Raw genomic sequence first — 144,179 nt, 5'->3', positions numbered from 1 at the left:
AGCTTTAGGGGACCATGCCTCCAAGAAATTAAGGGTATAGAATCAATTTCTCCAAAATATAGAATGTGTGGAGTGTGAAAGCCAATAGGCTGAGGGTGCTTTCAAATTAATGAAAGAGGATGCTTCATTTTATCTAATGCTAACAAGAATGAGATGCCATAATTCCATAATGTCAGCCCATACCTTGTAATGAAGCCTCATCTTCTGATACCTGCTGGGTAGAAGACATGGATTAGCTGTAAATCAGCCCTAAACTCAAATGTTTGGCAGATCAGCTTTCAGTTTGTATAAGCCTTTTGGGCATTGAGGGCATAATGTTAAGCAGAGAAAGACTATCTAAACCTCCTTACAAAGAAGGCTCTTAATCTTGTTAAAGGAGATTATTTTGTGATAAATCCAGGATTTCCAGGGGTGCAGTTTCTATCTATTCAGATCACTGGTCTGGAAGAAAAAGATTTCACAGTTCTAATGTTTTTCCACAGAGATGTCATCCTTTTTTTTACTCTTCTCAATGGGTAAATAAAAGTTAACTAGAAAATTATTACAAATATTATATAGATATATCTTTTAGATTTAGATATAGATATAGATTCTTATGAAATCTCATGTTTCCTTTATAAAGAATTTTCAGATAAAGAAACTCACTGACCCAATAGCTCTGCAATTTATGGTTTTACAGAGTTATTTAGAACACTGAGAAGTTCAATGATATGCTTTGGATTACTGACTCAGTATTTATCAGGCCATAGGCTGGATCTGGACACCATTCTGTCTTGCTTTGAATCCAGTTTATTATCAATGTTTCCATGTTACCTCTTGCTATATGTGGAACTATAAATACATATACATCTGTATATATGAAAATTAATGTATAAAAGTATGCACAAATGAACTTATCTGTGTAAGCATACATGTATATGTGGTTCTCTTATTTCTCCATGTATATTATATTTGTTTTGAAGAAATATATAGTATTGTTTCTATATCCTAAATTTTTTGAGGAGATGAACTCTTCAAGTTCCATAATAAATAGATTAACCTGAAGTCTAGTTGTTTCCTGATTATTAAAACTTAGGGGAAATTTTTTTTTAATTATCCCAAGTGCTAGAACATAATTTCTGCAAACCAAGTTTCCTTGTAAATTACTTTTTTTTAAAAATGGTTTAATTAATTTTTGTTAAATTTGGAATTCTAGTTTGTTTCCTTTCCCCTTCTTCTCCACCTTATACTAGAAATTATCATTCCTTACACACACACACACACACACACACACACACACACACAAACACACAAGTCATACTATGGCTGCTGGAACATCCAGGGGTGGAGCCAAGATGATAGAATAAAGCCAGGGAACTTCTCCAGCTTTCGCAGTTTCCCTCGAAAACCACATAAAACCAAGAGTCTGCATTTAGTTGCATTAAGAATGCATCATCAACAAGAGATGTATCCTTCTCTTATTGGCTGTGGGTGTGATCTCACAGACCCAATATAAGTAGTGGGGACCAGGAAGGAGAGTACAAGATGTGATCTCGTACAATAAAGACTTGAGTTTGTAAGCTCCTGTGCCCCGGTGCTCTATTGAACAATGAACTACTGCTCAATGAGGCAGTGGCCAGAACCTTCTGAAGACTTGGGATTAGGTAAGAGTGACCATTAGTAACCTGGGTGGGAAGTTACATATGCCCAATTCATTGATTTTCCCTTTCTCTATTTTACGCATGTAACCATCTACAAATATAAAACTTCCTCTAAGAATTGCTTTGGCTGCATCCCATAAATTTTGGTATGTTGTCTCATTATTATCATTCAATTGAATGAAATTTGTCAATGGTGTCTATGATTTGTTGTTTTACCTACTCATTTTTTAGGATTAGATTATTTATTTTCTAATTAATATTTGATCTAGTTTTCTCTGGCCCTTTATTACAAGTAATTTTTATAATGATTTGAAAAATAAGCATTTACTATTTCTGCCTTTCAGCCTTTGATTTTGAGGTTTTTATGCCCCAATTTTTGTGTAGGCTCCACGTACCACTGAGAAAAGTGATTTCCATCCAATTTTCTCCAAAGGTGTTTCCTGGCTAACTATTCTAAAATTCTATGTATATCTTTAAGTTCTTTCATATTTATTTTATGGCTTTTTTATCAAGTTCTGAGAGAGCACAGTTGAGATCCCCCATTAGTATAATTTTGCTGTATATTTCTTCTTACATCTCTCTTAACTTCTCCTCTAAGAACTTGGATGAAATGTGTTTAGTATTGATATTAATTCATTATCTATGGTACCCTTTAGCAAGATGTATTTTTCTTCCTTATTTCTTTTAAGTATATCTATTTTTGCTTTTGCTTGATCTGATATCAGGATCACTACCCCTGTTTTGTTTTGTTTTTTTAACTTCAGCTGAAACATAATAAATTCTGCACTAGCCTTTTATTTTACTCTGTATGTATCACATTGCTTTAAATATATTTCTTTTTTGTGATTCATTAATTTAATGGAACCTTACTTTATTCTAAAAAACAATGGATATGATGAATATAAAGAAATGTGGAAAGACCTATGTGATATCATGCAAAGTAAACTAGAGAAATAGACATATACATAAAACTACTACAATGCAAATCAAAGCACAATAAACACAGAGAAAAAAAATTTAAAAAATTAATTTTGCAAAATTGCCAAAACAGTCTGTATTCCAGAGATATAAGAAGGCTCTATAGTCTTGCAGAGATGGGAGTTTCATATTCCCACAGATGTGAAATTCCAATTAATATCTTGTTTTGGTACTCATTTAAAAATTTTTTAATTAATTATTTTTTCTAGTAAATTTATTTATTATCTAATACACATTAATTTATGAATTTTGTTGGGAGAGAAAAATCAAAGTAAAAGAAAAAAGTCATGGGAGAGGTAAAAATCCAGAAAAAAAAATACAAAAAAACAAGTGAACATAGCATATGTTAATTTACATTCAGTATCCTTAGTTCTGGATGCAGATCACATTTTCTGTACAAAGTCTTTTGGAATTGCTTTGGATCACTGAACTTTAAATGTGTTTCTTTTAAACAACATATTGCAGGACTGGCTTTTAATTCAGTCTTGCCTGCTTCTGTTCTATGGAAGTTAATCCCATTCACATTCACAAAAAAAATTACTAATTCTATATTTCTTGCCATCTTATTTTCCCCAATTTATATGTCTGCTTTTCCTCCATTCCCTCCTCACCATATTTTGCTTCTGGCCACCAAGTCCCTCAATCTGCCCTTCCTTTTTACAGCCCTTCCCTCTTTTTTATACCTTTCTCCTTGTACTTCTGCTCTCCCTTACCTCCTCCTTTACTTTTTCCTTTCTCCTCCTACTTCCCTGTAGAATGGGACAAGTTTCTATATTAAACTAAATATGTCTGATATTCTCTCTGAGTCAAATCTAATGAGATTAAAGTTCAGCCCAAAACTCATCCTCCTTTCTTCTTTCCCTCAATTGTAATAGGATTTTTTTTTTTTTGCCATTTCATGTGATGTAATTTACCTCATTTTACTTCCCTTCCCTCTTCTTCTAGTACAATTGCTTTTCCATCATTAGGTTTTTTTTTTTTTTTTATATCATCACAGCAAAATTAAACATATATATATATATATATATATATATATATATATATATATATATATATTCTAAGTATACCACTAACAAATATACAGTTCTCAAAAGTTAAACATGTCATCTTCCCATTTAGGGATGCCATATTTTAATTTTGAAAAAAGATAGTTTTTTTTTTCCTTCTCTTTTTATCTTTTTATGCTTCTCCTGAATTCTACATTCGAAGATCAAATTTTCTCTTCAGCTCAGGTGTTTTCATCAAAAATAAATGAAAATTCCCTATTTCATTGAATGTCCATCATTTTCCCCTGAAAGATATTGCTTAATTTTACTGAATAATTGATTCTTGACTGCAATCCAAGCTCCTTTGCCTTTAGGAATATGATCATCCAGGCCCTTTGGTATATCAAAGTGCAAGCTGCTAGGCCATGGGTAATCCGGTTTGTGGTTCCTTGTTATTTGAATTGTTCATTTCTGGCTGCTTGCAGTATTTTCTCCTTGATCAGATAATTCTGGGATTTAGCTACAATATTCCTTGGAGTTTTCATTTTGGAGTCACTTTCAGGAGGTGGATTCTTTCAATCGCTATTTTATCCTCTGGTTCTAGGACACCGGGGCAGTTTTCCTTGATGATTTCTTAAAAGATGTTGTCTAGACTCTTTTTTTCATTGTAGTTTTCAGGTAGTCCATAATTCTTAGATTGTCTCTTCTGGATCTGTTTTGCAGGTCAGTTATTTTTTTGGATGAGATAATTTACATTTTTTTCTATTTCTAAATTTTATTGGTTTTGTTTGACTGATTTTTGATGTCTTATTGAGTCATTCACTTTTATTTGTTCAATTCTATTTTTTAGCAAATTATTTTCTTCACTTAGCTTTTTTACCTTCCTTTGCATTTGCATACTTCCTTTAACTTTTAAATGAGTTGTTTTGCTCATTGAAAATTTTTTTCCATTTTAGAAATTCTGTTTTTCAAGGAATTTTTTCTTTTTCCATTTTTTAAGGACTGATTTGCTTCAGAAAATTTCTGTTTCCTTTTCTAGTGTTCTTATTTTCTCCAAGAGAGCTTTGTGAGATGGAGCTCAATTTACATTACTCTTTGAGGCTTTCTTTGGAGATGTTTTATTTTTAGTGTCCTCAGGATTTGAGGCCTATTCTTTTCTGTCTCCATAAAAACTATTTATGGTCAGAGCTTTTTTGCTCATTTTTAAAAATTGAGATCTGCCTTTAGAACAAAGAAAATATTATTCCAAGATTCCCCTATAAGAAACAGTGGCTTCACACTGCCCTGGGGCTGGTACTGCTGATTTCCTTCAAATGCTGGGTAGGTGTGGCCAAGTCCTGCATCATGCTGAGGTTGAGGGGCTCACTATTTGCCTTCTGTAATTGAATTGGATGTCTCACAGCTAGTCTGTTGACCCACTGACTTCTGAATCAGGGCAGAATAGCCAACACTGCTATATTTTGGCTAAGAGCCTGCCCCTAGCATGAAGAAGTCTCTCCACCCTGGGTCTCCCTACACTGCACAGTACTGCACTGTGTTGTGCTGTGCCTCCACTGGTCTGTATACACTGCTCTCCCTCTCTACCTCATTCCTCATTGAGACAGATTTTCTTGAAATTCTTCCAAAATATCTTCTGTTAGAAATTTGTTACGCTCCAAATATTTGTGGTTTCTATCACTCCAAAATCCAGTCACATGCTTGATCTAGTCTTGATCTGAGAGAAGACAGGAAGAGCTCAAAGAACTGTCTACTGTCAATCTTCTTGGTTACACCCCCTTGGTGGGTTCTTAATAAATGCTTATTGACTTATTGATTGGAAATGAATGGAAGTAACGCATCTTTTTGTCTTTGAGACTTTCTGCTGCTGGAAATTGATGCTAACTAAAACTGGATAAATCCGGCTTTCAGGAAAGTAAAGCTTTTGGTTTGGGGTTCCAAGTCTGAGTGGTGAGCTGAAGTGAAGCTAGGGACACCATCCCTCCAAATCTAGAATAAGAGGTGCTTACAATAACAGTTATAAATCCTACCATAGAATCTTACTATGGGAATAGGGAATTCTGGAATTCATCTTCAGAGGACAATGAAGTGAAAAGAAAACCTCATCTACTCCAAAGAATAGCATTAAATGGTCATCTACCCAAAAAACTTTTAAAAATCAAGTGAGAAACTTAGGAAAAAAAACAAAAAAAAATCTAAGAAAAACAAGAAGATTATCGGGAGGTTGGGGAGTGGGGTGGGGGGGGGGAGGAGTAACCAATTAAAAAAGGGAATCCTGACTCTTAAAGAAGAAATTAATATTTTGAAAGTTAGAATTGATTAAGGAGAAGCCAGTGAAGCTATAAGAGATGAAGGAATAACAATACAAAATGGAAAGAATGAAAAAAACAAATAGAACAGAATGTGAAACATTTTATAAGAGAAATAATAGATTTGGAAAATAGATCAAGAAGAGAAAATTTAAGAATAATTGGTTTACTTGAAAGCTGTGACCAAAAAAAGAAACTTGACACAATAATGCAAGAAATAATCCAAAAAAAACTTGTCCTAGAGTGAGAACATGAGGGAAAAGTAGAAAAAGAAAAAAAAAAATCCACCCATTGCCACCTCAAAGAAATCCTTTGTGGGAAACACATAAGAATATTATTGCCAAATTTTGAAATCCTCAGATCAAAGAGAAAATTTTGCAAGAAACAAGAAAAAAATTTGCATATATGCTGTAGCTATAATTAGAATTGTACAGAATTTATCAGCAGCTACAATAAAAGACTGCATATACTGGAACTGTATATACTGGCAATCAAAAAACTAGGCCTACAGCCAAAAACATCATATCCACCAAAATTATTCATGCTTTTGAATGAAAAAAAAATAGTTCAATGAACATTCAGGATTTTGTCTCAAATTGAATAGAAAACAACATAAAAGAGCTAATATTAAAATATTAAAAATTAATTTCAAAGAATTTAACATGGACAAATTGGTTTTTTGTTTGTTTTTTAATATGAAAATATATGCCATATGTTTAAAATTGACATCAGTAATTGGGTAACTCACAAGAAAGATTGGATCAGAGTTGAATATGATCTAATTCTAAAAATGAAAACTGTCTAGGAAAAGGTAAAAATGGTGATTATGCTATACAAATGAGTTTCAGAGGAAGAACTGACACACAGCCATTAGAGGGGGAGTAAGATTCATAGTTCTGAAAACTTACTAACATTAGGACAGGGTTAAATAGGGAACACTATATATATTTGTGTATGTGTGTGTGTGTGTATGTATGCATGCTTACACGCACACACACACACACACACACACACACACACACATACACAATAAAGGGTATAGTTTCCTCCAAAATCTATAGAGAAATAAAATGGGAGGGAATAGGATAAAGTGGGGTAAATAAGATTTATGGCAGTGGGACAAAGTAGATTAATGGGCAAGGGTAAAAGGATAAAGTGGGATATGGAGGGGTATTTAGGATTATAGTAGTGAGATGAGATGTGTGAATCAGTGAGAAAGGTTTAAAGTGGGGGAGGATGGTATAAAATAAGGTAGGTATAAAAGGGTGTTTAGATTAACAGGAGTGGGAAAACATGTAGATTAAGGGGAATGGGATAAAGTAGGAAGGAAAGAGGGCAGGGAGAAGATAAGGGAGAGATCAGTGATGAGGGAAAGTTAAATAATAGCAAGGGAAGAATTAAAAAAAACATTTATTGATCACTTAATATGTGCAAAAATCACTACATCTTGCTATCCTTTGTAATTCAAGCTCTTTACTCTAAATCTCATCACTATTTTGCATTGTTAATCTTGACTGATATCATCTCCCTAAGCCTTTTTTTCCCCCTCTGATTAGAGATCTAGAGGATGAAATATTAAACTCCTCCCAGTACCTTCCTTTATAGACAAAAGAGACAGGTTTTGGGTGGGGAGCAGTGTTTACTCTACTCTGTATTTGCTACTCTTCCTAGTTTCAACACCAAGGTAAAAGAGTTCTCCATGCTATGTACAACCTGGTCTCCCTCACAACTCCTCTATTTTCCTGTCTCTCTTTCTTTGTTGCCTCCTCCCTCATTAAATTGTAAATCCCTTGAGACCAAGGAATGTGTTTTTATTAATTATATTTTCACTGTGCCTGGTACCCCATAGATACTTAATAATGTTTACATTAGATTGGAAAACATTGGGATACCAATAAAAAAGCAAAAGAGTCTTCACTTTCAAGGAACTCATGTTCAAATAGAGGACAAAACATAACAAGAAAGTTTTAGCTGCAAGTCAGCAGTGGCAAGGCATTGAGAAAGAAAAGGAGATTATTCTGAAAGGATTTGAATTTGATCTAATCTTTATCCTGAAAAAGTGATATCCTGATGTCAAAATGCAGTAATGATTACAAAGAATAAAAAGATGATTTGCTGTCTAAAAGAAGGCTTAAGCCTACAGTCAGTTTTTCAGTATCTATTACTGTATCTTAGTATATAGAAATCTGGCACCAGAAGTCTGATGACTAATTAACAAAGCTTAGCTGATGTGGTTTTTTCAATGCAGATAAAGAAAAAAGAAAAATATCAAATTATCTCCTGTCCTGCACAGACACTTTCTACTTTCTTATGGATGGAAGAATAGAAAAAAGGTGGGCAGATCTGGAACATGAAGAATAAAAATGTGTCAATACACACAATTCTTAGATCACATACAAATGTCAATTTAATTTATTCTTAGTATTTTGTGCCTTTTTTCCTTTTACTGAACTATTAATTCTCTTTTCATAATTTTCTTACACCATTCTTATTTTCCCCCAATTTTACCTCTACCACTCTTATGTCTTTCTTTGACTCTTCATTTTGGGCTTGCATTTAATTAGCATTTTTTCTTTAAGGCTTTGGTTGTATATGTTTTCACATTGCTGTCTCCTGAGTTTATGTCTTGGTTTTCCCTTCCATCATAGTAGCTTTAAAATAATTTTGTTTTATTCTCCCATTTTCACAGCCTATTTCTTGACTTTTAACTTTATATTAAAATTGGATTCTGTTCATCTGAATATGGGGAAACACTATAAGTTTTTGGAGCTTCAAAGGAATTATTATCCTGGGAAAGGTTGGTTCTTTGTTCTGGTTTGTGCTCTGGTTTTCTCTCAAGAAGTCCTCCTGCTCCCCTGCAACCACAAGTATTAGCATTTCTCTTGACCCTAGAACTGTTACCAAAGTCCTTTCCCCCTTGTGACTGACTACAAGTGCTCCTTTCCACCCTAGAACTGTGATCCAGAACTGTGAAAAGAGTAATTGAGTTGCCAGTGAGTTTCAGATTCACTCACTGCTGCCAAAATGTCCCCTAATAGCTCTTTCTGATCAGTTATCTTTACTAGCTCTAGGCAGTTGTTACTGCTATTGTAGCTGCGTTTGTGGTCATCTTCAATACTCACTGAAGCTGCTGCCACATCTTTTGGGGGTGGCTCCCACTCTTGTGTCACAAACATCTCTGTGGAATACCTAAATTGTCTTTAGATGAAAAAAATGTGTCACCCTGACTTTTTGTTGGCTCTGCAGTTCCAAAATTTGATTTGAGGTGTCATTTTAAAGTTATTTGAGGGGAAAATTGAGAGAATTTATCTGGGCTATTGCCTCAAATCTTTCTTCTTGGCTCTCAGTTCCCTCTTACATATTTTTACTTTGAGGATATATGTTGGATGGAAAATATGAGTTGACCAGTTCTGCATATTTTCACCTGGTCACCTTACGACATCTTCTTTAAATTAATTATATTGATTCTTATTTTTTTTTTATTTCTTTAAACATATCGATTAAATAATTTTTAAAAAGCTGTATAAGACTTTACTTTTTCTTAGTCAGTCTCTTCAGATCCTTCTCTCATTATTCATTTCTTTTTCCTTATTTGTATCTTTATCATCTTTTGTACATGTCCCTTTAAAATCTTAACTCACCATGAATTCCATTCTGCTCTTCATTTTTCCCCCTTTGGATTTTGTTTTTGGAACATGAAATGAAGAGTTTCAAAGAGTTTGAAAAGCTTAAAAAATTAATGTTCTTTCAAAGATTACCTCTTATAACTAAAAATATATGGAACTCTTCAAACTATTTCCCCTTTTAGTGAAAGAGCAGATTGAAGAACTGAAAGTGTTTGATTTTTACTAAAATACTTAAAGAAATCACTGACATGAGAAACATCTAGGTCTTTACCTTAAGGGCAACATGTATGAGAGCTAAAAGCTCTGCACTCAAACAACTAGCACTTTAAGGTTTTGCCTTATATTTTCACTACTTTCAAGCCTTGCAACTTAGACCATAACTGAGAACTTTGTTCCATATTCCTCATAATTTTCCCTTCCAGTCTATCTTAAATGTCGAGCATAGTTGAGCTGGAGAAATATATAGTTGGAGCAAACACTGAATCACTTTAATGTCACATCAAAGAAGAAAGACAGTTACATGTCTCTTTAATGCTTGAGATCACTCAATCTTTAAAACAGGTATGTCCTCATGTACTTAAAATTTTATAACACTCAAATTTGCTTGCAATCCTCATCCTTCTTAAATTGCCTTGTCAAAAAAAAGTTTAAAATATTCTTCAGGGATTAATGCCATCTTAGCTACTTCAAGTAGTGAGTAGGGATTGGACTACAGAAATTACTTCTCAATGAATCATTTTGACTTGTTTATACTAGAATACAGCTATATGTGTATATAGCTCCATTTAAGCAGATGAAAATAGTTGTAGTTCATCACTGAAGGTTGTAAAGAGAATAAACAATATATTTTGAATAACAACATAATCTTCTACAATTGGGTAAATAAAAATCCATTAGCATTTGTTAAATTAAAAATATAGAAAAAGGAAGACCTAGGTAAATAAGATAAATGGTTAAGTATTGAGACTGATAATTATGGGCAAAAGAAATGGAAAATCATCAGAAAATACTTGCTACATTTCAGAGAGTACATGCCTGAAAAGGATAGTAGCTTTGGCAAAACATTCTCAAGGAACTTCGAATCTACACCAGACCTTTCTATATTCATATATATAATTATACCTATAGACTATCAAATCTAGAAAGGAGTTTAGAGCTCCTTGAGTACAAATTCTTTGCATTACAGGTGAAGAGAAAATGTCTTAGAGAGGATGACTTGCCCAAAATTACATATGCATAATATAAAAAAGAACAAGTCAGATACCTGTGTACCTTATAGAACACATACATAAATTAAATTCAGAATAAGATAATTGAAAAGAAACCTTTTGTGTCTGACAGTTTTCTAGAGAATCCAAACAAATTCTTTTCTGATGGAAGGAATGATTATATGGCATAGTTTGGAGTTATTGGATTTTGAAAAGGAAATAAGTTTATTTGCATTATTTTATGCATTTTCTAGGGAGTTGGAGGAAATTTATTTGATTAAAGAGAGTAGTTGTTAAAAGGGATACTCCTCCTATACTTTTCAATACCACAGAAGGAAAAAAAATTGCACTACTGGAAAAATGAGAAGTAAGAATAGAAAGGAAATATAAATAAAAGTTAGAGGAATAAAAATTAACATACAAACTCCGGTGAAAACTAAATAACTGCATGTTATAAAACTAATTCAAGTCTGTCTGTCATTCATCAACCACTTATTAAATGCTTATGTAAGTGTTTTATTGTGTTTCAGTCATGTCCCACTCTGCAACTCTATTTGGGGTTTTCTTGGCTAAGATGCTGGAATAGTTTGTTATTTCTTTATCCAGCTCATTTTGCAAATGAAGAATTAAGGAACCAAAGTAAAATAACTAGTCTAGGATCATGCAGATTGTAAATGCATGAGATAGTATTTGAACTCAAGTCCTCCAACTGGTCATTCTGACTTTTGCCTTGCATGAACTATATTGAATGTGGAAGAGAATGAGGTTGATGATTTTGTGTGATATTTAGTCTGCCTCACTTAAATCCAATTCACGCATAAATCAAGACATCATCCTATGATGTCATTATATGAAAACAAAGAATGAACAATTAAATGTTTATTAGGCACTTTATAAAGCACAGAGGCTATGAAGACAAAAATACGTTTTTTGTCCTCAAGAAGCTCATATTCTAGTGAGGGGGTGAATGTAAATGTAACCATGTGCACACAAAATATATTCAATATAAATAACACATGAATTAAAAAAGAAGAAACCTGGAAAGTGGAGTGGAAGCAGGAAACTACTCTTATAGAAGGTGTTATTTGAGTTGAAGCTTCAGAAATGCTAGGAGTTTGGGGTAAAGAAAGAACATTTCAGGCATAGGGGATATCTAAGACCAAGATTCAACCAACTTATAGAATGTCATATTGAAGAATATTAAATAGACCATTAAATATACCATTAAATTTAATGTGTAGAGGGAAGCAGTCAGTCAGTGGGCACCTATGCTAAGTATTAGAGATAAAAAGATTTAAAAAAAAGATAAAAAGAAAAGTAAAAGGAAATCCTAGGTCTCAGAAGTTCTTAAGGAAGGCAAGATGCAAACAAGTATCCTCAAAACAAGTATCTACAAACAAGAAAAATACAGGACAAACTGAAAATAAAAGGAAAGATTATTGTTCTTTTTGAAGAGAACTAATGACAAGGGATCTTTCTTGATTTGTATATGAATTGGAGTTAACTGAGGCAGAATTGGCTCATCCTTCTTTCCAGTTTTCAAAGCCATGACAGAGCAAAAGTCATAATGACCAGTAATGCCTGGGATGTAGTGGATAACCTTAATATCTTCAATGCCTGATCAAGCTGTAAGTTCTCTAGAGAACCTTCTTCAGCCATATTCTTGGTTGTTTGAACAAATCATTCTTATCTGCCCATTCCACTGGGAAAGGTCTTCACATGCTTGGGGTCCTTAACTCACCAGTAGGTTTGAGACCTATTAGTTACTCTCAACTAGGTTTATCCCATCTGCCAAGAGTGTATTACTAGGCTGGGGCCACTATTCATGTTATAGCCACAGATGAGAATTGCGTGAAAGATGGGCATTATAAGTGAACAGGCAACCCTCGCAAAAGACTCAACAAATTCTCACACCAGAAAATTGGATTGTCAATAAACATCTTAAACTCACCATTATGATTTCTTTCTCAACTTCCTATTCTAAACTTTATTTTTGTTGAAAGCATCAACACCCTTCTCGCCTCTGGTTTACAACTTAGATCATCCTGAACTTTTCTCTCACCCTCTAAATCCAATCAGTTACTACCAAAGATTCTACCTTTGCACTAAATCTTCACTCACAGCCATCTCCCTAGTTCAAGCTTCTATCACAACTTTCCTAGACTATTACAAATACTTTCTGATAAGCTCCCCAGTTTCCCATTTCTGTCCCAACCCAATCCATCATCCACACAGCTGCCAAAATAATGTTCTTGCTGTTACTGCTCTATTTAAAAGCCTCCAGTGCATTTTATCAAAAAGTTGCTTACTCTCTGCCCTTCTCCTTAAATCTTGCTCATCCTACTCAGATACAATTTCATCAAAGCAAAAAGAAAGGGTCTGTAATATAAAAGACTGACAAAGAACTCTATAGACTCATTATTACTTTTAATCTCCATAGCAACCAAGTGAGCTAAGTAGTATAAGTATTAATGTAGCTATTTTAAAGATGAATAAATTGAGGCTTAAAGGGGTTAATGATTTGCTCAAGCTCTCAAACTTCAAAATTGTTTGAATCTGCATCTCTTCCCAGTATATCTCTATAACAGGAAGAATCAACAGAAAGTTCTCTTCATTGTCCACAAAAGAATCACTGTGGTGAGGCTTGGCAGAAACCACTCAGGATCAAACTGCATATGTATAGATTGAAAATTAAGGAATTTTCTTCACTTTTTTCCTCACTGAGTTCAGGAAACTCTACAATGATGATATGTACCAGGCATGGTGTTTTCAATGATTATTTTACTTGATCCTTACAATAATCCTAGGAGACAGATTCTTTTATTATCCCCATTTTACAGCTGAGGAAAGACAAACAGATGGTAAGTAACTTTAAAAGGTCTCAAAACTAATGTATTCTTAAGCCAAGGCCTAGTTCTCTATCAAGTAGGCATCTCAACTACTGTGAGCTTCATCTGTAAAATGAAATCAAAATGCATCTTTTATTTTCTCTCAGGCTTCTTATATAGAAATATTTTTTTTATTAAAGATTTTTATTTACAAGGCATACACATGGGTAATTTTTCCAACATTGACCCTTGCAAACCTTTTATTCCAAATGTTCCCTTCCTTCCCCCCACCCCCTCCCGTAGTTGAGAGGTAGTCCAATACATATTAAATATGTTGAAATACACGTTAAATCCAATATATGTATACATATTTGTACAAGTTATCTTGCTGCACAAGAAAAATCAGATCAAGAAGGAAGAAAAAGAAAAACTGAGAAACAAAACAAAATGCAAGCAAATAACAGAGAGAGTGAGAATGCTATGTTGTATTATACACACTGTTCCCATGGTTCTCTCTCTGGGTGTAGATGGATCTCTTCACACTGCATAAGTGGAACTGGTTTGAATCATCTCAATGTTGAAAAGAGCCATGTCCATCAAAATTGATTGTCTTATAGTCTTCTTGTTGCCCTGTATAATGATCTCCTGATTCTGCTAATTTCACTTAGCATCAGTTCATGTAAGTCACTCCAGACCTCCTTGAAATCAATCCTGCTGGTCATTTCTTACAGAACAATAATATTCCATATCATTCATATATAATTTATTCAACCATTCTCCAATTGATGGGCATCCACTCAGCTTCCAGTTTCTGCCATTACAAACAGGGTTGCCACAAACATTCTTAGACATACAGGTCCCTTTCCCTTCTTTAAGATCTCTTTCGGGTATAAGCCCAGTAGAAACACTGCTGAATCAAAGGGTATGCACAGTTTAATAACTTTCTGGGAATACTTCCAAACTGCTCTCCAGAATGGTTGGATCTGTTCACAATTCCACCAGCAAATCAGTGTCCCACTTTTTCCAAGTCCCCTCTAACATTTGTCATTATTTTTTCCTGTCATCTTAGACAAACTGACAGGTGTGTGGTGGTATCTCAGAGTTGTCTTAATTTGCATTTCTCTGATTAATAGTGATTTGGAGCTCCTATTCATGTGGCTATAAATAGTTTCAATTTCTTCATTTGAAAATCGTCTGTTGACATCCTTTGACCATTTATCAATTAGAGAATGGCTTGAACTATTATAAATTTGAGTCAATTCTCTATATGTTATAGTAATGAGGTCTTTATCAGATTCTTTGGATGTAAAAATGTTTTCCCAGTTTATTGTTTCTCTTCTTATCTTGTCTTCATTAGTTTACAAACATTTTTAACTTAATATAATCAAAATATCTATTTTGTGATCAATAATGATCTCTAGTTCTTCTTTGGTCACAAATTCCTTCCTCCTCCACAAATCTGAGAGGTGAACTATCCTATGTTCTTTTTAATTTATTTATAATATCATTCTTTATGTCTAGATCATAAGCCCATTTTGACCTTATCTTGGTATACTATGTAGAGTGTGGGTCTATGCCTACTTTCTGTCATACTTGTTTCCAATTTTCCCAGCAGTTTTTGTCAAATAGTGGTTTCTTATCCCCAAATCTGGAGCCTTTGGGTTTATAGTATTACTAGGTTGCTATAGTTATTGACTATTTTATTCTGTGAACCTTAGCTATTCCACTGATCAACTTCTCTATTTCTGAACCAGTACCAAATGGTTTTGGTTGTCCCTGCTTTATAATACAGTTCTAGATCTGGCACAGCTAAGCCACCTTCATTTGCTTTTCTCTTCATTAATTCCATTGAAATTCTTGACCTTTTGTTTTTCTAGATGAATATTTTTCCTAAATCAGTAAAATAGTTTCCTGGGTGTCTGATTGGTATAGCACTAAATAAATAGGTTAGTTTAGGAAGTTTTGTCATCTTTATTATATTTGCTTGACCTGTCTATGAGTACTAGGTATTTTTCCAATTGTTTAGATATGACTTTATTTCTGTGGAAAGTATTTTGTAGTTTTGCTTATATAGTTCCTGACTTTCCATTGGCAGATATATTCCCAAATATTTTATAGTTTCAACAGTTATTTTAAATGGAATTTCTCTTTGTATCTCTTGTTATTGGATTTTGTTAGTGAGGTATAAGAATAGTGATGATTTATATGGATTTATTTTGTATCCTGCAACTATACTAAAGTTCTGTATTATTTCTAATAGCCTTTTAGTTAATTCTCTAGGGTTCTCTAAGTATACCATTATATCATCAGCAAAGAGTGATAATTTGGTTTCCTCATTACCTACTCATTCCTTGAATATCTTTTTCTTCTCTTATTGCCAAAGCTAGCATTTCTAATACAATACTGAATAGTAATAGTGATAGTGGGCAACTTTGTTTCACCCCTGGTCTTACTGGGAATGGTTCTAATTTATCCCCATTATGTAAGATGTTTGCTCATGGTTTTAAATAGATGCTACTGATTGTTTTAAGGAAAAGTACATTGATTCCTATATTCTCTAGTGTTTTTATTAGAAATGGGTGTTGGGTTTTATCAAATGCTTTTTCTACATCTATGGAGATAATCATATGGTTTTGGTTAATTTGGTTATTGATATAATCAATTATGCTAATAGTTTTCCTAATATTGAGCCAGCCCTGAATTCCTGGTATAAATACTACTTGGTCATCATGTAGTATCCTGGGGCTGATTTTCTGCAATCTCTTTGCTAATATTTTATTTAAGATTTTTGCATCAATATTCATTAGGGAGATTGGTCTATAATTTTCTTTCTCTGTTTTTGTCCTACCTGGTTTAAGTATTAGTAATATGTCTGTGTCATAAAATAAATTTGGTAGGACTCCTTCATTCCCCATTTTTTCAAATAATTTATATAGTATTGGAGTTAATTATTCTTTAAATGTTTGGTAGAATCACATGTAAATTCATCTGGTCTTGGGGATTTTTTTCTTAGGGAGCTGATTAATAGCTTGTTCTTTTTTTTTTTTTTTCTAAAATGGAATTATTTAAGTAGTTTTATTTCCTCTTCTGTTAATCTGGGCAACCTATATTTTTGTATGTATTCCTCCATTTCCCTTATGTTGTCAAATTTATTTTCATAAAATTGGGCAAAGTAACTCCTAATAATTGCTCTGATTTTTTCTTCATTGGTGGATAGTTCTCCCTTTTCATTTTTGAGACTAATAATTTAATTTTCCTCTTTCCTTTTTCTAATCAAATTAACTAAAGGTTTATCTATATTTTTGTTTTTTTCATAAAACCAACTCTTAGTTTTTTTAGATTAAAACTTAATTTATGATGAAATAATCTATAATAAAAATGAATGTGTCAAAGGACAAATCATATTTATAACAATAAATTACTGTACCTATTTATAATATTAAATGATTTCTTTTAAATAAACAATGATAATAAAGAGAGAACATTCCAAATTGAAGCCTTCCCAAAAAGATCAGAAGTGAAACAAGGATGTTCATTATCACCAGTGTTATTCAATATTGTACTAGAATCATTATTTTACAGTAATATAACAAGAAAAATTAATTGAAGTAATTAAAATAGGTAATGAGAATACAGAACTATCACTTTTTGCAGATGATGTGATATAATAATTAGAAGCCTGAGATAATCAACTAAAATAATTGCAAGATTTAACAACTTTAGCAAAGTTGCAAGATAAATAAATATAAAGAAAAATAAACCCACGTAAATCATTGGCATTTCTACATACTACCAAAAACTCCAACAGCCAAAAAAAAAGTAGAAAAAGAAATTGCACTTAAAACAACTACAGACAAAACAAAATACATCCTTCAGAATGTATTTGCCAGAACACAATTGCCTGTACCTCAACATTCTTGCCCCATTAAAGTATTTTATTTGTCTTAGAGAAATATCTTAGGGGTATGTAGATGACAGAGAGGATAAAACTCTCGCCCTGAAGTCAGGAGAACCTGAGTTCAAATCCAGCCTCAGACACTTAACATCTCCTAGTTGTATGACCTGGGCAAGTCATCACCCCAATTGCCTCACCAGAAAAAAAAAAAGACAGAAAGGGAGAGGAAAAGAGTGGGGTAGAGAGGGAGGCAGAGGGAGAGAGAGAGAGAGAGAGAGAGAGAGAAAAAGAGAGAGAGAGAGAGATACACACACAGAGACAGAGAGACAGAGACTGAGACAGAGAGAGAGGAAAAGAAAGAGGGAGACAGGGAGAGAGTCCTAATTTAACATCTTTTGGTGGAAAATAAACATGCTTCACAGGAATTTCTACATGATTAAAGATATGGCATCATTTCTCTAATGTGGGTCTCGGATCAGACGGAAGGGAATTAGGTGGACAAGTAAGAAAATGTTGCCAACTCTTAGTTTTATTTGTTTATTCAATAGGTTTTTTAGCTGCAATTTTATTGATCTCTCCTTTTATTTTTAGAATTTCAATTTGGTATTTGATTGGGGGTTTTAAATTTGTTCTTTTTCTAGCTTTTTTAATTGCAAGCCCAATTTATTGAACTTTTTTCTCTATTTTATGCAAGTAAGCATCTAAAGATATAAAATTTCCCCTTATTACCACTTTGGCTGCATCCCACAAATTTTGGTATGTTGTCTCATTAATGCCATTTTCTTGGCTGACATATTGATTGTGTCTATGATTTAGTGTTTCACCCATTCATTCTTTAGGGTGAGATTATTTAGTTTCCAATTTCTTTTTGGTCTATTTTCCCCGGCCTTTTATTGATTTTTATTACACTGTGATCTGAAAAAAAAATGCATTTACTATTTCTGCCTTTTTGCATTTGATTTTGTGGTCTTTATGTCCTAATTTATGGTCAATTTTTGTACAGGTTCCATGAACTGCTGAGATGAAAGTGTACTCCTTTCTGTTTCCATTCAATTTTCTCCAAACATCTATCCTATTTAGTTTTTCTAGTATTCTATTTACTGATTTGATTTATCTAGTTCTGAGAGAGCAAGGTTAAGATCTCCCACTATTATAGTTTTGCTGTCTGTTTCTTCTTGCAACTCTCTTAACTTCTCCTTTAGAAACTTAAATGCTACACCACTTGGTGCATATATGTTTAATATTGCTATCGCTTGCTTATTTATGGTACCCTTTAACAAGATATAGTTTCCTTCCTTATCTCTTTTAATTAGATAGATTTTTGCTTTTGCTTGATCTGAGATCAGGATGGCTGTTCTTTTTACTTCACCTGAAGCATAATAGATTCTTCTCCAGCCTTTTACCTTTACTCTGTATGTATTGCTCTGCTGTAAATATGTTTCTTGTAAACAACATATTGTAGAATTCTTCCTTTCAATCCTGTCTGCTATCTGTTTATGTTTTGTGGTAGAGTTCACCCCATTCACATTTACAGTTAAAATTACTAATTCTATATTTCCTGCCTCCTTATTAACCCCAAATTATACTTTTCTCTTTCCTTTTCCTCTTTCCCTCCTCCCCAGTATTTTAGTTTTGGGCACTGCTTGCCTCAAGCAATCTTTCCTCTTTAGAGACCCTTCCCCTTTCTTACACCTTTCCCCTACTATTTCTGTTTTCCTTCCTATTTAACCTACCCTTTTCCTCTTCCCCTCCCACTTTTCTATGAGGTGAGAGATGTTTCTCAGTGAAACCAAATATATCTAATATTATTTCTTTGAGCCAAATCTGATGAGAGTAAGATTCACACAATATTCATTACCCTCCCTTGTTTCCCTCAATTATAATAAGTTTTCTTTGCCTCTTCCTGAGATGTAATTTCCCTCATTTTACCTCCACATTCCCCTTTTTTATTGTTACAATCCCTTTCCCACCTCCTTTCTTTTTTAATATTATAACAGTAAAATCAGCTTATACATGTACTCTCTATGTATACCCATAACACAAATACAGTTCTCAAGAATTTTTTTGTTATTCTTTTTGTTTTTGCCTTTTTATGCTTCTTTTGACTTCTGTATTTGGAGGTCAAATTTTTTTATTTAACTCTGGTCTTTTTGTCAAAAATAAATGAAATTCACCAGTTTATTGAATATCCATCTTCTTTCCTGAAAGAAAATGTTCAGTTTACCAGGGTATTTTATTCTTGGCCCAAGTTCCATTGCCTTTTGCAATATCAGATTCTAGTCCCTTCAATCCTCTAAAGTGGAAAGCTCCTAGGTCCTGAGTAATCCTTGTTGTGGCTCCTCAATATTTGAATTATTTCTTCCTGGCTGCTTGCAGTTTTTTTCATTAGTCTGATAGTTCTGAAATGTAGCCATAATATTCCTTGGGGTTTTAATTTTGGGATCTCTTTCAGGAGGTGTTTGGTGAATTCTTTCAATGGTCATTTTACCTTCTAATTCTATGATATCCAAGCAGTTCTCTAATAATTTCCTGAAAGATAGTATCTAGGCTCTTTTTTTTTTTAATCATTTATTTCAGGGAGTCCAATAATCCCTAGATTGTCTCTCCTAGATATATTTTCCAGTTTGGTTGTTTTCCCATTTATGAATTTTAATTTTTTTTCTATTTTTTCCTTTCTTTGGTTTTGCTCTACTGATTTTTGTTGTCTCATAGAGTCATTCATTTCCATTTGTTCAGTTCAGAATGTTAGTGAATTAATTTCTTCTTTTACTATTTTTACTTCTTTTTGTATTTGTCCAATTGACTTTTTAAATGAGTGTTTTGTTCTATGACATTTTTTTTCCATTTTTTAAGGAATTATTTTCTTTTTTTTTGTTTCACAAATTCTGTTTTTCTGGGACTTTCTTTTTCCATTTTATCAAATTTATCTTTTAATGAGTTATATGCCTTTTCCAAACTCTCTTGCAAAGTTTTCATTTCCTTTCCCAATTTTTCTTCTAGCTCTCTTTTAAGATCCTTTTAAATTTCTTCTAGGAGAGCCTTGTGCGATGGGGACCAGATTATATCACCTTTTGGGGCTTCATCTGGAGACAATCTGCCTTTAGTCTCCCCATTGTTTGAAATCTGTTCTTCTCTTTCACTGTAAAAGCTCTCTATCCCACGGTCCTATTTATTTTTTTACTCATTTTTTTTTTTTTTAATTAAGGTCTGCTTTTAGGGTGGGGGAGATTTTCCAAGCTTCCTCTTTAAGCCCTTGCAGCTGGGCTGGGTCAGTTCTGACTCACTCCCAGTGCTGGATAGGAGTGGCCAGATCCCATGAGACTGTTGTGTTTCAGGGTTCACTATTGACCTTTGGTGTTTGTTTTGGATATTTTATAACTTCTCTGCTGATCTATTGGCTTGTAACCAGGGCAGAGTGGACAACACTGCTGTAGATTCCTGTAGATTCCTCCCATAGATTCTCTGCCACACAAAGTCCCCTTCACCCTGCAGAATCTGCACAGCCTGGGACTTTGTGCTGTTTGTGCTGGTGTTTGTACTCAGCTGCTTGTGCTGGCTTCCTCCCTTCTGATTCCAATTGAAACAGACCTTTTCTGGAAATCTTTTAAATTATCTTCTGCTATTACTTTGTTGCACTCCCAATATTTTTGGGTTTTGCCTGTCTGGAACTGGATTTGTTAACTAGTCTAAGGGTTGTAGGAGAAGGTCAGAAAGAAACTTGTGTCCTCTTCTCCGTCTTCAGAAATCTTTATAAATCTTGACATGTTATGTAAATAAAACAGTTTAGTTACAATATATTAAGCAATGTTATGTTTACATTCTTTTTAAAGGTTATATATCCCCCAAATCTAAAATATTATTCTGTGTTAGTAACTAATTTTAAGCATGTATTTTTCTTGTCACAGTTTCTTTGGATTTTTTAAAAACGAAATAGCTTTAAAAAGTCAGAATATTTAGAAAATGATATTCTAATATTTACTTTGATTTTTTTTTTTTTTACTCACCAGGATACCATTTAGCTTAAAATTTTTATTAGAAGAAAAATTTACATTTTAGTCTATGATTCAATATTTTAATTATAGGAATTAATTTTTCAAGAATAAAAGTTTGTGTTGAAAGAAAAAAAATGTTAGAAAGTATTTGTGCTACTGTGAAGTTTTCAATTTTTTAAAAGATTGTATGATATTGAAAACTCAAACCTAGGGACTTCCGGTTAAGATGGCAGAGAGGAGGCTCACAGCTGCATAAGCTCCATGCTTTCTCTCACTATCCATTTCATTACAAGCCTCTGAATTAATGCTTGACTGAAAAAAAAAACCCACAAAAGTTACCAAGAGAAGCCATCCTTGAGATTTGCCAAGAAAGGTCTGTCTTTACTGGAGGGCTGGGACGGTTTTAGATCGGGCACAGGCAGTGGGCAGCGGCAGTGACAGCACAGGAGCAGACTGGAGAGGGGGTGGGGAGTGATCGCAGCCATCTCTGCGGGGAGAGCTTCGCTACAGGATTAGATACTTTGCTCTGGCAGCAAGTCAGCAGCCCAGCAGAGAAGCTAAAAACACGGGGGGTGAAGAATACAACCCCAAACAGCTGGAGTCTGTCGGGATCTGGCCGCCCCCTCTCCCCCCCTCCCCCCCCAGTGACTCAGCACGCTCTGGGATCTCACAGCGCAGGCGCAGCACAGTCGGGCTAGTGCCTCACTGCTGCCCCTCACAGTCTGGAGAGGAAGCTCAGTAACAGCACCCAATCCCTCCCCCAAAAACTCCAGTTTTTTCTTTTTTTCTTTGCCAGTTTGTCTTTGATTATTAGACAGAATGAGCAAGAAGCTGAAGAGGACTTTAACCCTTGACAGCTTCTACACAGATAGAGAGCAGACACTAAATCCTGAGGAGACTAAAAACAGACAGTCTCCAGGTGAATCCCCAAAGGAGGAGATCATCTGTTCCTCAGCACAGATGAATCTCATGGAGGAAATTAAAAAGGCTCTCACAAGGGAGCTATAAGAAAAATGGGAGGCTTGGCAAAAGAGCCTGGAGAAGTCATTTAAAGAGAGAGTGGATAAAGAAATAAAATCCTTGAAAAATAGGATTAGTGAACTGGAAACAGAAAACAGCTCTCTAAAAAACAAAATTGGCGAAATGGAAAAAAATTCCACAGAACAAAAGAACTCAATGGGACAAGTAGAACAAGATTTTAAAAAAGTGAGTGAAGAAAATACTTCACTGAAAATCAGAATTGAACAATTGGAATTGAATGACTCGAGGAGACAAGAAGAATCAGTCAAGCAAATCCAAAAAAAATCAAACAATGGAAAAGAATGTAAAATACCTTCTGGGGAAGACTACAGACCTGGAAAACAGATCCAGGAGAGACAATCTGAGAATCATTGGACTCCCAGAAAAACATGATGAAAAAAAAGAGCCTGGACACTATTTTCCAGGAAATTATCAAAGAGAACTGCCCAGAAATCATAGGAACAGAGGAAAAAATAAACATTGAAAGGATTCATCGATCACCCACTGAAAGGGATCCTAAAATCAAAACACCAAGGAATATAGTGGCCAAATGCCAGAACCCTCAGATGAAGGAAAAAAATATTGCAAGCGGCTAGAAAAACCCAATTCAAGTATCAAGGAGCCACAATAAGGATCACCCAGGATCTGGCAGCATCCACATTAAAGGATCGAAGGGCCTGGAATATGATATTCCGAAAGGCTAAGGAACTTGGTATGCAACCAAAAATAACTTACCCAGCGAGAATGAGCATCTTTTTCCAGGGAAGAAGATGGACATTCAACGAAGTAAGCGAATTTCACCTATTTTTGATGAAAAAGCCAGAACTTAACAAAAAATTTGATCTACAAGTACAGAACTCAAGAGAAATCTAAAAAGGTAAAGATTAATCTTGGGAACTATATTTCGGCAATAAAGATGTATAAAGAACACATGCATACCTTGTTCTAGAAACTGATGTGGAAAGGACATTGTACCAGAAAAAGGGTAAAGTGGGGGTAGTACTTCTCATGAAGAGGCATAGGAAACCTATTATATCTGAGAGAAAGAATGGAGGGGGATGAATATAGTGGGTATCTTACTGCCTTCAGAATTGGCTTTAAGGGAAAAATCTTAAGACATATTCAATCTATGGTGAAACTTCTCCCACCTCATTGAAAAGTGAGAAGGGAAAAGTGAAAAGGGAAGGAATAAGCTAAGAGGAAGGGAATACAGAAACTGGGGGGAAAGGGCTAAGATAGGAGGAGGAACTCTAAGGCGGGGGGAGGGATACTAAAAAGGGAAGGCTGTGAGAAGCAAGTGGTGCTCACAAGCTTAATACTGGGAAGGGGGGGAAAGGGGAAAGAAGGGAGAACAGCATAAACCGGGGTTAACAAGATGGCAAGTAATACAGAATTGGTCATTCTAACCATAAATGTGAACGGGGTAAACTCCCCCATAAAGAGGAAGCGGTTAGCAGAATGGATTAAAAGCCAGAATCCTACAATATGTTGTTTACAGGAAACACACCTGAAGCGGGGAGATACATGCAGGTTAAAGGTAAAAGGTTGGAGCAAAATCTACTATGCTTCAGGTGAAGTCAAAAAGGCAGGGGTAGCCATCCTGATCTCAGATCAAGCTAAAGCAAAAATTGATCTAATTAAAAGAGATAAGGAAGGGCACTATATCTTGCTAAAGGGTAGCATGGATAATGAAGCACTATCTATATTAAACATATATGCACCAAGTGGGGTAGCATCTAAATTCTTAAAAGAGAAATTGAGAGCTGCAAGAAGAAATAAACAGTAAAACTATAATAGTGGGAGATCTTAACCTTGCACTCTCAGAATTAGATAAATCAAACCACAAAATAAATAAGAAAGAAGTCAAAGAGGTAAATAGAATACTAGAAAAGTTAGATATGATAGATCTCTGGAGAAAATGTAATGGAGACAGAAAGGAATACACTTTCTTTTCAGCAGTTCATGGAACCTATACAAAAATTGACCATATATTAGGACATAAAAACCTCAAACTCAAATGCAGTAAGGCAGAAATAGTAAATGCATCCTTTTCAGACCACGATGCAATGAAAATTACATTCAACAAAAAGCCAGGGGGAAGTAGACCAAAAAATAATTGGAAACTAAATAATCTCATACTAAAGAATGATTGGGTGAAACAGCAAATCATAGACATAATTAATAACTTCACTCAAGAAAATGATAATAATGAGACATCATACCAAAATGTATGGGATGCAGCCAAAGCGGTAATAAGGGGAAATTTCATATCTCTAGAGGCCTATTTGTATAAAGTAGAGAAAGAGAAGGTCAATGAATTGGGCTTGCAACTAAAAATGCTAGAAAAGGAACAAATTAAAAATCCCCAGTCAAACACTAAACTTGAAATTCTAAAAATAAAAGGAGAGATCAATAAAATTGAAAGTAAAAAAAAAACTATTGAATTAATTAATAAAACTAAGAGTTGGTTCTATGAAAAAACCAACAAAATAGACAAACCCTTAGTAAATCTGATTAAAAAAAGGAAAGAGGAAAATCAAATTGTTAGTCTTAAAAATGAAAAGGGAGAACTCACCACTAACGAAGAGGAAATTAGAGCAATAATTAGGAGTTTCTTTGCCGAACTTTATGCCAATAAATTCGACAACTTAAATGAAATAGAAAAATACCTCCAAAAATATAGCCTGCCCAAACTAACAGAGGAAGAAGTAAATATCCTCAACAGTCCCACCTCAGAAAAAGAAATAGAACAAACTATCAATCAACTTCCTAAGAAAAAATCCCCAGGACCAGATGGATTTACATGTGAATTCTACCAAACATTTAAAGAACAATTAACTCCAATGCTAAATAAACTATTTGAAAAAATTGGGAATGAAGGAGTCCTACCAAACTCCTTTTATGACACAGACATGGTACTGATACCTAAACCAGGTAGGCTGAAAACAGAGAAAGAAAATTATAGACCAATCTCCCTAATGAATATTGATGCTAAAATCTTAAATAAAATATTAGCAAAAAGATTACAGAAAATCATCCCCAGGATAATACATTTTGACCAAGTAGGATTTATACCAGGAATGCAGGGCTGGTTCAATATTAGGAAAACTATTAGCATAATTGACTATATCAATAACCAAACAAACAAAAACCATATGATCATCTCAATAGATGCAGAAAAAGCATTTGATAAAATCCAACATCCATTCCTAATAAAAACACTTGAGAGCATAGGAATAAATGGACTTTTCCTTAAAATAGTCAGGAGCATATATTTAAAACCATCAGTAAGCATCATATGCAATGGGGAAAAACTGGAACCTTTCCCAGTAAGATCTGGAGTGAAGCAAGGTTGCCCTCTATCACCATTATTATTTAATATCGTATTAGAAACACTAGCCTCGGCAATAAGAGTCGAGAAAGATATTAAAGGAATTAGAGTAGGCAATGAGGAAACCAAACTATCACTCTTTGCAGATGATATGATGGTATACCTAGAGAACCCCTGAGATTCTACTAAAAAGCTATTAGAAATAATTCATAATTTTAGCAAAGTAGCTGGCTACAAAATAAATCCCCATAAATCCTCAGCATTTTTATACATCACCAACATAACCCAACAGCAAGAGATACATAGAGAAATTCCATTCAGAATAACTGTCGATACCATAAAATATTTGGGAATCTATCTACCAAAGGAAAGTCAGGAATTATATGAGCAAAATTATAAAAAAGTCTCCACACAAATAAAGTCAGACTTAAATAATTGGAAAAATATTAAGTGCTCTTGGATCGGCCGAGCGAACATAATAAAGATGACAATACTCCCTAAACTAATCTATTTATTTAGTGTTATACCAATCAGACTTCCAAGAAAATATTTTATTGATCTAGAAAAAATAACAACAAAATTCATATGGAACAATAAAAAGTCGAGAATCTCAAGGGAATTAATGAAAAAAAAAATCAAATGAAGGTGGCCTAGCTGTATCTCATCTAAAATTATATTATAAAGCAGCAGTCACCAAAACCATTTGGTATTGGCTAAGAAATAGATTAGTTGATCAGTCGAAAAGGTTAGGTTCACAAGACAGAATAATCAACTATAGCAATCTAGTGTTTGACAAACCCAAAGACCCTAACTTCTGGGAAAAGAATTCATTATTTGATAAAAACTGCTGGGATAATTGGAAATTCGTATGGCAGAAATTAGGCATGGACCCACACTTAACACCATATACCAAGATAAGATCAAAATGGGTCCATGACCTAGGCATAAAGAACAAGATTATAAATAAATTAGAGGAACACAGGATAGTTTATCTCTCAGACTTGTGGAGGAGAAAGAAATTTGTGACCAAAGATGAACTAGAGACCATTACTGATCACAAAATAGAAAATTTTGATTACTTCAAATTTAAAAGCCTTTGTACAAACAAAACTAATGCAAACAAGATTAGAAGGGAAGCAACAAACTGGGAAAATATCTTCACAGTTAAAGGTTCTGATAAAGGCCTCATTTCCAAAATATATAGAGAACTGACTCAAATTTATAAGAAATCAAGCCATTCTCCAATTGATAAATGGTCAAAGGATATGAACAGACAATTTTCAGAGGATGAAATTGAAACTATTACCACTCATATGAAAGAGTGTTCCAAATCATTATTGATCAGAGAAATGCAAATTAAGACAACTCTGAGATACCACTACATACCTGTCAGATTGGCTAAGATGACAGGAAAAAATAATGATGAATGTTGGAGGGGATGCGGGAAAACTGGGACACTAATGCATGTTCGTGGAGTTGTGAACGAATCCAACCATTCTGGAGAGCAATCTGGAATTATGCCCAAAAAATTATCAAATTGTGCATACCCTTTGATCCAGCAGTGTTTCTATTGGGCTTATATCCCAAAGAAATACTAAAGAAGGGAAAGGGACCTGTATGTGCCAAAATGTTTGTAGCAGCCCTGTTTGTAGTGGCCAGAAACTGGAAAATGAATGGATGCCCATCAATTGGAGAATGGCTGGGTAAATTGTGGTATATGAATGTTATGGAATATTATTGTTCTGTAAGAAATGACCAGCAGGATGAATACAGAGAGAACTGGCGAGACTTACATGAACTGATGCTAAGTGAAATGAGCAGAACTAGGAGATCATTATACACTTCAACAACGATATTGTATGAGGACATATTTTGATGGAAGTGGATTTCTTTGACAAAGAGACCTGAGTTTCAATTGATAAATGATGGACAGAAGCAGCTACACCCAAAGAAAGAACACTGGGAAACGAATGTGAACTATCTACATTTTTGTTTTTCTTCCCGGGTTATTTCTACCTTCTGAATCCAATTCTCCCTGTGCAACAAGAGAACTGTTCGGTTCTGCAAACATATATTGTATCTAGGATATACTGCAACATATCCAACATATATAGGACTGCTTGCCATCTAGGGGAGGGGGTGGAGGGAGGGAGGGGAAAAATCGGAACAGAAATGAGTGCAAGGGATAATGTTGTAAAAAAATTACCCTGGCATGGATTCTGTCAATATAAAGTAATTATTAAATAAAAATTTAAAATTAAAAAAAAAAAAAAAAGAAAACTGAAACCTAAAGAGCTCAAATTATTTCTTTAAGGTCATTATTATAATTAGTAAGGAGCAAATCCAAGATTCAAACTCAGATCTTCTAACCTGAAATCCAGGGTACCTATTGTAACATTACAATTGCTGGGAATAATTGTTTTCCTAATTTATTAGATGTGGAAACAGTGAATCAGAGAGAGTATATGACAAAGTCACAGAATAAATGGAAACACTAAGACTAAAAATTAAGTCTCCAACCCCCTGCTTACAGGAGTTTTTTTAACATGTCATCTTTCCTGATTCTCTTAATAACACTACTGAGAAAAAGCAGTACTCTTCACCTTTGGAAATTACTTTGTATTGCTAAATACATATTTTGAATTGATTATTTGTGTACATGTTATATCTAGTTATTCAATTTTTTTTCTTTGATGAACTATTGTACTATGCTTTGCACATAATAAATGCTCAATAAACATTTATTGAATTAAATTTAATTGAAAATGAGTCAGTGATGAATGTTACTTGCCCTAAGAAATAACATTTTAAACAGGAACCATTTGTTTTCTAGTCATACTAAAGTCAATTATTTGGCAGCTGGGTCTATTTTCAAACACACAGTGTTTACACTTTATTCACAGCAGGAAAAGCAATACACTAATCAGAAAAGAGTGAAAATCCAGTCACATATATAGTTTCAAATAAACTCTCCATTTGAATTGAAATATACTTTCTGCAAACTAATTTGAGAACTTGGAAAGTTACCACGTAATATGGAGAATAGCCATTAGGTAATATTACAGTACAAGCTATATATTAAACCAGCATTTAATTGAGACAAATCCATGTAAAAATGTAAAATGATGTATTTACTGATTGTAGTTTATTTATTAAACATATATTCTCATGTGCAGATGACATTATAGTTTATATTATAATCTAGAAAATGCTGCTAACTAAAAATGATTGAAGTATAATAACTTTTCATTATTCTTGGATTCTGTATTTGCCTACTTCAAAAAATTTATTTTTAATCCCCAAAATCAAAACTCATAATGCTTTCTTGGTTATTTATGGACAAATACAGAGTGGTAAAAGATTTCAGGCATTCACTGAATGTATTTGCAACTGAGTTTGAACACATACAACTCTGTCTTTTGTTTTAATACTGCAAACAACTATCCTTTTTACATTGTGTTGACTTTTTTATTGCACTTTTGTGTTTTTTGTTTGTAATTTTCTTTCAAAAATAGTCCCCATGCCTGTGTGGTGATCTTAAGTACAAGAAAAGTATGATGTCTTTATGAAGAAAATAAATGTGTTAAACATGCTTTATTCAGGTTTGTTATAGTGCTATTCACCATGTGAGTTCATTTTTAACAAATTGATAATATGGTATATCCAGAAAAATAAAGAGGAAATTCATTGATCTGTATTTGAAATAACTCCAGAAAGTGTTAAGTAAGTATTGTAATCAGAGGCTCACAAGAACCTAAACCTGAATTCTCTCGAGGTGCAATGGTTTAGTCATCACAAATTCTTTGTTCACAGAGATTTACTAGAACATAAGAATTATAAAGTTTAAAATATTTATTGTATCAAGGAATAAGAATGTATAAATATACATACATAAATATACATATCCTACCTAGGGTAGAAGTGCTTTGCTCTCTTGTGAGCCCAGTCCTGTTGCTAATTAAGTGTACAAGTTTTGACTTGCTTCATTTTGTACTTGGACTTGTTTGCCCCTCTTTAGGCAGCCTGTTTATTTTCCTTCCTCACAATCTTCCACCTGTATTAGTAAGGATGACATCTCACTTTATCTCATTCTATCTCAGAACTCCTATGTTAAAGCAATCCACCAGCTTCAACTTCACATGTAGCAGAAGTCAGAGACATGTCACCATTCCCAGAAGGGCAAAAATTTTTAGAATTTTAGAACTTCAAGGAGGTTTTGAACTAGATTGCCTGTAGAAATCTCTTCCAGCTCTAAGTTTTAGTCTATGATTTCTAATCAGGATTTTGTTGTTGTTATTTGTTTGTTTGTTTTTGTTTCTTTCTGGCCAAAGCACACCCCATCTTGATTGAAAAATAGCTAAATTTTAATTGTTCAAATTGCCCAAAGCAATACAATGCATAGTACCATGTAAGTCTACTAAATATAAATTAACTTTTGCTCTAGTTCAGCTCTGGTTACATAATCCAATCAATGCTTGTATAACTACTGAAGAGTATGTTAATATACTCCCCTCTGGTATCACTCATCATTTCTATGACTTTCCAGATCAAAACACTTTCATACATACCATTTCCTGATTTGAAAGTAATCTCTATGAGAGGAGAAAATGTTTCACTTTATTATCCCTGTGCTTTGCAAATGCATGCAATGCATGAAGAGTCAATGATGACTAAACAACTGAACAATAACAATAGCTCCTAATAAGTGATTTTTCATTCTTTGTTTCAATGATGTCCACTGGATTATGCCGTATTTTCTTATTTTATGAGAAAAGAAGAGTTAATCCTGAATTCTATGGCAAGCATTTAAAACAAAAAACGGCATCCTGATACTCTAGTGTCTAATAACCATAAAGAGGCAGCACTTTTGGATGCTATTGGATTAGATTTTGTTGAATCTGAAAGGATGGTAATAAACAGTATGAATAGCACTAATATTTGATTTACAATATAATGGAAGAGCCCAAAACTGGTGATTATAGCAATAGGAAAGCAAATAGTATAAACTAATGGGAGTAGATATGAAGAATTGGAAACTCTGTCCATGAAAAAATATAGGATAGTGCCCATAAATATATTTTTAAAGATCACAACAACAATCATTTATCTCTTTTCAAAGGAATGTAGTATTGGTGTGAGAAGCAGAGCAGCCTTTACAGCTTTAGCAAAAAAGTAAGCAATTTCAGTTTGGGGCTAAATTGATTACTGCAGAGAGTAGGAGCAGAGAAAGAGTAGAAACACCAAGTTATGAAAAAAATCTGGGTCATCTGGCAGATGTTCCTGGAATAGGAATTTCAGATAGAAAGAAGAAAAAAGATATTATATTTCTCTTCGATTTTCTTAATGTATAGATATTTAGTATTTTCAATATTAGGTTGGAGAAAATATTTTATTTCAAAAAAAGAAAAATAGCTATATTTTAGTTTTCCATGGGATCTCTATATTCAGTGATTTAAATAAGTTAATTTTGAAAGGGGAGGGAAAAAGAGATAAATTTTTATATAATACCTAGGATGTGCCAGACACTGGGCACTTTACAAATCTTATCTCATTTACTATTTCCAAAAACTACCAGGTAGGGATTATTATTATCCCCATTTTATAGATGAGGAAATGAGGTAAATAGCAGTAAAGTGACTTGTTCAAGATGTCCCAGCTAGTAAATTTTGATAGTAACAATTGAATGCAAATATTCCTAAATCCAGACCAGTGATCTACATACTGTTACAATCCCAGGTCTATATCAGCTATCTCATAGGTTCCATATCCACTCTTCACAAAACAAACAAACAAAATTATATTATTCTCCCATTTGTATCTTAGTTTAGATTTATGTGCTGCAACTTCCTAAGGGTTGTACTACATAAAGATTCACATGTAAAAGAAAAGAAAAACAATGAAATGACTGGTCAGCATTGCTAGTTGATTATACCAAACTGGAACATATTCATATGTAATCATAGGCAAATAAATTCTAAGTGAAAGATATATTAAAGATTTAAATTTCAAGCAGAAATGGAATTTGGATTCTAGACTACTGACCTATGCTAATTAACAAGATAAAAAAAGTGTCTAGTGACTATTCAACCTCAGATCCAGAGTTCCTAGGACCTAATAATAATGTGTCTTGCATACTTGGTCACACTGAATAATATCTTGCTGTAGCTAAATAGGATTAATGATAATGACATTCTGACATAATGTAGAAGGAAGAGTACTCACTGGATTTGGTACAGAGAGCCCAAATTGAAATCTGTGCTCTCCCATCTACTACATATAAGTCACTGAAGTTTTGTGTGTATGTGTGTGTGTGTGTGTGTGTGTGTGTGTGTGTTACAATTTATTCATCTATAAAAAAGGCAGGATGGGGGGGCGAAGAAAGGGATTTAGAAAATATTTAACCTTTTTAGTTCTAATTTTATGATTTTAGTTTTAGCCTATAATTTTTTATTTATTTTGTAGCAAAAGTGAAATCATGAATTCATGTGTTCAAGAATGTTTTTTAGTAAAGCATCTTTAAAAAATGGCTAGTATTATCAAGGCAATATTTAGTTAATAATTAAAACAAAAAGTCCTTTGTGGGATGTGTTAAAAATCAATGATAAAAATGTGTACAACTATGCGATTAAATTAGTGTGATTTACAATGTTATCCCGATCTTCCCTATCCTATATACTCCAGCAGCTTCTCGGCCCTGCCCAGAATGAAGCATAGATATTAGGGAGTAAAGTGAAAGAAGACTAGAAAGGAAAAAAGTGACCAGGTTATAAAGTGCTTTAAAAACCATCAGGGTTTTATATTTGAACTGTCTTATAAGACTTCTAATTTGAAGTGTTCAATTGACAATTAGAGATGTGATCAAAACTCAGCAGAAAGGTTAAAATTGAATAAATAGCATTTGAAAACAAAGAAAATTAAAACAAGATTTTTTTATTACAGAATGTGAGTAGGAAAAAAAAAAACAGAAAAATAAGATTTTTGTTGCTGTTGTTGCAGAATATGGGATATTAGCTGAGTTTGAACAAAGCCATAGGTGGAGATAGAGAACCCTAAACACAAGAGATTGCCTGCCCACAACAATGTTCAGTCAGAAGAAGGTATGAGAAACATCTTAAAATTCAGCATATTCAAATGTAAACTAAATAGTTTCCCATGAATATTTTTCCTTCTTATATTTCCTATTACTATTGAGGGCACTAGCATTCTTCCAGTCATTCAGGCTCAAAAGCTAATATCATCCTCAATCCATCATTCTTTTTCCTTGAATCACACACCTATCCCACTCCACCCCAGACTAATCGGTTGCCAAGACCTGATTATTCTACTTTTGCCACATCTCTTAATAAGTGCCATCTTCTGTCCTATGTTATAGCTACCCTTTTAATGCAACTCTTTAGCACCTCACTTCTGGATGATTTCAATTAAATGCTTGTAGTTTCTCAAGCCACAAGTCCCTTCTCACTCTAGTCCATGCTCTGCTTAGTTTCCTAAATGATCTTCCTAAAGTGCAAATTATAATAATCTGAATAAAAATTACTCAACATTAATATTGTATTTACAAAATAATGCCAGAGGAGAAAGCTGCTGATTACAATAATGGATAATCAAATTATATACAATTATATATACAAATATAAAAAATATGAAATTCCTAAGTAGAATCAAAAGTTGGAGGTTCAGCCAATGGTGGTGGTAGTGGGAAAGCTAGATTTCCCTGAATGTGAGATCTTTGTTCCATTTTTCTTGTGTATTAGCAATTTTCCTTTCCCACCTCTCAGCTAATCTAAGAGGAAAACAAAGGAAATTAAAGAAAGATTTTTTTCTTCATTATAGAATATGAGTAAGAAAAAAATCATACAAAGATTGATGGGAAAGGAAGAGTTTTGAGATTTTGTTCATCTATCTTGCTAAGTTTCAAAAAATGTAAGAAGTAAAATAATTGAAAAGAAAAAAATGAAATAATTCGTAAGCATTGTTAGTTGATTATATCAAACTAGACCACAAAGCAATCTATTACAGTCATTTCTGTTTATTAAAAGCAAAGGCAGCTCTTGACTGATTCTACTCATAATTTGTAAATGCAACTCTCAGGCAATTATACTCACTTATGCAGTCAGGCAGGATACAAATTAATTTAGTCAGTTTCCTCATATAATTTATATAATGCTTTATCTCACTCATAGCCATCCTCTGAGATTATAGAATCACAAATTTGAAAATAACCTCAGAAGATCTCTAAACCATTGGAGAGATGGAAAAGAATCTTTTCTTTAACATTCCAGTTATTGAGTCTCTCATTTCCTGTTTTAGGACATTCAATGATGGGAAATTCTCAGAATCTTGAAGCAACCTATTCCACTCCTGCCTAGCTCTAATTGTTATAGAAGTTTTCCTTAAATAAAATCAATATATGTCTCTTTTCAACCACCACTTTTTGCTTCTAGGTCTATCTTAAGATATTAGATTTGTCAATTAAAAAGGTATTTGGAAACATCAAAGAGAATAGTTTGGAAGCCAGATTATAAAACTTTGGTTATAGGTTAAAGGAAAATGCAGTAAAAGCCTCAGGAGAGAATTGAAGGGTTTGGAACAGTTACTTTGTTAAGTGAGATAGAAAATCATTAGAATAAAGTACGATTGCCAAGTGATATTAAAGATCTAGTTGATGATACACAAAATACATTTGTAGTCCCAATCATCTCAGTTGTGTTACTCCCTCCAAATTCAAACAAAAGCATGTGATTAGGAGTTAATGAGATATATAGCAACTGTAGCCCCTGTCAAGAACTAGCAAAAAATGAGTAGAGATAATACAACAGAGCAAGAGGTGAGGGAGTAGAAGATAATATAAAGTAGTGGAAGTTGGAAAAGAGTGATGTAACTATAGTAAATGTGATCAATATAATAATCTATTAATAAAATAATATAATTAAACACAATGATAGGAAGTAAATATTTTAAGTGGCACTTAATTTAATTGATCTGAATGTAGAACTCTATATATGTTCTCATCGAGGCTAGAGTAGACCAATAATAATAGGATCCTTCTAATTCCAGACACAATTTTTCTCTTGATAATCAAAAATCTTATTATTTTTTTTGACTGATATGTGATTAGAATAGAATTTAGAGCTAGAAAAATACCTAAGAGTTTGCCTTGATAATAGCTTGATACTATGGGTAAAGATGGATTTGGAGTCAGAAAACCAAATTCTGCCTCAAAAACATGAAAGAAGATGTTTCAATTATCTCTCTCAATTTCCTTTTCAATAAAATAAGGATAATGTACATATCTCTCAGGCTAGTTGTGAAGATAAAATGAGATAACTTTTGTAAAGAACTTTATAAATTTTGAAGCATAAGATAATTCCTAGCTATTATCTAATGCACCCTACTTCTTTTTAAAAAGATGTAATGATAGTGAAGAAAAGCATTGGAGTGAGTGGCTTAAGATGATATGTAAGAAGTGGCAGTACTAGGATTCAAACTTAAATCTATGAATTTAATATATTTTCCACTGGAATACATTGTTTCTTATGATATTGAGTCACATTAAGCTACAATACATTAAACCTTTTATTCCTTCCTAGAGTTATCACAATACTGTTGTCTAATCACATATCTCTATGTATTTAGTTTTTTTGAACCTATATATGGCTTACTATTTATTCCTATAATATCTCATTTGATTACATTTGGTTTGTATCTTATTGAAATATTTTTGGATAATAACTTCATTATTTATTGCTTACCATAAAACTTTTCTCCCTTAAAATTTTTAATATCACTAAATTTTATAAAAATGCATTACTTTCATTCATTTCAGTGACTGCACATTGGTGGTGGTGCTGAGGGGGAGAGGAAAGGCCCTAATGGAGAGGATTATGAAACTAAATGGAGTAAAGAGAAATGAAGCATGAGACCAAGAGATAGAAAAGAGTTCACAAAGAAAAAGTATCATTTGACTATAAAGTAATGGGGATTTTTGTGAGACTTAATCTGGCGCTGGCAGTGACTTTGAAAGAAAAAAAAAAATTGAGCAAGTAACTACTTCAAGGTTCCAATATGTAATTTGCTGTAAGATATTTGTGGAGAAAACAACAATAACAACAACAAAGAAATAATTCATTATTTTATTGTCCCATTTCATTTGCAATTTTTTAGTGTTATAATGATCAGTGCCATTCACTAATATGATATATATTTAAGGTATATCTTTAAAATCATAATTTAATTATCATAAAATTGAAATGGGGGAAAATATGATTCTTTGATTTCCGGATCAAAATCAATCTTTTGTGTCATTGACTTTTTTCAACCAAAACTTTAAGGCTGTTTTGTGGTGGTGGTTATTATTGTTATTTACATCATGACACAATAACATGCTTGAAAATCAAAGGCTGAAAAATTCAGTGAGAGTAAGGATTAAGTTATATAATTTTAAGGACTATACTTGTTATAATGATGAGCTGTAAGATGTAACTACTACTATTCCCATCAACTTAAGAAAGTAGAAAAACTTTCTTTTTCAAAATGCCAAAAGACCAATAACTTAAATTCTTATACCTATTTTTACTGTTTTAAAAAAGTTAGTACCAAAATACATATCTGAACAGCATGCTCAAAAATACAATAAGTAATACCAGATCTTTCTCAAAAGTCTCCTTAAATATGTCTTTCAAAACACATGCAAATAAACTTTGGTGAATTTTATGATTCTAGAGAAGGTATTATCTAACATTCTTAATTTTTGCAATAAAGATAGGGCAGACAATATGACTAAGGCAAGAACTTCAGAATACCCTGATATGTTTTCTCATATTAAATATAATTATATCTATCTATCCGTTTATCTATGTAACTACTCTATCCTGATTATTTGATTTGCGTACACTTTGGAAAGCTTTTTTCTGTAAAGTGTACAAATATTTCACTTTAAGTTGATTAAAAGTTGTATTTGTGGATCTCTACCAAAAAAACAAGCTTCAAAATTAGTGAACTCCTATTGTAAAACTGTATTTATGAGATAATCCATTTTGAATTACAGCATTGTTGCTTAAAGAAACTATTACAAGAATATAACCTGAAGTGCGTCTGAGAATTGCTTATATATTTTTCACTCTTTTGCTTGGAGCAGTTGATGACAGAGAAAATAAGAAAGACAAAAATCCTCACATTCCAAAAAAATTAACAATTAGATTAAAAAGAATATATAATTGTTATAGAATATATATTTTACAGATCTATTCACACACACATACACACACACACACACACACACACACACACACACATATATAATATTGTCCTAGTTATATTTGGTATAATATAAATATTATATCAAATAATTCAGTGGCTAGGTTATAGAGGTTATGGAATAGAGTAATATATCCTAGTAGCTAACACTGTGATATATATATATATATATGTGTGTGTGTGTGTGTGTGTGTGTGTGATTTTTTCATTTATTCATTTTTTAAAATAGAGAAAATTGAAGCAAACATTTTATATAAAAGTATCATAAGAAAACTACAGAAAGTTTTCTCATGACCATTTATAATAATGAATGCTGAGATGGATTATCACAAGGAAAAAAACCATAATAACCTAAACAGCAAAGATAATAAATAAAGAATTATTTTGAAAGATTCAGAAAATATGGTAAAATCCTTAAAAAAAAAAAAAAAAACTAAAATTCATTGACATGGGAAGTTCTTTTTAACATGAATGACACGAATTAAAAAGCAAAACTTGGATTGTTTGTAAGTTTTCTAGGAGAAGAAAGAATAGAGAAATGATACTCCTATAAGCCCCATAATTTTAAATATTTCTAGAACTGTTAACTCTAAAAGACAAGAGAACAAAATAAAAGATAAATGCTCAACAAAAGGAGGCAAATTTATCTCTATTTAAATAAATGAATCAGTGAATGAATGAATGAATGAATGAAAGGATGTATGAAAAGGCAATCATTAATTCTTTCAAGCTTTCATTTATTCACAGTTTCATTCATTCAAATAGAGAAGGGAATAAAAGGAAATAATAGGAGAGATAACTGCTTATGATTGAGACATCTCAGTATAAACAAATGATTATGCTAGTTTGATGAATTCATAAATATATTTCTATATTTACAGAAGATTAAATGATCTTGATATTTTTATATATATTTGAATATTATTTCTTTTATCATCATTTCTGGATTTATATTATGATGGTAAAAGAAATAATATTCAAAATGATTAAAATATATAAAATATCAATTGATTAACTGTGTCATAGATGAGATTTGTGAAATAAAATGATACAATGATTTTTAAGGGAATAAAAGGAAATAATTAGTAGGAGAGATAACTCTGCTTGTGATTGAGACATCTCAGTGTAAACAAATGATAATGGTAGTTTAATGAATTCATAAATATATTTCTATGACAATTAAATCAGAGGTGATCTTTTTAGAACTTCAGAAACTAACATAATTCATTTGAGAGAACAAAATGTTGGAATCACAAGGGAAACCAAAAGGAATCAATGAAGAAAAATGAGAATAAATAAGGGATAGCAGTAAAAGATATCCAATTATAGTATAAAGCAGTAGCTATGAAAAAAAACTATTTTGTAAGTTAATGTATACAACTGATACATAAATAAAGCTAGCTGAAACAGAACTGTTTGGAGAAAAAATAGATAGCAAGTGACAACATTAATTTAGTATATCTTACACTATATGTCACAATAACTTTCAAATGGTTATATGACCTAAATGAAAAAATCATGCCAAAAGACCAATTTAAAAAGATTAAGAATCCTTTATATCTATGTAAGGAAAGAATTGTTAACCACACAAAGGAGAGAAAAAATCATGACAGATAAAACATACAATTTTATTAGAAATATTAAAATTATTTAACATAAACAAAATCAATGAACATCTAGTACAAATAGAAGAAATTCTGTAGTACAGAAAAAATATTTGCATTGAATATTCCTCATAAAACTCTGATATTCAAAATATATACAGTATTAAAACAAATGTTTTTAAAATGATGGATAAAACTAGAGGAAAAATATGTAATTGTTCAAAAAATGTAAAAAATTCTCAAAAAATTTAGAAACTATATAAGACCCCATGAAAACATGCTCAAGAACACCAAAAGTAAGAAGGGGGAGGAATGGAAATCATGGTTTTACTAGCAAAGAATTAATACATTTTAGTCCTTTTCCTTCAGTTGAAAGTTGTGGACAGTTGCCTAGAATACTGAGAGGTTAAGTTACTTGCCTATCTTCAAACAATTAGCATATGTGTTAGAAGCAGAACTTGAAGCCCTATCTTCCTTTTTAGAGATCAGCTTTCAATCTACAAATTCATTCTACTTCAAAGTAGCTAGAGAAAAGTCAAATTAAAAACAAAGAATCAAATACTGAAGTTTTATTTCACTCATTGTAAATTTGTATGGAAAACAAAAGATGGGAAAAGTCAATTTTGGAGAGTTTGCAGAAGATGGGAATAGAGATTATATACATTATCAAATATTCCATGTTTAAATAGTTTGGCTTAGTTAATTTTTTTGTCACAAGGGCAGGTTCAACCTGGAGGGAAGGGGTAGACAATGATTATAGTGCAAAAACTAAAGGCATCAACAAAATCACTACTGAAAAAAAAAATCATTGCAGTCAAGGCTGCAAATATGCACAGAGGACCAGGAAAGCAACTTTTAGACCACATGAAAAAAAAATCAGTGCCTCTTTTAATTGTTTCAGTTAGAATAGTTTATAAGCTTTTCTACTCTGTTGAGAAGTGGCAAGAAAATAACCTAGGCAAAGATTCATCTCAGTAACTATCCAGGATTGAATATTTGTAAGATTACTTGTCCTCTTGAGTTTAACAAAAGTAAGTATTAACGATACTGTACTAAGCATCTATACTAGTTCCTTCCAATTCTCTTGAATTCACTTGTTTTTTGTCCTTTACAAAATGATATGGAATCATGGAACAATGGAAAGAGATAAATGATCTGTAACTTAATATAAGTTTTAAAATTCCCCATTACTCTGGACCTGAGAAGAACCAATTTTGTAATGAACATTTATATTTTCCAGTAAAATTTTGTGTAATAAACATTGTTAAATTTAACTTATTTATAAATCTACAAATTAACAGTTGCTAACTATCCAAGTGACTTATGTTTTAGACAAATCATCCACTTACCATTTCACCAAACCCTAAAGAAAGTTTATCCCACTCATTCCAAATTGGTGTCTTTACTTCTACTTTGTGACAAGCATTTTTGATGGAGAAGAGAAAAGAACTTGAAGATGGTGGACATCTAGAAAGTCTTAGTAAGTAAGAAAAGAAAAAAAGAAGTAGATATTTCTGAAGAAGAAACATTTATTTCACAGTGGTACTTTGGGTTACTGTTAGTGGTCAATGTTGTGGCTAAAACTATAGGAGAAAAGACAATAATAATTATAATACTATCCTTATGGCACCTTACATTTTCCTAAAAGTATATATTCATAGATTATCTTCCATATCATATTTCCTTTAATCTTTAGAATAGCTTCATGAAATAAAATAGAGTTATTATTCCCCTTTGATGGATAAAAAAAAGAGGTTCTCAAATGTTAAATGATCTAGCTAAGGTTATACAAATAAAAGATTTCAGGACTTGAAATGAAGTTTTGTGATTCTAAGATCAGAGCTCTTCTTCCATAGCTGACAACTATTTGACAAATCCCTGCCTGTTTTTTCCTACTTGTAAAAGTTAGATTTATTCAGCTTTTCTTTCAATAAAACATTATGTAATCAACTGGGAAATGGATAAATAAGTTGTGATGTAGGAAGGTAATGGATTATTATTGTTCTATAAAAAATGATGAACAAGTTGATTTTAGAAAGGCTTGGAAAAATGTACATGAAATGATGCTGAGCAAAACAAACAAAACCAGGAATAATTTTAAATAGTTAACACTAAGAATGCGCAATGATCAACTGTGAAAGATTTGGTTCTTCTCAGTGGTTCAGTGATCCAAGGAAATTCCAATAAACTTTGCATAGAAAATGCCATCTGCATCTAGAAAAAGAACTATGGATATTGCATGTAAATCAACACATGCTATATTCACTTCTTTTTTGTTTTTGTTTTTTCTCTCCTATAGTTTTCCCCTTTTGTTCTGATTGTTCTCTCCCAACATGATTCATAAAGCAATTGTGTTATAAAAAAATGAAAGAAAAAAATTTTAAAAAGATAATGACTGGAAAAAAAAAACAAAGATTGTGTGAATTTAAATTTCCAGAAAGTTCTACCTTAATGCAGGTGAATAAATGTACACCATTATAGTCTTTAAAATGAGATTTGCAGTAACCTTCACTGAAAAACTCATAGAGAAGGTTTTTAATAAGGTCCCAAGAATTCTTGAGTATCAGGCTAGTTGAAAAATATTTTCATAGACTTGTAATTCACATTAGTTAAAATACGTATCTTAGGTGCAGAATTTAGATGTTTAGCAAATACCTATATCGAATTAATGTCTTTTTGTCCCATACAAACTTGTGTTATAATGGTGATCATTGTTTTATCTTTAATGGATCTCTGTTTTATGGAAATTTTGTTTTTAGCAAAACTAATAAAAATAATGGTGAAATAATGAAATAATAGGTCCATGTTTTGCTCTGCACAAGAACTCTCTTTCAAGAGTAACAGAACTTCAATTAATTTAATGGATAAGATCTCAGGATTTTCAAAAGAGCTCAAAATATTTAAATGGAATTTCAGAAGTAATAATTTTGCCTATAAACCCAGCACTTTATGAATGAACTAATAAATATTAAATGCCTAGTATGATGCCACATACCATGAGAGCTTACAAATTAAGAAAGTCTCTGCTCTCGAGGACTGTACATTATAAAAAGCACATAACACATACAAGATGAGTGACCAGGAAAATTAAATTTTGACCAGAGAGTGATAGATCTATTCAGCGAATCCACAGGGAAATATAATTTAATTCTAGAAATGATGGTAGTTTATATTAATGAAAACCAGATGTCCATAGGTGGTGTTGGTAAGCAGAAAATGGATGCTCTGGGAACAAGTAGATATAGTTCAGGTAAATTTATATTTATTCTTTCACCAATTAAATTTAGTCCAAGATCATAGTTGCAAAGATTAGTAGATTAATTCATCAAGGAGAAATGTATGGGCTTTGGTGTTGAGAAGAATGATATTCCAGCTGGAGAAATACTCACAAAAACCAAAAATTGTCTGCTTAATAGATGGTTGCCATTTATTTTACAAAGGCCTTTTATAAATATAAAATATCATGAACTATAAGAAATGGCTAATCTGCCTGTGTCAAAGTCCTTCTATTATATATATCTTTTTTGTATAATTTATTAACATCTTCATAGAGATTTCATCTTCTAAGCATATCTTTTTTTGGGGGAAAGGATTGCACTCAAAATTTCTATGTTATACATGTGTGATTGAATATTTACGTGCTTCTATGCTGGGTCAATATATTCACTTATACTGACATTAGGAATCCTTGAGGCCAACTACTATAGCTACTGAATTCTTTTAAGTTTCCACAGTTTTTAATATAACAGTTTGTTGTCCATAACATGTGTTGCTAACTGTGAAAAAAATTGATGGGGATCAACTGAATGGCAAGGCCAAAACACAATTGACAACTCCAATATGTATCTTAGAAACACTTTTTCAGGTGGTTAGTTGGTAGATAGATACTATTTCTTGTCATGGGATTAAAAAGGTTTGTATTTAGACAAATGGTATGGTCAAAATATTCTGAAGAGAAGAGGGAAATAATAAAGGTTACTAACTTATTTAAAAGTTTAAAAAATATTCTGTCACTTAGAGGTTTTACTGATATTTTCAGTGAATTGATTGAGCTTTTAAATAATTGAATTGGATTGCCTGTAAAATTTCTTTTCTGTGGTACCTTCTAATTTCCTGGGTTTGGTATAAGCCCTTGATTAGATCCACAACCCTTTTCCAAATTTTCCCTCTGTATTCTGTTGATCTATTGAGTGGATATTAATGCAGAAAAATTAGAAGGCCTTGAAAATCATTGATGATTCATTCAATAGCATTCCTGTACTATTCTAGCATTCTAATTCCTGCTAAAAAGTTACAGTCACAAGAATGCCACATTTTTAATCAGAGATCCTGTGTTCAAACCATAGCTTGGCTACTTAATCTGCAACAAGTCATTTAAGTTTTTTGAGTCTCAGTTTCATCCATAAAAAAAACAAAAACAAAAACAAAACAAAAAAACAAAAACAAAAACAAAAACAAAAAACAAAACTTGTATTCAATGATATTTAAATCCTATATAACTATAAAACAGGGATTCTTTGATTTTTTTTTTTTATAGTTTGTGTTTCTGCCACTTAAACACTATCTCCCAACTTCCTCCTTTCATGAACTTGTTCCTCAATCTTGAGTTTTATTAATTTGTGACTTCCTTTGGGATTTAGATTCAATGAATTCTTGAATTTAGGGCCTAAATTCTTGATTCTAGGAGAATCCTAGGTGATTTGTTATTACAATGGATTTTATAGTTATGGTCTGGTCTTTCTACCTACTGTCTTAGTCTATGTGTGGTCCCTGATTTGTAATCACCAATTTGTGACTCAAATTGTGCCTCTTAGCAATGTGCTTTTGTGGTGCTATAAAGTGATTGCATCGCCAGGTTATTTAGTAGAGAAATTTTTAGAAAACAAGAATTTGTGCTGGTTGTAGTTCATTTATAATTTCTAATTAATTATTCAGTAAATGTGCAATGTATATAATTATACTAAGCATCAATTTCATGCAGTTAAATTTCATATGACCACAATGAACAATGACAACTAATTTTAATCAAGTATTTGAAAGGAGGTCATGACAGCTTTTCAGCCAGAGCTTCTAATTTAGCATGCTTGAGAATGGCTATGGAACTATTATTCTGTTCAGGTCTGACCCTAACACCTTTGAAAGCCCCATGGCCTAGCTCATATGATTGAATCATAGCTCCAAAGGCATAAAAGCATTCAATATTAAAAGCATTAATATTTTATCTTCTGCCTCATGGCTAAAACCTTTCTGCTACCACTGTGCATCATAAAGTCATGCTGGTAAAGGTTGGACAGGTGTAGGCATATTATTTGGTTCACTTATTTCTAATTAATTAGCTTTATGGTTCAAAAATCTAGAGATAATAGCCATGTATGATAAATAGCTACCCATTAAACTATTTGAAATAGTCTGAAAAATGACCTGCTCTGTCCCGGATATATTTTCATTTTATTATTTAAATCATTTATCTCATAGTATGCTATGGTCACAAAACAGTATGTTTAAAAAAGAAACCTGAAAAAATTTAGATGAGTATAATGATATGTTTGCAAAGTGCATAAGCTATATTAATAACACATGTTGACAAAACAAGTATTTTATCCTATAATTTATGTTCAGAAACTGAAATCATTTTGAAAAACAATTTAAGATGGTAGTATATATTTCATTAGTCAATCCACATACATAATAAGGAAGGCATATAAAACACTTGTGTTCAGTACATATGCTTCACTCTAACACCATGGAATTATTATAATGGCATAACAATTCATTAAAAAACTACTTTTCCTTTAATCTAAGACTGCTGATACATTTTCTGAAGTTATTTCAAATGTAAGTACAGAAGAATTGCAGCATCATTTCTTGAATTATTTTCTGTCAAAATAGACACAAGTATGTACTCCCAAGCAGATGTCAAGACATTGCCTCATTTTTATAAGTGAGAACATCATTTCTCTAATATAAATATAAGTTTCTTTTGAAAAAATTCATTAGAAAATGAATGGATACTTTTAAATGTGAGAGTTGCATTTTATATCAGAGATCATTTCTTCATTAATATTTTCTGAAGTTTCATTTTACAGGTAGGGAAATTAAGTACTGCTTTCCTGTGACCCTCTTCCTCCACAAGGACCAATTTCTTTTTGGTCTATTTTCAGAATGAAGGCCACTTCTATTCTATCATGTGGTTCCCTATCTCACTCTCTCACATTCCCAACCTGAAACAAATGGTCTACTCCACAGTACTGTTAATCTCTTGAGTATAATTGATTTAGCTGATTGTGGAATTAGTACCTCAAACATTTCTTGCTAATTTATATACACCTAGACCTCAAGTCTCCCCCACCATTTATTTGGATATCAGATAATTTCAAGACTTGATTTTTACCTTCTGCCCTGCTGCTATCTTCTCTTTTTTCCTCTTTCCTTTTCTTATTCAATACTTCTTATGTAAGTTAGTTATTATGACTATAAAAGGCTGTGGCTCAATTCAGAATCACCAAAATTCTTTTATATACATTTTATGAAATGTATTTCAGATCTGCATCTCTGATCCAGTATATTTGTGTTTTTCCCCAATAAACTATAAACTCCTTGAAAGCAAATTTTTGTATTTTTGTTGTCTAACACAAAACCTGACACTAGTAAATACTTAATAAATTCTTATTGAATTAAATTGGTTATAATTGAAATGAGTGTCAGAGAAAATGTGACCAATGAATTGAAAAACGTGTTCTGATCAGTGTTCTTATCAATTTACCTCATTGCCACAGCATTTAAAGAGAAATATATCCACTTCCCTATAAAATTAGATGTGGTGAAACATCACATGTAATTTTTGCCTTGGTCTCTCTGACCCTGCTTTCAAGCACAGTTGGGTGCTCCCTATGACTATGGCGAAAGTGATTAGAAGCATAGGATTGGGTAAGAGTGCTCCTTGCACAGCTAGACCTGAGCTTGTGTGGGAATGGGACATCTGATGGACAAGAGACAAGACAGTCAGTTGTTTCATAGAGAAGAGATTGAGATCAAAGCCCAAGCTGTCAAATACAACCTCAAAAGAAGAGCCAGAGGCAAAGGGATATATTAGTATGTTTTCAAGAAAGAGTCAATGGGAGTTTGGGGAATGAGAAGAATCATAATTCTGAATTCAAAGCATCAACAAAACTGGGTGGGTAAAATAATATATCTGACCTTGACTTTTCACTGCCTTAAGTTCTCACTGATCCATAGCCTCATATAGTGCTTGTATTCCTGGCTACCTCTGGAAGGGAAGGCAGATATGTGCTTTGGCTGACATTCTTAATTGGGTAACACTATAGGTCCACAGGTGAGCAAATTAAATTTTTAAAGTAAAAATAATTTTCTCATTCTTTTCTGCATGAGTAATAAATTTGGGGAGCACATGTGGTAAAGGGGCAACTAATTGTTCCTAGTTTTAGAAGTCCTTTTCTCCCCTTTCTAGTGTTTTTCAGACATTTCTTTTAAACATGGTATAGACCAGTGGTTCTCAAACTTTTGTTTTCAGTATCTTTATCCTATTAAAAATTATCGAGGATCTCTTCAAAGCATTTTTGTTTATCTGGGGTATATTTATAGACATTTATCATATTGGAAATAAAAACTGTTTTTGAATTTGTAGACCCTCTAAAAAGGGTTTCAGAGATCCCTAGGATTCTCTAGACCATACTTTGAGAACCACTGACTGTCATCACATACTATTTGTCCTTTGTTTTCAATGAAGCCACAGGTGAAAGTTAAATAGATCAGGTGGACACTGAAGGTGGAAACCAGCCCTGTAAAGGACTAGGCAGCTTTCACACCAGAGATACTAGACTTCCCTGAACGCATTCTACATCCCAAGCTCCAAGAAGCTATAAGCAATACACAGCTCATATTGGTCTAAGCAGCCATGGTCAGAAACACTCCAGGTGTTCTTCCAGATCACTCAATTCTAAAACATTTTTGTGATTTGCATTCCTTTTTACTAGAATATATACATATGCATGCATGCATGTGTGTTTGTGTGTTTATCTGTCTATGTCTGTGTTACTCCTTTTGGGAATGTATGATAAAAAAACATGGTACAAGCATTCTAGTGTATCTTATTTCTACTGTTAGATATGGATATCAAGACATAACATTAAATAAAAGTATGAATTAGAAGAAGCAGAATGCAAAATTCAACATTTCCTCAGTCATAATATTAGAATTCATACTTGGTTGCAATAAGAGTTAAATAGTCTCATGAAGTAACTTTATTTTTTCTATAATTATTTTCCGTAATTATTTCAGTGAAGACATATCTTGAGACAGATATTATATAAGACTGAAAATGGAAAACTGTGCAAAAAGGTCATTTTGGTGTTTGTATAGGTATAAACTATAAAGAACTTAGAAAATCATTACAAAAGACTACTAAAGGCACACCATTTCCCTCTACTTCCCAAATTCAGTTTTTATTTGGATCCTTTATTGTAAGTACATTTATATACATACAACCACAATAGTTACAACTGTATTTTAACATAAATGATTTCCTTTGTAATCCTATATATTTTGTTATATGCATTCAAAACCTTGTTCTAAAACAATATCTACAGCATTCATCAAATTGCCAAAGGGGTTCAAAACATTTTAAAACTGTGAACCCCAGTATTAGATTATCCTTCTTGAAGCTGAGACATCAATTAAGAACTACAATATATGGAGCCAAAGCAAAACTTCATTAACAAAAATAGCATGAAATTTCATGCTTTCTCCAATGACTATATTGATAATTCTTAGGTCAATACCTGGCATTGATTGAAAAGTACATTCTTATCATTATTTAGGCAATAATAATGATAAAAATAATGGCAATGAAAGAAAAAAAAAAGGAAGGAAATGGAGGAGGAGGAAGAGAGACAAGGAAAAGGAGAAATAATATTTTGCTTCTTCACTGTTCCTGATATTCTCTTTACAAAACACCTTGATAAGAGGGGGAAAAAAAAACATATATATATATGTTTTCCCCCCTCATATATATATGTATATATATATACATACATATATATATATGTGTGTGTGTGTGTGTGTGTGTATATCACCCTATATATTTGCTATCTCTTTTATGCCACAATAAAGAGAAATGATTGATAATTCATAAACTAGTTTATATATTGAAATTTATTACAAGCTAAGCTACAAACAAAGGCTATAAACTAACTCTCAGAGACTAAAAACAGAGAATAAGAAAGCCAAATGAGAGTATCTGTTGCTTCTACAGAGACCTGTGCTTTTGCATGGCCTTTTCTGTGATCAAAAAATTATATAATAAGATGGCCATAAAGGAAAAACAGCAAGGATCTTCTGGGCTAATACCAAATTTGAGCCAATAAGACTTGAATAGAAATGGCTGAGTGACAGTGCAGTTATTAGGGGAAAAAACGGCTGGTTAGTCACAGCAACCCTCTCTACTTCTTAATGCCTTAAAATATTCTTAGAAAGGAACCACAAGAATGATTTGGCCTATAAAATAATTGGTAAGAACTTTCACCTTATGGTCAAGGCATTTGCCTCAAGGCAAAGTACTTTATTTGTAATTTCTAGATTAGTATAATAAGGTAGACAGTGTGTGTTGATTAACTCAAATAGATATGTCCCTATAGTCAGGAACATCTGGGTATTAATCCTTCCACTGACACACATCAGACAACTGGATGACACATACAATAAAATACTTAACCTGGCATCAGGAAGATTTGAGTTAAAATCTCACTTCAGACACATACTAGCTCTATAGTTCTGGGTATCACAGACTCCGTTTGTCTCATTCTCTTTATCTATAAAATGCCAATAATGATTTGTTGTATTTCAATCATTTCAGTGATGTATAGTTTCATGACTCCTTATGGAATTTTCTTTTTTTTTTTTTTCTTTCTTTCTTTCTTTCTTTCTTTCTTTCTTTCTTTCTTTCTTTCTTTCTTTCTTTCTTTCTTTCTTTCTTTCTTTCTTTCTTTCTTTCTTTCTTTCTTTCTGAAACAACCTTACATTTTAATGAATACATAGCATATTCACATACTCATATATGGGAAAGAAGATCTACTTTCATATCATTCAAAGAATATGAGTTATCTGAATCCTCTACATCCCAGTAATCTCAAAGATTTCTTCATTATGCCCAAAAGCAGTCTCAAATTTCTTTAAGTCAAGCAGTGCTAGTCTGATAAATACAATCATATAATCACAGAATTTGAATAGAATTCATGTACATCAAATAATTTAAATCATGCCTAAATTGCAATGTCCTTTGCAGTACATCTGACAGATGATTATTCAGCTTCTTCTTCAAAACTTCCATTAATATAAAACCCACAAGTTCCCAAGGTAATCCATTATACTTTAAATTAGCTCTAAGTGTTAGGGATCATTTTTCTTGTTACATTGAAATCTGCTTTAAATTTTGCCCACTTTATAGATAGATAAAGTGTAGTCCTGCCATAAATATTTATTTATTTATTTGAGATTTCTCCCAGTTACATTCAAAAACAATTTCTGACTTCCGGCCAAGATGGCGGAGAGGAAATACACTTCTGTGTAACCTCCGTGTTTTTCTCTCACTATTCATTTCATTTCATGCCTCTGAATTAATGCTCGACTGAAAAAAAACCATACAATTACTTACCAAGAGAAACCATCCTTGAGACTCGTCAAGAAAGGTCTGTTTTTGCGCGAAGGCGGGGACGGTATTTGGAAGCAGTCTGCGGGCAGCAGCTGCAACCAGAGCACAGATAGCAGCTCAGAACCGGGTAGAGCGAAGAGGGGGTAGGGCACGATCGCAGCCGTCTCTGCGGGGAGAACTTTGCTATAGGAGCAAGTCAGCAGCCCAGCAGAGAAGCTAAAAACACCGGGGGTGAAGAATACAACCCCAAACAGCTGGAGTCTCTCGGGACCTGGCCACCCCTCCCCCACAGTGTCTTAGCCCGCTCGGATCTCAGAGCGCTCGGATCTCAGCGCGCAGGCGCCATAGCACAGTAGGACCCGTGCCTCACGAATACCCTGCCCCTCCCCCAAAGAAAGCAGCCTCCATTCAAGGGGTTTTTTTCCTTCTGTTTCTTTGATAGTTTGTCTTTGATAAATAGACAGAATGAGCAAGAAACTGAAAAAGAATTTAACCCTGGACAGCTTTTATACAGATAAAGAGCAGACTTCAAACCCTGAGGAGACTAAAAACAAACAGTCCCCAGGTGAATCCCCAAAGGAGGAGACCACATGTCCCTCAGCACAGATGAATCTCATGGAGGAAATTAAAAAGGCTCTCACAAGGGAGCTAGAAGAAAAATGGGAAAAGGAGAGGGAGGCTTGGCAAAAGGAGAGGGAGGCTTGGCAAAAGAGCCTGGAGAAGTCGGTTAAAGAGAGAGTGGATAAAGAAACCAAATCCTTGAAAAATAGGATTGGTGAACTGGAAAACAAAATTGGCGAAATGGAAAAAAATTCCACAGAACAAAAGAACTCAATTGGACAATTAGAAAAAGATCTTAAAAAAGTGAGTGAAGAAAATACCTCACTGAAAATCAGGGTCGAACAATTGGAATTGAATGACTCGAGGAGACAAGAAGAATCAGTCAAGCAAATCCAAAAAAATCAAACAATGGAAAAGGATGTGAAATACCTTCTGGGGAAGACAACAGACCTGGAAAACAGATCCAGGAGAGACAACCTGAGAATCATCGGACTTCCAGAAAAGTATGATGAAAAAAAAAAGCCTGGACACTATCTTCCAGGAAATTATCAAAGAGAATTGCCCAGAAGTCATAGAAACAGAAGGTAAAATAGACATTGAAAGAATTCATCGATCCCCTACTGAAAGGGATCCTAAAATCAAAACACCAAGGAATATAGTGGCCAAATGCCAGAACCCTCAGGCAAAGGAAAAAATACTGCAAGCGGCTAGAAAAACCCAATTCAAGTATCAAGGAGCCACAATAAGGATCACCCAGGATCTGGCAGCATCCACACTAAAGGATCGAAGGGCCTGGAATATGATATTCCGAAAGGCTAAGGAACTTGGTATGCAACCAAAAATAACTTACCCAGCGAGATTGAGCATCTTTTTCCAGGGAAGAAGATGGACATTCAACGAAATAAGCGAATTTCATCTATTTCTGATGAAAAAGCCAGAACTTAACAAAAAATTTGATCTACAAGCACAGAACTCAAGAGAAATCTAAAAAGGTAAAGATTAATCTTGGGAACTATATTTCGGCTGTAAAGATGTATAAAGAATACATGTATACCTTGTTCTAGAAACTAGTTGTGGAAAGGACATTGTACTAGAAAAAAAGGGAAAGTGGGGGTACTACATTTCATGAAGAGGCAAAGAAAACCTAGTATATCTGAGAGAAAGAATGGAGAGGGATGAAAATAGTGAGTATTTTACTGCTTTCAGAATTGGCATTAAGAGAAGAATTTTAGACATATTCAATCTATGGTGAAACTTCTCCCACCTCATTGAAAAGTGAGAAGGGAAAAGTGAAAAAGGAAGGAATAAGCCAAGTGGAAGGGAATACGGTAACTGGGAGGGAAAGGGGCAAATTGGGGGGGGGGGAACTCTAACAGGGGGGGAGGATACTGAAAAAGGGAGGGCTGTGAGAAGCAAGGGGAGCTCACAAGCTTAATACTGGGAAGGGGGGTAAGGGAGGGGGTAAGGGAGTAAGAAGGGAGAAAAGCATAAACCGGGGTTAACAAGATGGCAAGTAATACAGAATTGGTCATTTTAACCATAAATGTGAACGGGGTAAACTCCTCTATAAAGAGGAAGCGGTTAGCAGAATGGATTAAAAGCCAGAATCCTACAATATGTTGTATACAGGAAACACACCTGAAGCGGGGTGATACATGCAGGTTAAAGGTAAAAGGTTGGAGCAAAATCTACTATGCTTCAGGTGAAGCCAAAAAAGCAGGGTAGCCATCCTGATCTCAGATCAAGCTAAAGCAAAAATTGATCTAATCAAAAGAGATAAGGAAGGGCACTATATCTGGCTAAAGGGTAGAATGAATAATGAAGAAGTATCTATATTAAATATATATGCACCAAGTAGTGTAGCATCTAAATTCTTAAAAGAGAAATTAAGAGAGCTGCAAGAAGAAATAGACAGTAAAACTATAATAGTGGGAGATCTCAACCTTGCACTCTCAGAATTAGATAAATCAAACTACAAAATAAATAAGAAAGAAATCAAAGAGATAAATAGAATACTAGAAAAATTAGATATGATAGATCTCTGGAGAAAATGTAATGGGGACAGAAAGGAGTACACCTTCTTTTCAGCAGTTCATGGAACTTATACAAAAATTGATCATATATTAGGACATAAAAACCTCAAACTCAAATGCAGTAAGGCAGAAATAGTGAATGCATCCTTTTCAGACCATGATGCATTGAAAATTACATTCAATAAAAAGCCACAGGAAGTAGACCAAAAAATAATTGGAAACTAAATAATCTCATACTAAAGAATGATTGGGTGAAACAGCAAATTATAGACATAATTAATAACTTCATCCAAGAAAATGATAATAATGAGACATCATACCAAAATGTATGGGATGCAGCCAAAGCGGTAATAAGGGGAAATCTCATATCTCTAGAGGCCTATTTGTATAAAATAGAGAAAGAGAAGGTCAATGAATTGGGCTTGCAACTAAAAATGCTAGAAAAGGAACAAATTAAAAACCCCCAATCAAACACTAAACTTGAAATTCAAAAAATAAAAGGAGAGATCAATAAAATTGAAAGTAAAAAAACTATTGAATTGATTAATAAAACTAAGAGTTGGTTCTATGAAAAAACCAACAAAATAGACAAACCCTTAGTAAATCTGATTTAAAAAAGGAAAGAGGAAAATCAAATTGTTAGTCTTAAAAATGAAAAGGGAGAACTCACCACTAACGAAGAGGAAATTAGAGCAATAATTAGGAGTTACTTTGCCCAACTTTACGCCAATAAATTCGACAACTTAAATGAAATAGAAGAATACCTCCAAAAATATAGCTTGCCTAAACTAACAGAGGAAGAAGTAAATATCCTAAACACTCCTATCTCAGAAAAAGAAATAGAACAAACTATCAATCAACTCCCTAAGAAAAAAACCCCAGGACCAGATGGATTTACATCTGAATTCTATCAAACATTTAAAGATCAATTAACTCCAATGCTAAATAAACTATTTGAAGAAGTAGGGATTGAAGGAGTCCTACCAAACTCCTTTTATGACACAGATATGGTACTGATACCTAAACCAGGTAGGCTGAAAACAGAGAAAGAAAATTATAGACCAATCTCCCTAATGAATATTGATGCTAAAATCTTAAATAAAATATTAGCAAAAAGATTACAGAAAATCATCCCCAGGATAATACACTATGACCAAGTAGGATTTATACCAGGAATGCAGGGCTGGTTCAATATTAGGAAAACTATTAACATAATTGACTATATCAACAACCAACCAAACAAAAACCATATGATCATTTCAATAGATGCAGAAAAAGCATTTGATAAAATCCAACAGCCATTCCTAATAAAAACACTTGAGAGCATAGGAATAAAAGGACTTTTCCTTAAAATAGTTAGGAGCATATATTTTAAACCTTCAGTAAGCATCATATGCAATGGGGAAAAACTGGAACCTTTCCCGGTAAGATCTGGAGTGAAGCAAGGTTGCCCACTATCACCATTATTATTCAATATTGTATTAGAAACACTGGCCTCTGCAATAAGAGTCGAGAAAGAGATTAAAGGAATTAGAGTAGGCAATGAGGAAACCAAACTATCACTCTTTGCAGATGATATGATGGTATACCTAGAAAACCCAGAGATTCTACTAAAAAGCTATTAGAAATAATTCATAATTTTAGCAAAGTAGCAGGATACAAAATAAATCCCCATAAATCCTCAGCATTCTTATACACCACCAACAAAATCCAAGAGCAAGAGATACAAAGAGAAATTCCATTCAAAATAACTGTTGATAGCATAAAATATTTGGGAATCTACCTACCAAAGGAAAGTCAGGAATTATATGAGCAAAATTACAAAAAAGTTTTCACACAAATAAAGTCAGACTTAAATAATTGGAAAAATATTAAGTGCTCTTGGATAGGCCGAGCAAATATAATAAAGATGACAATACTCCCTAAACTAATCTATTTATTTAGTGCTATACCAATCAGACTTCCAAGAAAATATTTTAATGATTTAGAAAAAGTAACAACAAAATTCATATGGAACAATAAAAAGTCGAGAATCTCAAGGGAATTAATGAAAAAAAAATCAAATGAAGGTGGTCTAGCTGTACCTGATCTAAAATTATATTATAAAGCAGCAGTCACCAAAACCATCTGGTATTGGCTTAGAAATAGATTAGTGGATCAGTGGAAAAGGTTAGGTTCACAAGACAGAATAGTCAACTATAGCAATCTAGTGTTTGACAAACCCAAAGATTCTAAATTTTGGGATAAGATTTCATTATTTGATAAAAACTGCTGGGATAACTGGAAATTAGTATGGCAGAAATTAGGCAAGGACCCACACTTAACACCACATACCAAGATAAGATCAAAATGGGTCCATGACCTAGGCATAAAGAACGAGATTATAAATAAATTAGAGGAACATAGGATAGTTTATCTCTCAGACTTGTGGAGGAGAAAGAAATTTGTGACCAAAGATGAACTAGAGACCATTACCAATCACAAAATAGAAAATTTTGATTATATCAAATTAAAAAGCCTTTGTACAAACAGAACGAATGCAAACAAGATTAGTAGGGAAGTAACAAACTGGGAAAACATCTTTACAATTAAAGGTTCTGATAAAGGCCTCATTTCCAAAATATATAGAGAACTGACTCAAATTTATAAAAAATCAAGCCATTCTCCAATTGATAAATGGTCAAAGGATATGAACAGACAATTTTCAGATGAAGAAATTGAAACTATTACCACTCACATGAAAGAGTGCTCCAAATCACTATTGATCAGAGAAATGCAAATTAAGACAACTCTGAGATATCACTACACACCTGTCAGATTGGCTAAGATGACAGGAAAAAACAATGATGAATGTTGGAGGGGATGCGGGAAAACGGGAACATTGATGCATTGTTGGTGGAGTTGTGAACGAATCCAGCCATTCTGGAGAGCGATCTGGAATTATGCCCAAAAAGTTATCAAACTGTGCATACCCTTTGATCCAGCAGTGTTTCTATTGGGCTTATACCCCAAAGAGATACTAAAAAAGGGAAGGGGACCTGTATGTGCCAAAATGTTTGTGGCAGCCCTGTTTGTAGTGGCTGGAAACTGGAAATTGAATGGATGCCCATCAATTGGAGAATGGCTGGGTAAATTGTGGTATGTGAATGTTATGGAATATTATTGCTCTGTAAGGAATGACCAGCGGGATGAATACAGAGAGGCTTGGAGAGACCTACATGGACTGGTGCTAAGTGAGATGAGCAGAACCAGGAGATCATTATACACTTCGACAACGATATTGTATGAGGATGTATTCTGATGGAAGTGGATTTCTCTGACAAGGAGACTTAACTGAGTTTCATTGGAGAAATGATGGACAGAAACAGCTACACCCAAAGAAGGAATACTGGGAAATGAATGTGAACTATTTGCATTTTTGATTTTCTTCCCGAGTTATTTTTACCTTCTGAATCCAATTCTCCCTGTGCAACAAGAGAACTGTTCGGTTCTGCAAATATGTATTGTATCTAGGATATACTGCAACATGTTTAGCATATATAGGACTGCTTGCCATCCTGGGGGGGGGGGGAGGGAGGGAGGGGAAAAAACGAAACATAAGTGATTGCAAGGGATAATGTCGTGTAGAAATTATCCTGGCATGGATTCTGTCAATGCGAAGTTATTATTAAATAAAATAAAATTTATAAAAAAAAAAAAAAAAAAAAAAAACAATTTCTAACTTTTTTTGCAAAAAGCTTTTTTTTTTTTTTTTTTAAGATTTTTGAGTTCTAGGTTCTCTCCCTTACTCCCACCTAAAATTAAGAAATCACATGTGAGGTTATGCAAAACATTTCATTAAATGTCAAGTTCTGAAAGAAAACATAGATTTCTCACCTTAATGAAAATAAAAATCCTCAAGAAAAATTAAGTTAAAATAGAGAGGAATGGAGAATGCTTTGATCTGTATTCAGATACAATCAGTTCCTTCTCTGTGTATGGATAGGATTTTTCATTATAAGTTCTTCAGAGTAGTTGTGGAGGATGGTACTACTGAGAATAATAGTCCTTTATAGCTGGTCATCCCAGAACATTGCTATTACTTCATATACAGTATATTTTACTTTGTTCATGGATGATTTTCCAGGTTTTTTTCCCTGAGAGCATCTTGCTCATCATTTCCCAGAGAGCAAGAATATTCCATTAGAGAAAGTTGTTTTGGATTTTTTTTTAAACAATTACTATTGGTAATTGTATTTCCCTCCACTTATTCTATCTCTCCTTTCACCCTGTCCCTCCTTAAAAGTGTTCTACTACTTACCACTCATTCTCCCAATATGCCCTTTGTTTTATCACTCTCCCCCTACCCATAACCCATTCCCCTCCTATTTTCCTGCAGGGTAAAATAGATTTTTATACCTCTATTGAGCCAATTCTGATGACAATAAGATTCACTCACTCACCCTAACCTCCCTCTCTTCCCCTCCACTGTAAATACTTTTTCTTGTTTCTTTTGTTTTTATGGCAGATAATTTGCACCATTCCACTTATTCATTTCCCTGTCTCCCAGCAAATTCTTCTCCCCTTAATTTCATCATTAAAAAAGATATTATCCTTTCATATTCAACTCACATCTGTGCCCTCTGTCTATATATAGTTTTTCTAATTGCCATAATAATGAGAATGTTCCAATGAGTTTCTAGTATCCTCCTCCCATGTAAGAATGAAAACAGAGGGACTTCCGGTTAAGATGGCGGAGAGGAGGCTCACAGCTGCATAAGCTCCACGCTTTCTCTCACTATCCATTTCATTACAAGCCTCTGAATCAATGCTTGACTGAAAAAAACCCACAAATAGTTACCAAGAGAAGCCATCCTTGAGATCCACCAAGAAAGGTCTGTCTTTACTGGAGGGCTGGGGTGGTTTTAGATCGGGCGCAGGCGCGGGCAGCGGCAGTGAGGGCACAGGAGCAGACTGGAGAGGGGGTGGAGAGTGATCGTAGCCGTCTCTGCGGGGAGAGCTTCGCTACAGGTTTGGATACTTTCCTCCGGCAGCAAGTCAACAGCCCAGCAGAGAAGCTAAAAACACCGGGGTTGAAGAATACAACCCCAAACAGCTGGAGTCTCTCAGGACCTGGCCGCCCCCCCTTTCCCCCCCCCTCAGTGACTCAGCACGCTTTGGGATCTCAGAGCGCAGGCGCAGCACAGTCCTGCTAGTGCCTCACTGCTGCCCCCTGCAGTCTGTAGAGGAAGCTCGATAACACACCCAGCCCCCTCCCCCCCAAAGAAAGACTCCAGTTTTTTCTGTTTTTCTTTGGTAGTTTGTCTCTGATTAATAGACAGAATGAGCAAGAAGCTGAAGAGGACTTTAACCCTTGACAGCTTCTACACAGATAGAGAGCAGACTCTAAATCCTGAGGAGACTAAAAACAGACAGTCCCCAGGTGATTCCCCAAAGGAGGAGATTGTCTGTTCCTCAGCACAGATGAACCTCATAGAAGTGATTAAAAAGGCTCTCACAAGGGAGCTAGAAGAAAAATGGGGAAAGCAGAGTGAGGCTTGGGAAAAGAGAGGGAGGCTTGGCAAAAGAGCCTGGAGAAAGTTAAAGAGAGAGTGGATAAAGAAGTAAAATCCTTGAAAAATAGGATTAGTGAACTGGAAACAGAAAACAGCTCTCTAAAAAACAAAATTGGCGAAATGGAAAAAAATTCCACAGAACAAAAGAACTCAATTGGACAATTAGAGAAAGATTTTAAAAAAGTGAGTGAAGAGAATACTTCACTGAAAATCAGAATTGAACAAGTGGAATTGAATGACTCGAGGAGACAAGAAGAATCAGTCAAGCAAATCCAAAAAAATCAAACAATGGAGAAAAATGTGAAATACCTTCTGGGGAAGACAACAGACCTGGAAAACAGATCCAGGAGAGACAATCTGAGAATCATTGGACTCCCAGAAAAACATGATGAAAAAAAGAGCCTGGACACTGTCTTCCAGGAAATTATCAAAGAGAACTGCCCAGAAGTCATAGGAACAGAGGAAAAAATAAACATTGAAAGGATTCATCGATCACCCACTGAAAGGGATCCTAAAATCAAAACACCAAGGAATATAGTAGCCAAATGCCAGAACCCTCAGATGAAAGAAAAAATATTGCAAGCGGCTAGAAAAACCCAATTCAAGTATCAAGGAGCCACAATAAGGATCACCCAGGATCTGGCAGCATCCACATTAAAAGATCGAAGGGCCTGGAATATGATATTCCGAAAGGCTAAGGAACTTGGTATGCAACCAAAAATAACTTACCCAGGAGAATGAGCATCTTTTTCCAGGGAAGAAGATGGACATTCAACGAAGTAAGCGAATTTCATCTATTTCTGATGAAAAAGCCAGAACTTAACAAAAAGTTTGATCTACAAATATAGAACTCAAGAGAAATCTAAAAAGGTAAAGATTAATCTTGGGAACTATATTTTGACTATATAGATGTATAAAGAATACATGTATACCTTGTTCTAGAAAATTGATGTGGAAAGGACATTCAGAAAAAGGGTAAAGTGGGGGTAGTACATCTCATGAAGAGGCATAGGAAACCTATTATATCTGAGAGAAAGAATGGAGGGGGATGAATATAGTGGGTATCTTACTGCCTTCAGAATTGGCTTTAAGTGAAAAATCTTAAAACATATTCAATCTATGGTGAAACTTCTCCCATCTCATTGAAAAGTGAGAAGGGAAAAGTGGAAAGGGAAGGAATAAGCTAAGGGTAAGGGAATACGGGAACTGGGAGGGAAAGGGGTAAGATAGGGGGAGGAAATCTAAGGCGGGGGGAGGGACACTAAAAAGGGAGGGCTGTGAGAAGCAAGGGGTGCTCACAAGCTTAATACTTGGAAGGGGGGGAAAGGGGAAAGAAGGGAGGAAAGCATAAACCGGGGTTAACAAGATGGCAAGTAATACAGAATTGGTCATTCTAACCATAAACGTGAACGGGGTAAACTCCCCCATAAAGAGGAAGCGGTTAGCAGAATGGATTAAAAGCCAGAATCCTACAATATGTTGTTTACAGGAAACACACCTGAAGCGGGGAGATACATGCAGGTTAAAGGTAAAAGGTTGGAGCAAAATCTACTATGCTTCAGGTGAAGTCAAAAAAGCAGGGGTAGCCATCCTGATCTCAGATCAAGCTAAAGCAAAAATTGACCTAATTAAAAGAGATAAGGAAGGACACTATATCTTGCTAAAGGGTAGCATGGATAATGAAGCACTATCTATATTAAACATATATGCACCAAGTGGGGTAGCATCTAAATTCTTAAAAGAGAAACTAAGAGAGCTGCAAGAAGAAATAGACAGTAAAACTATAATAGTGGGAGATCTTAACCTTGCACTCTCAGAATTAGATAAATCAAACCACAAAATAAATAAGAAAGAAGTCAAAGAGGTAAATAGAATACTAGAAAAGTTAGATATGATAGATCTCTGGAGAAAATGTAATGGAGACAGAAAGAATACACTTTCTTTTCAGCAGTTCATGGAACCTATACAAAAATTGACCATATATTAGGACATAAAAACCTCAAACTCAAATGTAGTAAGGCAGAAATAGTAAATGCATCCTTTTCAGACCACGATGCAATGAAAATTACATTCAACAAAAAAGCAGGGGGAAGTAGACCAAAAAATAATTGGAAACTAAATAATCTCATACTAAAGAATGATTGGGTGAAACAGCAAATCATAGACATAATTAATAACTTCACCCAAGAAAACGATAATAATGAGACATCATACCAAAATGTATGGGATGCAGCCAAAGCGGTAATAAGGGGAAATTTCATATCTCTAGAGGCCTATTTGTATAAAATAGAGAAAGAGAAGGTCAATGAATTGGGTTTGCAATTAAAAATGCTAGAAAAGGAACAAATTAAAAACCCCCAGTCAAACACTAAACTTGAAATTCTAAAAGTAAAAGGTGAGATCAATAAAATTGAAAGTAAAAAAACTATTGAATTGATTAATAAAACTAAGAGTTGGTTCTATGAAAAAACCAACAAAATAGACAAACCCTTAGTAAATCTGATTAAAAAAAGGAAAGAGGAAAATCAAATTGTTAGTCTTAAAAATGAAAAGGGAGAACTCACCACTAACGAAGAGGAAATTAGAGCAATAATTAGGAGTTACTTTGCCCAACTTTATGCCAATAAATTCGACAACTTAAATGAAATAGAAAAATACCTCCAAAAATACAGCTTGCCCAAACTAACAGAGGAAGAAGTAAATATCCTAACAGTCCCATCTCAGAAAAAGAAATAGAACAAACTATCAATCAACTCCCTAAGAAAAAATCCCCAGGACCAGATGGATTTACATGTGAATTCTACCAAACATTTAAAGAACAATTAACTCCAATGTTATATAAACTATTTGAAAAAATAGGGATTGAAGGAGTCCTACCAAACTCCTTTTATGACACAGATATGGTACTGATACCTAAACCAGGTAGGCTGAAAACAGAGAAAGAAAATTATAGACCAATCTCCCTAATGAATATTGATGCTAAAATCTTAAATAAAATATTAGCAAAAAGATTACAGAAAATCATCCCCAGGATAATACACTATGACCAAGTAGGATTTATACCAGGAATGCAGGGCTGGTTCAATATTAGGAAAACTATTAGCATAATTGACTATATCAATAACCAAACAAACAAAAACCACATGATCATCTCAATAGATGCAGAAAAAGCATTTGATAAAATCCAACATCCATTCCTAATAAAAACACTTGAGAGCATAGGAATAAATGGACTTTTCCTTAAAATAGTCAGGAGCATATATTTAAAACCATCAGTAAGCATCATATGCAATGGGGAAAAACTGGAACCTTTCCCAGTAAGATCTGGAGTGAAGCAAGGTTGCCCACTATCACCATTATTATTTAATATCGTATTAGAAACACTAGCCTCGGCAATAAGAGTCGAGAAAGATATAAAAGGAATTAGAGTAGGCAATGAGGAAACCAAACTATCACTCTTTGCAGATGATATGATGGTATACCTAGAGAACCCCAGAGATTCTACCAAAAAGCTATTGGAAATAATTCATAATTTTAGCAAAGTAGCTGGCTACAAAATAAATCCCCATAAATCCTCAGCATTTTTATACATCACCAACAAAACCCAACAGCAAGAGATACAAAGAGAAATTCCATTCAGAATAACTGTTGATACCATAAAATATTTGGGAATCTATCTACCAAAGGAAAGTCAGGAATTATATGAGCAAAATTATAAAAAAAGTCTCCACACAAATAAAGTCAGACTTAAATAATTGGAAAAATATTAAGTGCTCTTGGATCGGCCGAGCGAACATAATAAAGATGACAATACTCCCTAAACTAATCTATTTATTTAGTGCTATACCAATCAGACTTCCAAGAAAATATTTTATTGATCTAGAAAAAATAACAACAAAATTCATATGGAACAATAAAATGTCGAGAATCTCAAGGATATTAATGAAAAAAAAATCAAATGAAGGTGGCCTAGCTGTACCTGATCTAAAATTATATTATAAAGCAGCAGTCACCAAAACCATTTGGTATTGGCTAAGAAATAGATTAGTGGATCAGTGGAAAAGGCTAGGCTCACAAGACAGAATAGTCAATTATAGCAATCTAGTGTTTGACAAACCCAAAGCCCCTAACTTCTGGGAAAAGAATTCATTATTTGATAAAAACTGCTGGGATAACTGGAAATTAGTATGGCAGAAATTAGGCATGGACCCACACTTAACACCATATACCAAGATAAGATCAAAATGGGTCTATGACCTAGGCATAAAGAACGAGACTATAAATAAATTAGAGGAACATAGAATAGTTTATCTCTCAGACTTGTGGAGGAGAAAGAAATTTGTGACCAAAGATGAACTAGAGACCATTACTGATCACAGAATAGAAAATTTCGATTACATCAAATTAAAAAGCTTTTGTACAAATAAAACTAATGCAAACAAGATTAGAAGGGAAGCAACAAACTGGGAAAACATTTTCACAGTTAAAGGTTCTGATAAAGGCCTCATTTCCAAAATATATAGAGAACTGACTCAAATTTATAAGAAATCAAGCCATTCTCCAATTGATAAATGGTCAAAGGATATGAACAGACAATTTTCAGAGGATGAGATTGAAACTATTACCACTCATATGAAAGAGTGTTCCAAATCATTATTGATCAGAGAAATGCAAATTAAGACAACTCTGAGATACCACTACACACCTGTCAGATTGGCTAAGATGACAGGAAAAAATAATGATGAATGTTGGAGGGGATGCGGGAAAACTGGGACACTAATGCATTGTTGGTGGAGTTGTGAACGAATCCAACCATTCTGGAGAGCAATCTGGAATTATGCCCAAAAAATTATCAAATTGTGCATACCCTTTGATCCAGCAGTGTTTCTATTGGGCTTATATCCCAAAGAAATACTAAAGAAGGGAAAGGGACCTGTATGTGCCAAAATGTTTGTAGCAGCCCTGTTTGTAGTGGCTAGAAACTGGAAAATGAATGGATGCCCATCAATTGGAGAATGGCTGGGTAAATTGTGGTATATGAATGTTATGGAATATTATTGTTCTGTAAGAAATGACCAGCAGGATGAATACAGAGAGGACTGGCGAGACTTACATGAACTGATGCTAAGTGAAATGAGCAGAACCAGGAGATCATTATACACTTCGACAACGATATTGTATGAGGACATATTTTGATGGAAGTGGATTTCTTTGACAAAGAGACCTGAGTTTCAATTGATAAATGACGGACAAAAGCAGCTACACCCAAAGAAAGAACACTGGGAAACAAATGTAAACTATCTGCATTTTTGTTTTTCTTCCCGATTATTTATACCTTCTGAATCCAATTCTCCCTACGCAACAAGAGAACTGTTCGGTTCTGCAAACATATATTGTATCTAGGATATACTGCAACATATCCAACATATAAAGGACTGCTTGCCATCTAGGGGAGGGGGTGGAGGGAGGGAGGGGGAAAAAAATCGGAACAGAAACGAGTGTCAATATAATGTAATTATTAAATAAAAAATTTAAAATAAAAAAAAATTAAAAAAAAAAAAAAAAAAAAGAATGAAAACAGATAAACCTTATTAAGCCCCTTATGATATCACTTTTCTGATTACCTCCTTATGTATTTCCAGAGTCCTATATTTGAAAATCAAATTTTCCATTCAGCTCTCATCTTTTCAACATGAATGCTTGAAAATCCTGTTTCATTGAATGACCATCTTTTCTTCTGAAAGATTACACTGATTTGCTGAGTAGGTAATTATTGCTTGCAATCCTAGCTACATTACTTTCCAGAATATCATATTCCTCGCCTTCTGATCCTTTAATGTAGAAGCTGCCAAATCTTGTGGTATCTTGACTGTGGTTCTATTATACTTGAATTATCTATTTCTGTCTTCTTGCAATATTTTCTCCTTGATCTGGGAGTTTGGGAATTTGGCTATAACATAACTGGGAGATTTTATTTTGAGATCTCTTTCAGGAGGTGATTAGTGGAATCTTTCAGCTTTTATTTTATCCTCTGGTCTAGAATATCAGGATAGTTTTCCTTGAACATTTTTTGAAAGATGATGTCTAAGTTGTGTTTTTTTTTTTTTTTTTTTTGATCATGACTTTCAGGTAGACCAATAACTTTTTAAATTATCTCTCCTAGATCTCTTTTCCAGATCAGTTTTTTTTTTCCAATGCGATATTTCACATTTTTCTACTTATTTTTTGTTTTGCTTTATTCTATCTTGATTTCTCATAAAGTCATTAGCTTCCATTTGCTCAATTCTAATTTTTTCAGGAATTATTTTTCTCAGAGAACTTTTGTTCCTCCTTTTCCAATTGGCCAATTTTGCTATTTAAGGCATTCTTCTCTTCATCAGCTTTTTGAATTTCTTTTAGCATCTCTCTCAATTCATTCCTTTTTTCCTCTCTCTTCCTTACTTGATTTTCAAAGTCTTTTTTGAGCTCTTCCATATCCTGAGCCCAATGTTTCTTTTTCTTTGAGGCTTTAGATATGGGAGCTTTGGTTTTGTTATCATCTTCTGAGGGTGAGTTTTGCTCTTCCTTGTCACCATAATAACTTTTAATGATCAGAAACTTTGTTTTGTTTTGTTTTCTGCTCATTTTCCTAGTCTATGACTCTGCTTTTAACTCTTTCTTAAAGTAGGACTCTACTTCCAGGGTGGAGGGTGCACTGTCCCAAGCTTCAGGGATTTTGCACAGCTGTTTTTAAGGAATCCTTCTAGGAATCTGACCAGAAGCATTCTTTTTCTGCCCTGGAGCTGTTAGGTGTGCCCCTGCCCAACAGTAGCTAGAAGATCTAATGTGCTAGCTAGGGCTGTGGTGGGATTGCACATTAGACCTCCACTTAGTTTCCACAAACCCTCTCCACTGATGTCCCTGGCCTGAGAGGTACAGAAGCTTCTAGCACTGCTGCTGATTGAGAGATTCTGCCTAGATAACACTGGGGTCTCGTTCTGAGATGGAGCAGGAGCCGAGACCAGGGTTGGACTTATAGAGGGATTGTGCTCCCAGTCTGGTTCCACATCCCTTTTCTGCTGATCTTACAACTCCTTTTTGATGTTTCTGGGATAAGAGGTCTAGAAGCCACCAGTACTGCTGCTGATTCAAAGGTTGAGATGGACCAGAGCTAGAGTGGGTCTAGAGCTAAAGCAGTAAACTCTGCACTGGTACTGCAAACTGGATTCCCATCCTGGAGTCACAGACCACTTCTAAGACCACTCCTAAATTGCCTTCAGCTGGTATATGTTTTACTCTGTCTTTTGGGTGTTCTGATACTCTTAAATTTATATAGAGAATAAATTAAAGAAATTTGGAGCAGTTTGGGGGAGAGTTTGGGCAAGTTCCTGCTTTTATGCCACCATCTTGACTGCCCCATGATGTGGATTTTTCTTGGCAAAGATATTAAAGCACTTTGACTTTTCTTTGTTTAGCTCATTTTATAAATAAGGAATTGAGGCAAACAGGATTAAGTGACTTGCCCAGAGTCACATAGCACCCAGATTTGAAATTATGAAGGTGAGCCTTCCTGATTCAATAATAGCACCTACCTTATATGGGTGTGAGGACAAATTGAGATAATGTCTGCAAAGCATTTTGTACACCTTAAACCTCCACATAATTGTTATTGTTATACCAAATGTTTCATCATGGGAAAGTCATTTTGCCTTTCACTCAGTGGAACTATGAAATATTTCCTAATTTTCATGAATAGAAGATCTTTCCAAAGTATATTCCCTACACTGATGAAATCAAATGACCAGCCTATTTCCTCTTACCTTTCATCCTCCTGGAAACTGTAGGATCCAGTTTTCTGGATTTCTACCAGTTCTTAAATCAAGTACTTATTGAACACTTATTGCATGCCCAGAACTCTATCAAGTTTTGTAAAAGAATTAAAAAGAAAATATGACACCTTTCTCCTCTTTTTCAAGAGTTTGTAATCTGAGGAGAAACAAAAAGGGTAACATGTACAAAAATTAGTATCATTAAATTTGGATTTTGTGATAAAATCACAAGTGCTTTGGGTTGTCAGAAAAGAGGCAGTTAAATGTGGCCTGGGAGAGAAAGAGAATATTTCATAGGCAAGTATGTAAACAGAAGAAAAGATGTGTTTGTCTAAACTAGTTTCATGCTGCTATAAGATGGAAAATGGTTAGATAAATTCTCACTCTTGCGTATTCACTGGAATTCCAAAACTATGACTACATTTTATTTAGAATATATGACTCCACTGTCACTTTAAATCAAAACTATTGCCAGAATATGTTCATGAAACAAAGGTAAAGAATGGTCAGCAATTTTAATCAGTGATATTTAGGAAGATTGCACAGATTTATTTGACTAAAAGTATTTTCTGGAATTGTTTTCAGAATGGAAATACTTCTTTCTTTCTTTCTTTCTTTCTTTCTTTCTTTCTTTCTTTCTTTCTTTCTTTCTTTCTTTCTTTCTTTCTTTCTTTCTTTCTTTCTTTCTTTCTTTTTTTGTTTTAATCTGTGTTTTGAGATCCCGTTGGCAGTGTCAATTGTTTTGGACTGTCCTCAGACATAAGGGAGTCCTTCCTGGAATAACATAGGACTCCCCTATGACCTTTGCTTTTTATAACTGGGCTCACAGTCCTTTACTTCCCCATTGTAGGTGCAGCTGTCAACAGGTTAAGTACTTGTTTGGGTATTCAGTTTTTGTTTAAGAAAAAGCATGTGGGTAAACTAGAGAAATCAAAGAAAATAACTTCATAAGGAGTTTGGGAGCTGAGAACAACATGCATAACAGTGACAATTAATTCAATGGCAATTTATTAAAAATATTGGGGATGAGGGAATAGGGGAAGAAAAGATCCAACATACAAATCAGACATGCAAACATAGACCATAATCGATGTAAAGGCAGTGATTCCTTGGGGAGTACAGAGACACTGGTCCATTTAACAAAAGTGGGAAGATATACTCCTACTGGAGGGGAGGAGTACTCTGGTGGAAAAGAGTGCTCCTGCTGGAGAATAGAGTGTGTTTTAAAGTACCCTTCTAGCAATGGGGTTTTTATGCTGTGATTTTTGGATGGCCTTTTTGGAGCTGGCTGAGATGCCTATTAGTGATCAAGGCAAAATATTATTTTAAAAGTTAGTTAATGTGTGTGTGTGTGTGGGAAGCCAATGGGTAAAAAAAAAATACTATGAAGGAGAAATAGTACTGTTATTGTCAGTATATTTTGTCTGAATTTTTCCATGAGGGTGTTCTATAAATTGCAACTTTTCTCAAGGGTAGACTATCATGATGATCTCAAAATCATTGCATTTAATCTTATAACAATTATTTCTATAATATTCAGCTTCTCTTAAAGGAAAATGTTATGGTTGTTTTAAGACTACCAGGCCTAATCTTATAACACTAAAATGTTCATTTTGTTTTCTCCCACCAAATAGATGGGAATCATAGTATTCATCAAGGGTGAATTAGTATGCATTATAATAATACATCACTGTCAGGAAAAATACCAGTTCAGAGTCTATTCTTTAGACTTATCTAGCAAAACCTTTTTGCCTGATTCACGATTCCCTTTTAAAATTTCATAATTTTGTAGTTATTTTTTAAACATCTCTGGTGATAGAATCCTCCAATTTCCAAGGCATATTATGAAATTGAAAGAAAGTATTATAAGTGGAAACAAATGCTGGATTTGCAATTGGTATTTTGAATATAATTGCAGGATTTTTCATTAATGATGAAGATTTCATATCATTATTATTATGGGTATAATCATCACATGATGCTTTAGACTTTATAATTTCTTCTATTATATTTGTATTTTATTTTGTATCAGTTCTTTGGATTTTGATTCAATCTTCTAAAGTCTTAACTAGATTTGTGTCATCTTGAAATTTAGGAAGCAGGACTTTTTTTCATTTTAAGTCACTAATAAAAATATCAAATACAACAGCAGACAGAGGCCTGAAACATTCCAGTTTAATAAAACAAAAAGTTCACGTTATTTTTATAACTTTTGGTTTGCAAAAATCTTACCCACAATACCCTTATGAGATATATATTTCAAGTATAATTATATTATATGCAGAGATAAAACAGAGGTTCAGCTAGATTTAAGTGACTTGGCTAAGACTTAGTAATTAGGAAGAATAAAGATCAAGGATACAAATCTAGTTATATGCTAAATCCAAGTTCTCCACTTTGCCATTTCATGCTTCCCTCTCTGCACAAGTCAGCATTCTAGTTTCTCATCCAGGAATTATTATTCTTTATGTTCATTAAAGTCTATTCAGAATGTACTTTAGTGTATCCATCTTGCCTGTATTTCTCCACCTTGTCCACGAAGATATCATGTAAAACTTTGGCAGGTATTTTGGTGAAATTCTGATACATTGCATCTATAGTCATGAATCCTCTGAAATAGTATTCTAATAGATTTTTTTTAAAGGATAGAGATATCTTTAATGTGTTTTAGACAGTTAGAATACAGTTTGTATCATAGTTTTAGAGTTACCACCCCAGATTTAAATTTTTAAAATTTTTTTTTCTTTTCTGTAAAAGTATTTTCATCACTTACATCTTTCAATTTCAGAAAGTATTTATTAAGTATATACAGTTTGCCACACTCTACTTTTAGCAGAAAGCATAAAATGACAAAAATAAAAGTAGTCCCTGGCTTCAAAGAACTTACATTCTATACCCTGTGAGTAGCACACACCCACACATGCATACTCACACAACACAACATAAATATATATGTACACACACATACATATATATATATACACACATACACACAAATATATACATGTGTGTATATGTATATAAATATTTATGTACATATAGAAAATACAAAGAATTATCAGGAAATTCACATCAAGGAGCTGAAGTTAGTATTCAAATGAATGCTTTCATTATTCTTTCCAGAACCAGGTGTCTCACATTATGGCCTAAAAAATGAAATCATGCTGACAGCCAAAATCTCATGTGATTTGATTCTTCTAGGAGGACAAATAGGCATCTCTGAAGTTCATAAAATGGCCTATTAAACTTGGCAGGTGGTGCAAAAAATGTGTCAAAAAGAAGAATTGATTAGGGAATCAACTTAGCAACTTTTCCTTCCCTACCAAGGAAGAATGAAAGAGAACTTACATTCACAAATAGCTTCCCTTTGCCTTGCGAAAAGAGGCTACGTGAGCCTTCCCTTTGCAATCTTATTCAGCAATGTCGCCTATCAGCTTAAAGAAGGTTGTTGTGATTTAGGGCATAAAGAAGAGGGGTAGGGCTGGGTGAAGTGATGATTTAGGGAGAGTTCATGAAATGCTTAAGAATGAAGAAAATTTTAAAAATAGATTAATTAATTTTTTCAACATGCATTTGCTATGGGTCAGAAACTCTGTAAGCACTGGCTGTACAAAGACAAAACCAGAGTTAGTCATTTCTCTTAAGAAGCTGTCATTAGTTTGGAGGAAACATCATATAAATACAAAATATATACAGAATAAAAAAATTTTAGGTTTTGGGAGAGGGATAATAAATGAGAGCTACTAAAAATATAGGAGGAGGCATTGAACCCTTTAATAAATCCCTAAGAAAGACTCTACTCACCTAACTCTCAGCACTTAATCCTCTATATGATTCAATTTCTTCATGTGCAAAAATTAGATCATTGCATTTGATGGATAGAAACTCTTTTCCAGATTAAAATCTATGATGCTAAGATATTAGGAAGTGAAGAGGAAGTATATTCCAAATATGGGGGCAAGCCTATGGAAAAGTATGGAAATAGAAGATGGAATGCTATATAAGATGAACAGTCATTTATTTGGGAAATTTGTTTGGAATGTTGAGTATTTGAAAGGGAACAACAAATAATAAACCAGGCAAGATAATGAGGAATACTCCAAATCAGATGTAACAAGAAAAATTAAAAGTAAAATGAGGCTCCCCTTTACATTCATTATTTTGTCACAGATGACAAAATAGGAATTGAAAAATTATAGGCCTTAAGCAAGAACATGTACATTACTGCCCCATTTCTATCAGTTTTGCTCCCAGGTTAACCAGTCAACAAGGATTTATGGGAAAAACAGTTAGTGCTAGAAAATGTTGTATGTGCTGGGATTGCAGAGTCAAATTGAAACAGTCCTGCCCTCATGGATATTACATTCTATTTTCAATACAGAAAAAAGACTGTCCACATGAATGAGATCACAAATCCATTAAACTATGGAATGGAAAATCAAAAGGTTCGATTCCAAAGATTATTGCCAGAAAACTCACTTCTGGGAGCCAAGATGGTGGAGTAAGCATTAAATAATTACAACTTTCCTATATTCACATCCAAGTAACCACAAGAAATGCTGGAGCAGCATAACCAGAAAAAAATATGGGCAAATGTTGTAAAAAGTATAACTGGAAAACGGAAACAGAAAAGGAAATACAAAACCTAACTAGAGAAAACAACTTCTTAAAAGTTAGAATTGGGCAAGTAAAAACCAATGCCTCCATGAGCCATCAAGAATCAATCAAAGAAAAAAAATAGAAGAAAATGTAAAATTTCTCATGGAGAAAACAATTGACCTGAAAAATAGATCCAGGAGAGACAAGATCAGAATCATTGATCACCTGAGGACCATAAACCTGAATAGCATCTTTCAAGAAATTATCAAGTAAAACTGTTCTGATATTCTGGAACCAGAGTGAAAAACAGGTATTGAAAGAATCCACCAATCACCTCAGAGAACAGATCCCCAAATGACAAAGGCAATTGCCTGGATGGACTTTTATAACACAAGGTGTCAACATACCACTATTATTAGCCATTGATGATGTACCTTAATAAAAGTTTCTGTTTACTCACCCCTGATTTTGGGAAGGGCTGAAATATGTCATATTTTGCTCCCATCTATTTTAATATCAGTGGGCTGCATTTTTTATTACTTATCTAATGCATAGAAAGTAGAAATTTAAGAGAAATTGACATGAGAAATGAGGGAGAAATAATGTGACTGTGCTAAATCCAAAATAACATGGTAAAAGAAATATTGCAGAATCTTCTAATTGTTGTCATAACTTGACAAGTTAATGTGTTCTCTTTAATTTGTGATTCAGTTCAATTAATGTATCCTCAGTGTCCCAGAGTGATCAAAAATGCATCTGTGAGACATTTTTTTCCTTTTTCAAAGATGTCAGGATGAAGGATAGAGAAAACATCTTTTTAAATTATTATGAGGTATTTGTAAGAGTCTTAATGAATACATAATGAGTATGTAGTCACATTAAAGTGATAATTGAGTGACAGCAAAACCTGTTTACAAAATGACATTACTTGGTGGTCTAACTATTGAAGCAGACAGTTGGGTAGGCATATTTTTGACAGACACTTACTTAAATCTAAATATGGGTGAAAATACCCAAAGAATACAAGGAAAGTTAAAGAAGCTTTGCTCTGGTAATAATAATATCTGAAATAAAATGTAAGGTTTAAAATCATAATAAAATATCAAAGTCTTAACTAGGAATTATAATGCTTTTTGCTCATTGTCAAGACAATGCCTTCTGTGCTCCTATGACTCCAATGTTATTTCCATTTTCTCTCTTTTTTTTTTTTTTTTAACCATTTCCACTTGGTTTTCTGCTCTGGACTTTAATACTTGGAAATGTATGTCTGTCACTATTTCCCCTGCTGAATTTATCACTGGACACCTGCCTTCCTTTAAGAACCAATCTGTCCATGACTTTTCTATTCTTGCTTTTGTTACACCCTGATAATTTAGTTGTGAATCTGTAAGAGACTTCAAGAGATTATTTTGTCTAGTTGTCTTTGGGCAGATTTTTTATTTTTATTTTTCTATGGGGCCCAGGTGTTAGGAACTATGATTTCATAGGAACTCTAAGGGTAGAAACCCTTTCCTCTGCATCAAACCTTGAGTCAAATCAGTCAGTGGTCTGTAACTTAAAGTCTTGGAAAGTTACCTGGGGAACTAAGAAAATATATCTTTCTTATGGTGACACATTCAGAAGTCAATGGTTGAATTTGAATCCAAATCTTTTTGAATCATAAAGTTTGCCTTCTATATATCATACATATTGACCCTCTGATTAGCAAATAAGACATTGTTAATCCCATTTTAAAGCTGAATTAAATTAGTTCAAGAGAAGATAAATTTCTTGTTGTTCTTTCCCTCCAAACTCCTCATTGCCCCCACTGGGCTATTAGTTGACAGAAGTGGGGCTAGAATCTAGGTCTCCTTACTTATATAAGTAGTCTTCCTCCTACTATCTCATGTTTTTCTTAATGGTTAATCTTAGCTAATGTTTTTAATCCTTCACACATATATAGCAATTTACAGTTTGCAAAGGGCATTCTTCCCAACAATTATGTAAGCAAGATGTGCAATTATCAGGATCATAGAGTGAGAACTGGAAGAAATCTTAGATATTAGATAACCCAACCTGTCTCATCTTACTGATGAGGAAAATGAAGAAAAAAAAGAAAATATCTTGGTTAAGATGAGAGGTATGGCAAATGTCACATGAAACAAGACACAGAACACTGACTTTAGAGATGATTCTGTCAATGAAAATACTATCAATATTACTTTGGGGTAGTAACTTTATTTACTGAATCAGTTTCTTCATCTGTGTGAAAATAGTTAATCTCTGAGGTCTTTTACAACTCTAGATTACTGATCTTAAGTTGGAAAAGTAGGACTTGAACCAAGACTATGCTGAAAACAGCTCTTACTACTGCTAAATAATCAGTGTAAGAATTTAGATCTCAGAAATTAGCAAATACTACACATCAGAATTTGATTTAGTGTTTTGTTGATTATCTAGACTCAAAAGGAGAAAATGTTGACAATTTAGATCAAATTTAAACATATGCCTTACATACATTTTTTTCAATCACATTTTAAACATTTATAAGCACATTCCTGATTCGAACCCAGATCTTGGATGCTTTCCATAACCCACACATCCTCTTTTCAATTCAATTCATTAAGCATTTACTAAATATTTACTATATGCCAGGAATGGTGTCAAGTACACAAAACAGAAAAAAGAGACAGTTGTCCCCTCAAGGATCTTGGAAGAAGACAACATACGAAAATAAAATACAAAATTGAGGGGAGAAGGAGGGAGCCCAACTGGAAATAAAGTGTTCCATGGAAGTCAGTATTTGGGAAAAGTTTAATATTATACTTTCTGATCAAAAGGGAAAGGCAATTTAACAGCAGTTGAAAATGTGTTCATATAAATAAAAACTTGAATCAATATGCATGGAAATGAAATTTAGGGTGATGAACTTATCCTGGGGTTGGGCATGGTTTTCTTTGAAATCTAGACCAAGCAAAACTCCTCATGGAGAATCTTTTACCCTTTGTATTGTGATGCAGTCACATTACTCAATGTATGTAACTGTAGTTTGCTAGATTTTCCTCTAGGCAAGTTCTCTGTATATAACTCAATTCTTTTATGTCTTAAAAAGGAATGTCCTGAATTGGAGGAAAGCAAGGAAACAGTAAAGTATGCCATCTTATTTAATATTATAACATAAAACAATGAAGAATTTTCATATATGATTTCTGCTACCCATCATTAAATCTTTAAAAACCTGAAGGTCATCTGTTAATTTTAACCTCTGTTTCAAATCAACTACATTGAATATTAAAGTAAACTGTTCTTTTAAATATGTATGTATAGATATTAATAGATAGATATATTTACATGCATATATAGAGAAATATATCCACATATGTGTGTATGAATGTCCTTTTCCAAGTAGATTACTTTCTCTAATGTATGTGGGTTTCAAGAACTAAAAGCATAATGAATTATTTAATATCCTACTTTTAGGTTAAATTATATGAAATAGTTTTTAGAAAAAAATAATGAAAGAAACTATAGAGATGAAAAAAAGACAATAACCCTCTAACAGTCATTTTCAAGGACAAAAAAATAAAATGAAGACAATAGTTTTCCCGGCATTCTCAAAGCAGATACTTGGGTATAAAGCATAATTAAGGTTATATAAATAAAATTTTAATTACCTTGGCTCCCATAAAAGGAAAAATACGTCTTAAATGGAATTATCAGTGGTATGAGCCTTTGTTTTTGAAAGGTAACATTATAGGAGTAATTATTGCATATTCTTATAATAGACATAAATTATAATAAAATAAAGTCCTACATTTTTAACAGCATGAATATTAACAGAATTTTAGGTATCTTCTATCAGTTGGTAATGTCCTGCTTTTGGTACTTTGGATGATGTCACATCAACTACCCTTCAGTTTCTATTTCCCTGATTCTATGTCACCCGTGTTTTAATTTCTCCTTTGAAATTATCATATGCTAATAGTTTGGCTCCATTTGACTACAATTTGGCAGTTTTAACTGGAAAACTATGCATGGATTGTAATAGGTAAATTTTCATTAAGTCAGTGACTAGGTAAAGACTTTAGGGATAGTGAATTTGTTTCTTTTTATCAAAAAATAATGAAATAAAGGTTACCTCCTGTTGTCTAATTGTTCTTTAATCAGAACAGAAGTGATTAATGGATAAAATGTTTCTCACACTCTGGAGATGAGAAGTGTTGCTGGAGGGAATTGTGAAATGATGCTTTTTTGATCCACTGCAAATTTATGTTAGCTAACCTAAATAGGGCCCTGGATATTCTGAAAGTCAACAACAAACAATATCAGCACCTGTACAGCTGTTTAAGGTTTGCACAGTGCTTTCATATCTTACTATCATTTGGTCATTACAAAAGCTTTGTGAGGTAGATATTATTATAGCCTCCATTTTTATAGAAAAAGAATCTGAGGCTGTATTTTGCCTATGGTCATACAGATAGCAAGCAATTAAGGCAAAATTTGAATGCAGATCTTTTTCATTCTATTTTCAGAATTCTATCTACCATTCCATGCCAACCTTTCATTTCTTACTTTTTCTTTATCAGATTTTCCATTATCTTTATCCAGACTTTCCATTTTCTACTAAAGCCACTACTTTTACTTATTTTCAACAGATTGCTTGCCCTCCTTTCTCATTCAATAGAACCAATTCTTTCCAAGTTCAATAACAGCTCCATTATTTTGATATTTAGGAATGGATAGGAGGATTTCTGTTTTCATCCTTTTTAACTAATCTGTGATATTTGACATTATGGTCAAAGTATTCTACTAAGATGCTTTATTTTCTCTTGGCTCCTGTAATACTTCATTCTCCTTTTCCACTTATGTTCTGATTATTCCTTTACTCTTCTTTTTCTTTAACATATGCATCCTCTCAAGTTTTATTTTGATTCATTTCTTTGACTCTAATACTGTTAATATTATTTTTATCTACTCTCACAATTTTTATTATTAACTTCATGGAGATGATTCCAAGGTCTATTTCAGTACGCTCCACTAAGTACCCACTATGCATTGTGATCACTCTTGTTCAGTTTCCAAACCCCTTTTGGCTTTCATTATAGTAATAACCTATTATTGAGAGGCTGGTCTTTCTGACCCTGCTTTATACCATCTCCAAATGATATTTCATATAACTAATGATATAATAACCTTCCTACAATATTGATCTTGTCACTCAAATTTGCAAATGGTCTGTTTTCATCAATTTTTATATTTTCTATAATGATTCAAATTGAAATTTATCCATGCCTTTCTTTCCTGTGTGATTCATGTCTAAGTACTTATTCCCAGAAGTTTCCAATAGAAAGTTAACCTTGATCTCAGCATGAGATGATAAAAGTTAAATACTCTGGTACTTTGTCATCTCATGGTGTGCCCTCATTAGAGATGGTGCCATGCTTTCTAAGCAAACCAGAAGAAGTAAAGCTAGAGAAGTCACTCCAAATGTTCAAAGGGATTATTTGTGTCCAACGTGAGGCAGAACATTGTGAGATCTGGTCTGATCAGCCGCAGTCGGACATACTAACTTGACTCTTAAGAGAGTGATGCTATTTTGATTCTCTTCAAGAACCAAGGACAACAACCAACCAACCTTTCTACATTCTTCTTTTCTTATAATGCTACCACTGATTATAGTTTTTATTCCTTTTCCTCCCATGATGTTCTTAATCATTTGTTTCAGCCTATTCAAATTTTTCATGTCTACCTTTATTTTCCTTCTTGTATTTATTTTTACTTTTATGGAGGCTGTTGGGTTTCATGTTTCAAAACACAATATATACATATCTACCTAACTATAAATATGGACAGATAGATAGTTACTGACAATGAAATAAAGTATAAATTACTGATTCTGCAATATAAAGCACTCAACATTCTGTCCCCAATCTAATTGCCTATCTTTTTGGTTTTTTTAAATCATGAAACTTATATTGCTATTCATCCTGCATCTTGTCCTTATCCCTCCCATTTCCGTGCATCTGATCATCTTTCTACAGACATGGAATGGACCCCATGTCTAATCCCATTCCTGTTTAAATGTCTTCCTTCCTTTGAGGTACAAGCTTTGTGCCATCTTCTTTTATCCTTAGTTATTTTATCTAGATAAAAGTGATTCCTTCCTTAATTTCCTTCCTAGAACTAGATTGCACAGTGCAGAGTGCCAGGCTTAAAATTAGGAAGACTCATCTTCCTCAGTTCAAAAATCTGGCCTCAGAAACTTAGCTGTTGAGCAATTCATTTTACTTTGATGCCATAGTTCTGCATTTGTAGAATGAGTTGCAGGAAGAAATGGAAACCATTCCAATGTCGTTACCAAGAAAATTCCAAATGGGATCTTGAAGAGTTACATAAATGAAACAATTGAAAAGAACAACTTTGCCTATAATCCTCCTTTATACTTATCATATATCCTTTGGAGCATTGTTAGGAACATGATTTCTTTTTTATTAAATTGTATATTCTTTAAAATCAAAGTGTAGTTTATGTCTACTACTGGATCCACAGTGTCTAATATAATGCCTTTTTACATAATTAAATGCTTAATAAATATCTGTGTAACTGAAATAACTGAAGTGATATCTATAAATGTCCTAGGTATTTGTCTTTGATATGTTATATTTACATTTATTTCAAGAGATGTTTTCCACATGAATGGCTTACTTACCAAATGTTTAAATGACACAAGTTGGGAGGACATCATTGTTATTGGATAGCATAATCAGAATTCAAAAAAACCATATAGAACTTAAATATGTATATGTGAATATACAAATATGTATACATATATGTATATATGTATTATACACACATAGAATCTTGTACTAGATCTTTTTTAAGTGACAATATAAGTTTGTAGAGCCATGTCTGAATATTTCACTTAAACCACTTAAAGATCTTAATGAACCAAAAACAAAATATAATTTAATGCTTTGATAAGGCAATTAATTATTGTAGGCTACATTAAGAGAATCAGTAAATATCCAAAAAAAATGAAATTTAAAAATTGCATTTTGCTTTGGCCAGACCACATTTAGAGTACTGCATTAAGTTCTAGAAGTCAAATTTTAGGGAAGATTTTTTCAAGTTGGAGTTCTTTCAGAAAAGGGTTTAGGATAGTGAATGACTAGACGCCATGATATATGAAAAACTACCTATTTTTAACTGGGAGAAGGGAAGATATAGTGGGGTAAAGCATGCTAGAAAAAATTGAAGTGCTCTCATGTCAAAAAGGGATTCACTTTTTCTTGTTTAGACCCAGAAGGCAAAAATAGGAGCAGTGGACAGAAGTTGCAAAAAAGAAAAATAAGGCTAGATGAAAAAAAAATCTCTTATTTATCATTTCTAATCATAAACAGAATTAACTACTTCACTGAAAGTCTTCAGACAGTGTCCAAATAACCACTTATTGGAATGTAGCAGATAGAAATATTGTTTAGGAGTAATTGATAGACTATATTGCTTCTGAGATCCTTTCCAATTCTAAATTTTTCTAAACATATATATGTATGTATGTATGTATATGTATAGTAGTTTGCTACTAAATACTTTTTATTGATTTAACTTATCTAATGTCACACAGGGAAGAAAAATCACAGATAGCATTTAAATCCAGGTCCCCTGACTTGAGAGCTGTGCTCTCCCCAGTTTAACCAAGTTGCCTCACTTGGGACAAGATCACAATGAAAATAGGGGGGAAATCATTTACTGTGGAATCACAGACATCAAAGAAATAAAGACTAGAAAACACAGAGACATCATATGTAGCTCCTCTATTTAGTGATTGTGCCATTGGGACTATATGTTTCTACCCCAATAGACATGATCATTTTCACAAATAAAGGGGAAAAGAAAAAGAAATTGACACACAAAAACAGAACCTCTATTATGTTATGAAATAGCCTTTGAAAAATAAAACAGAAAAAAACCCTTTATATCACATTATACATTTAACATTAATTTCAAAGTTGTTCTACTTTCCCATGCTTCCTTATTTACTTCTGTTTTCTCTACTAACTTTTAAAATGTTTTCTTAACATTTTTTATTATATTTGCATCACAATGAATGTATCCTCAACCTCCCTCTATTCTGTCCTCCTGAAGGGTGGGAGGAGGACATATTTTCCTTGTGATTAATATGCGTAGTCTAGCTGACAAATTCATAGGTCTATGACTGTGTAATAGTGAATATTTTATTATGCATCTCTAGAAGATCCCCTTTGTGTCAAGATCATCCTTCATCATAAATTCTCTGAAATCCATATCAAGTCATTACATTGATTAGAGTGCTTTATAATTTCTTACCTTTACAATTTAATCAATTTATAAATCCTGCTCTTAGTTATGCTCCCTCTGTTCTATTATAACACTGCCTCTCAGCTTTCTCTAGATGCATTCATTTCATTATATTTTTTGGTATAGTAATATCTCATTACATGTGTATTCTTTAGTTTGGGGTTCTCAGCGAAAACAAACAAAAATGCTACTGTATATATAGTCTTTTCTGAAATAGTTTCCTCAACCAGATTTTTCTTTATAAAGTTAGTTTTGTGGTTTCCTCTCTTCTTTCTCTGACCAATGAAATTGATTGCCTTGTCAGTTCTGTTTCATTTTTCTTAATATTTCCCCCTATTCTGAAGGGAAAACATTATTAACTGATGTTATAGAACATCATCTGTTTTTAAGCATCAAAAAATAAATAAATAAATAAATAAATAAAAAGGTGACCAAATTGCTCTGTTCCCCTGTTCAGGAAGTAGAGGAGATCAATGCTGGTGAAAGCCAAATACAAATAAAATGAACGTGTGAGAGATTATCTTTTCATGTAGCCAGTTATAGTATACCCAAATTTTATAATATCTTTTCATTTAAGATAGCTTCTGAAGTTTTCTCAACAGGTGCTAAACAATGGATTAACAGCACCACTAAGTGAGAAGATCCTCTTTAAATTGCTTTTCTGCTGTTATTTACAAGTATTTTCCCCATGGTAAACAAGGAGTGAATTGTTCTTTGTTGGAATAAATTTCAACTTGTGAGGGAGTCTTTTAGATGATTTCTCTATTAAGGGTGTTAAATGAGTTGCTCTGACCTTGGATAATGTTTGTTGTTTTAAAAAATGCATGAAATACAGACAAATAATATAATACTTTCCTCCGGTGGTTATACTTAGAGGATATTGTTTTACGCCTAAAGCAAGTGTAAGGATCACTTAATTGACACATTTATATTTTCAACTTTGGTAGAACTTTCATATATTCAATTATAAATAATCAATGATAAAAGCCTCTTACTTATGAAACATTTTCTATATTTTAAAGGAAAATACACAAATGTAAATGATTTCTGACTCATAGTTTTCCATTAGCCCCGAAATGAGGATATTATTTTTTCAGATATTGTCCAGTTGGGGAAATTTCTCAATCCAAAGATCCTAAGGTCCTCCTGGAGAATAAATCCTCCTATTTAGGTTTCTTTTACTAGATGTCAATAAATAAAAAGGCAAAATTAGAACAAAAAAGTTGTATTCTTTTTTACACCTTACAATGGCTTGTCAGAAGGTTAGCAAGTAGACTGGGAAACACAGGTTGATAACGTTTTACATAGCTTTAAGGCAGCTGGAAAAAGGAATCTATGTGGGGCAGTTACTTGAAACATCTTTCTTAATTAGAAGTTGTGTAATAGAGTCAAGATATAAAGTAATGAGAGGCTATGTTGGTTTTGGAATAATCTTGGTGTTGCACAAAATCAGGACTGTTCTGGGTGAGGGTGTTTCCCCTGAAGTTTTTGGTAAATTTTCTCAGAAATGTCTAAGTGGACAGAAGTAATATCTAGATGGACTAGAAATCTAAGACAGTGAAGGCCTCATAGATGGAATCAGAATAAAATATTCACTGAGTATTTTATTTCTACAGATTCTAAGAAAGATGGCTGAGTGAAAATTTCCAGCCAAATCTTATCATCTCCAGTTTCATTTAAAAAAAATAAAATAAAAAGCAAGAAATACACAAAATGAAGTAAAATAAAAACAATTAGAATGAAAGGACATTCTCAGAAGGTCATCATCATAGAAAATTTAAGGGAAAAAATGCTACTTGTACCTTACTCTTTCTCCCAATTTCAGTCCTGGGTCCCATTTGAGAGTTCAGCTTAGTCCTTACAAAAGCTGATGTGTCAAAGAAATGTTAAAGGTGGCTGAAAGTGGGAAGAAAAACATCCAAGGGCCTTTATGATTAATTTGGAGCATTAAGGATTCTATATGTTCCCCATTCCAACTTCAGTATCTATCCTAGTGACCAGCTCTAAGTTCCATCAGTACTAATTGAGTCATTCGTGCTTTCAGATCTGAAGGTCAATGGTTACAGAAAGTCTGAGCCAAAAAATATTTGAAGGTAAGTATGGTTGGTATCAAAGATATAATGAGACCATGTAAACTATGTCTATTTTGTGACTTCTACAACATATCTACAAAATGTATACTATACATTTTTGATTTTTAGGATTTTTATAACTATAAGTGTCATTCCTCCTTTGTAAAGGTAAAATAATTGATTTTATATACTGAAGAATGTATATATACTCACTTTTGGAAATGATTATATCTGTGGATGAGATCAGGTGTCCTTTATTATTAGCATCTTAGTATACTGCTAGATTTTATCCTCACAACTATCCTCACCACTCACTCTATCTTGTATTAATATATAGATAAATAAAAGGAAAAGGTTAATGTTATTAATCAGAAATCTAGTGCCCTATAAATGGAGAAAAAATATTGCCCAGATCATTCTCCTAATAATAATCAAATAGACTTGATGTAGAATTAGCTTGTATATTTGTGCCCTTACAAATGTTAAAGAGATATACAGAAACCAAAATCTATATAGCTCTATAAACACAAACTATCTGCTTCTATAGTTTTAATTGCTATATATTACTTTATACTGATAAAACAGACAAGGTTTCCCTTGAATGCCCAAATTCATAGTTCTAAGATTTTTGCAGAACCTTGTTAATAATAAGGAAAATGAACGTTCCATTCTAAGCCACTCATCCTGTTTGCATAATTAAAATGCTCAAATAGTCCAAAACATAAATCTCTTGGTGGAGGTAACAGCATATGCCCCTCATTTCCCCTCTTCCCACACACATCCAATCACTGCTTATTGCTCCTGAATCCCATTTCTTTCTCTTCTTGGAAGACCTCAGGCAAGTATTTTAACCTCTATAGAAATAAAGCTCCTCATTGATATGTGGGAATTGATTGAATATCATATAAAATCTTTTTCAATTCTAAATATATAATCTAAATAACCTATGAGAATAATTGAATAGTGGTGGAAGCTTTCCTGCACAGAAAAAGAAAGCTGAGAAGCCATCTTTTGGAGCTTCTATGACCTTGTTCCTTTAATATATCTATGCATGAATTATACCAAATATACACTTGGTGATTGGTGATCCCCAGCTACATTATCCCTGAAACAAAGTCAATTTTAAAGAATAGCCTTTAAGTGAATCATGTTTGGATACAAAATTTTGTATTGGTTTTTTCATTCCATTTCCTTTCCTAATATGGATTTTGATTGACCAAAGAATTATTCAGGGAAAAAAAAAATCTATGCCAAGTATAAGACCCAAAATGAATAGGAGAAACTATCAATTTTTCTGTTCATATTAAGGAAAAATCATATAAATCTAGAGAAATAATATTAATGCTTCTTAATACCAAAAGGTCATGAGTAATTTTTGTGGTATCACAAATACTAGTTGAAAAGAACAAAGCTAAATTCTACAGCATTAAATCTTCCCTTTACCTTTGGGTGGCATTTGAGAGTTCAGCTTATTCCTTACAAAAGCTGATGTGTCAAAGAAATGTTAAAGGTGGCTGAAAGTGGGAAGAAAAACATCCAAGGGCCTTTATGATTAATTTGGAGCATTAAGGATTCCCCCATTCCAACTTCAGTATCTATCCTAGTGACCAGCTCTAAGTTCCATCAGTACTAATTGAGTCATTCGTGCTTTCAGATCTGAAAGTCAATGGTTACAGAAAGTCTGAGCCAAAAAATATTTGAAGGTAAGTATGGTTGGTATCAAAGATATAATGAGACCATGTAAACTATGTCTATTTTGTGACTTCTACAACATATCTACAAAATGTATAACTATACATTTTTGATTTTTAGGATTTTTATAACTATAAGTGTCATTCCTCCTTTGTGAAGGTAAAATAATTGATTTTATATACTGAAGAATGTATATATACTCACTTTTGGAAATAATTATATCTGTGGATGAGATCAGGTGTCCTTTATTATTAGCATCTTAGTATACTGCTAGATTTTATCCTCACAACTATCCTCACCACTCACTCTATCTTGTATTAATATATAGATAAATAAAAGGAAAAGGTTAATGTTATTAATCAGAAATCTAGTGCCCTATAAATGGAGAAAAAATATTGCCCAGATCATTCTCCTAATAATAATCAAATAGACTTGATGTAGAATTAGCTTGTATATTTGTGCCCTTACAAATGTTAAAGAGATATACAGAAACCAAAATCTATATAGCTCTATAAACACAAACTATCTGCTTCTATAGTTTTAATTGCTATATATTACTTTATACTGATAAAACAGACAAGGTTTCCCTTGAATGCCCAAATTCATAGTTCTAAGATTTTTGCAGAACCTTGTTAATAATAAGGAAAATGAACGTTCCATTCTAAGCCACTCATCCTGTTTGCATAATTAAAATGCTCAAATAGTCCAAAACATAAATCTCTTGGTGGAGGTAACAGCATATGCCCCTCATTTCCCCTCTTCCCACACACATCCAATCACTGCTTATTGCTCCTGAATCCCATTTCTTTCTCTTCTTGGAAGACCTCAGGCAAGTATTTTAACCTCTATAGAAATAAAGCTCCTCATTGATCTGTGGGAATTGATTGAATATCATATAAAATCTTTTTCAATTCTAAACATATAATCTAAATAACCTATGAGAATAATTGAATAGTGGTGGAAGCTTTCCTGCACAGAAAAAGAAAGCTGAGAAGCCATCTTTTGGAGCTTCTATGACCTTGTTCCTTTAATATATCTATGCATGAATTATACTAAATATACACTTGGTGATTGGTGATCCCCAGCTACATTATCCCTGAAACAGAGTCAATTTTAAAGAATAGCCTTTAAGTGAATCATGTTTGGATACAAAATTTTGTATTGGTTTTTTCATTCCATTTCCTTTCCTAATATGGATTTTGATTGACCAAAGAATTATTCAGGGAAAAAAAAAATCTATGCCAAGTATAAGACCTAAAATGAATAGGAGAAACTATCAATTTTTCTGTTCATATTAAGGAAAAATCATATAAATCTAGAGAAATAATATTAATGCTTCTTAATACCAAAAGGTCATGAGTAATTTTTGTGGTATCACAAATACTAGTTGAAAAGAACAAAGCTAAATTCTACAGCATTAAATCTTCCCTTTACCTTTGGGTGGCATTTTTATTTGCATGGCTGTAATCCAAACTTGTTCTTATATATTGTTGTGTGACATATGAGCAGGAATAGATTTCTTGGAAGTGACTCTTAGTGACTCGTAAAACTCAACGGGAAAAATCTAATTGTGGCTCCAGTCATACAAGCTAGAATTCAACTCAAGGATTCACTTTTCATGGATGGGTTTTCTGAACAACTTTAATTCAGTAATAATATCTACTCAGTTTAAAAATACTTATTAAGTGACTTCTCTGTGCAAGACCCTGGGCTAAGTAATAATAGCAAACTTTTCATATAGCAATTTATATACCAGGGACTATACTAAGCACTTAAGAATTATTATATTTTTGATTCTCAAAATACCAGCGGGAGATAGGTGCTATTATTATCCTCATTTCATAGCCAGGGATTCTGAGACAGACACAGGTTAATTGTCTTGCCCAGGGTCACACAAGTACTACATTAACTGGATTTGAAATCAGGTCTTTCTGCCTCCAGGCCCAGCAAAGAATATACAGTACCAATTAGCTCCCCAAGTATTTGTGGATTAAAGAAAATAAAGTATCTGATCTCAAGGAGTTCAGAGTTTAAAGAGGAAGACAAATTTCCAGCAATTATATAAAAATAAGATAAATATAATTTGAAGATAAATAAGAAAAAAGCACTAGTATTGAAGGAGATCAAGAAAAGTTTCTTGAAAAAATTATCTGGGATTTAAAGACATTTGGAGAATCTAGGAGATAGCTATGAGTAAGAAGAACATTATTGGCATTGAGGACACCTAGTAAAAAAGCATAGAAGAAAAATATAGAAAGTAACTTATAAGGAACAAAAAGGAGTCCAGTATTGCTAGATGGCAGGGCACATAGATAATGGTAAGAGAAGAGTTTCCTGAAGACTGGAAAGGTAGGAGGTGTCAGCTTTTGGAGATTTTGAATGACAAATTATCCTTGTTTTGTGGAGGTGATGGAGACCAATGAAATTTATTGAATAGAAGAGTGATATAAATTTGAAGATAAATTTGACAGTGCAGTGTAGGATGGACTGGAGATGGGGGATTCTTGAGGCAGGAAATCCAATCAGAGGATCTTACAATTCAGGAGAAGTTTACAAAGGCTCTCACCAGAACTATATCAGTTTTTTTATGTTTATTCTTTATTTTTGAAGAGGACTAATGACATTATAATTTTGGTTTTAGGGTATAGACTGTTTAGCTGTGACTAATAAGAGTTTGGAAGGCTGTACTACAGATTTGGCATAAATAGGCCAGTAGAATGTTTATGATGGAGATGACTGAATTTGTGAAGCTCATGTTTCCTTTATGTTACCCTGATTCTGTTTTGCTCTTGGAGTATAGAATATTCTTTAGTGTAAATATACCATGCAGAACAATCTAGTCTTCCATGTCTCACAATCTATGTTTTGCAAAGAAATCTTGAGAATTTCTTGTACTGCTTCTTCTGACTATGATATGAATGCTTGTCTCATGCTAGTTCTATCAGGTAAATATGCATTTGGCATTCAATCTATGTGGCCATCTATTGGAGTTATGCTCTCTACAATAGACTTTGAATGTTTGGCAGTTCACCTCAAATATCCAGTATCTTATCTAGCCAAGTGATCTTTGGAATCTTCCCAAGAAAATTCAAATGTCCCAAGAAAATTCAAATGTAAGCAATTAAGTTTCCTGACATGATGCTGGTTCATCCAGGTATCACAAGTCAAAATTAGTGAACTTAGCACAATGTCTCTGTAAAACTTCAATTTAGCAGACAATCTGAAATCTCTTTTCTTACATACCTTCTTTTAGACTCTCCTGAACTAGGTCTGACAATGTGTTCATCAAGCTCATTGTCTATATAGACATCCCTGGAAAGTATATTGCCAAGGTAAGTGAATTTTATCCACAGCATTCAAAGATTCTCCATTTACTATGACTAATGATTCCATATATGGATGGGGCAGTGTTGCTTAGTGATTATCAAACTAAATTAGCACAAGTAGCAGAGAAGTTATCCATACTCTATTGCATCTCAGCCTCAGAGGATGTTCTGAATATACAGTCATCTGTAAACAAAAAGCCAAATATAAAGTGTCTTTTCTCTTTGGACTTGGCTTGTAGCTTTTTTCAAGTCAAATTATTTACTATCAGTACAGTAGTTGACCTTGATTTTCATCCTTGTTGAAGGCATCTGAAAATATCATGGAAAACATTCTAAAAAGCAAGGGAACAAGAACACATCCCTGATTCACTCCTGTAAAAGGCTGAAACTCTAAGTTGGTGCACTGGAATCAGACAGAGTAAGGCTAATTACTGATTGGACAATACTCTATTAGCATATGCTTGGAAAATGGCCCTTCTCACTATTCTGGGTTGACTCTATCTTTTGGTGTATACAGAGAATTATAGGATTAGGGGGTGGAGTAAAGTAAGCCAGAGTCACTTTGGCTGTGGATGAGGAAAAGGGAAGCCGTGGAGATCCTGCATCCATTCCCTTCACTTCTCCCCCTAAAGACCAAGAATAAAGACCAAGGATTTTTGCTTGTCCTGACTTCCGCTGATTCTAAGGCATCCAGGGTGCTAACCCAGACTTCACACACTCCATTAGTGATGAGGAACCTTGAGATCATAATCTTTCATCCATAATGTGTGTGAACATGCCATTATGAAATTGAGGTACAACATTGATGAAATTCTCTAAACACAATTTCTCCATGGATCTTCTACAACCTCTTGTGACTGACATATCAAAGATTCTGGTCAGTTCAATGAATGTTGTGTTCAGGCTTCTGATCTGTTCCTGGCATTTCTCCTGGAGTTGTCAGATAATAAATACCACTATCAACTGTCCCTCAATCCTTTCTGAAGCCACAATGGCTCTTGTGAAAATGACCATATTCCCAATAAAAGATCAGTCTATTAAAGAGAATTCTGACAATAATTTTACTGGCAAAAGAAAAGAGAGAGACTCTGCTATGATTGTGACCGCACAACCTATTTTCTTTTCCTTTATAAAGATGGGCAATGAAAGCATGCTTGAACTCTTAGAGAATAACCTGCTCTTGTCATATAATCTGGAAATTTTTAGCCATTTTTCGTATGAGCAATGGACTTCGTAACTTATAGATTTCTGCTGAGATGCAATTAGAGCAAGGTTCTTTGCAACTAGAGAAGAGCTTGATGACATTCAATATCTATTCTTCAGTTGGAAGTTTGGATAGAGAGGGATTAAATGCAACATGAGAGATACAATCAGTGGCTTCAGAAATCATTCAAGATAGTCTGTTGAGAGCACTGTGGCATTGTTCAGTCCATTTCTCTAGGATCATGTCCTTGTTACTAATCATAATCAGTGCTGAGTAGTTAAGGTGCACCAGAGTTCTTTATACCATAAATAGTCTTTAAGGAATCAAAAACATTTTGGATTATTGCTATCAGTGTAAAATGAAATTCCATCTACTTTTCTATTAAGCCAAGAATTCTACATTCATCTAGGTTATGATTTTATTTTACTTTTGATGGAACTCAATACAGCCTTTTCAGAGACAAATGAGCTGGCCTGCTGGTAAACCCTGTGGAGTTCTTGTTTCTTGTTTAGCAGCTTCTGAGTTTCCCTATCATTTTTGTAAAACCAATCCTTGTGATTGTGAATGTTCTTACCCAAATAAATAAATATGGTACTTCATTACAACTTTCTGAAAGTTCCCCACTCCTTTTCTGCTCCATTGTTGCTAATTGTGTATTGACTCAGCTTTCCCTCTAGATCAGCAATTTAGCAACTGTTCAAAAGCACTCTAATCTGACAGTAAGCCTCCTTTTGCCTTAGAGGCATCACTTTTATTGAATACAAATATTTAGCTTGGAGATGTTGTACATGATCTGTCCAGCATCTGTCTCTTTTTATAATGACTTAGTCTATTAAATGCCTGTGCTTGCTGTAAGGATGCATACACGATCTTTTGTTGCATGTTGCCCATAAGTATGTGGACATTGTCTGTACCAATGGTGAGTGAAATCATCTCTGCAAAAAAAGAAAAAAAATTCTTTCCTTCTGTTTTAATCATAGAGTAGTATCTCCAATTATTTAAAAAGAAGGCCAAGATTGGATTAAGCAGACACTTTTTAAGGCACTTTTTCTAGTTCCTTTCTTTTACCAGGTGGTAAGTAGGGTAGTCCTTTTAAAAATCTGCTCAGATTTTAGGGGACTTTCATTGATGCTTCAGACCTGTGAGAAGATGGGCTATCTCAGTGCAAGTTTGTAAGTCTATAGCTACAATACACAGCTATAGCTATAGACCCCAGTGGATCTAACCTTTCTGCTTCTTCATCTGCTCATCCCCACAAAACTTCAAATAAGTAAAACATTTTGATAGTAATATAGTCAAATAGCCAAATAGTGCATGACATTTTGACTTGCACATGAATTAGATTTAAGGTGGAGTTATTCAGAATTAATAGTCTCATTTTTTTTTCCTTTTGAAGTCCAGTAGTTTAAAAAATCAAAATGTCTGGCAATGCCTTGGATGCAATGGAAGATCTTGGAATCTTTGATGTCTGACCAAGCTCTCAGTGTTGTACAGTGTCTGCTTTAGCTGTTTTCATGGATGTTTGACTAAATTGTTCTCATCTTCCCATTTCACAAGAGAAAATCTTCACATGCTTGGGGGAAACACTTCCTTAACCCACTGATAAGTTGAGAGTCATCAATTACCTCTAACCTGTCTGCCAAGTTTTGGACTGTCTGCTAAGTTTTGCCTGGGGATGGCCACTCAGCTTACTACAATTTCTTGGAGCCGTAGGTGAAAGTTGAGTGACAGGTGGACATGAAAATGAGATAAAAAAATCCCTGGAAAGCACTTAGCAAATCCTCACACCACAGATACTGGTCCTTTCTAAATACCCCATATTCTATAGTAACAGAAGAGGAGGTAGATTTAGAACTTGGTCAAATCTATTCAGTTAGCTAATAATAAGTATCTATGAGAGAAAAAAAAATCCCACCTCATTATTTACACTTACTTCAATTAGGATGTTTGACTATGTAAAAGGATGAGCTCAAATGGAATAAAATGAATATTTATAGACATTGAGAATGGCTAGGTAACACACATTCTAGATTCAAAATAAGGAACTCCAAATCCTTTTCATTGCCTCATTGGATGTCTCTCTATGTTATTTATACTCTTATAGTGTAATAACACTAATATTATACTATATTATATTATATTTATTTGTACATTATACCATCTAGGTATCATAGAACAAAAGCAGTCAAAAACATCAGCCTAACTTGATTGTGCTTTTTTTCCTTTCACAAAGATGCCACCTCAGGGGAGTCAATAATTAAGGTTCCATTTTAAAATGCATAATCTTAACTTGTCTCTTATTTTAATTAACAGTCATTGAATGAAATGACAAAAGAGCCAGCTGTACCTATTGAAGTTTGATTATGAGCCTTACTATCAAAATTATTGTCCAACTTCACCTATTTTAGAGCAACTCAAAACATGTTCAAAATAAGAATTTATGGTCTCTTAAAAAAGGGAGTCTGAGATCACCCTCATCCCTGCAATCTACTAAATTTATGGGAAAGGAATTACTGTAAGTGATTATGAAACTAAGAATTCTCTTGAAATTATAGCTTTGGTTCATTTCTCAGAAGAACCAATATGCATATCCATATGCAAATGGATATTTCCTTGTTCTAGAATGCATTACTAATACAGACAGTTTTCAGACCTTGTCCCCTGATACAATTGCCCCATTATTTCAAATCAGATAAAATAGGAACATATGGAGCTTCTTATCCCTCTCAGAAGTTTTTGCCAGACTTAAATTCTGTCTCCCTGAAGGCCATAAACTTTTTTTTTCTGACAATATTTTCTGCCGTTATCAGCTACTGTGTTTTTTCTCTCTTGTCTGGGAATTTAATGCTCTTTTGTGACTAGGCACAAAAAAATTTGAATCCTAGAGCATGTTCACTAAATAGAAGAAATGTAATTAGTTGGTCCACATCAGTCTACTTTTAATTCTCAATATTATTGTACTCATTGAACAGGTGAAATCAATACTGAACAGAAGTTTAGAGTAATAGACACATGAACACATTTTTAAAAATTATAACTACAATTAAGCAACACTGTGCCCACTTTTCTCTTACCTGTGATGGGCATGATATACTTCAATACATGCCCAGAGAGATGTTAAAAGGTATTTTGAAGGGGGCACACTGATGTCTCCATTAACCCCTGAATATATTCTGGAAGGAACCTTCTTTGAGGTAGCTCATCTTGCTTTTATTGAGTTCACTGTCATATTGAATCAAGAGGGCTGAGTGGCAAATATGGACAACGATTAGATCCCTTCATGAATAGTGAAAATCCCTGGTAGTCTCTAAAGTGAGTAAAAAAATAAATTCTATCTTATATCATTCTCCAAATAATTAAGGGATCAAGGGAGGTACTTTAAAGTGGAAAGGAAACAAGTATTAAATACTTCTACTAAGTGCCAGGCACTACGCTGAACATTTTACAAATATTTTCTCATTTGATTTCTACAGCATCACTGTGAGGTAGATGTCATTATTATTCCCTTTTTAAAGTTGAGGAAACTTATCTGGCAGAAGGAAGAAGTATATAACAGTATAAAATTGGTTTCTGGTACAAGACTTTCCTTGTCTGGTAATTCCATTCCATTTATCAACTTACAAACAAACCTAACACTTTTTAAAGTTATTTTTTATTTTATTAATTTTTAAAGATTGTTTATTTAAAATTAATTAGAAAATAAGAAAAAGAAAGTAGAAAAAGAAAGATATAAAAAGAAAAAGAAAAACAAAACAAAACACTGTTATATGACCAGCAGAACATTGGGGAGGATTCAAAATATTTAACAATAAATTTCCATTTAAAAGAAAGCATGTTATAGAAGAAATTATGTTCATCATTATCCATATTTTCTTTTCTTCCTTGAAGTCTATTCTTTTGTTTTCTGCTGTGCTCTTTTTACTTTATTCATTTTTTCACCTTCAATCCCCTCATTCCCCCAAGCAAACTACAGTTAAGCACAACATATATTCATATGTATTTACACATATGTGGACATGAACTTAAAACAACAATCACATGACTGACATATTATTTAACTTCCCCATACCACTACCCATGCATCCCTTATCTTCTGCCCCCCTTTTCCCTCTATTTTTATTCCATTCCCAATAATTTACACATGTTGCCACATTGCCATAAATCTACATACCATTCTATATCCTATTTTTTCCTATTCTCCCCACTTATTTCTTTATAGATTTTGGAGCGTGTTATAGACTTCATTTTATGTATATATAGATAGGGTTTATTTATTATTCCCTCTTTAATTCATTCCTGATGTAAATAGGTTTTCAAAACTATCAGTTCTCCTCCCCGCTCTAGTGCCTCTGTGTCAATTCTCCTTTTACACCTCATACATATAGTATAATATTCCTATGTGTTTTCTTTGTAGAATCTCTTTGAGGTGGTAGTAGATGGATTTTTAAAATTTATGTTTATCACTCTTGTTCTATTACGCCAAGAAAATTTTCTTTGATTATTTCCTGTATTATTGTGTCAACGTTTCTTCTTATCTTTCAGGTAGCCCAAATATTCTTGTTTTTAATCTGTTCTTCAGATTTGTTAAAAAGCAAATTTGACATTCTGTTCTATTTTTTTATTCTTTATATTTTCTTTTGTTAATTCTTGGTCTCCTATAGCTTTACTGGCTACCCTTTGCCAAATTCTAATTTTTAAAGAATTATTTTCTTCTTTATAACTCTGGATCTCTTTTCCTAGATGGTTAACTTTTTTTTCATAATCTTCTTTTTTTCTTGGACACTTCTTGTTAATTAATTAGTTTGTTTTTAGTTTTGTTTTCTCCATTGTCTCTCATTTGATTAAAACATATATATATTTATTTTTGAATACACATTCCTTTATGAATCATGTTGGGAAAGAAAACTCAGAACAAGAGGAAAAAACCATGGGAGAGACAAAAACAGAAAAAATGAAGTGAACAATGCATATGTTGATTTAGATTCAATCTCCATCATTCTTTTTCTGGATGCAGATGGAATTTTCTATCCAAAATTTATTGGGATTGCCTTGGGTCACTGAGCCACCACTGAGAAGAACTAAGTCTTTCATAATGGATCATCACATATTCTTACTGTTATATATAATGTATTCCTGAATCTGCTTGTTTTGCTCAGCATCAGTTCATATAAATCTTTCCAGGTCTTTTAAAAATGAGTTTATTCATCATTTTTATAGAAAAATAACATTCTATTACCTTTATATTTCACAACTTACTCAGCCATACCCCATTTGATGGGTGTCTACTCATTTTCCAGTTCTTTGCTACCCCAAAAAGAACTGCTACAAACACTTTTGCATATATGGGTTCTTTTCCCTCTATGATTTCGTTGGAGAAAGGCCCAATAGTGGCACTGCAGGGTCAAAGGGTATACACAGTTTTATAGCTCTTTGAGCATTGCTCCAAATTGTTCTCCAGAATATTTGAATCATTTCACAACTCCAATGCATTACTATCCCAGATTTCTGACATTTCTTCTACCATTTAACCTGATCTTTTTCTGTTACCTTAGCCAATCTGAGAAGTTTGAGGTGGTTATCTTAATTTGCATTTCTCTAATCAGTAGTAATTTAGAGCATTTTTTCATATGATTATAAATGGTTTTAATTTTGTCATCTTAAAGTTAATTGTTCATATCCTTTGACCATTTATCAATTGGGGAATGTCATATTTTTTATAAATTTGACTCAGTCCTTTATATTTTTTTAGAAATGAGACTTTTGCCAGAAAACTGGCTGTGAAATTTTACCCCAGCTTTGTACTTCTTTTTTAATCTCATTTCTATTGGTTCTGTTTGTGCAAAGTTTCTATGTATATCATCATATCATCTGAAAAGAATAATAGTTATATCTCCTCATTATCTATTCTAATGCCTTTAATTTCTTTTTTCTTCTCTTATTGCTAATGCCAACATTTCTAGTATAATTTTGACTAATGATGATTAATAAAAATATTTGTTTCATCCCTGAAGTTACTGGAATGCTTCCAGTTTCTCTGTTACAAATGATGCTTGCTGTTGGTTTTAGATAGATACTGCTTGTTATTTAAGGAAAGCTCCCTTTATCCTTATGTTCTCTTCTGTGTTTTTAAGAGGAATATGTGCTATATTTTGTCAAAAACTGTTCTGCATCTATTGAGACTGCCATATGATTTCTGTTGGGTTTGTTATTGATATAGTAGATTATGGCAATAGTTTTCTTGATATTGAACCAGCCTTGCATTCCTGGTATAAATCCCACTTAGTCATAGCATATTATACTGTTAAGTTATAGTAATCTCTTTGCTAATATTTAATTTAAATTTTTTGCATCAATATTCATTAGGGAGATAGATATATAATTTTCATTTACTGTTTTGGCTCTTCCTGTTTTTAACTAACAATAGCATATTTGTGTCATAGAATAGGACTTATTTACCTATTTTTCCAAATAATTACATAATATTGGGATTGATTGTTCTTTTAAAATGTTATGTAGAATTCACTTGTAATTTTTTTAAAGTCTTTTTTGAGTTGTTCATAAGTTCTTTCTGATCAGGTAACCATTTAATGTTACTCTTTGGGGTAGAAGAGGCTTTTTTTCCCTTTACTGTCTTTCTTTGAAAATGAACCCAGGTCTTGCCTATTCCCATATTACATTGCTATGGTTGAGTTCTTTCTTGTTTTCTTGTTCTTTTTTTCTTGTTGTTGTTTAATGAGAACTATTAATATAAACATCTTTTATTCTGAGTAGCTGGGAACGTAGTTAATGGTACTTCTGATTTTACTTCAGCTCTCCCCTCAGACCTGGAACCCAAACCCAAAAGCTCCCCACTCCTGCAAGTGTATGCAGCCAGCAAAATCCCTGCCCCACTGCTTCTGCACTCACCAGGTGTGCTGGTTCCTTCTTTCCCAAGGGCAGTATCTTAGTAGTACAACAAGGCCTGGCATTCCTACTCAGCAGAAGTTTTCTCAGACTTCTTGTTCTCAGACATTTGACTGCTCACACTGTCAGGGAGGTGAAAGTTACTGTGATTTTGACTGAGGATCCCTGCAAACTAAGCCATCCACACAGCTTCTCTGTGTGTATCAGAAGAGCTGGCCTGGAAGTGTTTAGACTTTACATTTATTAAGCTCTGGTCCAAGAGTCTTCTTGGATTTTCTCAAAAGTACCCATGTTCTGCACCCAATCTTCTTGTTTGCTCTTGACTATGTTTGCTCTGAGGCACAATTTCATTTTCTTTGTGGGGGAAATCTGGAGACCTTGAAAATTATCTGACCTACTCAGCCATTCTCCCAGAATATATGACTACACACAACAGAAAGGGTAGAGCACTTTCCAAAATCTATAGAGAAATGAGGAAGAAGGGAATAAAATAAGGTGGGAGTTTAGAAGTTTAGAAGGGTATTAGATTAAAGGGAGTGTGATAAAATGTATAGATTAATAGGTAAAGAAGGAAGGAAAGAGTAGTGGGAGAGATTATTTAATAGCAATGCAAATTAAAAAGTAGAATTAAAGTAGACGTATTATCATATATAGGAAATAATAGATATGTATAAACACAATAACAATAAATGTGTCAGAATCATTCAAACTTGACATTTTTTAGTGAAAGCCTGAACACATATCATTTTTGTAATCTAAGCTTGTAACAATTAATATCTTTTAAAGTTTTGAGTCTTATAACTTCAGTAACATATAATTCTTAAAATATTTATCATTTGACTCTGAGATTATGCAGCCCAGAGCCATTAGTAGGTTTCTTACTACAAATTTTAGAAGAAAATCCCTGGTTTTCTAATTAATAGTAGTTCCCTGGTTCTAGCTAATGTAGTCATCCAAAGTGCCTCTAACTAATGTTTGAACATCAATTTCTGACTTGTTTCTGCTAGAGATGAAGATTTATCTAAGGATGTGACCTCACCATTTTATGATCCAATATGTCTAATACATGTTTTCCAGCAGATTTCTTTTATTACTATTACTATTATTATTATTATTATAAAACTGATTATGGCCAGTGGCCATTTGGTATTAGGAAAAATGTGGGGGATTAATAAGGTGAGTTTTCACATTTTAATTTGTGCTTTATTCTTACTTATGATCCAGAGGCTCTATTCTAACTTCTCCCTTAAGAGTTTTAATGTATCTCCAACAAAGATCTCTCTCTCTCTCTCTCTCTCTCTCTCTCTCTCTCTCTCTCTCTCTTTCTCTCTCTCTTTCTTTCTCTCTCTCTCCTGGAACTCTCCTCAGCATTTAGAAACTTAGTGATAGCCCTTTAGGGTCTCTGCCATCATTTTCTATGGCTATCTTCTTTTCCCTCTCTTTTATGCATTATTTTCCATCATGCCTAATTCTGCTTAAATTGGTCTACTCATTCAGTGCCATACCAACTAAACTGCCAAAAAATGTTATAAACTAGGAAAAAATAATAACAAAATTTATCTGGAAGAAGAAAAGATCAGGAATATCAAGGGAATTAATGAAAATTATTTTATAAGGCCCTTGAAGGGAAGGACTGCATTTTTGCTTGTATTAGTATCTCTTGCTTAATATAGTTCCTAGCACACAATAATGCTTGTTGTCTTCTAGTCTGTCAACCTACTGTAGAGAAATGATTCTTATATTTTCCCCTTGTTGTTTCTGTTTTCCACCAATATGTCTATTAAAATGAATAAATAAGCACACAAACTAATACCTATATGATCTCTGGAATGGTACTATTTCCACACTTGGCTCCACTTGTTTACCTAATATCTTTTGTGTCTAGAACTCATCTTCCATAGCCTTTGAAAGAAATATACATGGATTTGAAAAAGAGATTTTTTTCAGAAATCCTAATGGTTCATGAGCTTAAGGATATCCTATTCACATATTTTGAACCACCTTTAGGTAATAAATATCCAGATGTGTATGGCCTAGGTGGCTTATGACACTCAAATAACTTAGAAAGCTCACAAATTTATTTGTACAGTAGTTTGATGAATTTCATACTTTCAGTCCCCAACAACATATAGCCAAGGGGTTCTTAACATTTTTGTATGTTATAGATCTCTCTCAGTCTGTTGAAGTCTATAAGATACTTATTAGATATCTTTAAATTCATAAAATAAAATACATAAGACTATATGTGTGTTTATATACTTTGATCATTTTTCAATTGAGGAATGACTTCTTATGAATTTGACACAGTTCTTTATATATTTTAGCAATGAGACTTATCATACATGCTCATTGTAAAAATTCTGTCTCAGCTTTGTACTTCCCTTTTAATTTTGTTTCTGCTGGCTTTGTGCAAAACCTTTTCAATTTAATGTAATCAAAGTTGTCCATTTTGTCTTTCATAATGTTTTCTAGTTCTTCTTTGATCATAAATGCCTCCATTCTCCAAAAATTTGATAGGTAAATTATCTCTTACTCTACTAATTTATTTATGGTATCATCCTTTATGCCCGAATCATGTACCCATTTTGAATTTATTTTGATATGGAGTATGAGATGTAGGTCTATGCTGAGTTTCTGACATTATTTTCCAGTGTTCCCAGCAATTTTTGTAAAATAGTGAGTCCTTATTCCAGAAGCTAAGGTTTGGGGGGTTTATCAAATACTTATTGTGTCATGTGTATTCAGTCTATTCCACTGATCCACCATTCTATTTCTTAGCCAGTACCAAATGGTTTTAATGACTGCTGCTTTATGATATTGTTATAGGTTTGGTACTGTAAGCTACCATCTTTTGTGTTTTTTTTTTCCATTAGTTCCTTTGATATTCTTGATCTTTTCTTCTTCCAGATAAATTCTGTTATTATTTTTTTCTAGTTTATAACATTTTTTGGCAGTTTGGTTGGTATGGCACTGAACAAGTAATCCAATTTAGGCAGAATTTTCTTTTCATTATATTTGCTTGGCCTACACATACACAATTGATATTTTTCCAATTGTTTAGATCAGATTTTATTTGTAAGAATTGTTTTGTTATTACGTTTGTCTTGGCAGATAGACCCTCAAATAGTTTATTTTGTCTGCAAACAAACAAAAACCTTGTTATTGTAATCACATGTAATCCTGGGGAGGGGAATGGTGCTTTTGGGTTCAGTTCTTCCTCCTGTTCTTCCCTTTGACCTGGATCTCCAAAGCAAGACTTCACCCTCCTGTAAGTGCCTGAAGCCAGCAGCTTTCCTGCCCCATTGCTTCTGTAGTGGCAAGCTGTTCTGGTTCCTTCTTGTCCAGGATCACATCTTATCATCTCAGTGGGCCTAGTGTTCTTTATCAGTCTTCCCTGACTCAGATTCCTGATTCCACTTGCTGTCTGGGAGGTAAAAATTCCTATATTTGGGGACTGGGCTATCTCACAATTCTGGTAGCCCTAGGGATTCCAACACTGTTTAAACTAATCTAACCTGAAGATGTTTACACTTTACACCAGGTAATCCTATATATCCTAAAATCTTTTTTCACTTCTCTGGTTATCCCAGAAAGATCTCTGTCCTGCACTCAGTCTTATACTCAGTCTTATTTGTTTTTAGCAGTTAGCCTGAGTCACAATTTTATTTGTTTGTGAAAGAAATTTGTTTGGAATTTTCTGATCTGTTCTGCCATCTTCCCAAAATTCTTTCTACTAGTTCTCCTCGAATACTCCATATACTTTATGTATATATTTATACATAATTATATTTCCATTTTATAGTACAATAAAAATGATGATTGCACAGGAACCTACAAATTTGTTATGCACAGCTTGCTCTTCCTTTCAAATATTTATTATCATGTAAATTTCTTTTTTTCTTCCTTATTCGGTCCTAGAGATTAGATACAAATAGGTATATACAAACCTACACATATGTTTATACGGTATTTCCCCGATAATAAGACCTATCCCGAAAATAGGCCCTCACCTTACTGTGTAAGATTCCGCTAAAATAAGCCCTCCCCCGAAAATAAGCCCTATTGAGATTGCTACTGTAGTGAAGGTGATCCCCTGCACTACACACTACATTACAGTACCCTCTGTATGCATCGTCCCCGTCCCCCTCCCTCTGAGCGTGGCTCTGAGCTGCAGCAGTGAGCGCATCATCCTGTTCTTCCCCAGTGATTTGCTTGCTGGCACCATTGAGAGCAGTGCCGTGGAGGAGAGCTGAGACAGGACAACATAAAAACCCGGTATGTAAGCGGGAGGGAGGGGGCATGATGGAGGATAAAAGGGGCATGATGGAAGATAAAAGAAGAACTCAGGGAGCATGATGGAGGATAGAAGGAGCACTCAGGGAGCATGATGGGGTTAAAACATTATTGAGGGGCATGATGGAGTGAAAAGAAGGATTGATGGTCATAATTTTATTATTCTGTCTGTTTTGACCCCCAGACATGAGTACAAAAAGGAAGAGCTATACTGTTGAGTACAAGAAAGCAATTGTAGAAGAGTCACATGGCAAGAATCTTGCAGTTTTCTGTAAAGAAAAACTTTTGGATCTTCGAATGGTCAGTGGAGAGCAGATTATAATAACTTCAATCAACAGGTGGATGAGGGAAAAGGGAAAAAGTGCAGGTCTGGATCAGGTTGGCAACCCTTATATCCTGACTTGGAAATCCTCATTGGTGAATGGATTGTTGACAGGAGAGCAAAGACCTTGGTTATACGCAGGGCTGATATTCAAGCATTTGCCCTTTCAATGGCACCAAAGTTTGAAATGGTCTCAGAAGGATTCAAAGCATCACAACACTAGTTGGATGTTTTCCTTCAACAGTTCCTTAGGGAACTGTCCCTAAGAAGATCAACAACACTGTTTAAGCTGGAAGATGCTGAAGTTATTAAACGTGCACTTGCATTCAAGTCCTTTATTGATAGGATCGACATTTCCAAGTACCAAACTGCAATATGATTGCTATGGATGAAACTGCAGTGTTTATGGGACAAGGATCTCAAACAACAATTCATCACAGGGGTGCAACATCAATCTACATTCCCACCACTGGCTATGAAAGTGCACAGGTCACCTGTGTTTTGGCAATTCGTTTGGATGGAAAGAAAGCCACACCTCTAATCATCAGTAAGGGTAAGAAAGATAAGATTGACTGTGTATCAGGCATTTACGTTCTTGAAACCGAAAAAGCCTGGTGTACACAAGCCGTTATAAGAAAGTGGGTTGATTTAATGCTGCCACTTGTTATGCGAGGTAACCAAAGAGGTCTGATTATATGGGATTCAGCCAGCACTCACCGTGCTAAAGAAATGAAGAACTTCCTTGCAGAGAGAAGAATAGATCAAGTAATGATTCCTGCAGGAATGACTGCCTATCTCCACACCCTTGATATTGCAATAAACAAGCCATTCAAGGACCATTTGCGCATGGAAGTCAATGACTACATTGAAAATAGAATGGAAAGAAATCAGCGTGGAAACTTTGTGAAGCCCTGTCTGCAAGAAGTCGTGACTTGGGTGAAGAAGTCATGGGATAAAATTACTGACAGCTGTGTCGCCAAGGCACTACGAGCAGGTTACCTGGACAAGACATGTTCATTTAAAGAGCTACATTGCTGGACTTGACAGATTGGGTCCACTTCTTCTGAAGGAAATAGAGGCGCAAGACATCCAGGACAGAATTCAGGGTATGGACACTTATGACGATGTTGTTGAAGAAGATGACATGATCATTATCGAATAAAGGTACTTTTTTTTGTTCACATTTACCTGTTTATTAAAATTGCTGTCAATGGTCATTAAAATAAGCCCTCCCCTGAAAATAAGCCCTCTGGTGTTTTTCTGTCCAAAAAAATTAATAAGACAGTGTCTTATTATCGGGGGAACACGGTATGTACATGAATATGTGTATATATTCATGCATGTATAACACATATGTACATGTGAGGGATAGAAAATCCTATCCAAAAATGACTAATCAGAGACCTCTCGAAGTAAAAAGCAGAAAAGTTGTTTATTTAATTAATTCTCATGAGAATGAGCAATTCCACTGCAAGGAGGGAAAGAGAGAGAGTTCATGGTAGAAGGGCTAAAGAAAGGGATAAGATATACAGTTTTTTATAGGTTTTAGTTACAAAGGATTACATCATAAGTTGGAGAACATTAAGAGATAGGTTCTCCCCTCTTCACCCCCCCCCCCTTAATTGGATGTTATTCATGCCAAAAACAGCAGATTCCCTAGTTCTGGAAGGAACCATACAACAAGCAACTAGTTGTCTAACCAGTGATAATTTGAACAGCAATAAATGTTATCATTCTAGGTTAAATACATATATCTTAAATCTAAGTACATATTGGCTACTACTCAACATACTTATGCAGGTCACAGAGACCTAAAGAAACTAAAATATTGAAGAGGAATTTAAACATTCTTGGAAGTTCTTCACTTTATCTCTACTCCACTCCACACATACATATATTATATGTGTGTGTAAAATTATTTTACATATCTTTTTATCATTTCTTTCTTGGATGCTGATAGTTTTTCTTTGTATATCCTTTATATTTAATTTGGGTATTTATAATAGACAAAATGATTTATTTGCTCAGTCATACTTAAAACTTAAAATAAACTACTTAAAATGTTGCTGTTTCTGTATATAATGTTTTTCTGGTTCTGCTCATTTCATTCTTCATTGTTTCATGGAAGTCTTTCTGTTTTTTTTAATATTATTGAGTTTGATTTCCAAGTGGCTAAGATGGTAGAATGCAGAAGGAACCTTCTGAAACCCTCTCATATTATTCTCCAAACAATTGGTACACTTAGAAAACTGTTGCAGAATTGTTCTAGGAAAAGGGAAGACACACACCTGACCAGTATGGTGGGCTGGAGACCTTAAGGACTTTAAGCCTCAGGCAATCCACCAGCAAGGCCCCACCTTCCTGCAAATCAGCATCCCTCCTAAACAAGAGAGCAGTCTGTCCCCCACCTCAGCACAAGCCATCCACAAGGCCTAGACCACACTCTTGATTAGTAATGAATTCTGGCCCCAGACTGGCCAACAATAAGCCCCCATCTCTGAGACCTACCAGCAGAGGAATCTTGTTTCCATAGCAATCCAGCAGCGGGGTGCCATCTCTAGGATAGACTCGCAACAAGATTTTTCCTCCAGGGTCAGAAAGACTCTGTTACCATAGCAACTCATCAGCAAAACCTCATCCTTAGAGCAGGCCAGCAGCTAAACTCCACACTCAAGGAATGAGAGCAGGGAGCCCTCACTCTACCCAGTACAATTAGAAATTTTTCTCCAGAAAAATAAACCAGTTTAGCCCCTGAAACCCAATAAATATCAACAATAAGACACTGAACCTCAGCACAAAAAGTTTGGGACAGTGCAGAACCAGAGCCCAACTCTGACCTAAAACACCAAATATCTCTCTCTCTCTGTCTGTCTGTCTGTCTCTGTCTCTGTCTCTCTCTTCTCTTCTCTTCTCTCTCTCCCCCCCCCTCTCTCCCCCTCTCTTTCTCCTCCTCTCTATGGCAAGATAATTTTTATATCTCAATTTTATTACTCTAAGATCAATTAAGAGTATGTATAGATTAAGGGCATGGATATAAGCTAATATTTATAGAATGATACCACCCCTAAAAATAATGAAGTAAAAAAGAAAACTGCACCAGAAAAAGGAATGGACATTTGAATAGGTCAAAGGTGTGATAGAGCTATTATAATGGAGAGGCAGATGGGGGTATGTGGTGGAAAAAGCTTAAACTTTATTCCCATTAAAATTGGATCAAAGAAGTAATAATATATGCATTCAGTGGAATATAGAAATCTATCTTACTTTATAAGGAAGCAAAAAGGATTGGGTACAATAAAAGGATGTGGCTAATAAAAGGGACATTATGTTGAAAAATGAAGTGATCAAAAGTAATACACTTGTGAGGAGGGAAAGGGCAGGGAGAAAGAGAGAGGGGAGGATAAACAAGTGAAAAATAGCACTGAGGGAAATACATAGTTATCATAACATTCTCTAGAAATATTTAACCTTTTATGTGTTTTCATACAAATATTACAATTCAGCAAAATGGGAAGTTTTATTTTTAATTGGTAATGTACCTTTTTATAAAAGACATTTTAAAGAAAATATGATGTGATACATAAAATTTTCTTCTTAAGCAACTTTTCAAGAAAATATATATTAAGCATGATTAAAATATATTTAGTGGAAAAAAGATGTAGGGTCAAAAAACACATTAAAATCTATTTTAATAAAAAACTATCCCTTTTGTATTATATTGATAAAACTAAAAATAGTAACAAATAAGACTTGTTAAATGTGTTTATGTCCTTATCCATAGATTTGTAATAAATTAATGGTCCTACTCTTATTGCTTGTGTGACTTTTGGAAAGTTGTTTAATATTTCTAGACAGCAGGTTTTTTTTTTTTTTTTAATTTTATTCTGTAAAATGGGGAATGGCTCTGAAAGGTTTCTTGCAACACTTACACTTATGATAATTATTTCTAGGATGAATCAAGAATTCTCCTCCCTTGTAGAGTCCTTAGCTAAAAAATTGCTAAAACTTTCACATAAATACATTTCTTGCATGTAATGAAATTATCAAGAGAGTGATTCTTTAGTTCCCGCACTTCAACAGATTTTGGGGAATCGGTAAAAACAGATAGCTCTAGGACTCTTAATAGAATACTTCAATACAAATGCTTCAACTGTGGATGGATGCAAAAGTTACTGTGTTTCCTCAGCACTGAATTCTTCATTCTCCTTTTACATACATACATGCATATATATGAAATAAATTATTTTTAAAGAATTTGAGTATAGGTTAAGTATTACTAACTTACTGATCATTCTCTAGGTTGCCAATTGAATCTATTTCTATGGACTTTGGATAACTGCTTTTGGGAAATATAAGCTTTCCTTAGCACATCAATTTGAATGCAGAAAGGAAAATTAAAAAGATGAAATTGATCAACCAGATAGCAAAAGTTGTTTTTTAAAGTTAATAGGTGAAGAAATAAGTTTGAGCATTTTTGTAAAAGTCCTTACTAAAATCTAAATCTGATAAGGCAGTAGCTCTTATTGCTTTTTTTCATTTGACCAACAGGATTAAAAAACCATTTATATGAATTTTAGGTTCAGTTTATTTCAATATGCAAATCATTCTGGAATTTAAAACCCCTAATATCAATCTGAAAAGGACCATGCTAATCCTTAGCCAAACACTCTTGTTTCTATCTTTTGTACATTTTTCCCCTTAAAATTTTTCTTGGTAGATGAGTCCCACACTGTTATTTCTTAGAGGAATAATTTTTCTCTTTCTAATAATTTTATTCTTCAATGAATTTTATATTCTTAAGTTAACTTGCTAACTATCTTTTCTCTTTAGTTAAAGGCTAATAGATCTTAGCCCTGGAAGATACCCATTTCATAGATAAGATATCTGAGCCATATAAAGGTTAAATAAACATACTAGTGGTTTCAAAAGTAGGAAAGTATGGGACTGCTATTCCAGTCAAGATCTTATTCTGAATGCTATGTTTTTGCCAACATACTATCCTTTCTCTTCAAAATCCACTTTTAAAAACAATGCTATCTGGATTTTGCCCATTGTTCCTCATTTTATTAATCACATATTCTAAAATGGCTTAGTCATTCTTAACATTGTATTTTTTTAAAACCATTTTCCATTTTTCTAGTAGACAGCACAAGGGTTCCTTTTTTTTTTTCCCTCCTCATTCTAAAAAAAGGTGATATTACAAGCAAAGAAAAGAAACAAACAAAAAAAAAATCTTAATCTTTGGCTTTGAAAGAATTCCAAGCAGATGTCAGGGGCAAAAAAAAAATGAAACATCTTACTTTGGCTTATCACTGATAAATTCTGATTCTATGCCAGTTTTGGGATTTACTTCTGGCCCTTATAACTTATTTTTTAAATTTTGTGTTATTGGTCTTTTGGATAATTCCACAATAATCCTTCTTCACTGATCCTCACTCAAATTATTTCTGTCACTTGAGTCAATCTTCTAAGAAAGATTGATTGCTCATTATTCCCTGTTCTAGTCAAATTGGTCTGCCTTTCCCCATTAACAAAATAATGTTTTCCACCCTCAGGGTTTTGTGTAACAAAATCTCTATGGCTAAAATCTTCCCTTTCCTTCCCTTGACTTCTTCAAATCCCCATTTCTCTTCAGACTTTTAAAAATCATATGCTTTCTCTTTCAAAAAAACTTTTCTCATTGCTCAGTTTTTAGCTACTTATATAATTGTGCAATTTTGAAGGGGTTATATTCTATGTTTTCTTTGTGAACAGTTTATTTAATCCTGGCAAAGTGTTATGCCTTGGAAATAATGAAACTCTTGCTTTGGTATTTGCATGTCTAATTACTCAAGGTCAGTTTCAAATTAGAAGAAAGCATAAAACTGAGAGGACATAATGTGTTTTTAAGCAATTCTGATCTATTTAAAATTGTTAATGCAAAAATGGGAAAATGATAAAACAATTACTTTTTAGACTATCACTCTTTCTTAAGAAAAATGCAACTAATATAAATTGATTTCCATGAGAGGACCAAAATGTCCTAGAAACTGATATGAACTGTCTTCCCCTGTCAATTATAAGTCCATCTGGCAATATCAGATATAACCAATTCCCACATTATCCCACTGGTATAGAATGATTGTGAGGATGGAACTCCTTTCTCTTTAACTAATTGATTAATCTAACCTGCTTATTTACTCCTACCTAATGAAGTGTTTCCTTTCTTCTGGTTAATTGAGTTCCCCTAGAGAACTTGTCTTTTTTTTCTTGCTAACTATATGCTCTCCCAGCTCTATTGCATATTTACCATTTCTAATATTTATTTTCCCTCTTATTTTGTCTGTAAACTCTTCTCCTAAATAAAGCTTCCTTTTGGCAAAAAGAATGGCTACAATGAATTTGTCACACATTTATTTAGAACTAGGTATTGCTACCTCAACATCATCAAAAACGATCCCAAACAAAACACCTTTTTTTTGTTTTCCCTGCAAGCAGTTTGATTTCAAATGCATGGGAAGATCTCTTCACAAGATCTTTCAGAAAAGGAAAGATTAATAACCAAAAATCTCCCATAAAACTCATGAGTGATATCATTCAAAAAGTTATTAAAAGAACATCAATAGCTACTAAATAAATATATTAAATTTCTTATCCTATATATCTTTATGTGAATAATTACTTACAAAATTTGAAACACCTTAATTTTCAAAGAATTCCATTTACTTCTTCAATTTTCTATTTATTTTATTTCACTCTAACTACATGAGCAGCACATGTCAATACTAAATATCCTTTGCACTACTTTTCATCACTAGTGATATGATGTATCATATTATAGTCATAATCGATCTTTTCATTGCCTTTTTATTTATCTTAATTTTTTGTTCTTCTAAGACCATGAGATAGCATGATATCTAAGACCATGGCATAGCATGATATATAACCATATAGTATCATGAAAAGAATATTAATTTTAAAAATAAGAGCTTTTGTAGCAACAATTAGTTTTGACTTATTATGGAGATCTAATCTCTATAAAGATTATAAGTTACCTGAGATCATCTTGTATAAACTTTGCATGTTTTTCATTACTTAGAATACTTGAATAAAAGTTTTAAAATGTTTATTGATTCAAGTGAAATTTCATTGACTCAGGTCAACTTTTGTCTCTATCAGTATTATCACTTTTAAACCTGAAAATATTTTATCTGTTGAGTATATTTAATCAGAGGAGATAAAAGAAAAATTTTAAAAGAACCATTTTTAATCTTAAAGAATTCACATTCTACCAGGAAATATATCTTAAGTACAATTAAAGATTTATAATGAATACATGTAGTATAACATTGCTTTAGTATCTGAGGAGCTTGAGAAAAATCTCCTACATATGATAACCTTCAATTTGATTGTTGTAGAAAAAAATATTTCAGACAAAGTTCTGTTGGGAGTTCAAATGTTGGAGTTCTTGTTTATCTCACAGCCGGTTTAGCTTAGAGCCCTCAAAATGTCTCCAAATCCAAGGGTTTTGTCCTTTAGCCTCCAACCAGCACAGAGATGGAATGAATCTCTTGTCTCCTTCACTTGGGGCTCGGCTAGCTTTCTGGTGAGTCTTTCAGACCAGCTTGGTCTCAGTGGGGGAAGTGCAGGAGCCCAGCCACCAATTAGAGTGGTGTGAGATGAAGATGAATCTGGTTGTCCACTGAACTCTCCACTCATAGCTTTATCCTCTGAAAACTCTTCATCTGCCACCAGCCAGCCAAGTGGAATATATTCTGCCTTGCCTCGGAAAGAGGGCTTCTGGTGTAATTCCGCTGAAATCTGTCAAAGTGCTCTCTGTCTGCACCAGAGTCGCTCCTCTCGAGTCCAGCTGAACTCTCCTCTGCGACCAGCCAGCCAAGAGGAAAAAATGTATTCTGGAATAGCTCTCTCTCCTCATTGGCCTTATATGTGAATCTTCTGAGAGAATGAAATTATGGGTTTTCTCCCTTAGTGCTCTCTGGCCCAAAGAGCTTTAAGGGAGGTGTGAACACAAAGGTGTAAACACAAGCATTGTATTAATTAGTTCTACTTAGTACCTTGTTTCAGGTTCTGGCCAAAATCTTCTTGTAAGATTAGATCAACTCTAATTAGTTAGCAGTTAGTAAGGATTCCAACAAAGTTCTAAAACAGGAAAAGGCTACTGCTACAATGTGTTTTGTAATGAATATATCTATATATGTGCAAATACATGTATATACATACACACACAAGTTCAGCATAAAGATTTTGAGTTATTCAGGTGAAGAACATTATCTTTCCATATCATGCATACGACGCCATCCAACTTTTGAAAAATTGTAATGTATTGCTGAACAAGGGTGGGAGCAATGTGGCTATTGGAAAGGGAACTTTTAGGGCATACTTCTCTTTTTCTGTTTCTCTCTGAATCCATATTGACATATAATTCAATACCACCACCTTCAAATTCACACAAAAGCAAGTGTTTCTCCCTAGGTTTTTAAAGATTTTAAAAGTTATTTTTATTTCATTAAATATTTCCAAATTATATGTTAAACATATTTAAAATTTTTGAGTTCCATTTTCTCTTCCTACTTCCTACTCTTCCCCCACCCATTGAGAAGGCAAGGCATATGATATTGAATATATGTGTAAATTCATGAAAAATATATATATTTCAGTCTTAGGCATGTTGCAAAGGAAAACATGTGCTGAAGTTCCTTCTCGCTTTACCCTCCTCCACCCCCCTCCCAACCATCAATAGCAAGAAAAATAAATAAAGAAAAGTACACTTCCATCTGCGCTCAGAGTTTATCAATTCTTTCCTTGGAATCGGATAGCATTTTTTCACAAGTTCTTTAGAATTGTCTTGGATTATTTCCTGAGCAGTTAGCTAAATTGTTCATAGCTTGATCATCCTCATAATACTTCTATTACTGGATAATATTTTCAATCTTCTCACTTCATGTTGCATCATTGCATAAGTCTTCCCAACTTTTTCTAAAATAATTCTGCTCATCAATTCTCATAACAAAATAGTATTCCATCAAAATCAAATGCTACATCTTGTTCAGTCATTTCCCAAATTGGTCGGCATCCCTCAATTTCCACTTCTTTACCAATCCAAAAAGAGCTACTATGAATATATTTTTTTATAAATAGTTCTTCTTCACTTTTCTTTGATCTCTTTAAGATACATATTTAGGAACTAATGCTGAGTGAAATGAGCAAGACCAGGAGATCATTATATACTTCAACAACAATACTATATGATGATCAATTCTGATGGACCTGGCCCTCTTCAACAATGAGATGAACCAAAGCAGCTCCAATAGAGCAGTAATGAACTGAGCCAACTACACCCAGCGAAGGAACTCTGGGAGATGACTATGAACCATTATATAGAATTCCCAATCTCTCTATTTTTGTCTGCCTGCATTTTTGGTTTCCTTCACAGGCTAATTGTACACTATTTCAAATTCCCATTCTTTTTGTACAGCAAAATAACTGTTAGGACATGTATGCTTATATTGTATTTAATTTATACTTTAACATACTTAACATGTATTGGTCAACCTGCCATCAGGGGGAGGGAATAGGGGGAAGGAGAGGAAAAATTGGAACAAAAGGTTTGGCAATTGTCAATGCTGTAAAATTACTCATGCATATAACTTGTAAATAAAAAGCTATAATTAAAAAAATATATATATTTAGTGATATTTATTTCAATTTTCTAAAAATTTAAAAGAAATAGAAAATAGAAAAATGAAATGAGAAAAACAGAAAAAGAAAAACAATTATCAGATACACAGTGAAACATAGAAGAGGATTCAAAATATGGGACAATAAATTTCCATTTTAAGAAAGTATATATATAATAATAATATATATACATAATAATAAAATTCATTGCATTTTTCTTTGCTTCCTTAAATTTCTTTTTGTTCTCTGTTGTTCACTTTTTATTTTACTAATGTTTCCCTTTTGTTCCCCCTACAGTTAAGCATACAATTATGTTGACATATATACATATACATGCATGAGTGTATTCAAGCATATACTTGCATACATACATACACATATATGTATGTATGTATATATATACACACACACATTATTTCATTTCCTTTTCCTGCTAACTCTTCTACTTTACTTCTGTTAACTTGCTTTGTAATTACTTAACCTTTCCCCAAGAATCTCTCCCATATTTCTCCCACACATCTTTTCTCTGCCTCTTTATCCCTTTTCCATTAACCTAAGCACCTTATCTCATTATTGCTAATTTACACACTCTTTGTTATTCCACCTCATTCCATTTCTTTCCCCTTTTATTTCACAAATGTATATTTACATATGCATATACAAATATATCCAAATATATATCCACATATATATGTTTATATACACATAAACACACATCTGTGGGAATTTATTGTTCCCTCTTTAATCCATTCCAGTTGTTAACTGGATTTCAGAACTAGCCACCCTGCTCTGTCATCTAATTCCTCTGTGTCAGTTCTAGCTCTCACACTCATTTACACAACATAGTTTTTTTTTACTTTTTACTACATTCTTTTGCTTTTTATAATCATATCATACTCAGCTCTACCCTAATCTTCGTTTTTGGAGAAGGGGGAAATATTTAATTACTAATGAGACTCTTAGAACTATGATTTACATTTCCATGTATAAGACATAGTTTATTCTTATTAAGTCCCTTGAAATTAGTTTTGATATTGACTCTCATGTGTTAAAATTTCTTTTGTTTAGGTTTGTTTGCAGCAAAAACCTGAAAATCTGACAGATCATTGAATATCCATTTTTTTCATTCAATATTATGCTTAATTTGCTGGATATTATATTTTTGTCTTCAATCCTAATTATTTTGATTGTCAATATGTGATATTCCAGGACCAGAAATCTTTTATTAAAGTGGGTGATAAGTCTTGTGGGACTTTAATTGTAGCTTCAATATATTTGAATTGTCTGTTGTTACTGCTTGTGGAATTTTCTTTTTGATCTACAAGTTTTGAAATTTGTCAATAATGTTCCTGTGTGTTATCCTTGTAGAATCTCTTTTCATGTGGTGAATGGTGTTTTTTTTTTTTTTTTTTTTCTATTTCTATTAACTTCTTTTGTTCTATCACTTCAGGAAGATATTCTTTGATTACATCTTGTATTATTGCATCTAGATTCTTTTTGGGGGGTATACTTTCAGATAGTACAATGATTCTTATGTGTTCTCTTCTTGATCTGTTCTCTAGATATGCTGTTTTTTATGAGATGTCTCACATTCTCTTTTATTTTTCATTATGTTTTGCTTTGTTAAATATTGGTCTCTTATAACTTCACTGCCAAGTTCTAATTTTTAAATGGTCATTTTCTTCTTTAAACTTCTTGGTCTCCTTTTCTGGTTTTGTTGATTTTCTTTTTATAACCATCTTGTTTTTCTTGAATGGTTTTTATTTATTTATTTTTAGTTTTTCCTCAATCACTTTCATTTGATTTTTAAAGTCTTTTTTAAGTTCTTCTTCAAATTATTTTTAAAAGGTAAATCATTTAATGTTACCCTTTGGGATATGAGAGACCTTTTCTTTTTTCTTTTTTTTTTTTTTTTAATTTGATATCTTCCTTTGAAGATGAACCCCAGACTTCCCTAGTCCCATAGTAACCTTTTGTGGTTGGAATCCTTTTCTTTTGCCTGATCTTTTTTTTTTTTTTTTTTTTAAATAAATAGGAACTTGTTAGTGTAATGGAATGAGGAGATAGGGCCTCTGCTTTCAGGTCTTCTTTCAGTTCTCTCCTCTGACCTGGATCCCAAACCAAAAGCTCCATTCTCCTATAGTGCCTGCAGCCAGCAGCTTCCCTCACCCAAGGCTCCTGTATTCACTGGATGTGTGTTGGCTCCTCACAGGGAGGTATTTCAGCAGTGTAGCTGGGCCTGGCATTCCTTATCAGTAGAGATTCCCTCAATCCTTCCAGATTTCAAAACCCCTAATTCCATATGTAGTCTGGGAAATGAAAATTCCTGAAGTTGGAACTGAGGCTATCTCCAACTCAACTATCCCAGGACGTTCCACTTGCTGTTTCAGTGGAGCTACCCTGGAGATGTTTACACTTTACAGTGAACTCCATCCTGAGGCCTTTCTTGATTTCTATGATTGTTCTAGGAAGGCCCCTATTCTGCTCCAAGTCTTATTTGTTTTACATCAGTCTAAGTTTACATTGAAGCACAATTTTGTTTTGTTTGTGGGGAAAATCGGGAAAGCTTGAAATTTTCTGACCTATTCCATCTTTCTATAAATCTTTCCCTTAGTAATGGTATTGCTGAGTCAAAGGATATGCACAGTTGGATAGCACTTTTAGTATAGTTAAAAATTGCTCTTTAGAATGGTTGGTCTTGTTCACAATTCTACCAGTTGTATATTTGTGCCCCAACTTTTTCACAATCCCTCTAAAATTTCATTTTCCTGTTCCTTTTTTGTCATGTTAGCCAATCCCATAGATGGTATCTCAGTTTGTTTGAATTTCCCTATCACTAACCAATAGTAATTTAGAACACTTTTTTCCATATGATTATTAATAACTTAAGTTCTTCTGAAGCTTACGTGTTCATGTCATTTGACCATTTGTCAAGTGGGAAATGGCTCTAATTTTAGTGTTGCTTTAATTTACATTTCTTTAATCAGTACTAATTCAAAGCTTCTTTATGTTTTGATTGGTCTCTAGATCTCCCTAACATCCTTAATTTAGTATCTTTTATGTAAAACATAACTATATTTCCATTTTATCTCTGCTTTCTATTATCAATGTTATAATGGCTATCCATTGTCTGTGTCATAATGCTTTTATGTGGAAATACTGCCTTTCTGAAACTCTTGGACATTAATCATACAAACAAATACACACACACACACACACACACACACACACACACACACAAGATTTCAAGCTAAGCTAAGAAGTCTAAGTTCATCAATATTATTGATATGGTAATATAGTAACAGAGATAATTGTCATATAGGTAGGTAGGCATAACTGAAGATGTATATATTTGAATATACATATATTTTTAATAAAATTTGCATAACTTTTGTGTGTCTCTCTTAATAGAATGTTAACTAATTGAATCCAGGGATTTTTCAGATTTACTTCCTTATCACAAGTACCTTGCACAGTACCTAAAACATGATAAGGGCAAAACAAATGTTTTTGTGAAATTGATTTTTATTTCTATAGACTAACAGTTTTTTTTTTTTCAATGCTGGGCATTAAAAAATGTTCATCTTGGTTCTTTCTACCATATTACATTCCATGATTCAGTAATTGTACCTGAATTTTCATGTCAATAAAGAAGCATTTATTATGTGTTAATTGTGTGCCAAACATTGTGCCAAGCACTAGAAATAAATATACATATATACACATATATACATACATGTGCATATACATATATAAATGCACATGCATATATGTATCCCTATATCTAGATCCATACCTATATACATTCATACACACACCAATACCTACATACACACACACACACAATATTTGTCCTCAAGGAGCTTACAATTTAATAGGTGAAGACAAAACACAAAAGGAAGTCGAGGGCAGAAAGGTTCCCAGCTATGGCAGCACAATAAAGAAACCCAAATAAGTAAGCATGATGTGAACAGAGAACTGGTACCTTGATGTTCTACTTCAATGGAAGCTTTGGAAGGAAATCTTTGCCCTGCCCTTTGTAGAGATGATCCCTAAGGTACTAAAGAGTTGTCAGTGCTAATGTTGATTTGATTTTTTATGATGGTTGATGAGGGGGTAGCTAGTGGTGCAGTGGATAGAGCACCAGCCCTGAAGTCAGAAGGACCTGAGTTTAAATGTGACTTCAGACACTTAACACTTCCTGGCTGTGTGATCCTGGGCAAGTCATTTAACCCCATTTACATAAGCAAAAAAAAAAAAATTGTTGATCAGGTCTCTCTGGGCATGATGAAGAAATCCAATGTAGTGCAGCCAACTGGGAAATAAAGAGATGGCCGGCCAGGGGTCATTCAGATTAGTTTCAGAGATAGGAGGTACTGATGTGGTATGAGTATCAAGGCTAATTTAATCTGAGATGATGAAAGTAATTTTTTTTTCTTCTTCTCCCCTACTTTCAATTTGATGCCAGATCAACTGCTACATTTAAGCTTGGTAATATCTTTAGTTTAGGACAGATTTTTTTTATGTTAATTTTATCATTAGATTCTCTTTTTGTATTTTCTCTTATTAACTTTATAGTAGCTATCCATTGTTCTATAGTGGTCTTTTATGGAGCTGAGGCCCTACTGAAACACTTGGACATTAATCTCTCTCTCTCTCTCTCTCACACACACACACACACACACACACACACACACACACACACACGAAGGATTTCAGTAGATTTACTATGACTAGGAAGTGAATTATGGAGTGCTCTGTGCTAAGGATCATTTAAACGGAGTATCTTTCCTGGAAATTCAGTGGTAGCAGGAAGTCATACTCCAGCTTAAATGAATTGAAAACTAAGAAAGAACACATTATTTCTCTAGCCTGAATTTTCCCATAAACTCAGCCTTCCTTGAAGAATTATTGATTTGCTCCTTGTCTTATGAATCATTCGTAAGAATAAAGGAATCACAAGGAAAATTAAGAGCAGGAACTTCAACATTTGCAAAGCACTGGATCTTTTAAATCCCTTTTCATATGTTGTAGTAGTAGTTGTAGATAAAGTCCAGAAGCAACAATATAGCCATTCTTTGAGTAAATAATTTTCCAGCAGACAATAACTGCAGCAATAGCAACAGCAACATCCACACTGTTGAGAAGAAAAATAAACAGATATATTGTTCTGTAGACAAGCAACTAGAATCTTTTAAAAGACATATATACAGGAGTATAGTATGTATACTTCAGTAGGTCATTTCACTTGTCTGTACCAGAAAATCGGTAGCAGATGAACGTTTTAAAGCAGTACACAGGCAAAACAAATGTCTTGAGCCCAAGGATGAGCATGCTCATGAATTTCTTTTCTAGGAGTCCTTTATCACTTTTCAGGATCCAGACAAATATACAAAATAACTACTACTAGACAGGTCAATTATTACTCCTTTCAGGGAGCTTTTCTCTGTGAACTTTCTTCTTTCTGCTTCCCAAGGTAAGTGAAAAAGTCTATCAGAGTTCAACCTGCTCTAGCATTAAATTAGAATTCTTCAGGGGTTGGATGGCTTCAGAAACATGATAAGGGATCCTGCTTCCTCCAAATAATACCAAGATATATATATATATATATATATATATATATATATATATATATATATATATATATATATATATATGTGTGTGTGTGTGTGTGTGTGTGTGTGTGTGTGTGTGTGTAAATGTGTGTTACATATATCTATATAGACATATTTACATATATGGATAGACGTGTGTATGTATATATGAACACACATACTTGAAATTTTTTTGTTCAGTCGTACAACTTTTTGTTATGCTGTTGAAGTTATTTTGCAAAGATCATGGAATTGTTTGTCATTTTTTTCTTACTTTTTCCTCATTTTATAATTGAGAATACAAAACAAATCAAACTTTGTCACTTGCTCAGAAGATGAGTCTTCCCCCGGCCTATTCAAATTAATATCAAATTTTCTGCCCAAAAGAATCTATTTAGCAAATGAGGCACATTCATCTTAAGGCTCTTCATTTTTCATTTAGTCTGTCACTGCCACAGGAGATGAAGAGATAACATCTCTCCTGAAAGAAGTCAAATTATATAAAACAAAACTATACCTTCTTTTTTCTTTCTTTCTGTGACTAAGATGGAAATATGTTTTATGACATCATAAATATAATCAGTATTATTTCTCTTGTTTTCTCAGTTGGAGAAAGGCAGAACATTTGGAACTAAAAATATAAATTTAAAAAATTGCATTTTCATGATGTCTTAATATTTATAAAATATCTTAAAATTATTAGTTCAAAGTTGTAGTGTATGAATGTAATGGAAAACTTGTAATATAAGAAATAACAAATAGGCAGATTTCAGAAAAAAACTTGGAAAGACATAGATCAACTGATGCAAAATGAAGTGAATAGAACCAGAGTATTGTGCACAGTAACAGCAATGTTGTGTGATAATCAATAATAACTTAATTCCTTAGTTCTTCTTATCAATATCATGATCTGAACAATTCCAAAGGATTCATGATGAAAAATGCTATTCATATACAATGAAATAATCGATGGAGTCTGAATGCAGATCAAAGCATACTATTTTCACTTTATCTTTTTTATGTTATTGGATTTTTTTTTCCTTTTTGTCTGTTTCTTCTCTCAACAAATGACTAATATGTAAATATGTTTTATGTGATTATATATATAAATAACCTATTCAAAATTCTTACTTTGTAAAGAGATTATAGAGAGATAAAATTTGGAATTCAAAAGTTGTTTTTAATGAATTTTAAAAATTGTTTGCATGTATTTTCAATAATAAAATCCTATTAAAATAAAATTATTAGCTCATGTCCTCACATCAATCTAAGGAAATCACATATATGTGTATATAAGTGTGTATATACACATAAATGCATATATAGATGTATGTATATATGAATGTACATAAAACTTCCCATCCTCTTTTTATAAATAAAGAACCTCAGACAGCTGTGGTTAGGTGACTTTCCTGGTATCATACAGATAGTAATTGTCTGAGTCGTATTTTGAAATTAGTTTTTCCTGATATCACATCCATTTCTATATCCATTATTACACTATTTTCTTATGCTATTATATGCCTCGATTACATTATTATATTATTTACAGAGATGAGTAAATATAAACTATTTCTGGGAGAACAGAAAACAAGAAAGGCCTAATGTAAGAAGGGATACTTAGCAAAACTTTGAAGGAAAGTAGTAATTCCAAGAGATTGAAGTCAAAAAGGAGAGATTTTTAGGTGAGCTGAAAAGTCTACATAATGACATGGTTTTGGAAGATGGGATATTATGTAGAGTACAGTTAAGCAGGCCAATTTGCCTGAAATGTAGACTCTTTTTGATCAAATTATCATCACCCTCAAACAAGGAAAGCCAAAATATATACAAACAACAATAAAGCCTCTGATTATGGATTTGGATCATAATTTTAAAAACTAAAAACAAACAAACAAAACACCATAGAAATAGTGTTTTTTTTTTCTTTTTGCAGATATGTAGATTTTATTCCAGTATATTTATCTTTTCTATATAGTTCATTATTGGGCCAAAATTATCAAATAATTATTATTAGGTATATTTATTGTGCTTTCTATTTTAAAAATGTCTAATTAACATTCTTCTGGCCTTTTAGTTGAGTGTCCTTCTCCAAAAATATCCTATAATGTAATAGAAAAGCCAAAATAAGTGACACACACACACACAGAGATGAATGAACCATTAATATAGATAAAATGCATAGGAGGTCATTGTGAAAAAATCATTTCTCCTATACAAATGAATTTAAATGATTGCATGCCCTCTAGTATTGGAGAACATTTCAATATAGAATAGAATAAAGATTGAGAAAACTGTAAAACGGCTTTGACATCTTAGGAATGAAACAGTACACATGGAATTGGCCATAATGCAAACAGAATATTCTTCCCCACATATTTTACCAGGCCAGCAATTAGATGTTTTTGTCACCAGTTCTGAGGTAAAAAATCAAAATAATATCAAGACTTTCAAAGATCAGCTCACAAAGGGAGCTAAATGCCCATACTGCAGCTGTGGTGAATTTCAGTATCCAACAATTCACAAGCAGGGTGCTATGTTAGTTCTATTTTTGAAGCCAGCTTCTTCTTTGTGGCTGCCAAAAGACCCTGCCCTCTCTCACCAAAGTCAAAATATGTCTAGTTGAAGTTTTGCTGTAGCCCATGCTCCACAGTTTGACTTTAATTGTCTCAGCTTCCACCGCAGTAGAATTGTAGGTCTTCAGTATCAACCAGAATATTTATGTCAGGATAAGAGCAGGTTCCACAGATAAGCTAGTAGGATAAGAGCAGACATCTTTATAAGACTGAGCTGTAACTAGAAGGCTAGAAAAGTCTGTGGTTTCTCTAGACATCCTGACAAAGAATCAAAATCAGGCTCCTTGTGAGTAAGAAGGGGTCTTAGGGAGGTCTATAACAAATCTATCCTATACTCATTGACTGACATTTGGCAGACATTTATTAGTTACTCCAAAACTGCAGTGCATCATTTGTAAAATTGGAATTAGACAGGTAATCTCTAGTGTTTTCCAGAGTTTTGATTTTATATCTACCTCAAGCTTCATAACTTTTTATATGTTGATCATATCAACAAAACAAATCAAACTTTAAGAAAATGCAACAAAAAATTGTTTTCCAAATCTGGTTGCAGAGAAGTGTTTTTTCCACAAAACAAAATTTGATAAGATTTTAAAGAAAAATTCCTTCAACTAAAATTATAATTGTAGTAACTATCATAATTATATGAAAGTAATTAGTATTATTAATATTCAGTGTCATAATCAGATTAAAACAAAACAACAATAAATTTATCTTATTCAACACACTTTGAGGTCATTCAAGAAATAGGCAGGCAAAAATCATTTATTATATACTTTAGTGTCAAGCACATTTTGAAGTGATGAGAATACAAATATAATAATAAAAAATTATTTTGGCTTTTCTATTACATTATAGGATATTTTTGGAGAAGGACACTCAACTAAAAGGCCAGAAGAATGTTATGTTCTGATGGATAAGACACTTGATTAAGTAGATGAAGTAGGGGTTTGTGTGCAAAATCTACAGTACGGTGCTAAAGTCCAAAAAGTCTCAAGCAGAGACAGAAAAATTAAGAATAGATGTGCTGGGCTCCTCAAAAGAGAGGCTCCTGGAATAACTCACAAAAGAAAGGCGGGGGCCTCAAAAGGCAAAGGAATATTCTAGGGCAAGAATAACTTTGGAATTTCTCAAAGGCAATATATTATATTTGCTCATTTTGTTCAATTTTTGTTCAGCTTTATGTCTATTTTAGACAGGTATCCAGGTTATAAATGTGTATGTATGTGTATAAATATTCATATACATATATGCATATCTATGTATGACCATATACAAAATGCATATATCAATATGCCTGACTACATAAATATACAAATAGATGGATATGCATTTCTATATGTGTGTGCACACACAGATCAATGCATTCTGTGATTTTCCATCCAGAAACATGCCATTTTCCATATCATATACATATACATAATAGCTCTTTTTCCAATTGGTTTTTCCAAATAAGTCAACCAAAATATTTTGTGTAACTTTAGAAGATGCTGCAGTATGCTAGGACTTGATGAATTCACCACAATGCTCTTTATAAAGAAAAGCATCTAAAGAATGTCATTATTTATAGAGAATTCTTTTTGAACTTTGACTCAACACTGAAGGACTTTCATGATAATGACAAACAACTGGTAATTATAAGCCTAGTTGTCTTTTCTTCACCAGAGATTAATAATCAGTGATCAAAGAAGCTTATGTCCATCATTTACAGCTTATATTTTAAGAAAGATGGTATCATTTTGACATATTCTTAGGAAAAAAGTGTTGTTTTTTGAGGAAGACTTTAAGTTGAAATTTTGCTCTGAAAAATTAGTGGTAACATTTCCTCTCCAGAGCTGTGAGAAACAAATAATTTGCTTGTTGTCCTTCATTCGCAAAGAACAAAATGATGTTAGTATTTTGGAGTCACGATACAATGTGTCCAATTGTAGATGACTAGATTAATGTGAATTCATAAGCTTTTTTCCAATCTTAACACAAATAGTCCATATAAACATTCGAAGTGTGAAGGTCTCTAAATTTATGCAGCTCACATTCCTTTTGAGCTACTGAAATTTTGCTTTGCTCATAAAGCACAGTTCTTCTTTGAAGCAGGTATGGCATGTTGGGTGATCTTTTGCCAGTCTTCATGATCACATTATTGAATCCAAAGTTCTTCAGAGAGACCTGGAGAATATCTTTGTACCACTTATTTTGATCACATGCAAGTAAGTGATTGCCTTGTGTGAGTTCTCTCTGAAATAATTTTTTAGGCAAATAGTTGGCATTCAAACTAATGTGGCCAGCCCATTGGAATTAAACTTTCTGCTAAACTGCCAAGTATTCAAACTCTACTGCAGAGAGTGTAACTATTCATGCTTTGTTGCATCTCAGCTTCATAGGCTACACTGAGTACACAGTCATCTGTGAACAAAAAGTCATGCACCAATTCCCCTTCCACTTTAGTCTTGGCTTGTACTTTAAGTTAAATCATTTATCCTTGATATGGTAGGTGACCTTGAGGCTGTTTTCATCCTGATTGCAGGTATCTGATCATACCACAGAAAACATCATCCTAAAAAATTATAGAAGCAAAGATAGATTCTTGATTCAATCCATTAGCGACGGGGAAAGTATGAAAGCTTTGTTCATTATCCAGAACATAGTCAAGCAGGCTGTCAAGAGACTGATGTACAATACTGATGAATTTCTTCAGGCACTCAAATTTTGCTATAATATTGTACTAGCCCTTATGACTGAGAGTACGAAAATAAGATCAAATAACATTATATATATAGAGAGAGATCCTTGGTTCTGTTCCTGGTATTTCTCCTGGAGTTGTTGGGCAGCAAACACCATGCCAATTGTTTCTTGGTCTTTTCTAAAGCCATACTGGCCCTCAGGTTGATTTCCATTTTACAAATGGAGGATAAGTCTATTAAGGAGGACTTTGCAAAGGATCTTGCCAGTAATAATTAAGAGAGATATCCCCAGGTGACTGTCACAGAAAAAAAGGTAATCCTTTCCCTTTATAGAGATGGGCAATGGAAGAATCTTTGAACTCCTGAGGGATAAATTCTTCTTGCCTTAAAACCCAGACAATTTCAGTTACCTTTTGTATGAGCAGTAGACTTCTTGCTTGTAAATCTCAAATGTAATGGAATAAGCACCAGACACTTTGTCACATGAGAGAATGCCAAATTGTTTTGCAATTGGAAGTTCAGCCAGAAAGGGATTAATTTCAACCTAAAGTATTCAGTCTATGGCTTGAGCACTGATTTATTATTTGTTGAGAAAACTATGGAAAAGATTAGCCCATCTCTCCAGATTTCACATTCGGATCACTAATCCATCAGTGGTATCAGCACTGAGTAATTGTGATACATTATAAGGCTTTATCCCATAAAAATCCTTCATAGCAACATAAAAGCACTTCAGATTGTTGCTATCAGCATAAAATTGAATTTCATATTCCTTCTTACTGAGCCAAGAATCCCACCACTGTCTAGGTTTAAATTGTACTTTTATTTTCAATGAAGTTATATGCTGCCTTTATAGAAACAGATAAACCACAGAGCTGGTAAGCTCTATAGAATTCTTTTTAATTTAGCATCTTATGAATTTTCCCATTATTTTTTGTCAAACCATTCTTAATATTTGTGAGTGTCCTGGGCTAGATGAGTAAATATAATGCTGTAAACCAAATCTCCGAGAGCTGTCCACTCTTTTACTGCTCCACTGTTGCCAGCCAAGCATTGGCTTAGCTTTCCCTTCAAGTTAGCAATGAATTCTTCCCACTTGGAGCAGCACTCTAAACTGTTGACATGAAATCTCCTGGTAGTAATCTTTTCTTGGACCACAGTTTTTGCTGAATACAAATATTTGGCCCAAAGAGAATATCTATGATCAGCTCAGCACTGTGCCACACATTTCTTTCATTACTTGTCTGTCTTAGGCCAAGCACTCTGATCCCTGTTCTATCTATGAGCACTGCAACCAAAATCAAAACCAAAACAAAAACCCTATTCTAAAATCTCCTTTAATAATGTTTCTTCTTATATTTACTTTCATAATAAAACCAACTCCTTTGTTTGACTTATCATAGTGAACCAGTGACTCAAACTTCCATATATTTGTTCTACACTTTCACTTATACCATAAATGTTAAGTTTCAATTGATGTTTCCTCCATTGGTCATTGAACATGTAGCTCACATATAAAGTACTAACAATGATGCAAATGTTTATAGACAGTATAATCTATACCTTATTACATGTATACATATATAGACTATATACAATCTAATTGGAATTAGCGATCTTTGCATGAATTAGGAGCAAGGGAAGGAGAAAACAGAATCACAAACAGGCGTTACACAGAGTTGTTGAGAAACAAGTTTTTTTTTTTTTTTGTTTGTTTTGTTTTTGCTGAGACAGTTGGGGTTAAGTGACTTGCCCAGGATCACACAAATAGTAAGTGAAGTGTTAAGTGTCTGAGACTAGATTTGAATTCAGGTCCTCTTGACTTCAGGGCTGGTGCTCTATCCACTGTGCCACCTAGCTGCCCCAAGAGACAAATTCTTTTAAAAATACTTTAGAAATAAAATTTCCTTCAATAGTTATTTAAAGATTTTTACTGTTGCATAAAGTTATTTGAGTTTAAATCTGATATCAAAACATTTACTGTGTGAATTTGGACAAGACAATTAACTTCAACCTGTATTAGTTTTTTCCTCTTTAAAATGCTATAATAGCAGAATCTATCTTTCAGCATTATCATTAATAAAACACTTCACAAAGTATATAAAGCAGTGTATAAATGCTACCAATTATTACTCTATCTTTCCTTTCACTAAATATCATATTTTTCTTTTTATACAATCCATAATTGGTAATGTCCAAACAATATTATGACAAAATAAAATGATATATGCAAACATATATATATAATATATATATATATAATCCCATTATGACATAACACAAGCACTAGACTATCCAGAATGAGGTTTCCTCATAGTATACTATGAGACTCCAGGAAAGTCACTTAAACTTCAAAGCAAAATTGTTCCTTGAAAGATATTGCTAAAATATTTTTGAGATCAATAATTAGTCAATGTCAAAGTCTTCTTCTTGAGAGCCTGCATCTGAAACAGTCACAGATGTTTGAAATAAAAATTCTCCATTAGTTTTCATGTGTTTTCCTTTATAGGACTATTGTCCTTATAATCAGAAGAAATGCTTTAGTTAAAAACAATGAAATGACACTTCTGTCAAAATTAAATTCCTGCACAAAAGAGTTGTTTCTTCCTCTTGAAACAAACACAGTTTAAAGCAGGACAACAGAATACAAAAAAGATGTGAGAATAACGAAGTCTTTGATTTTGTGTGTATGTGGTGTAAGTGAATTTTCCTTTTTATATTGATGATGAAAACTATACGTTGATTATATGTTAAATTTAAAAAAAATTAACTTATACATCTGTAATAATAGAATCTGAGACTATACTCAGAGTATGGAATAGGTAGGAGAAAAGTACTTCATAGAAATTTAATCACAGATTAAATATGAAGCAGCTGGAGGTGGTTTTCTGACCCATGATCATTTGTTGGTCCAGAAACTGTCTATTATCTATTTTGTCAATGAAACAAGAATAATTAGTATCCCCATACCCCAATCAGAAACCTTAGAGAAAAAACAACATAAAGCATGAACTTTAAGTAAAAGGAGATGTTCACTTGCTTGGCAGTTTTTCAGATAGTTGATGTGAGAAAGCCTGTAAAGATAATGTATCCTATTCATCATATCCCATCCCATAAAGAAGTTGAAATTCTGATCCAAGACAATGAGAAAAATCTAATTTATCTTAAAGAACTCAACTAATTTTAATAGTTAGCTACTGAGTCTATTTCCATCAAACTAACAAAAGTAGAGGATGGTGGCTTGTTGAATGAAATAAAAGATTCAAGAAATAAGTCATTGTAATATCCAGAAAAAGAGATTTTTTTAGGTCAGTATAGGACTTTTTTAACTCCATAGGCTGGCAGGGTGTGGGAGAGGAGGCCAAGATGGCCAAGAGAAGATAAGGACTCACCTGAATTCTCCTAACTTTTTCTCCAAACAATTTTAACTAATGCCTCAAAGACTTACATGAACTAAGTAAAATAAGTAGAACCAAGAGAGCATTGTACACAGCAACAAAAAGTTAGGTGATGATCAACTGTGATGTACTTGACTCTTTTTAGCAATGTGATAATTCAGGACTATTACAATAGACTTGTAATGGAGAGAGCCATCTGCATCCAGAAAAAGGACTATGGGGACTGAATGTGGATCTTAACATAATATTTTAACCTTTTTTTGTTGTTTGCCTGCTTCTTTTCTTTCTTATTTTCCCCCTTTTTGATCTTATTTTTCTTGTGCAGCTTGATAAATGGGGAAAGGTTTAGAAGAATTACACATTTAACCTATATTGCATTACTTGCTGTCTAAAAGATGGGGGATGGAGAGAAGGGAGGGAGAAAAATTAGGAACAGAAGATTTTGCAAGAATGAATGTGAAAAACTATTTTCACATGCATTTTGAAAATGAAAATCTATAATGAAAAATTAAGAACAAATAAATAATGCCTCAAAACAAATTTTGGAGCAGTACAACTCACAAAAATATGGTGAAACAATTTTCCAGAAAAAGAAAACTTAAAAGTTTGGCAGAAAAAAAAATCATCACATCATATTGAGAGTGGAGCAAAGTCCAGCCACAAGAAAAAAGCAGCAAGTCTTGAGGACAATTGAATCTGCAGCTATATAGCATTTGCTTCCAGAATTTTTAGCTTACAAGTAGTAAATGGATAGGGCAGTTGTCAAAAGTCTATAAAACTCCATTGAAAGTACAAGATATAGAAAACTCTGTTGCCTTTACCATACTTGGATCTGGGTTGTAATTCTGAATCACAGTACCAGGGAGAGGTGGACCATTAGCACATGAGAGCTTGTGGTTTTAGGAGAGCAGAAACTCTATTCACATTCCAGGGCAAAAAAAAAAAAAAAAAAAAAAAACAACAACAACAACAACAACAGCAACAGAAGTATTTATGGTTACTCACAGATCAGAGAATAATCCAGGAGAGTAGTAAACACCACTTTGGAAGATTTGAAGTTTACAATTTCCCTAGCTCTGAAGCTAACTCTGAAAAGAGCTATACAAAAATATCTGACTTTGGACACTACACCTTCTACACCAGAAGCAGGATCTAACTTTAGTGTAAAACTAAAAGTCAAGAAATATTTTGGAAAAATGAGCAAACAACAACAACAAAATCTTGATCATAAATAGTTGCTATGGTAATAGGGAAGATCAAAACACAATTTCAGAAGAAAACAAAGTCAAAAGTACTACATCTGAAGCTTCAAAAGATTAATTTGAACTGATCTCAGTCACCAAAAGATCCCTTTAAAGGATTTTAAAAATCAAATGAGACATAGAGAAAAATGGGGAAAATAAATGACAATCATACAAGAAAATTGTGAAAGAAAAGAATCAATAGATCAGTAAAGAAGGCACAAAAATACTGAATGACACCCTAAAAATAAGTTAAAAGGTAAAATAGGGACAAAAATCCAATGAAAAAAAAATGCCATAAAAACTAGAATTGGCCAAATGAAAAAGAAAACACAAAAGTTTAATAATTGGGTGGATGGAAGCTAATGACTCAAAAAGACATTAAAAAACACTTAAAAATCAAAAAATGAAAAAATAGAAAATATGTGAAATATTTCATTAGAAAAACAACTGACCTGGAAAGTCAAGGGGATATAATTTTTAAATTGTTGGACACCCTATAAGTCATGTTTAAAAAAGAGAGAGAGCCTAGAGATACTCTTTTTTTTTTTTAAAAGGATAAACTAACCTGATATTTAGACTCAGAATACAAAAGAAAAATGGAAAAAAAAAATCTGCCCATAATTTCCTAAAAGGTATCTCAAAACAAAACCTCCCAGGAATAGTCTAACCAAATTCCAGAGTTATCAAATCAAGGAGAAAATATTTCAAGCAAATCAAAAGAAACATTTAAAATTTCATGCATCCCTGGATGGGAAAATGAAAGATTCAGCAGCTTCCATATTAAAAGGTTGGTGGACTTGCAATATTTTATTCTGGAGGACAAAAGAGCTAAGATTACAACAAAAATCATCTAATTCAGCAAAACCAATCATAATACTTCAGAGGAAAAAATGGATATTTTTTGAAACAGAGGACTTTCAAGTATTTCTGATCAAAAGATTGTAACTGAATAGAAAAAGTGTATTCCAAATACAAGACTCAAGAGAAACACAAAGTTTCTTTTTATGAAGAGAAATCAGAACAGAGAACAGAAATCACAAGGAATTCAATCAGATTAAACTGTTTAGGTTTTTACATGGGAAGATGATATTAGTAATCCATAAGAACTTTCTCATTATTAGGGTAGTTAGAAGAAGTATATATAAACAGAAAGCATTATTGTGAGTTAAATATGAAGAGATGATCTCTTTATAAAAAATGTGACAAAGAGGATTCACTGGGAGAAAGATAAAGGAAGAAGTAGAATGGGATAAAGTATCTCACATAAAAGTCACAATGAGAATTTACAGTGGAAGGAAAAAAAAAGGAGGTGGGTAAGAGTCCTTGAACCTTACTTGCATTAGGATTGGTTTTTACTCTACAGAAAAGTAGAAGAGGAAAAAGATAAGAGGGAGGATAATAGAAAGGAAATAGCAAATTAAGGGACACAGTGGTCAGAAGCAAAACACTTTTGAAGATGAGCGAGAGTGGGACAGAAAGAAGGAAGAGAAAAAGGGAGGAAAGACGAGAAAAGAAAAAATGGGAGGAAATAGGATGGAAGGAAACTGTAATCAAAACTGGAAAAAAATTTTACTAAATATCTATAATAGAACTTCATTTCTCAAATATGTTGAGAGTTTAGTCAAATTTATTTTTAAAAAAATAATTAGCTGCTCCCCAATAATTACTCAATTAAACAATTTTCATACAAAGTAATCAACTAGCAATAGTCAAATGAAAAAAAAATGCTCTAAATCACTGTCTAGAGAAATGCTAAAACAAGATTAGCTAATATGACAGAAAAAAAGAAAATGACAAACATTTGAGGGAAAGTGGAAAAACCAAGACATCACTGCAGTTTATGGAGTTGTAAACTAATCATTCATTCCGTATAGCAATTTGAAATTATGCCCAGAGGGCCATAAAGCCTTCTCTGCTCTTTAACTCAACAAAATTACTACTAGATCTTATCTGAAAGAGATAAAAAGGAAAAAGATCTATATGTACAATAATTTTTATGGCAGTTCTTTTTGCATTCAAAGAATTGGATCAATTGGGAATGATTGACAAAGATGTGACATATCCTTGTGATGGAATACTGCTATACTATAAGAAATGATGAGCAAGATGTTCTTAGAAAAATCTGGAAAGATGCAGTGAGGTGAACAGAATCAGTACAACAGTGTATGGAATAACAGCTATATTGTACATTGATCAGCTGTGAATGACTATTATTTTCAGAAATGCAATGATCTATGACAGTTCTGAAGGACTTATGATGTAAAAAAAAAAATGCTATCCCTCTCCTGAGAAAGAACTGATGGATTCTAAATTCAAATTGAAGCATATTTTTTTAAACATTCTTCCCTCCCACCTTGTTTTGATCTATATTGTCTATTACAACATGACTAATGTGAAAATATTATTTTGTCTGACTGTACATGTATAACCTATATCACAATTCTTGCTTTTTCAATGAGAGGTGAAGAAAGAGAGGAAGAAAACTCGTAATTCAAAATTTTAGAAGATGAATGTTGGAATTACTTTTACTTTTACTTAAGGGAAAATAAAATATCAAAAATGTAAAAAAAATGGAAGATAAGTTGGAAATTTTTTTCATTTTTAAAAAAAAAATCTAGGTTGCTCAGGACAAGATAAAACTTATAAAGATCCAGGAGGAATAAAATGTTATTCCCCTCCTCACAGGAAAATGTAAACTTCTTTAGGTCATGGACAGTTTTTATTTTTATTTTTTTTTTTTTTGTGATTGGTCCGGGGTATGTATTTTGCTTGTTGAAATGAATTAAATAGAAATGAATCACTGAGACTCCTAAGGAGGTTAAGAATCCATTCGCAAAAACATGAAATACTTGAGGATTGTTTTTGGAGAGGATGGTAATTAATTATCTTTCTCATTCAGAGAGAAATATATACACAGAAATAATGACAAGATTTCAAAGAAGGTGCTATTATAATTGTTATTTCTGCCAGTAAGGTATTGAAATTCAGGGATGTTATGACATGCTCAGCATCATAACACTGGTCAATATCAGAGACAGAATTCAAACCCAGCTCTTCTCTATGAAATCAATGTTCTATCCACTGTGTGATGTTCTATCATTTATTCTTCTTGCTCACTTCTGGGTACAAATCTTTTTCCTTCTTGTTGGAATCCTTACTAACTGCTAAGTAATTAGAGTTGATCTAATCTTACAAGAAGTTGTTTTGGCCAGAACCTGAAACAAGGTACTAAGTAGAACTAATCAAGACAAGGCTTGTGTTCCCACCTTTACTCAAAGTCCACACCTTAAAGCTCTTTGGGCCAGAGAGCACTATGGGAGAAAACCCATAATCCCATTCTCTCAGAAGGTTCACATATAAGGCGAGACAGCCATTCCAGAATACATTTTTTCCTCTTGGCTGGCTGATCGCGCTAGACTCGAGAGAAACGACTCTGCTGCAGAGAACACTTTTGACGGATTTCAGTGGAGCTATGCCAGAATCCCTCTCTCCGCGGCAAGTGTGGCTGGGCTCCCCAGAAGGAGATAAGAGAGATCTTCCATCTCTGTTGGAGGCAGAAGAAATCAGAGGCAGAGGCTGAAGGACAGAACCTTTGGATTTGGAGACATCCAAAGGGCTCTAAGCCTCTAAACCGGCTGTGCCTTGAGAAGAACAAACTCCAACATTTGAACTCTTAACATTTGGCGCCCAAGCGTGGGAACCAAGGACCCTACTTTCACTGAAGAAGTCTCCAGTGACCAGGAACTGAGTGAGTACAACCTTTTTTGGCTGAAATGGGACAGATCCTAGGTAAAGATTCTCCATCCCCCACCCCAACCCCCCCAACCCCAGACCCACCCAGGAGTGGTGCTATAGAAAGCCTGCTTAAGCTGATAGAAGATCAAGGCTACTTGTAACTTGGGGACAGGCAGCTAAACTTCTGGCTACATTAAAACGCACCTCCCCTTGGCTCTTAGAGGAAGAGAAAATCTCTCTAAAAAACTGGGCATTGGTTGGTCAACAGCTCTCCGCATATTACAATGAAAACGGTCCTCGTTCAGTTTCCATTGAAGTATTCTTTTTATATAATACGATACAGATGGCCTTAAAATACCGTACTTGTTCTAGAAGAAAAGGAAAAAACTCTAGGAATAGCCAAAGGGGGAAGCCTGAGATAAAGGAGGAAGACAAAGAACAGATTAATGGCCATATCCCCACAGGGCAGGGAGACTTAAGTAAGGCTCAAGGGTGGGGTGAATCTGAGGCAGCTTCAGCCCCACCTGAGGAGCAGGTAGCACCTTCCCCCCAGCATCCAGCACCTCCCCCCCAGTATCCAGCACCTCCTCCCCAGCATCCAGCACCTCCCCCCCGGCATCCAGCACCTCCCCCCCAGCATCCAGCCGCTCCTTTGAGTAGATTGCAAAAGGGACTAATTAAGGCCAGAGAATAAGGGAAAAATGTATCAGAATTTCAACACCACATTTTTCCTGTAATTCAACAGTTTAATTCTTCAGGTCAAGAAAGTAGAAGATACTCACCTTTTGATATAGAAATCCTCAAAGACCTGAAAAAAGCTTGCACTCTTTATGGGGCTACATCAGCTTATGTTAAGATGCTATTGCAAAATTTGTCTTTTGAAATCTTGACCCCTAATGACTGGAAATCGATAGCAAAAATATGCCTAGAACCTGGACAGAACTACTTGTGGCTTTCTGAATATAGTGAGCTCTGTAGGATACAAGCCCAACAAAATATTCAAAGTGGAGTTCATACTGCAATCACCTGTGACCTACTAACAGGTACAGGTCCTTATGCAGATGTCACAGCACAAATTAGTTATTCTGTAGCAGCATATCAGCAAATTGCTGATAATGCTATCAAAGCGTGGGCTTCTCTTCACAATAAAGACGACAAGGGGGGGGCCTTCACAAAAATAACACAAGGACCAAATGAACCCTTCGCTGACTTTGTGGGACGCTTGCAGACAGCTATCATAAGAACAAATGGAGAAAATGCAATAACAGACATCTTGATAAGGCAACTTGCTAAGGAAAATGCTAATGAGGTTTGCAGAAGAATTATACTAGGACTGCGCAAGGATGCTCCTTTAGAGGAACTCATAAGACGCTGTGCCACAGTGGGCACAGGTGCCTTTTATAGCCATACTATGATGCAGACTTCCCAAAATCCAAACATGAGAAGACAGAATCCCTCTTGGCAAGGGACTTCCAGAGAGACTCGTAGATGCTTTCAGTGTGGAAAAGTAGGACATCTGAAAGCTCAATGTTGGTATAGAGATAGAATGGGAAGACAAGGTGGGAGAACAAGACCCCAAACCCCATGTCCAAAATGCAACAGAGGCTTCCATTGGGCCTCAGAATGCAGACAGATTCAGGGAAACGCGGCAAGTGTGGCTGGGCTCCCCAGAAGGAGATAAGAGAGATCTTCCATCTCTGTTGGAGGCAGAAGAAATCAGAGGCAGAGGCTGAAGGACAGAACCTTTGGATTTGGAGACATCCGAAGGGCTCTAAGCCTCTAAACCGGCTGTGCCTTGAGAAGAACAAACTCCAACATTTGAACTCTTAACACCTTCTGTATGTACCTTCTTTTTGATATAATTACTATCAGAAACTCAGATAACCTAAGAGAGGATTAAGTGCTTATTTTTAGATAAAAGGGGTTAAGGAAAATTTAAGTATCTTTATCCCCTTCTACAGAACATTTGAGTGAAGGGAATCAGGACCAGTATGACCAATGTCCTTTCAAGCACAAAAAGAGACCTGAAATGAAACAAAGTCCAGTACATTCTTTAAATGCATTTATTTTTTGAGCAAAGACTTGTACAGAAGAGAATATCTTGCAGGCCAGAAGAGAGAAAATATATAAGAAAATGGTTTCCAGAGATTTTTGAAGGGGACAGAGGAGTTTAAGGGAGAAGACATCTGTTGCTATGATAAGGCAGGGAGTGATGTGTTTGAAGAGTTCTGAGTCTGCAGCTGCTGCTCAAGGCCGCCTTGAACTATTCAAGGTTGGTCTGGCCTCTGCAGCCCCCTCCAAGTTCATCTAGAGCTCACTTTGCAAATGATCTTTGGTACTTCAAATACCTCTGAGCTTCAAAAATCCAATTGCCTCTTTTTTTGTGTAAATTGTTCTGTTTTCCTGTGAAAAGGGGAAATTTTAATATATAGTACAGTCATTATAGAGATCATATGCACTATGTGTGTGTATGTATGTGTGTGTATGTGTTGCAGATAAAATAAAATTGGATTTGTAAAGAACTGGTACAAAAGCATCCATCTGTGGTGCCCATCTGAGAAAACATCTTGCGTGTGCATTATATACGTTTTAAAATGCCAACACAGAGGGAAGCAGAGTCAATTGCTTTATCTACAGTTAATTTGATATATGAGTCTGGGAAATATTAGTTTGACTACTTGGTTTGTCTGAAATTTTGATTGAGTATGAAAATAGAAAATATGGACAAGTGCATGTTATCTAAATTGATCAAGACTAAGGTAATAATGTAAGCTTCATATTTCCAAGCATGCTTGAAACATATACATTGAGAAATTGTAATAAATCAAATTTAAGTTTTATCTTGTACATTATTGGGTAGTCTCACAGGAAGAGCTCTTCATAGGAAGACATTTAAATGATGTCTTCTAATTAACAAATTCTTCCAGGAAGAAAATTGCTAATCTTTTGCTTATTCAAAGACCCAGAATTTTTAAATCCAATCAATGAATCTGTAGTTTTAAGTATTTCTTAGGATTCCCTAGCTAGTCTATTTTAAAATACATTGAGTCTGAATATCAGCTTAAGATAATGAGTTTAATTTTAATTTTTTCTCGATATTAATGGAAATGTCAGTATTTTGACCATCTTTCAGAAATGCTGATATAGAATTCAAAGTAAAGTACAATTTCATAAGAAAAAAGGGTGTGCCTGAGTGTGTGTCTGCATAATTCATTGGATAAAATGAGCTTTGACTATTATCTATGGATGCCATACAAATTTTTGTATAGAATATAAGGGAGATTTAACTATATTGGTCCCTAGTGTCCATGTGTACTGTAGGATTTGAATTATTCATAAACAACTAAATGTCTTATACAGTAGCTTAGATAGCATTGGTTTTAACTATCTAATTTAACTAGTTTAAGTAGAAACTTAGTTAACTAAAAGCAGAGGTTCCTATATGTACAAAATATTTTGCTTATTTTTATATGTGTGCTAGAGAAAAGACATTTTGAATTTGGATAGAATTTTCTTATGCCTATCAAACAAACGAAAAAGGAATTTAATTTTTCTTGCAATTCCCTTTCCCTCCCCCAAATGCAACCTTTTCCTTAAGAACTTTCTTCTTTTGACTTTGTGGATTAAACAGCATTATGCTTCCATTGGCTTCAAAATGTGTCCTTATTTTCTCTTTGGTTTACTTTCTGAGCTAAAAGTTATATTTTAGGGTTGCCTTTGACAAACTGTTCTCCTTAATTCTATTAAGTACCTTTCCAGAATCTATGATTAGTATTTTATTTGATTTCATAGCTCAAGTAAAACAAATACTTTGGTTCAAGAGTTTTTAAAAAATGGTAGTCAGGAAAATTAAACAACCGAGAGATTTATTGTCATACAACACAGCAAAACAAACAAACAAACAAACAAACAATATTCAGATACACACACATACACTATAAAACAATAAAAACAGAGATTCATTCTCACAGATGCAGAATCTTATTAAAGAAGCCTAAGGGTTAGGGAAATATGTTGGGTATAGACTCTCTCAAAGTTGGGGGTTGGTTCAGCTAATAAGGTTATACATCTTAAAATGGGCTTATTTCAAAATAAATAGTAGGGAAAATTTCTTTATTGAGACCACAAACTTTTAGATGGATCTAACTGTCAAGGCCAAGAGTTTATCCAATCAAAAAACAACAAACCTTTTTGCCTCATAGTTAACATTGGAAAAGTAAAAACTGTTTCCTCTGTATGTTTCTATGGATATTAGGACCTTAGCCTAAGTGATTCCATAATGAAATTGTATCATTATGAGTAACAAACAGTAGCCATAACATTAAACAATATAAATTTATAATTATTACAATCCACTCATTGAACCTAATGACTACTTAGCTAGAAATATTGGCCAACATCAATCACATAATAACAATTATTTAACAAAAGACATTCTTAAGTGTTTCATTATGGAGAAGTTGCCAAAGAAATTTAGTGGTAATTATACACAGAAACACGATAACAATAATAACAATCTCTAACAGACCACTTATCCAACCATCCCACCCTCCAGTCAAAATACAGGAAAATGGGTCCTAAACTGGAGAGAAGATAGAGGAGGAGATCTTTTGAATAGTCTCATACAATATCTCCAGATAAGGCAGGGGTTGCTCTGGTCACAGAGTTGGAGAAGAAACAAGGGCTAGGGATCAAAATTACCCCTTTGAAACCTGAATTTTCTGTCACAGTTGGGGGATGGGTTAATCTCAAAAATCCCATTGTTGAGTTTGTGTGGTAACATGGGAGAACCCTTAGCAATTTAGAAGGTTGGACTTTCTTCCCCTTTATTCTAGAAGGTTTCAGGACTCAGTGTTCTCTTGTCTGGAAGTCAAATGATTTCTCTTTCCCCCCACCCCTGCATCTCTAGCTACTGAAAAAAGGAAACCAAAATGATCAGGTTCTGTCTCCTCTTCATCAGGAAGGGTGAGAGTGTTAAGTGTGAGAAGAGAAGAGAATAATATCTTCTCATCTCAGATAATCCAAACAAGCCAACCAGGATTTGCGAACCTTTGACTTGGTATTGTCAAGACAAGAAATGTTTCCTGAATTGGAGTTGGAATGTCTCTGCTTCAGAGTGTTCAGATTTAACTTAAAAACTTACCACTTCAGAGCTTTGAATTTTATAAGGACGATAGCCTACCTTCTGGTAGTGAAGTGACTGACAATGTCATGGCCTTTTCCACAAATCTATATGTCTTGGAACCACCTGTAAGTATGTTATCCATATAAGGACTTACATAGAGGTCTTCTTCTACCAGGAGATTCTCCAAGTCCTGGAAACAATGGACCAGGACTATTCAAAATAGCTGAGGAGCAAGTATATGAATGGGAAAGTCTTTGAAAGTAATTGCAAACATAGGAAACATTAGACTAGTTTGCAGTGACCATACCCAACTGTCATTGTCAGGGTCTTGGGTTTATCTTGTGATTGAAACTTTAATAATCATGCCTTTAAAGTGAAAAAGAGATAAAGGCTAGGTATGATGGCAACTTGTGTCTTGGGAATCAAGACAATCCATTCTAAATTAACTGTGGTGAATTTACCTACCTACCAAGTCCCTGCATAGATTTGGGTGTCCTGAGATAAATGTCAAAATTCCAGGATAGCTAGATAGCACAGTGGATGGAGTACTGGCCCTGAAATCAGGACCTAAGTTCAAATGCAATCTTAGACACTTAATACTTCCTAGCTATGTAACCCTGGGCAAGTCACTTAAGCTCAATTGCCTAAGCAAAAATAAAAAAAAATAAAAAATAAAAAATTCCCAGGAATAACTTACCTATGCTCCTCTATCCAAAAGATTTAATAATAGATCGTTCTCATTTAATAATAAATGATCTATAAATAATAAGGGTTATGGAGAGGCACTCATCCCCAGGCCCCCCAGTTCCCAGATATGTCCCTATATTATTCCTCTGGGTGCCCTGCTATTCCAGGAACCTGGGTGCAGAACTTCCCTTATTTTGGTTTCTGCTTTGCTAGCTGTGCCAATAGATTATGCTGTTTTTCCTGACTCATTCCTGCTCAGATCTTTACAGGAGACCTCTCAAATTTACTTACTTCCTTTTCCAACGAGGGGCATCTAATTCTCAGAGGCCTTAGAATAAGCTAAACTTGGGGTCCTTGTCTTCCCAAATTAAAGGTCTTATATTCTCACCATCTTACCCTGGTCTATCCACTAGCCTTCCACCTCTCTGTCCCAAGGGTGCCTGGTTCCTCTTTGCCTGAATCTTTCCCAGATCCATTCCATCTTTCCATTCAGGATTCATTAATGTACACTTAAATGCCCTGATCTTTCTTGTGTCTCTCCCTCTTCCACATCAAAGCAGTTAAGAGCAGCTTGTATAGTATGAACTGCAGGGACCACTGGTAGGAGGCTAGCACAATACTTTTCAGAGATTCCTCAAAGTAACAGGGAATGGACATTATTGCCTAAGGCAGTTTCTTCATATCCTGCCCATCTTTCAAATGTCAGGAATCATCATTATCACAGCATAGACAAATTTTCCTATCTAATCCCTTTAGTAAAGAACAATTTATGTAACTATTAGTATAATTTCTCACACTTTTACTTTAGTTCTTTGATCAAAGTTGGGACCTCAATGGCATTTAGGGACTAAACTTGTTCCTGATGTTCAGAAGAACTATTAGCAATGTCCTCAGTGACAGGGTTTTCATCAAGAAATCTTGGGATGGACTCGGGGAGTGGGCAGTTGCATCTTCCATGGGGTCACTGTCTATCTCATCAAGACTGGGATTAGGATCAGGGGAATCTTTGAAAAAGTCATTCTTACTCCAGTCATCTGGTCAAAAAAGTTGTAGAAATCTTTTTCTATCTTAGTTTGTCTTGATGCCAGGAACCTGCTAGAAGAGATTTTTTAGGGAATATATAGCACTTGATAACATATGCAAGTTCATCAGAAATCTTAGGAAGAATTGACACTAGATTTTTTTTTGCCTAATTTTTAAAAAAATATATGACAGACTTTTATTAAGAGTTAGTTAGGGCGTCAAAAACCTTGTAAAATGGATTCTTATAGCAGGGGTGTTGGAATCCTTACTAACTGCTAACTAATTAGAGTTGATCTAATCTTACAAGAAGATGTTTTGGGCAGAACCTGAAACAAGGTACTAAGTAGAACTAATTAATACAAGGCTTGTGTTCACACCTTTACTCATTGGAGTTCAATGAGTTCATACCTCCCTTGAAGCTCTTTGGGCCAGAGAGCAATATGGGAGAAAACCCATAATCCCTCTCTCTCGAAGGAGCATAAATAGGCCAATGGGCCAGTCGAAGAAGTTCTTCAGAGTGAAGAAGCTACAAGTCGAGATTTCACCGGAATGACATGAAGAATGGAGCTAGCTGGAGGCCAAAGAAAGCAGAGGCAGAAGCAAAGGACAAAGCGGCAAGAGCTCTTGGAACCAAGCAGAGAGAGATAGGCCTCTAAGCTAACTGGGCTATATTGGAGATAATAAAAGATCTGAACTTTTATCACCTGGCGGTGTTTTGAGAAGAAGAAGCTCACCACAAGGGGAGCAGAAACAAAGTCAATTAGCACAAATTTTTTTCTTTTGTTTAAATTGTTGCCACTTTCCCTCTTTATTCTTTGATTGAGTCTTAATGCAGACAGCTTTTCAATACAAGAAATTCCCAGAGATCTGAGAATAGAATGGCCTTGGTGTCTTTGTCTTCCCCAATCCAAAGGACTGATATTATGAGTGCCTTTCCCTGGCCCATCTCCTGTGGCCCAAGAATTCAATATAAAATAAGAAATTCCCTCAGGTACAGAAGCCCTCCCACTAATGACTTCCCAAATATTAGCAGAGGAATTCTAAATGTTATTACCCATTTAATTCCTTTTCATATACTTAAGCACATTATTACTTTCCATATATTTGACTCCAAACCACTAATTATGTTTTCCATTTTCTTGAAATCAGATTCCATCTTTATCTTTAATTGTTTTACTTGATTTCATGATTCAGGTTAAAGGAAATAATTGAGTTTGAGATTTTTAGAAAGTTGATAAAATACTGCAATCATAATTGATATATTACATGACATGGAAAGCAGGAAAAGCAAAAACATGCAAGCACACACACACTATATTGTAATAAAAACAAGTTTATTCCCATAGTGCAAGAAATTCATCTACCAAGTAATAGGGTAAGGGAGCTATGTCAGAGAAGAAACACATTCAAAATTGGGGTTCAAATGACAAGACTATATACTGTAAAATAAAATTTAGATGAGAAAAGGTATTTTAGTGCTGTTATAGGAGCAAGCATTCCTAATCAGACCAAGCTGTTGTAGCAAAGTTCTCAAGATCTCTTACTAATATTAGGCTTAAGTAAAGTTTAGTAGAGAGATTTTGTTTTGTTTTATTTTTGGAGGTAAGGGGACACAAACATGGTCCTAATAAAGGTGGAACAAACTAGCATTAGTTTTCTAAACAAGATAAGGAAAATTACTCAAGACCCTTCCATTTAGAAGATCAGCCAGTCAAAGAATCAAAAACTTTATCTGCCTGATACAGAATTAACAATGGAAATGCTCTTGCCAAACTATTTCTATGGGAATTAAGAACATTTAGCTTAAGTGATACTATACTGGTGTCCTATCTCCATAAATGTGGTATTAAAAATATAAAATTTATGATTATCACAGAAAATATATTACTTAAAAATCACATAACAGAATTTATTTAAAAAGAAAAATAGGGAAATGATAATGTTTATTATTTTCATGGTGTAGGGAAATCCATCCATAGCTTCTTTATGCAAAAACAGTAGAAATTTCTTTCCTTCTATCTCCAGAGCAGATTAGAAATCTGTAATAATTCTGCATTTTCACTTAAGAGTAGAATTTAAGATAACTGAGAGAAAGAGTCAAGACCCAAAATTTCATCTGTCTAGGGAATTCCTGATAAAGAAACTTTCTTCACAATGTATCTCTTCCATAACTTATAATCAGTATATACCAGAGATGGGATTTGAATCTATGTCTTTTTTACTCAAAGACTAGTCTGTTGTGAAGGCATTTTTTAGACAAACCAACTCTTTGTGACCCCATTTTGAATTTTCCTTGACAAAGATACTGGTGTAGTTCACTTTTTCCTTCTCTGACTTATATTATAGATGAAGAAACTGACACAAGCAAGGCCAAGTGACTTTCTCAGGGTCACACAGTAAGTGTCTGAGGCTGGATTTAAACTTGGGAATATGTGTATTCTTGACTTCAGGGTGGGATTTCTATCCATTTCACTATCTCCCTGCCCTAGGTTATTCTCTATAATAATACTAACTCTCAAAAAATAAATAAAAGTGTATGGTTATAAAGGATTTGGCAGTAGGATTATTTTAGCCATAGAAAATATTTAAGCAGATGTTTAAATTTACTTCCTCCTCTCTCCATATTCATTGGTATGGAGTTTTATTTCTAGTCTAATAAATTGCATAAAAGTGATATGGAAGATATCCAGTGTAAGGTCAAACAAAACAAAAATTCCTTATTTTTGCACTTCACTAAGTTATTCTGTTCATATGTCTGATTTTTACTAAACTGGAATACTATCAAAAATATTTGGAATACATTGATAAATGGTCAAAGAATATGAGTAGACAATTTTCAGATAACAAAATTAAAGCCATCTACAATCATATGAAAAAAATGCTCTAAATCCCTATTGATTAGAGAAATACAAATGAAAACAACTCTGAGATACCACCTCACACTATCACATTGGCTGAAATGACAAATAAAGATGACAATGTTAGAGAAGGTGTGGGAAAACTGGGACACTGATACATTATTGGTGGAGTTGTGAAATAATCCAACTATTCTGGAGAGCCATCTGCCCAAAGAGCAATAATACTGTGCATACTCTTTTACCCAACAGTGTCATTACTGGCTCTGCATCCTAAGTAAATCATAAAGTGGGGGAAAGGATCCACATGTGCAGAAATGTTTGTAACAGTTCCTTTTGTGGTAGTAAAGAATTGGAAAGTGAGTAGATGCCCATAAATTGGGAAATGGTGAAAAAATTGTGATATATGAAGGTAATGGAATATTATTGTTCTATTAAAAAAAAAAATGATGGACAAACTGATTATAGAAAGGCCTGGAAAGATTTATATGAAGTGATCCTGAGCTAAACAACCAGAACCAGGAATACATTGTGCACAATAATAGCAAGAATGTGTGATGATCAACTATAGAAGATTTGGTTCTTCTCAGTGGTTCAGTGATCCAAAGCAATTCCAATAGACTTTGGATAGGAAATGCCATCTGCATCCAAAAAAAAGAACTGTGGAGACTAAATATGAATCAACACATTCTATGTTCACTTCTTTTTTCTTTTTCTTTTTTTTTTTAATCTTTCCTGTTGGAATCCTTACTAACTGCTAAGTAATTAGAGTTGATCTAATCTTACAAGAAGTTGTTTTGGCCAGAACCTGAAACAAGGTACTAAGTAGAACTAATCAAGACAAGGCTTGTGTTCCCACCTTTACTCATTGGACTCCACAAGTATGCTAGCTTCACAAAGTACACTTTCTAACTTCAAGAGAGTTCACACCTCCCTTAAAGTCATTGGGCCAGAGAGCACTATGGGAGAAAACCCATAATCCCATTCTCTCAAAAGAGGCAGATAAAAAGCCAGCGATGAAGGATCTATGGCAGAATACACATTTTCCTCTTGGCTGGCTGATCGCGCTAGACTCGAGAGAAACGACTCTGCTGCAGAGAACACTTTTGGGATTTCAGTGGAGCTACACCAGAAGCCCTCTCTCCGCGGCAAGTTGGTGCTGGGCCCCCCAGAAGGAGATAAGAGAGATCTTCCATCTCTGTTGGAGGCAGAAGAAGGCAGAGGCAGAGGCTGAAGGACAGAACCTTTGGATTTGGAGACATCCGAAGGGCTCTAAGCCTCTAAACCGGCTGTCCTCTGAGAACAAACTCCAACATTTGAACTCTAACACTTTCCCATGGTTTTTGCCTTTTGCTTAGATTTTTCTTTCCCAACATGATTCATAAAGCAATGTGTGTTTAAAATAAATTTTAAAAAGAAAATACTGCATATTAAAAATGAATATATTAAAACAATAATAATATAAATGTTGCTGATAACAAAAAGATATTTGGAATATTCTACAACATTGAGAAAAAAAATTGTATAATCATCTATAATGAGAAAAAAGATTGGGAATGAACAAAAAATACTGGCCAGGAAATTATTTTCTTTTTCCTAGTAGACCCTTTAAATTATTTTGTGTATTTCTGAAAACATACTTCATATGGACAATGTTGTTCAGTCATTTCAGTCATGTCCTACTCTTCATGATCCAAAATGGCTTTCTTATGGAAAAAGAAACTGAAATAGTTTCCAATTTCTTTCTCCAACTCATTTTGTAGGTGAGGAAATTGAGGCAAATAGTGTTAAGTGACTTGCCCAGGGTCACATGTCAAGTGAATGATTGAGGCCAGATTTGAATTCAAGTTTTCCTGAATTCAGGCCTGGTTCTCTATTGATTGAGCCACTTCCTGGATTGACCCATTTAATTATTTATATTCTGAAAAGATACTTCAGATGGACAATGATCAGGGCTCAGAACTGAATTCCTTAAATAAGATTGGGCTCAATTGCATTTTGAAAATGAAAAAGTACTTTTAAAATTCCCAAAGCCTTTTCTTTCATAAAACCCACTCCATGATGCCATAATCCATAACTTTACTGCTGTGGATGTCAGGAGGGAACTTGACAAACAGCCAGTAAACTTACATATTAATACTTTCAGGACATAGAGAATGCACATGGCATGCAAACTATTCTGAAGTCCTGAAGAGAACTATTGAGTAATACCAAATATATATATAATAAATTCTTTATCATTCCTCTACCACTCACTTCCCCAGACTGAATGTACATGTCTACAATCCATTTCTCACTCCCATTTTGACATCTGGATTTTGGCACCATGAAAAAAAAGTTTTAAGTACTTTTCTTGAGCTTTCTTAGATACCCAGTTTGATTATGACCCATTTCACATGAATAAAATAACCATTTTATGTCTCCATCACTTCCAACAATCACTGATATGTGGCATATCTCTCTCTCCAAGGAATCATATAACAGTATTATAACAGTATTATGTAGACAATTATTATATGATTATGAATCATGGAACCACACAATTGCAATAAATTTAAATTACAACTAACCTGAAGAAAAGCATCATTAATAAAAATAGGTTGTAAAATGCAACCAAAAATAGTCTATATATGAGAGAATTATGATCATAAAAGAAAGCCAGCTAGTCCTGAAGAAAACATGAGAGAAAACAGATGGAAGAACCCATATGGAACAGAAGTACCTTTAGGTCTTATTAAAACCAAGCAGAAGAACTTTGGCAAGATAGATTGCTATTATTTGGGAGATTGATAAGAAAAGATGGACAAGAATGACAGAAGTCATGAAGGAATTTTGACTTAGTTTGCATTTATAATAATGTGATCATAGATTTATTAAAGCACTAAATTGCTTAAGTCAGTCTCCGAAGTTATTGCATTACCTCCAAGTGAAAAAAATAAGACATTTAATGTATGTACATTCATTTATTTATAAATTATATATGTATACAAAAAGTCTGCGTGGCACAGTGGATAGAGACCTGGAGTCAAAACTAGAAAAAAATTTCTATTCAAGTCTGATCTCTGGCCCATATTGATTCTCTGACCTAGCATCAGTCACTTAAATTATCACTATTCTTTAGAAATTAGATTAGGAAAACTATAGAGAACATGCTGCCTGGTATGAATAAAAGTTTTCCTTATCCACAAATAGCCAAAAGTAATAAAATCACAGGTCTTTTCTGCCTTGTACAAGTAGTAGAAGGTGCTTAACAAATGCTTATTCATTGAACATATTTTATAGATTCTAGAATGCATAAAAAATGCAAAGTAAAAAAAATGAGATACAAGGGAAACAAATATTTTAAAAATATTTAGATTTCTTTTATTAGTATGACAACCTTTTTCTCTCAATAAAAATGTAATTTATTGAAATAAAATTAAATATGCTTTATTATTTTTGAAATTTTTACTTAATACTATGTTAAAATGATTAAAAGGTGTGGTTCTAGATTCATTTTACTCTAATTCTAGATTTTAAAATGTTGTTATAAAAAAAACAAAATAAAATGCTAGGAAATAAAGATACACACACACACACACACACACAAATGGAAGTAAGGCATTATTGAAAAACAACAAGAACAAGAGATAACTCTTAAAGTTACATGTTCTATATTTTTCTATCCCCTTTCCCAAAGAAGTTAAAAAAGTTTTCTTTTTTCTATTTACTATTATTGTTTTAATGAGCTAGTAAATTAACATTTCTGTTTAGTTGGAGGATGAAAGGTCATGCTCTTTGGAGATCAAGTTCTTTATCCTGAGGATTTTGATTTTATTTTTATTTATTTTCTTTTGTTTGGGGGAGGTCAGAAAGATTCAGAAGCAGGACAGGAAGCAAGATAAGTAGATAACATTGTTGTTTTGGTGATGGCTAGTTACATTCTTCCACTTTTGAATTGTCCAGTGGATCTGAGGATACCCTGGAATGAGGATTTCAGATTTCATTAAATTTTGTGTATGACTATTTATGTTCAATGCCTGGTGGAACCATGTTCTTACAATTTGCTTCTATCTAGGTGATACTTCTTGCTTTTTGATATTCCTTCTTCTGCCATTTTTTTTTGGCTGGGAAAAGTAGGAGCTGACTCACTGGGAACTTAACTAGGCAGTTCCAGATGGGCAACACAGCTCCTTATTTTTGTTCTTTTGTTCATTTGTTCATGCTTTCATTTATTCATTCCTAAATTCCTTCTTCCCACCCTTTCATTTTTTCTCTTGCTTCCTCTTTTCTCCCCTCCCTCCTCTCCTTCTGGGCACAAAGGGAGAAGATATTTGATATCTCCTTAGTTCTTTTTCTGGATGCAGATGGAATTTTCTAACCAAAGTCTATTGGAATTGCTTTGGATCACTGAACCATTGAGAAGAACCAAGTCTTCCATAATTGATCATCATTTCTTGCTATTATTGTGTACAATGTATTCCTGGTTCTGGTTGTTTAGTTCAGCATCACTTCATGTAAATTTTTCCAGGCCTTTCTAAAATCAGTTTGTTCATTATTTCTTAAAGAACAATAATTTTCCATTACCTCCATAATACCTAATAGCATAATTTATTCAGCCATTCCCTAGTTGATGGGTATCTACTCCTTTTCCCATTCTTTGCTACCACAAAAGGAACTGCTACAAATATTTCTGCACATATGGATCCTTTTCCCTCCTTTATGATTTCCTTGGCATACAGACCCAGTAACAACACTGCTTGGTCAAAAGGTAAGCACAGTTTTATAGTCCTTTGGGTGTAGTTCCAAATTGCTCTCCAGAATGTTTGGATCATTTCCCAACTCCACCAACAATGCATAACCATCACACTTTTCCCACATCTGATCATTATCTTTACCTGGCATCTTAGCCAATCTGACAGGTGTGAGGTGGTATCTCAGAGTCGTTTTTATTTGCATTTTTCTAATCAATAGTGATTTAGAGCATTTTTACCTATAATTATATATAATTTTAATTTCATCATCTGAAAATTATTTGTAAATATCTTTTGATCATTTATAAATTGGGGAATAACTTATATTCTTATAAATTTGACATAGTTCTTTATATATTTTAGAAATGAGATCTTTACCAGAAGCACTGGCTGTAAAGATGTTTTTCCCACCTTTGTTATACTTCCCTTTTAATCTTGTTTCTTTTGGTTTTGTTTGTACAAGTATACTTTTGATTTAATGTAATCAAAGTTGTCCAATTTACTTTTCATAATGCTATTTAGTTCTTTGTTCAAAGATTCCTTCCTTCTTCAAAGATCTGATAGGTAAATTATTCCTTGCTTTTCTAATTTGTTCGTGGTATCACCCTTTATGACCAAATCATGTATCCAGTTTGACTTTATTTTGGTATGGGGTGTGACATATAGGTCTATGCTGAGTTTCTGATACATTATTTACTAGTTTCCATAGCAATTTTTGTCAGATAGTGAATTCTTATTCTAGAAGCTGGAGTTTAGGGGTTTATCAAATACTAGGTTATAGGCCTTGATTATTGTGTTGTGTATATCTAATCTATTCCACTGCTAGCACATTAGTATTTAGTAAATGTTTTATTAATTGATTTCTTCAAATTTTAAAGCATTCTTCAAATATTTCAATATGAAAGATATCATTCTACATACCAAGGAAGATAGAAAGATAAAGTAGACTCACTCTTTGCCTCAAAGGGGATTTGAATCTGTAGATTTCACTAATTGGCATAATTTCTCTTATCTAATTACTATGCATTTGTGAGAGGCAGTCTTTATTTGGGTTTAACTAATAGAAAGTTTTTGCATTTGACAGTATATTTAATAAATGCTAACCAAGTAATTGATTAAATAAAACAAAATCATCTGAGGCTTAAAGGAAAATTTGCATTTGAATATTTTGATTACATTTAAAGTAAATTTCTTTCAAAAGGAAATTTTGCATTGACCTTAGAATCTCAGAGGTATATCATGCTCACATTCTTTAAAATTTCAGTAAATATACTCATAGTTCAACAATATCCATCTTTAGGTAGTTAATGTAGATTTAATGGGATCTTAAATTCATATATCCAATGATGTTTTGTTGCATTCAGAAACCATTCTCATTTACCTTAACAATGAACAACTTAATTATTTCAAAGCTTGTTGGTTCATTCTTAGACAATTGCCTTTTAATGTGATGCTCATCTTTAGGCTCAGCTGGTGTCTTATAAAATAAAGTGATTAAAACCAAACCTATAAATTATGCATTTCAGAATAGAGAAGAATTGCTATGCTGATATCAAATTGTATATGAATATTTTAAGATAGGCTATTAGTTTCTTATTAATATATAAATACAAATATATAAGATCTGTTTCCTATTTCTAGATGATGTGTTAGTTATAGTTAAAGATTTTTTCTCTTTTCAGATATTCCAGAATATTGTTCAATTTAAAGTCAATTTAGAACATACCTAATATTCATTTCAGGTATACTTGCAATGCAATCTAGGAAATAATATACTTTTCTATTTCACTATTAAAAATTTAGGTTAATGTGTGCTGTCCATCATTATATATGTGTGTGTGTGTATAAATGTATAAACACACACACACACACACACACATACACACATACACACATATATATAATGTGTGTGCATATGAGATTGGTATAGATATATATACACACACATATATATGTATGTTGTGTATCTATATATGTGTGTATGTATGTGTGTGTGTGTGTGTGCATTCATATTCTACCATCAAAAGGAGACAAAGATTTTAAATTAGGAAGGACATTTGAGATCTGCTGCTTTGCTATATTACCTGAGGAACAAATATAAAGTCTTCTGTTTATTATTTAACTCTGTTCATAACCTGCTGTTTTCCTATCTTCCAATTCTTCCCACACTTTATTCACCTTTATCAACTCAGTGATCCAGCTATGCTCTCACTTGCTGTTTTTTACTAATGAGAAACATCAGTGTATTCCCCTCTTATCTTCAGGTCTTGGGACCTGAAATATTCTGCCGCCTCCTCTTCATTTCTTAATTTTTCTGACTTCTTTAAATCTCAGCTTAAAGTTCATCTTATGAAGTTAATCATTTCCAAGGCTCTCTACTTCCACCTAGGTCTAAATTCTACTACTTCCTTATTTAAGATTAAATTCTGTCATATCTATTTATCCATATGCAATATTTGCATATATATATGTACACATAAGAACACACACATGTGAACATAGAGACATATACCATCATACATATGTAATGACAAATAGATATGAAAAGATATAGATATATAGATACAGATGTACTAATATATATAGGTAGATAATGATAGCAATAGTGAAAGAGATATAGTTAAACACAATAAAATACATATAATTGAATGATGCATAGATAAATGATAGGTGATAGGTTATAAATAGATCGAATATATAACTAGATATTTATGAATTACCTGTCCCCATGAGAGTGAACTCATTGAGGATAAAAACTCATTTTCTTTACCTTTTTTGTAGTCATAATAATTAGCAGATATTAAGCACTTAATAAAGAAAATTAACA

Source organism: Antechinus flavipes, chromosome 3, assembly GCF_016432865.1.
Source record: "Antechinus flavipes isolate AdamAnt ecotype Samford, QLD, Australia chromosome 3, AdamAnt_v2, whole genome shotgun sequence".
Taxonomy (NCBI): Eukaryota; Metazoa; Chordata; class Mammalia; order Dasyuromorphia; family Dasyuridae; genus Antechinus; species Antechinus flavipes.
This window is presented reverse-complemented; position numbering follows the sequence as displayed.